We start from the raw sequence: 144,179 nt of genomic DNA, 5'->3' as shown, positions 1-144,179 counted from the left end.
CTGCCTGATATACACATATGTGACTTCAGGTCTTAACTCAGACATCCTAATAAAGATATCAACTCAAATTAATTAACTAGCTAATTAATTAATTTTCTTTTGCAAGGACATTTTGACATACAACGAACACAAATAAATCAAAAAGCAAATTTTTGTAATAGTTTTGGCTCAGGAGTGAAGAGAGACTCTCTTCATTAGTATATGCAGAGTATATGCAGTACTACTATTTTTAGAGATAGTAATGTATTATTATGCAAAACTGTCTTGAGTTGTCATTACATTCTTTTTAAATAAAATATTTGTCATAAATTCCTCATTCTGAAAAGCATATTTTCTTCAAGTTGTGTGAAACCCGAATAAACTCACTAGCTCGCCAAATGTTGCGAAAAAATTTATATTTCGGTTAGAACTCATTACTTCAATCATTTAAAACTTAAAAAATTACATTAAAACATGTAGTAATGACTCATGACATTTGAATTTTGCCAAAACCGGGAACTTTAATTGAATTAAATCCAAAATGGAATCGTCAAAAACTGAGACTACGACAAAAGCCCATTGAATCGTCAATTTAATATTCTAATTTTCAATTTATAAGAAGGAAAATAAGCAAAAAAGTACACTAATGTGAAAGAATACTGTTTCTCTCCTTTCCTAAACCGTCCATAACATCCGAAAGCTGCACAAGTGCTGATAATTCTAATCAAAAATAAGAAAGCACGTGGGGATCGTCATGCGAAGAGCTATAAGGAAAGCGAGTAAGATTCCCTGACCGGTCTTTTGACCCGAGTCACGTGACTGATTCTTCCTTCCCATTATAACTTTTCGAGCTTCCTCTATGTACTATTATTGCTCTATGGGTACACCTTGATCCATAGGTTCAACAACATAATCGGTATCAAGTGATGCACATTCTCGGTGCACTCCAGCTGAACAATGCTAAATTGGGCAATAAAAAAATCAAAGAAACTGAGAAAAACAGAATATATTCAAATTTTTATTTGCTGTTAACAACTTTGTCGCGAAAAGCAAAGTCTAACTTCTTGTAGTATTTTTCAAACTAAATTTGCTCATCATTAAATCATGATTTCTTCCCCCAACTTGGAGTTATCCAAAACATTCGAATTAAACAAGAAGTTTTAGCATTACATTAGATAGAAAACACAAGGGGAGTTTGTAAGAGTTCGAATTAGCAAAGTTCTACTGTATATACAAAGCCTCTACTGTGACGAGAAACGAGGAAAGAAAGCCTCGTCCACAGTGCTGTGTAGTTTTGGGCCTTCTTTTTTTACGGAATATACATATATGAAAAACACGCAGAGCCTCCACTGCGACGGGAATTATCAAACAGAGCCTCCGTTCACAGTGTTGGGCATTCACATTTGAAATGCTTACATATAATACTATTTACACATAAAATATTTACATAAAACCAATCTAACTTCTTTACGGTCACTGGCGCAATACAGTCGACGCCCGTTACAACGACCGTTCCACGGAAAACGGACTTTATATCGAAAGTTGAAAAAGAAGTCATAAACTTTAGCTTCACTGGAAAATTGTATATTGCATTGACATATATTGCATTGATGAAGAAAGTTCTTTCGTTTTGTACAAATATTGCAATGAAAGTGCATCTGGCTGGCAAAATGCAATGAATACATAATACAGTGTGAACATTGTGCATACGGAAATACTGTATGTGGCTAAAACCTACATTTATTTTTCAGTGGAAAATGTTCACTACACATATAGCAAAATACAGTAATAAGATTGCTTGTCTGTATATTCTTCAGTTGAGAAAGTATGCGATAAAGTTTAGAATAAGATAAAAAAAATCAATCACGTGGGAAGTGGGAGTGAGCCATATCATGTGAGATAATAAAATAGAATGAAAAGCACAAAGTTGCCAGTGATGGTTCTACTTAACCAACGGGTTTCCCGTAGAAGTGACAATGAATTATCTTTAAACTGCCTATTTTTCATACCCTTTTTCCCTCTAACCATCAAATGTCACGGTCGAACACACTCAACGACGAATTTTGTTCATTTTTACCAAAAGAAAAAAAAAAACCAAAACAAACAAACGTAAGGACTGAGCTGAGTTCGGTTGTTGCAATGGATTGAGTGATATTTATGGGTCATTATATTGGATAAAAATAACATAGCTGAAACAGAAAAATATGTGATACCTGTCACACTGGTCGTTATAATGGACTATCGTTGTAACGAATGCCAACCGTATTAAGTACAAACGTGATTATAATATCTGCAGAAGATTGTTTATACACATATAATGTAATACACATATAATATCTTTCTACTATATACATGTAAGAGCGAAAGAGAACACATAGGGCGAGGTTAAAAAGAGGACTCTAAAAAAAATCTATTATCTACCTTTTACCTATTATATATTTTTCTTTCCTTCCTTCTTTGTTTTTCTAACGTGCGGTTAGGTTAGCACAAGGTTACCATATTTATCGCCAATTCGTTATTAATACGAAAATGATCGATATAGAAAATGATTCGTTATTAATACGATGTGAGGCATAAAAATCGCCAATTCTAGCTCGATCATTTCTTTTTCGCACAACGGTGATACTGGCACGTGCAGGGAATTTTTTTCCTTGAATTTGCTGACGTCACGAGCAGCGTTCGGAGGCCTTCTATCTCTCGGAGGTGCTATTTTAACCCATTGGAAAGCCTTTGTATTTCCCACAATTGGCGACATTCCAGAAATTTTAGCGGTAGTTGGCATCTTTGCCTTTGACAAGTTTCACGGCTGTAATTGACAACTTTTATTACCTTTGACAATTTTTTGGCGACGTCGCATATGGATCGCGATTTTCAGTATTTCACTTTTATAAAGAAAATAAATTAGCTATTAACTACTGATACTTTTCGACCAGCACACCTTTCGTGGGCCATCATATGGGCCGCGGGGAGGACGTTATGTACCCTTGATGTAAAATAAATAAATATACACACAATTTCATTGTATAACAAAAAATACCAATCTTGTAAATCTCAACAATAGATTTTACCCAATACGTTTTACCCAGGGGTCTACGATACATGGTCCGAGGGTCATATGTTGCCCTGGAAATATTTTACAGTGGCCTAGTCGATGAAAAAACCGAAGAACTCTTGTAAATGTTGGGTGAAAAAGAAACCAAATGAAATACGTACTCTAGAATTGGTAAAAGATGCGTTTTGAATAGTTCTTTTAGAAAAAATTTCAGAAGTAATTGAGAGAAATATACTCATAATCAATGAAAAAAGAATTTCATAATCAATGAGAAATACAAATACAAGGTCACAACAGGCAAAATGCCCAACGAGTCGGCTAAGAAAAAGATGCCCATAACAATAAATGCCAAAATAATGTCAGAATTATCGAAAGTAACGATTATTGAAGGGGAATATAATTTTACAATTAGTAAAATAAATAATTTTAAAATAATTGGAAGTACTAGTTTTAGAATTATTGAAAGGAATAATGTGAGAATTGGTGGTATTTCGCAATTCATAAAAATTCATGATTAATGAAAATATTTCCAGAATCGGGAAAATTCATATTTATTTGAAGAATCATATCCAATGAAAAAATTATTTCTGAATTGATGCAAATTTAAAATTTATTTTAAAAAGATTTCTCTGAATTGATGCAAATTTAAAATTTATTTTAAAAAGATTTCTCTGGATTACTGAAAAATCATATTAAATAAAAAAATAATAGTTTCAGAACCAAAGGAAATTCATATTCAATGAAATAATTATTTCTTGGATGAAAACATATTTATAAAAAAAGATATTTCCTTAGTAATGAAAATCAATCTTTTACGAAAAAATAATTTCAGAATTCGTAGGAATTCATATATATTTTTTAAATTTTATTTCTTGAAAATAATATTTTTATATTTTCTAAATTGAAGGAAATTCATGTTCAATGTGAAAATGATTTCTCTGAAGTCATTGAAATTCACATTTAAAAAAATACATTTCCGTATCAGGGAAGATTCATATTTAATAAAAATAATTAACTTCAGAATTTTGATGGAAATTCATATTTAATGGAAAACTATTTTCGGAATTGATGAGAATTCATAATGATTTCTGAATCAATAGAAATTCATGTAATATGAAAACATAATTTCAGCATTGATAGAAATTTTTATATTAAATAATAAAGTGATTTACAAAATGAGGGAAATTCATATTTAATGGAAATTTTTTTTTTCTGAATCGAAGGAAATTATTATTCATTAAGAATTGATACAAAGCAGTATTGAACGAAAACACTTCTCAATTAATACAAATTCATATTTATCCGAAAATATGTCTGTATCGATAGACGATACAAAGTCTATAAATAACATAATGGGGCATGGAAATGTGTATGCTAGCCATTACAAGGAGAGACAGAAAACTAATCACTTGGATAAGAAGCCACACACACACACAATGGGGCTGGACATATTGCAACAGATGGACCACAAGTATTCTGGATTGGTACACCCGTGGTGCTAAACGTTTGAGAAGGCGTCCTCACGCAAGATGGATCGGCGACAACATAAAAGTGCCTGGAGTCAACTGGATGGCTAAAGCATCAGAGTAAAATGGAAAAGTTTAGAGCAGACCTTCATCCAGCAGTGGATTGAAAATGGTTGATGATGATGATGTCTGTGTATCAATTAAAGTTCATATTCAATTAAAATAAAAGAAATTTCTGAACTAAATTGAAAAATTGAAAAAACTAATTTAAGAATTGATGGAAAAATTCATATTTAATGGCATTACCTATTTTAGAACTCAGAGGAAATTCATATTCAATGAAAAAATATTTTCAGAATTGATAGAGATTTTTTTCCTACTTAAAGAATTAATAAGAGTCCTAGGACCCGTTAAGATCACGCTGTGTGAATCTACATACCACATTATGATTTGACCTTGGGCTTCATGAAAATAATTTCTTGCCCTGCAATGTCTTGAAGATCAAAGGTACTTCGTCGTGACAGTTATTTGATCATATTAATCCCAGATTTTTCGTTGCAAATCGCGTTCTACAAGATCAGAATGAATCACTGGAATTATTGTTCAGAACGGTCACACAAGCTGTTTTGTCAGGCTGCAGTACGTCTGTGATTATCAATGCAGCGTAAGTCACAAAAACACCGAAGAATGTCAGAATGTTACGATTGCTGATGTCAAACATATTGCCAGCTGACATGTGTATAACTTCTCTGTCGATCATCGCTTTCAAAAGGCGTGAGTCACAATCGTTGACTACCCGTTTAAAATAGATTCGATCCTCATAGATGTTTCTGTAGGTATCTCTTATGTCTTGTTGAGAAGAGGGTATTCGCGATGACAAAATTATGGTTCCGACCAAGGAGAAGGCACTGCACAGCATATGACACGTAACTGTAGCTTCACGATCAGGGTTTCCGAAAGCGTCAGGAAAATATATTAGAAGTGACAGAGTGAGAAACAGGTTGAAAAACTGTTTTGTAAACAGAATAAATAAAATCATGGAATAAGCATCCTTCAATTGCTGTACGATATTCAGCTTCTGTTTGTGCTGATAAAACATGGCGTCAATATCTAGATGCATAGATATATCATTCACAGAAGGTGCCGTCTTAACGCATGGGTCCATCCGGGCAAGACACGAGGTCCTCAAGTGCATGGGGACCCTCGTGTTAATGAGACTTGTTGATATGATTTTCGATTGTAAATCGGTATGCCGCGACTTCCAGGTTTGTCGAGGCCTCACACTATCAATTTTGTCGGGGGTCCATGATGCTGTTAAGACGGCCTTGTTCACAGATCTTATCCGGAACGAATCTAACATAGAGCAAACGCGTTCACTTAGAAAATTGTACACAAACAGAAGTAGGATAGGGATGACAAAAGTACAGTAAACCGTCGTAGTCAATCCGATCCCGATGAAGAATATGGATAAACTTGAAGAATAAATTTCAATACCGAAATGGTAATACTTCCTGTACATGGCGTCTTTAGCTTGAGTGATGATATCTGTCCCCACACCAGAAAACGCTAAGGTTAGTGACAAAAATAGCAACTTATAAGATAAATTGATTCGTGATGGAAAATCGCCTTTTCGGATCATTTTGTTTAGATCATTTTCAAGTGCCACAATCTTGCTGGATTGGATCTGAACTGATAACCAGACGCCAAAGCAAATTGCCGCGACAAACACCGCCGATGTATGGATGATGACATTATTCGCTCTGTAGATCCATAAGCTGACGATCCGAAGAGTGAACAAGTACGTGAAACACAACAAGTAAAAAACTGCGAATTTGCTGCATAATATCTTCTCGTATATTTTCTCTTTACTGTCCGTGTCGATACCACACAACCTCAACACAAGCGTAACACGACGACTGTGTTGATCACTGCTAGAATCGCTAGCACTATTAAAAATTTTCTTTAAGAACTTGTTGGACTCGGCTGTATTTCTCTTCGATTCGGAGCTGCTACTCGTAATGTCTGTGACATTGACGACATCCATTACGGAATGTTATTTTACCGTTGAACTGTTGTTATTGTGACGGAACATTTTACACGTGCGATCTGAATTCATCTAATCTAACGTTAGAGAACGTATTAGAGTAGAAAAAGGAGGAAACTAGATTTTTATTTACGCTATAGTTGTTGTTAGCGTGACCAGGCGGATGTATTTCCTACCACGGCGATTTCCTATGATATACAATGGTGATGAATGAGACAGCCATCACTGCGGAGTTAAAATGCATGGTGATTCGTAGAATAGATATATTTTGAGTTATAAGGATTTTTTTTTTTATGATTGGTGGTTTTTATTCGTTTTGTCTTTTAGTTTAGTCTGGCACGTGCAGTGCATAAAAGATTATAGTTCTTGACCTTCACAGAATTATGATCTTACCTTGACCTTCATAGAAATATGACCTTAGCTTGATCTCCCCCAAACCCAACTAGACCTAACCTACTCACCTCCGAAACCTCTAGATAAAGTATACGCCGCTCATGAGGGTAACGGATAATGCTATTATTTGGGTGTTACCACTTTGGCCAAGAAAGGAACAGACCAATATCATGACATTGGAAAAAATTCGTATATAGTTTTATTAGGTTTTCGTTTTATTTTATCAAATTTTTTTTTCGTGGAAAGTTTTTTTGACTTATATATTTCAAAGCCAAGGTCGAACCACACTCTTATTCCTTTGCTATAATATCCTGTTATCAGGTAGCAAAACTATGTTGGAGGTCAGAAGGGATTCCTTATAAAAATTTCTGTACGTGGTTCAAAATATCCTAATAGGAACGTAACAGCTTCTATCAACCATGTACATGGAGCGCTACTTTTGAAATTTCGTTCTTATACTGAGGTTGAAGGAAAAAGTCCCTTTTTTTCAGTTCTTGGTCAGTTTCTTTCAACTGACCACATTCACAGTTCTTCGGCCGGAAAAGACTTTCTACCCAGGGATCTGTTGATTGTACCGTAGACCATGAGAACTATCGTAATTCGCAATCCACATCAGACAATTGCATTATAACTCTTCACAATTTCTGAATTAAAAAAAACTGACGTAAATTTCTGAAGGGTAAAAAAGTTGTTTAATATAAAAGTGCTTGATTTCTCTGAGGGTTAATAGCATTGTTATTAGCGTCAAAAACGCCAAGTTATACGTTTGTTGTACGTTCGGTGAATTTGGCAGGATTCGGCACTGACGTTATCAATTTTTAAAGCATTATAACTCCGGAATTATTGGCCATTTAAAAAAATTTATCACGTCGTGCAGTATTTAGATTGTCGATAGTATCCCCCCCCCCCATAAGGACCATACGACCCATATATAACGAAGATATTTCCGTAATTTTAGTCTCCCAAGTGATACAAGTTTTTTTGCATATCGGGGCTGACCATATATCCCTGAATGGACGCCAGAACTTCGCCACTTGACTTATCCCGATGCCGAGATCTCTTCCAGCCCAGCTTCGTGGCAGAGTCTGGAACACTTTATTTTGTGCCAAAAAGAAAAACAATAATATAACCTACAAAATTTTTACAACATATTTTCCCTTGGACAATTGTCGCGATTAACAAATTTTGTGGTGATTACAGACGAGATGGGGTCGGGTCGGGGTTTTGTTAAGACGGATGAATGTACGCATTAGGATGGAGGTATATTTTAAAAGCATATTTGGTTGGTCGTGCATGCTATCTCATATGCTATCTTACACTTGTCATATTATATACACAGGATACCAAAACAAAAAACAAAAAAAAAACATCCCTGGGAAGTTACGGAAAATTTGATCTTAAATCCCCAGAAATGATGCTAAAGGTAAGAAAAGTTGCCAATTATTACTAAAATCACTTTAAAATCAGCAGTAATGGGAAATGAAGAACTGCGAATCGTAATGGAATAAAATGAAATGCAATAAAAACACTCTTCAACTTATGGCAAATATGTCAAATGAATATTCATATTCACGAACATAATTATGATTATATAATTTATAACTGGGAAGCTTATTTTATTCCTTGACCTCAGTGAAGAATATAACTTCAATTATCCTTTGTTGAAATACGGGGGAAAAACAGAATATTTATATAAAACACTTGTGATTGCTAAAATTACGAAAAAATATATGAATGTCAAAGGAAATACGAATATTCATCTGACACATATATTTGTCCAACAAATAAGTTTTTTTTTATGAATAACATTTTAATAAATTGCGAAGCCTTTCTATTTCCCGCCATTGGCGATATTTCTATAATTCTAACGATAAATGACATCTTTAATTAGCTTTGACAACTTTAATTGCTTTAATTGACAAATTTGCTTACCTTCGACAGTTTTTTGGCTATGATTGGTGGTGGTATGGATCCCGATTTTACTTTTATGAGGGGAATAGATTAGCTTTCAACTACTGATGCTTTTCGACCAGCACACCTTTCGCACGTCCTCATATGGCGCGTGGGCAGGAGGTTGTGCGCCCCTGATGTAAAATAATGAATAGACATTTTATAGAACATTAAAACATTTAATTATTAACATTATTAAGATTTATTTAACATTACGGGCCACCGCCCGTAACATTTAGCGGGCCACCGCCGCTGTGGTGGTCGAGTGGTTATAGTGACGGACTCGCGATGCGGGGATCCGGGTTCGAACCCCACAGTGGTGGTCGGCTGAAGTTGGTTTTCTGGGGTTCCCAACTTCAAGGCGCAAATGCGAGCCGATCTCCCCTTTAAAAAGTCTCGCCACAGAGAGCAACAGTCCTACAACGATAAATCATTCAATCATAACACTTCACTCATAGTTAGAAAAACTGGTGGCAGATGGCAGCACTGCACATAACAAGCATTACAGAGAAACAAAAACTTCACGTCAGGTTTCACTACACGTACACGCACATTCCCGCATGTACTGATTCGTTGGGGGTTCCGCGGGGGGGGGTGCATGTGTGGTGTGGTGTGGTGTAGCATTCAAACCGAGCACAACTCCGGTCTATCGCCATAGGAATTGGTGTGGTATAGCAGTAGTAGGTAGGGCCTCCAAAAAATGGCTCGGGGATCCATGATGTTCTTAAGTCAGCCACCTCGTTGGGCAATTTGCCTGTTGTGGCGTTGCATTTGTATTTGTATTATTTAACATTATTTATCATTTATTTAACATTATTTATCATTTATTTAACATTATTTATCATTTATTTAACATTATTTATCATTTATTTAACATTATTTATCATTTATTTAACATTATTTATCATTTATTTAACATTATTTATCATTTATTTAACATTATTTATGATTTATTTAACATTATTTATCATTTTTAACATTTCTAGAGAGATGTTGAAACAAAAGAACCAATTAAAATATATATTCCAGAATTGGTGAAAGATGCATTTCAAGGCATTCATGGACTAAATAAGAAAAATAATTTCAGGATTAAAGAAAAATTATTCCACAATTATGAAAAAATCAACGCGAACTAATCTCAGAAATATTGAAAACAATAGTTATAGAATTATTGAACGGAATAATTTCGGAATCAGTGGAATAAAGTATTTCGGAATTCATGAAAATTCATGATTAATGAAAATATTTACAGAATCACACATGCGTAATAAAAAAATCATACTCAATGAAAAGGTGATAAAATTCGCACTTGTTAAAAAAATATTTCCGGATTACTGAAAATTCATGTTTAATTAAAAATTGATTTCCGAATTACTAGAACAATCATATTTAATGAAAATAATAGTTTCAGAACCAAAGGAAATTCATATTCAATGAAAAAATGGTATCTTAATTCATGAAAACTCATTTGTCTAAAAATATTTCAATATTTTCTGGTGAAGATTCATCTTCTCTATGAAATTTTTTTTTTTCAGAATTGGTGTGAATTTTCATACTTAATGAAATTTTTTTATAATTTCAGAATCGAAGTAAATTCATATTCAATTCAAAAATTATTTTTGAATTGATTGAAATTCTTATTTAAAAAAAAATCTTTCCAGATAATTGAAAACCCATACAAAACAAAGAAAAAAAAATTCAGAATTTTGATGGAAATTCGTATTCAATGAAAAAGCATTTTCAAAATTGATGGATATTTTCATATTTAATGAAAAAAATGATTTCTTTAGTTGATGGAAATTCATATTTAATAAAATAATGATTTATGAATTGACCGAAATTCGTGTAATATGGAAAAACAAATTCAAAACCGATGGAAATTCATATTTAATGAAAACAATATATTTTCGAACTCAAGGAAATTCATATTTATTCAGAATTTATGGAAATCCATCTTCAATGAAATGAAAAATTTATATTTAACAGGAAAATATGCCCATATTGAGGGAGTTCCCAACTATCCCACAGAGAGTTTATGTGAAGAAAATATTTCTGAATTGATAGAAAGAAAATTGTTTATCAAAAAAATAGTTTCAGAACGTATGGAAATTCATATTTAACGCAAAAATAAATAAAGAATTAATAAAAATTGGTATTTACTGAAAAAAGTAATTTCAGAATTGATGGAAAAATTCATATTTAATGACATTACTTATTTTGGAATTAAAGGAAATGTTCACATACTCAATGAAAAAAAAAAGATTTCCGACTTGCTGGAAATTATTATTTCATAAAAAAAATATTTCCTTATAAATGGAAAAACTAATTTCTGAATTTATGGGAATTTTCACATTTAATGAAAAAATATTTTAAGGATCGATGGAGAAGATAAGGAAAATGATTTCGGAATTAATGAAAGTTCATATATGGCGAAAAATAATCTCACATTAACTAAAATTATTTACTTGTATAGGTTTCCCAGTTTGATTCGGTGTCCTGGGATCCGTTAAGACACCGCTGTGTGAATCTACATACCGCAGTACGACTTGAACTTTGGGCTTCACGGCAATGATTCCTTGACCAGCAATGTCCAGAAGGTTGAACAAGGGCGTAGCGGGGGGGGGGGGGAGGGGTGCTTGGGGGCTTTTCCTCCCCCGCCCGAAATGTGAGAAAATGACCGAAAAAAGGGAAAAGGATGGCCAAATCTATTGTTCTCTCACTTTGGTCCTCCCCGCCCCGAACGAAATATCTGGCTACGCCCCTGAGGTTGAAGATGCTTCATCCTCAGCGTGATTTAACCATATTGATTCCAACCTTTTTGTTGCATATCGCGATGTACAATATTGAGACTTAATCACTGGAAGTATTGTTCCCAGCAGTCACACAAGCTGTTTTGTCAGGTTGCAGTACGTCGGTGATTATCAAGGCAGCGTAAGTCACAAAAACACCGAAGAATGTCAAAATGTTACGATTGCTAATGTCAAATATATTGCCAGCTGACATGTGTACAACTTCTCTGTCTATCATCGCTTTCAAAAGCCGTGAGTCACAATCGTTGACTACCCGTTTAAAATAGATCCGATCCTCGTAGATGTTTCTACAGGTATCTCTTATGTCTTGTTGAGAAGAGGGTATTCGTGAAGACACAATTATGGTTCCGACCAAGGAGAAGGTACCGTACAGCATATGACACGTTACTGTAGCTTCACGATCTGGGTTTCCGAAAGCGTTGGGAAAATATATTAGAAGTGACAGAGAGAGAAACAGATTAAAAAATTGTTTTGTGAATAGAATGAATAGAATCACGGAAAAAGCATCCTTCAACTGTTTTACGATCATCAGCTTCCGTTTGTGCTCATAAAACATAGCGTGTATATCTAGATGCATAGACATACCATTCAAAGACGGTGCCGTCTTAACATATGGGGTCACCCGGGCACGACCTGGGGTCCTCAAGTGCGTAGGGACCCTCGTGTTAATGAGATTTGGTGCTATTATTTTCGATTGTAAATCGGTATGCGGAGACTTCCAAGTTTGTCGAGGCCTCCCGCTATTAATGTGTTCGGGGGCCCATGTTGCTGTTAAGACGGCGTTGTTCACAGATCTTATCCGGAACGAATCTAGCATAGAGCAAATGCGTTCACTTAGAAAATTGTACACAAACAGAAGTAGAATAGGGATGACAAAAGTACAGTAAACAGTCGTAGTTAATCCGATACCGATCAAGAATATCGATAAACTGGAAGAATAAATTTCAATACCGAAATGGTAATACCTTCGGTACACGGCATCCTTAACTTGAGTGATGATATCTGTCCCCGCAGCACAAAACGATAAGGTTAGTGACAAAAACAACAACTTTGAAGATAAACTGATTCGTGATGGAAAAACGTCTTTGTGGATCATTTTTCTTAGATCGTTTTCAAGTGCCACAATCTTGTTAGATTGGACCTGGACTGATAACCAGACGCCAAAGCAAATCGCCGCGACAAACATCGCCGATGTATGAATGATGACATTATTCGCTCTGTAGATCCATAAGCTGACTATCCGAAGAGTGAACAAGTACGTGAAACACAACAGGTAGAGAACTGAAAATTTGCTGCAGAATATCTTCTGGTGAATCTTCTCTTTATAGTCCGTGTCGATACCACACAACCTCAACACAAACGTGACTCGTGGATCGTTTTGATCACTGCTAGAATCACTATTGAAAAGTTTCTTTAAGAACGTCATGTTATCGGCTCTGTTTTTCTTCGATTCGGAGCTGCTACTCGAAATATCCATGACATTGATGACAATTATTTATCGAATATGATTTTTATGTTCATGTGTTGATATATTGCTTTTGACGGACAGGAACTTTTTGGATGTATCTCATGGGATAACTGTAGAGGAAGTTTGAGAGAAGACACAAATGGAAACTGAATTTTGGTCTTGGTTATAGTTGTTGGTAGTCGTGACCAAGCTGATGTGTTTCATTCCAAGACCTGTGATATGCAATAGGAATGACCGAGACAACCAGTCTTGTGTAGTTCAAAACGAATGAAGATTCCTAGATTTGATATATTCTAAGTTAGAAAGGTGTTTTTTTTTCCTTTATAATTTACGTTTTCGTTCTTTCATTCATTCAAGTTAGTCAAAGACGTGCAGTACATAAAAAGTGCTTCAGCAGCGAAACCGGACGGGCCTGCTTGTCCTAAAGTGAACGCGAATTTACTGCATCTGCCTGCGGCGTCAGTCGTTACGTTTCTTCAAGGGCACGGCTACATAGCCCGTAGTCTTTCCTGCATCTGCTCGAAATTTGGTAGTGTCATTTTTATTACACACAAAATATTTGTTGAATTCTTCTTGACCTTCAACTACATGTTTGAATGTTTTCTGCACTTTTTTTTTTGAGAATACCATCTTTATAAGTGAATGTTAAAAAATACCATTTTCCCTCTTTCCATATCCGTATATAATGTTTTTTTCCCCCTTATCTGCAAATTTTACCTTCGTATAGGGACTGCTTTTCTCTCTCACTTTCACGGCCATTATGTATTTGATTCAGAGTTACCAGATTGGCAGTTTCTCAGCGAAAATGGACGGGTTTGAATAAGGTTCGGCAGGAAATTTTGGGCCTCGGCGTTTGGCTGTTTTTGCCAACTACAGTCGAGGCTTATTAAAACGACAGCATTATAGCAGTTACATCCGACTTCAACCCAGGCCTTTCAAAGGATGACTTACTGCCTGCTACTCCCGAGGTGGTGGGTTGAAGCGCAAAAAGGTTTCCATCACACTCCGGAACCTCAAACACCTGCATGGGCAACGCCCCTTCAAGCATCTGATTCCCCAGACCATTCCATCAGGTTAACCCAGTAAGCCTCGGCTCGCCTCTCGGCTGGATAAGAAATCACCAACGAAATAAGCAAATATACTGAAGATCAAAACTCCTATAAGGAAAATATATGGGCACGTATGGACACATGTAGTTTTCGTGTATTTGCGTTATTCGTTGGTAATTTATTTTTTGGTACGTATTAGGCAAAGTTTATCTACTCTTCAAAATAAATTTTTCTTTTCATTCATTTCAGTCAAGAATGAAATACAATTGTTGTTGGTTTTAAACCAATGTGCAGAGTGAAAATGAACAACATTCGGTATTGAACTATATACATTTATTTTTATGCTGCTCACAGGTGTGAATTTTTTGGGCGCCAAAATATCGGTTAATATGTATTTAAGTTTCCTGCAGGAGTTGATTTTGCGGCAAACTTAAAAACATAATGACCGACATTGTATGGCGCATAGAAGTTATACCAATATGTAGAATAAAAATAAAATATCTATAGTTTCATACCACACCTTGTTCATTTTCATGTTGCGCATTTGTTCAAAACAAACACACAGCAGTTTTATTTAAAAATTATAACTCATAGTTTAAATTTCCATTCAATCGGTGTGACAGCAGGGGGCGCAGCTTAAATTTTCGTGCATGTAAATTTTTGGAGATTTCTCCAGCCCTACGACCAATTATCACAGACACCTTATATCGTAAAGTTTGTTATCGTCAGGAATATTATCATGCGGTATGAATTATGTCACGGCCGGCCCGATACCTCGCTGGGGATTGGACTTTTAGAAACGCGACCGTATTTCGAAACCACATCTGTTTCTTTCAGGTCCTTTCTCCTAGGCTGAGATCTTTAGCTGACCCCAGGACAGATTTTTTGCGGGCCACTGTATGGTGAATTGAATGTGAAAAAACAAAACATAATAAATAAAACATAAAAACAAAACATAGAGACCTATGAAAGAAACCATGACTCCTACAAGGGAGGGCTGACATTGTTCCATATTTTGTTTTGTTTTTTCACTCTCAATTCACCATACAGTGGCCCGCAAAAAATCTTTCCTGGGGTCAGCTAAAGATCTCAGCCTAGGAGAAAGGACCTGAAAGAAACAGATGTGGAGCATTTGAGTGAAAAAAATAATTATGGTGGGAAAACGTGACTGCTAGGTAGGAACTCGCCCACCCCCAACAGAGAGGATCAGGGGAGTCCCAACAGGACCGCCTCCCACACTTATCCTGAAGATGCCTGTGTCTACCAATTCATATACTTCTTAATACCATTTTAAAAATTGCTCGTTCGATCGTGATCAGGAGGCCACCTTGATTATTCGGAGGCCCCTCCCATACACTTGAAGCTGTGCTCGAGTGAGTCGTTGCGTTACAACGGCCCAGGAAGGAGGGGCTGGGGGGTTCTGACTGTAAGAAACACTACTACTACTAAACCAGACATGCACCTAGTCCATATTCCTCTGCGGAACTATCTAACGAATGGGTACGCGCGCGCGTGTAGCGAACCTTCCGTGAAGTTTGTTTTTGTGTAATGTTTGTTATGTGGTGTAGTGCTGCCATTGCCTTATAAGAAACACTGTGAACCATTGCGTTTTGTAGACTAGGTTACCGTCGAACTGTAGTTCGTGTGTTATACCCCACCATCACTTTTGAACGCTCATCCAATCAATGCCACACAAGGCGGGCAGCGACATGTTTTGAGCATTCCATCTTCATCTGCGTTATAAATTTTGATGTGTTTCATGCATTTTTTCAATAGCACTTGACCTTCATGAGAAACAAGAGTATTCGTTGCTGACCAATCAGTGGAGTCCCTTTTTCTGAATTTTATGGTAAACTTGTTAAAGATGGACCCCCATGTCATGTATCCCTCATCTTATCTTTTGGCACATAATTTTCAGAATTTTCTCCCACTATCAGTATTTTCAATAATTATAAATTTCTGTTTTGCATTTTCAAATGTTTATAATTCGAATTTTCATCATTCGCTAAAAATTTAATATCGAGTAGAGTAGGGCCACGAAATCTGTAATTAAGCAAAACATTTCATTAGATCGCCAACCGTGCCAATCAACAATCGCGCCAAACAGTTAGCTTACGAAGACTCCCTTTTCCTTCTCAAGGTCTAGTCTACATGACATTGCATCGCATTGTCTGGTAGTGTAGATATTTATGGCCATTCTGAAGAATAACGATGGAAACGGAGACTTGAAACAGTGGATAAATTATTGATCCCGTTCTTGAATATTAGATTAAATCGAAATAAGAAGTCCACGGATAACACGTACAAAACTAATATATCTTAATAATATATATTATAAAAGAAAAGTTCATTCAAAAGGTTTAGACGAAAAGAGCCATTAGCTAAATTAGATTTCTCTTTCATTATCTCTTGGGTAATTTTTTTCGATGTGATTGATAATGAGCTTTCCATTATTTCAGAAACCCGTATATATATATATTTTTATATTTTTATTTAATCACCAAACTTCCGTTCAGGTTTTTTTTTATATTGCGTATTGCTGAAGCAAAGACTGTTCAATGATGTCCTTCGAAAAAGGCATTAAATCTTTATTTCCGCCATGGAAAGACTGATTATTGAGAAATTATATCTAACATCGTCTAAGAAGATATATTCTTGAAGAATTGAGCATTGGACGGTTTTATTTGGGATGTCTCGTAACGATAACGTAAGCAAGAATTATTTGGAATCAGACAAGACTGTCCAAGGAATCGTACCCAATACTAATCTTCTAAAATCCAACGGAGATCTTGCTTTATTTTGTGTATATGTGTTACTGCCAAAGCCCGAAATCGGCTTGTGTTGCTTCTTCCGACAAAGAGCCTGGGGTGCCTCGTGGTTTCTCCAGCAATTTTCTTAATTTTTCTTTGATAATATTCAAAGCCTCAAATTTATCTCTTTGCGTGGGCGTTCACCTCTCGTCTGAGGATGCCTGCTTGGGTATTAACAAAAATTTAATTATAGTTTATATTATAATTTATTTCAAGTACAGTAAAAGTCCTCTTGACGGCCACCCCTTAGATGCGACCACTCTTCTTTTACGGCCAAGTAATAATTTCCATCGTATGATAAGAGCGTGTATTTCAAATCCTTGATTAACGGTTACCACTGTTTCTCGGACGAATTTTTTTATTGTCCTGCCGGTGTCCGCAAAAGAGAAGTTTTACTGTATTAATTTCAATGAAATCGTTCATTTATACAGTCAACCCTCGTTAATGAGTCACTCTTGGGAGAGCAAAAATATGACTACATATGCGGAGTGACTCATTAAACGGAGTAAGCCATAGCTGTGCCATTTAATGCCTGAAGATAATAGGAACTTCCAAAAAGTGATCCGGTAAGCGGAGTGACGTGTTAACCGGGTGACGCACTAACGAGGTTTAACTGTATATTTTTGTTTGATAATAAATAATAATAAATAATAGTCATCATTTTATATGGTTCACATGTTTCAGTTCTCTTCCGAGGACGTCTAATAATATCGGTGTTGAGCATCACCTAATCACCGAAAGTGTTCGGTATTCTTGCTTTTCGTGCGATACACCGAAAGCATTTTTTGGTGATACTGAAAACGTCAATTTATAAAAGTTGCAAACAGCTGCATAAATTTGATGGCACGTGATGATAATTTTGACTGTCGATTTAAAAAAAGAGATAATCCCACTTTCTTTCTTTTCTTTCAAACCGAGCACAACTTAGGTCTATCACCATTTATGGGCGATTTACTACCTAGTGAGTTGTGCCGGAAGTGTAACTGTGCGTGTACCCTAACAGTCTAAGTGCGTACGTAGTGTTGTGTTTGATTTTCCAGTGTTGCCATCTATATTTCAGAAATTAAGTTAGTGATGTGTTAAGATTGAATCACATTTGTACTATTTGTAGGACAAAGAAAAGAAAAGAAAGATAATTTTTTTTTTGTAAAAGAAAGAAAGATAATTCCTCTGCAAAGATATTTTTTCGTGATTTGGTATCGTTATGTACATCGAGGTTTAACTGTATCTTATGCAGAACTTGAAATACCAGATAATTTTCGATGAATTCCTTAATCTGTATTATCCCGGATCTGTTCCTTCTTTATAGCAAGTACTGCACATGTTCTTTCATAGCATTTCTTTTACTCCCTCACTGTTGATCTACTGAATCTCTGAAGAAAGTATCTTCAAAGCCGAAACTTCCACATCCTTTACCTATTCAGTAAAGATCATAGACTATATTTGTCTGGTTTACCCTAGCAGCAACCGTATAGCATTAGCCTTTGTCTACCTATTTACAAATGTTTCCAGTGTATGATAGTGACATACATGAATAGAAAATCCGATTTATCCAAAAATGTATTTATGCTGATGCATAAAGATTTTAAGGTTACACAAAAAGAACTACCAGCTCTGAATGCACTACAAAGAAAAAAAAACCGCACAAAAAACTTGGTGTATTTTAAACTCTTATCTACAAGGAAGTGGCCGCGGACAGGTTGGACGCTGACGGCATACAGAGGTGGCCGCGGAAAGGGGATTGTTTTTGTATTATGTCTATGGAGCCTATTGTTGGTTCCGAGGAAAACTGGCCGCGAAGGAAGGGGGGGGGGGGTCGGCCGCCTACGGGAGTTTAACTGTAGTATGATTCACATGACAACTGTAAGTACAGGGTGATTATAATTAAAGTTCCCGTACTCGTGAGTAGTTTATCTTAAAAACTACTCATCCGGATCACAGCCAAATTTTTAAAATATCTTAATGTGACAATGGGAGGAGGGAGAGTTATAAAATAAAAAAATAGTTCAATTTTCGACCGCCTGGTGAAAAAGTGATGCTTTTTATTGCATTTTTCTTTTTCCCATGGTCCATGAAGCATATATATATCAAGTTTGAATGCAATGCGTCCACTAGAACGGACACAACAGGGGACTGAGCAGCTTTATTATACTGACATTGCTAAGACCAATGTAGCGCTCGTTCTGGTGGACGTATTCCATTGAAACTTGGTATATATACGCTATATGGACCATGGGAAAAGGAAAATGTAATTTTAAAAAGCGTCAATTTTGCACCTGGTGGTTGAAAATTGAACTTTTTTCATTTTATTTCATTAATATCTCTTACATTGTCTCATTAAGATATCCTAAAAAATTGGCTGTATTTGAATAATCAAATTTTGAGAAAACTACTCAGAGTACGGGAACTGGGAACTTTGATTATAATCACCCTGTATATACTAACCACTATATGTACATAATTTTTCTTTTTTTTTAAGTACAACATTTGGAAAAACTACAACAAATATATTTATAATTAAGACAGACTGGCCTAGAATTGTTTTGATTTTGTCTTATGCACATTTAATTTTCTTTCTTTCAAAATGAGCACAACTCAGGTCTATCGCCATGGGCAATTTACTACCAAGTGAGTTGTGCCACAAGTGTAAGTGTGTGTACCAAACAGTCCGAGTGCGTATGTAGTGTTGCGCATGATTTTTCAGTGTTGCCATCTATGTTTCAGAAGTGAATGAAAATACATTTAATTGATATATTTTTGTTCTCTATTGACCCCATGGAGGACGTTAATTTCTATATAAGAATAAAAATCTGCTCAACCGCAATGGCTTCATGAAATGTCTTGAAATTTATAAAAATGAAAGCGAAAATAGAGCATTTGAGTTTGTGCAACAAATCGAATTTTGTGCAGAAAGATTAACATTCGGCTCCGTGCCCATGCAGGGGATTACGGTACAGTTCCCTGTCAAGGACGTCGGAAGTGTTCACGGTATGATGACTTTTTTACAACACGACGGTCTACTCATCAGATGGCAGTGGAACTCACTTTAGGTAGTTTGGGATTCCGAAGACGAGTTCTATGTCGCCAAACACGTCAAGCGGGATATTACACAAGACTACAGTGAAAAAAGGAAGCCGAAAATATAACAGAGACGCCTGCGGGGTACAAGTGGTCTATGCTGTGCCTTTTCACCTGTGTGTATGTGTTGTTGTGTGATGTGTTAACCTCACGCGCGCGCGCGCGCTGCTTTGTTAGTATCTGCTGAATGCCAGCGAGGTTCTGGTTCGATTAATCGAGACCGACATCATCAGGCTCTCCGAGGTCGTCCAACCTTTTGGGAAAGAGCGCGAACAATCTCAAGATGGTCTCTCCGAGCGGTCAGAGGCCATGTCTGTCTGTCTGTCTGTGGTTCGGCTTCAGCTCGTTGCATAAAAATCTGATTTTTAAATAAATGCTTCAGTACTCCATTCCTTCTGAAGAATACTGTGAGTGTTCGAGCAGCACTTCCTGGACATAGGCCTTCGCACGGGTTACCATAAACGTCATTCAGCCTACCTAGCAAGTTTGCCACATTTTGAAATACACCATTAAGGAGGTGCTGGTTCGAGCACCCAATGTTAACGTAAGAAAAACACTGCAATGACGATTCCATTAAGTGTGCCGCCGTGGGGTTTTAGTAAAATTTTTAGGAGGTCTCAATCGCGCTAAAGACGCCAAATGAGACACCGCTGTTGCTAATGCATGATTCTTGATGCCCAAGAATGAATGAATGCTAGGACTCTGCCCTTTGGCAAATTTGTCTGTTTCACAAAAAATAAATATTCCCCTAGGATCAAAATTAATGGTAAAAATATTAAATGTCTAAACAATCTCAAATATTTAGGCGTAACCATCAAAAAAGACCTCGGCTGGGAATCACACATCAATGAACGCAAACTAAAAGTGACTCGCTTCCATTTTAAACTAACTAAAATAGCAGGAAAATCCTGGGGCATCTCACAAAGCATTAGGAACACTATGTACAAGACGGTGGTCGAGAGATTCTTGGCCCATGGCGCCTCAGCTTGGTATAGACATCCAACTAAAAAAACACAACAGGCCTTAGATAGTGCACAGAGGAAATTTCTTTTAACAATAACCGGAGCCTATGACACAACAGCTACGCTGGGACTCCAAGTGATCACAGGCAACTGCCCACTACACCTAAAGCTCCAAATGGAAGCAGTCTACACAAACGCAGTTAGGTTTAGGAAAAACATTCAACCAGAACTTCTAGACTTTGATCACAATAACTTTGAAGCACGGGAGCATGGCTGGCACCACCACCCCTCCTGCTCAACTATCCCCAATCGAATTTCGATTGACGGCCACGATATAAAACTAGCAAACACCCACATATACACAGATGACTCCAAAACCGATGAAGGCGTCGGGGCAGCCTATTGTGTATACACAAACAATACAGAAAAGCAAACGTGGCAAGCAGCGCTAGATAAAAACAATAGTAACTTCCAAGCAGAATTGTTAGCGATAGAAGCAGCTGCACAATACAGCAACGGTTGCAGAAGAGAGAGTTTTAATAATAACTGATAGCCGCTCCTCCCTTCAAGCACTTCTAGATCTAACAAATAGAAACACAACAGTACGTGTATTGAGGCGGCGTCTATTAAATAGCCCAAACATTTTCCAAGGTTGGACCAAGTCCCATGTAGGTAATCTTGGAAACGAGAGAGCAGACTCTCTAGCCAAAACTGCAATCAACTGTGACAATAAACTTGATAACCCTTTCCCACTAACGATCCTGAAGCGACAACTTAAACAAGCAACCCTCCAGAAATGGCAGCAAATTTGGGACCAAGGAACAACAGCTAGGAAAGTGCACGAAATTGTCCCTCGAGTCACATACAACACACTAAACTGGAATAGGGAGGTGACTATCTTCATAACAGGACACGGCCCATTCTTTATATATCTACACGAACGGAAACCGCCGCCGAACAGACAAATGTGCCTGCGGTATGGTGGGTACCCCTGTTCACTATGCAACAGAGTGCAAATTTACAAAACATCTACACATGTACAAATATTCCGAAAACAATAGAAAACAATGGTTCACTCAAATAATCAAAAACAAAAACACAGCAGCAAGGATTACAAGCCTTGTCAGATATATACACGCCAACGAAAAACAAGAAATCTGTCCACCAGATTTATAAAATAATGTTTAAAATGTTACAAAAATAAGGGGGAGAAAAAAAACAGAAATGGATAAAAACGACAACAAAAATCATATCCACATGACTGCCACTACTAATACATGATATAGCATGTACTAACCGGACCCGAACAAGAATTTTTATGACATTCCCGTTACAATGATGTAAATGTGATAACCACAAGTGTCCTTCATGCCGCTATTCTAGCTAGGGTGCTAGGCGGGACGACACGAATGGTTTCATAATAACCATTACATATAGTTTATATTATATATATATATATTCTTTCTTTCTTTTTTAATATAAATACGTATAACCAGCCAGATCGAGTCAACCAAAACACCCAGACCGAAGCTGATCCTTAGCTAAGGCTCTCTCCAGACAATCCCCCATTTAAACCAATGCCACATTGCTCACCAAAATAGGTTTAGGGTGAGACGACTCGACCTGGCAGTTATATATATGTATATAAATGTGTGTATATGTGTGTATTTCTCTTTCCTCTATTCAAGTTGTTCATGCATTTCATGTCCACAACGCACGTGCGTACTCATATTGTCTTATTCATGTTGCTCACCGAATAATGTGCTAAGCGAGATGCCACGGGTGCTCGTAATTGTATATATTCCCCCATATATATTTTCATTAAATCCGCCTGAGCGAGTGAACTCAACCCAATAAAACTGATGCTGGCTTCTAGTCGCAAGTTATCAAACCCATTTGCTCACCAATAAGGTGTTAAGCGAGGTGACTCGCTCCGATGGATATTTTATATTATTTCACAATAAGATTCTCATTTCTTTTTCTTTTTGTATATAATATGGCAAGTGTAAGATAACAGATGAGATGGCATGGGGGGGGGGCGCGCTCAATTGCTTTTAAAACATACCTCCATCCTAATATGTGTACATTCATCTTAACTAAACCCCGAAACTTCTCCAACTCCTAATCCCATCTCGTCTGTAATCACCACAAAATTTGTTAATCGCGACAGTACCCAATTGTCCGGGGAAAATATGTTGTAAAAAAGTTTGTATGTTTTTTGTTTTTTTTTGACACAAAATAAAGTGTTCCAGACTCTGCAACGAAGCTGTGCTGGAAGAGATCTCGGCAACGGGATGAGTCCAGTGGCAAAGTTCTGGCGTTCATTCATTCATTCATTGCCCTTAACCAAAATCTCTTCCAGCCCAGCTTTGTGTCAGAGTCTGGAACAAAGTGTGTTGCATCTAAAAATCTGAGTGCGTATCTAGTGATGTGTTTGATTTTTCAGTGCTGTCATCTATACTTCATATTGTAAGTGAAGTGTTATGATTGAATATTGGTATACCGTTTGTAGGCCTGTTGCTCTCTGTGAGGAGACATTTTAATTGGGAGATCTGTTCGCATTCGTGCCTCGAAGTTCGGAACCACCACCGTGTCGCCGGTGGGGTTCGAACCCGGGTTTTCGCAATGCGAGTCCGGCACTATTACCACTCTACCATCAGATCGGCATTTTCGTTGCCCAGTCACTTTACCTAAAAGAAAAGAATAGAATCGTCCGACGCTACTTAGCGTGACGTACCCAATTCGCATCTCGTGCTTGGAGTATGAAAATTTTGGAAATTTTATGCAGTGAAGTAGTTTGTTCTTCTGTGTGTTCCTTAAATTCTCTTTAAAAAAGCATCAGTTTCCCCTCACATACAATTGAAGAAAACTGTTTTATACGCAAATACAGAAAGAACTTTTTGTCTAGTTAAATGCGGAAACTTCCGGATTACTACAATATGTGTCCCCCATGATGTAGTTCATTTTGTTTCTTTGCCTACCCGCAGGTGATGTTCACCTTAAGAAAACTTTCTCGAGGAAACAACTAATTTTTCTGTGAAACTCTCGCAATCCGAGAGAGAACTGAGACTTCGCGGTAAGAACGAATATTTTCATGTACGGGTAAAAATAAGCACTTGAGCACGAATTCGGGAAGCCCTCGAACCTTCGACGCACGAATGGCTTTTAGTTGAGTGAAAAGTCAATGGGGATCTTCTATATTCGTTGACGCGTCGATTTCTTTCCTTGAATACTTTCTTGCCTTGAATAAGAATAAAAAAAAATAAAAATAAGAATAATGCAAAAAAATAAATAAATTAATGAAATATAATTAATTAAATACACCGTAAAAAACAAGGGTTCTTAAGATATGGGTCGCAACCCGAACTTGGATCGTAGTGGCTGTTCAGACTGGTTTTACTCTAATCCACTTACAATCTCTTTGTAAATGCATCCAATTTTTTTTTTTCATCAACTGATTTATTTGATGGGCATCTTAACGATTGGTAGCATGAGCTCTGGGACACTTCTTGGGCAGATTTAATTGAATGTATACAGTGATTGAAAACTGTGGAAAGAAATGATTTCACAGAATTAATTTGAATTCAAGAATTCATGAAAGAAATGATTCGAAAATTTATGAGAGAATGAATTTATTATTGTAAAGAATTTATGTAGGAAAATTCAGAATGGATGAAGGAAATAAATAATTTATGAAATATATTCCAAGAACTCATGAAAAAAATTAATTATTCAAGAATTTACGAAGGAAATAAATGATTCAACAATTTATGAAGGAAATAAATGATTTAAGAATTTATGAAGGAAATAAATGATTTAAGAATTTATGAAGGAAATAAATGATTTAGGAATTTATGAAGGAAATAAATGATTCAACAATTTATGAAGGAAATAAATGATTCAACAATTTATGAAGGAAATAAATGATTTAAGAGTTTATAAAAGAAATAAATGATGCATAGAATTTACGAAGGAAATAAATGATGCATAGAATTTACGAAGGAAATAAATGATTCAACAATTTATGAAGGAAATAAATGATTCAAGAGTTTATAAAAGAAATAAATGATGCATAGAATTTACGAAGGAAATAAATGATTTAAGAATTTACGAAGGAAATAAATGATTTTAGAATTTACGAAGGAAATAAATTATTTAAGAATTTATGAAGGAAATAAATGATTCAACAATTTATGAAGGAAATAAATGATTTAAGAATTTATGAAGGAAATAAATGATTCAACAATTTATGAAGGAAATAAATGAATCAAGAGTTTATAAAAGAAATAAATGATGCATAGAATTTACGAAGGAAATAAATGATGCATAGAATTTACGAAGGAAATAAATGATGCATAGAATTTACGAAGGAAATAAATGATGCATAGAATTTACGAAGGAAATAAATGATGCATAGAATTTACGAAGGAAATAAATGATGCATAGAATTTACGAAGGAAATAAATGATTTAAGAATTTACGAAGGAAATAAATGATTTAAGAATTTACGAAGGAAATAAATTATTTAAGAATTTATGAAGGAAATAAATGATTCAACAATTTATGAAGGAAATAAATGATTCAACAATTTATGAAGGAAATAAATGATGCATAGAATTTATGAAGGAAATAAATGATGCATAGAATTTACGAAGGAAATAAATGATTCAATAATTTAGGAAAGAAATAGTAAAATAATTTACAGAGAAAATAATATAAGAATTTATGGAGGGAAATAACATAAGAATTTATGGAGGGAAATAACATAAGAATTTATGGAGGGAAATAACATAAGAATTTATGGAGGGAAATAACATAAGAATTTATAGAGGAAATAACATAAGAATTTATAGAGGAAATAACATAAGAATTTATAGAGGAAATAACATAAGAATTTATAGAGGAAATAACATAAGAATTTATAGAGGAAATAACATAAGAATTTATAGAGGAAATAACATAAGAATTTATAGAGGAAATAACATAAGAATTTATAGAGGAAATAACATAAGAATTTATAGAGGAAATAACATAAGAATTTATAGAGGAAATAACATAAGAATTTATAGAGGAAATAATATAAGAATTTATGGAAGAAATAATTCCAGACTGAATGAAAATTCCGAATTTCTGTAGGAAATAAATGATTCAAAAATATATGAATGAAATGATTCAAGAATTTATGAAATAAATAAATAATTCAGGAATTTATGAAGGAAGAAAAAAACGTTCAAGAATTTATGAAATAAATACATGTCATTTAAGGATTTATGAAAGAACTACTGTATATTTCCAGAACTAATCAAGGTTCAGAATTTATGAAATAAATAATACCAGAATTTCTAAAACACAAATTATTCTAGATTTTATATGAAAGAAATAATTCCAGAATTTATGAATGCTTTCAACAATTTGGGGGCTGCTGTTTGATTCTACGCCCGGTGCTCAGGCCTTGTTGGCTTACCTGTTAAGATGCTATGGACTAGTTTCAATAATTTCGAAAAATAAACATTTTGTTAATCGGAAATATTTAATAAGAATTTTTGAATTGAAAAAAAAAAGAGTCAGATGGGTCACCAAGTTCCCAATGTTGTAGATTTCGGGTCGCGGCCGGTTATGATCCCCTGTCGTAAAAGAATCATTTATTTTAACAAATCATGACAGCCATACTCACTTTTCATATTTTAAAAAAGAATTTCAATATACGAAAAGCATACTATATTATTAAATATTTTAAAATTTAAATCGGGGAAAAAAAGCTGAAATACCCAGGGGCGGCGTAAGCGAGAATCCAAAGGGATGCGATGCACCTGGGTGGCAGCTTAGGATTCAGTTAGACGCCAACATGTTTGACAGTTTTCACGCTTTTGAGCTATACTTTGACGACGGAAGATGTTGAGAAAATTTGAGGGGAACCTACAGGGCTTGGGGCCGTAAATACCAGAAACGATATACTCTGTCACAAAGGGGGCAAATGTGCAGCAGTAATATTTCTGGAACAGCCGAAGAAAGGAAAACGAAAAACGCGCGTGCTTCGGCTTCTTCGGCTTCGTACACTCGAACTTCGTACACTTGTGCGCTCGTGCGTGCGCGTGTGTGTTATACTTTACGGGATAAGTGTGAGTGTTGATCCTAGCTTAGGACGATTCTCGTCCATTTTTGTTTTTCCACGCTATAAATTCACTATAGTGCGATCCGCAAAGGTCTTAGTGTAGGGGGCTCTGGTGCAGGCTGTGGGCGGCGCATGGTAGCGATGGCTCATCAATGAGAGTTGTGATGTGAAATCAAGTTATCTGGCGTAATTAAGATCGGTAAAATGTTCTTAGACCAAAATACGGGGCAGTTTCTTCAAAAGCAGGACGTACGGTCACATACGGGTTGTTCATTAAGTAACCGCTTTACCACTTATGTCTCTAGGTCCCTGTGTTTATCCCAGGGTCATTTTTAGGACACATGAAGCTTTGCACCCGGGCGGCAGGTATGTTTGAGCCGCCCCAGAAAATACCCAATGGGGGGGGGGGAGGGTGTTAAATACAGTAAAAGTCCGTTATAACGAAAGTTCACACACAGGAGGGAAAGTCCGTATTATATCAAAGCGATTTAGTCGACCAACTGAATAATTAAGTCTCAATTATTACATCGCTGATCCCTTCCATGGCTGTATGGACTAGTCAAAATTTTCCCGTTAATTGGAAAGCTTTTTTTAACACGATTATTTGTCATTGGGGAAACGACTTAAAACTGCGAATTCTAGTCCCGTGATCTCTTTGTCACTACAAGAGACAAAAGTCCAAAGAAATCACTACAAATTCTTTGTGTATAGCGGGGAAGCCAAAATACAGGCAGAAGTGGGGATAAAACAGTTTGACTTTTCTGTGTCCATTCTTTGTTAGAAGTACCTCAGAATAATTTCTACGAGGAACATGAGCCATGAATGAGCCATCGTGTTCAATTCTTCAGGAAAGAGAAGGATAAAGCATTATATATAGCCTATATATTGAGAATTCTCTTGACGTAGCGAATGCTTCCTAATTTTCAACTCGCTATAACCGAATATTCAGTGCGTCTTTACCATTAGCTATTATTGACAACCGATTGCAAATAATTCATTATAATAATATCCTGTATGTAACGGAGTTCTCCGTTACATACCGTACACGTTATAACGAACTTTTACTGTTTGTTCTTATTGGGTTGCTGTACTTTGGATATAGTTTAGATATGCATTCGACATCCGTATTTTTTATGAACATCTTTTTCCAGCACCTCGTTGGGCATTTTATCTGTTGTGGCCTTTGTGTTTGCATATTTGTATTTGTATATAGACGATAAAAATGAAATGGTCTCATTTCATTAAATACCATTAATAAGTGCACGTAATTTCTATTTAAAGTCTGAATTGTATTACAAATTTGCTTTAAATACCAAGCATTTTTCTTGTAGAAATCGGATGCAAGGTGAATCACACATAATTGAAACCGCATCATGGAAATGAAATTGCGCAAAAAAATAGAAATGAATGATCGATATGAAATGTAATCACAGTAAAAGTCCGTTATAACGACAGTTCACAATCGGAGGGAAAATTTTCGTTATAACGGAATTCTCGTTATAAACGAATTTTTGTTTTCATATTTCTGCAGAAATATGCATCTAGAGTTAACTGCTTATGGAAAGCACAATGTTGATTCAATGTTGACAACACAATTTTTGCGCTCTGTGGAATGCAGCAGTTTCTGACACTGGATATTTTCATTTGTTGGTTGCCTTATGACCAGTTTTGGAAGATTCCAAGAAAGGAGAGGGGAGAACGATTTTTCGTGGCAACTAACAACGACGTCATAACCATAGGTCGTGTCCCACCTGTCCAACCAACACACAGAACACAAACGCTACAGAAAAATGATGTGTATTTCCACCTCCTACATAGATAACAAGGTAAGATACAACATGTGATCCTCTAATCTATGTTGGGGGTACTGACGTTTTCCGTTTATAAATACCTATGAATAGGTTGATTTTTTTTTTATTTCTTCCATAAATTCTTGAGATTTTTTCCTTAAAATGACACTTTTTTTCAGTCTTCATTTTAGGAAGGGAATTAGGTATTAGGAAGGGAAAAGAAAACATGTTTTTATAGGGAATTTCCGTTATCTTTATAGCGAATGTGTTGCGATGTGTTGCGATTTTCATTCATAGTTATCTCGTTTTTAGCTAATATTTTTTTGTATCTATAACATTAGCTCTTTGACAGTCACTTGTACAATTCCTCGTAATAGCAAGATTCTCGTTATAACGGACTTTTGATGTTATTATGAAATCATGTACGACTGAACGTGAGCGCTTGAGAAGTTTTCTTTCCTTTTTTACGTAATTTACCTAAGAATTTCTTCTTACGTAAGGAAAATGATTCAAGGCAACTGACTACGCTCAAATGACGATTTTTTCGAAAATTGTCGAAAATGATTTTAAAAATTCATTTAGAAGAATTTGTTACACAGAATCCAAAACTATTTTATTCTTGTACAAGCAAAAAGTAACAACAAAGTTATAGCCGATTTACATCATCTGGAACAATGGTTTTGAAGGCAAAAAAACAATTTTCAAACGCGTTTTTTGAAGATTCATTTTTTCGTCAATTTACGAAACCTAACTTCCACGCGGAACCTAATTTCTCAAAAACTATGCTACTAGTAATTCTCATGAAATTATTCAATAGCGTTCGTTCCAGATAACGTTAGCTGTGCAATGAACTGGGATCTTGACCATACGTTTAGAATTTAATATTTTACAACTGTTTCAATGAAAAAATTTGAATTTTTTGTGAAAATTCAAGTGGTGTTTCCACAAAAACTGCCATATCTCAGAGAATATTTTATGTATCTAAAAACTTTTAGTTCATTGCACAAATAACAGTCATTGAAACATACAGTGTCAAAAGTAGTCAAATGAATTCTATGGTCTGTAATTGTAAAAGCTTGGCGTAAGTACTAGAAATGAGTCAACTTTGAGGACATAATTTAGAATATCTCAAAACGTTTTAGAGACATTTTAAAAATTTCAATGGATTTCCTTATTTTATACAGTATTTTGATTCAAACCCCCACTTGTTTTATGAAAATCACAGTGTTTTAAAAAAAAAAGTGCCCCGCACGTAACAACAAGCGGGAATCGATCACTCGTTCTTGCTTTCAGAATATAATTTGAACACAAATAGAAATCCCAAGAGCCCTAATTAATTAAGATAATTAAGATCCATGAGAGATATCAAAGTTCTACAAAACAAACAATATCTAATTTAAGAAGTTACAAACAATCTACCCGATATCTGATTTTTTTTTTGAAATCTAATATTTTGTTTTATTTATTTTGCGTAATTTGCGTAAAATTTTCTTAAAATTAGTAGGATTTGTCTTAAATGTATTGCATGCTGTACATGACACCTGATAGCTCGAGATACCATTTTGTTCATCTACTAGCAAAAAAGTTACAAATAACTTTTAAGTTTATAATGAAGTATGAAGATTTTTCACGTAACTTAACACCCTATGGTTAATTCTCATGAAAACTTGTTGAAAAGTTTGTTTTTTTATTGCAAAAGCGGATGCAAATTGCGGCTTTCAGCATATTTTAAATTGAAATAATATATCAGCACAGCAATTTAATTATAGTGGATTTTTCACATTGGACCTAATTTAAGGGTAAATAGTTATACACAGTGTTTTCTTCTATTTTTTTCCTGTTATCTATAAGGGGGTCATTCAAGTATTACGTCAACATAGATAGGAGGGAGGGGGGGGGGTTTGAATGATGCTTACGCCATCAACTAACCTTTATAAAAATGTGAAATATTCTTAATGGAATCTTACTCGGTGTGTCAAAAACGAGAAAAACCTTTCCCTAGTTTGAGTGTGGGCACCTGAAGTAATATTCCCCCATTGATAAGTCCTTTATAGAGCCACTTTAGAATGTGTCTAAATGTTCCGTGGATCCTTTAAGTGATCTGGAAATGTGTACGGGCCTCTCAACTGTACTGAAAATGTGCTGCGGGCCACTTGATTTCTCTGGAACTGCGCCTCGCGCCACTCAAGTGATCCATAAATATACTGCGGATCACTTAAGTTATCTGCGGATGTGCCGTGGGTAACTTGAGTGATGTGGAACTGCACCGCAGACCGGTTTATCTGCTCTAAAACTGTTCCACATGTCGTTTAAGAGGTCTCTAAATGTGCCACGGACAGCTTAAATGCTCTGTAATGGTGCCACGGGTCACTTAATCGATCTGTAAATGAGGCGCTTAGTTCATTTTTACAAAATAAGGTTTGAGGTGGCAGGCCACATCAGATGACAAGGCCACATTTGGCGTCGCGGGCCATGAGTTTAGCGTTTATGGCTTAGAGAATGGGTCGCGATGAATTTCTTAGGAAGTAATTGCTCTTACCCTTCAAAGAGCATTGAAATTGACAGAAACCAATTTATTATAGCATATAAAGGTATTTTGTTCCCATATTTTATTTTATTTTTTGAAATAATTTTTTTGAGTAAAAAAAATGAATTTACCGTCTGTGGGGCATAAGGTCGCTCGTGCCCCCTTCCCCACACATGCGTTAGTAGGTAGAAAGGCAGGGGCCAACGAAATTTTGTTGACGGGTGGTGGGGGTCAAGAATGGCTAAAAATCTGCTGACATGATACGGCTCCTAAACAGATAAAATTCCTCTTACTCAAAGCTGAATTTTATTTCTTTCTCAATTTAGTGGAATTTTATAAATCTTTGAATAAGCGAAATTTCAGCAGCTCTCAAAAAATGACACCGACGAGGAAGAAACTCCTCCTACTAAATAAAAGGCAAGCATATTGTAGTTTTTTATATAAGGTGTCCTATATGTCCTAATTCGGCTTCTATCTCATCAACCGTTCGTTGGTTCGTTGGAGAGAGAGGTACGGTTCTTATTTTTTTTTTAAAAATGCTCAAAATATGTTCAAAAATCCCCTAGCGCAACTATCAAAAGTGGCGCATGGGGTGCCACAATACTGTGTGTCGCGAAACATCTCCCCCGGTATCTCGTGAGAGAAAGGAAAAAAAATGTTTCTAATTGTTTCCAAGTGCAATATTTGCTGAGATATTGAATTCAAAAATCAGAAAAAGTTGGGAAAGAACATCATAAATGAGAATAAAAAGAATTTTCCGATATTTTTTTTTTATGCTATTCCCCCCCCCCCCTCCTTATATTTTTCCACTGATATTTCTTAATGTTAGCAAATGTACCCGTGCTAGTTTCAGAGGTATATATCGCTGGTACTTCAACTACGAGTACCCATCATCCAAATTTGTTGCCAAAACTCTAGGGTAATGGAGTTAAGGATTATACCAAAAACCGTTTGGGAACAAAAGTTTTCAAACCAAACCCCGTTGGCCACCACACTTAGCAACAAAAACGATTCTTTTGAATACATGGCACTGGAGGAGTACTCAAGAAACACGTAATGACATTTTACTCAAATAGAATACAGTAGTGACGTTTTAGGAAAAATATTGGTTTTTAGCCAAAAACAAAATTTTGCCAAGATGACCACCATTTCTGGTTATAAATAACTGTATCTGGATCAGTGTCATAAATAAGCCACACAAATGACACAGCACAGAGCTAAAATTCATAATTTTCGATATCCTAGTAATTTTTCTGCATCCATAACTCCCCGAGATATCAATTATTTTCAATATCTTTTATGAGTAACATCGAAATATGCTGGTTAAAAAAAAAAGTTATACCGAATTTTTACTTGGATTATTTCCCAATAAAATATTCAAAGAATCTCTTTTATAGAAAATACGGCAAGTTTTTGGCTTTTCTTTGTAATTTGAAATATCTTTCTTGAGCTACCCGCAGGTGATATTCACCTTTAGAAAACTTTCTTGTGATAACAAATGTTTCACTTTGAGAAAAGCTCCATCTCTCTCTATCTATCTATCTATCTAACGCATACACGTAGAGAGGAGAGAATGAGTCTTTGAAGTCAGAAGATCCAATGCGTGGGAAAAATAAACACTTAAACACGAACCCCCACGAAACACTGAAAAGGTTTGTAGCATGCTTTTAATCGAGCCAAAGATCGGAGAAGGATTTCGATGTCCCTTAAAGGTTTTCTCGGTTATTTTCCTTGCTGAATGAGATCCGTGCCTTTGTGTTTTAGAAAATGACATTTTTATGTTGGGATTTCATCTTGAGACTTTCGGATATTCAATTCCAAAAATAAAGTTAAAAAAATTAGAAGCTCCAATCGATGCGAATTCACTGTAAACCATAAAAAATTGGAGCAGAATGTATCAGGATGCGACTGCTAGTTTTTCACGTAAATACACTGTTTTAATCACTTCACGTACAAGTTTTTGGCAAGAAATTCGGATTATATCTCTAGTCAACGAATCGGCGATAAATCTGGTAACCTTGTGCACGTTATCGCACGTTAGAAAAAGGGAGACGGTTAAAAGAAAAAATGTAAAAGGAAAAAAAGCATAATACATAGGTAGATAAGATAACTTTTATTAGTCTTCTTTTCACCGTCACCCTTTGTGTTCTTTGCTCTTACATATATGTAGTAGAAAGATACAATATAAAGAAAGGAGGGAAAGAAAAGCAACTTCCGTAGATAATGGGGTTGCTATAAAGCTTCGCGATGGTGAAGAGAGAAAAAAGAAACGCGAATAACTTGTTTGAATTTATTCCACTGGTGTTTAAACGTAATAATATTACGCCCGTGATCGTAAAGAGGTTAACTGAAACAGTTCGCAGAAATATACGAGGTTTATTCAAAAAATTATCCGACTATATTTTTTTGTACGTTAACCAATGAAAATAGGTAGGCGTGGTAAAGTGCGCGTATGTAAGCAATCCTAGTTCCAATGCTTGAATTTTTCCTTTCTGCAGAAGCTGGCAGTCGCGAAACAGACAGATGATGCACAGTGAAGAGGCGTAAGTGAGCGCCGTTGTATTTTCTTTTTAGACAAAATTTCAAGAAAAACTTGAATAACAGAGCTGCATTAATGGTGACGGAGCTGCCAATTGCGCCGCAGAATCCCTTGGTAGTGGAGTCTTGGTGATAGTTATGTCGTACGATGCGTACTCTTGATGAACCTCGCCACTAGAGTCAAAGAAGACGGCTCAGCATGACTTTGGCGTTGCATCTCTTGAAGACCAAATCATGTGACCAATCTTTAAGACCTAATCATGTGACCAATCTTTAAGACCAAATCATGTGACCAATCTTTAAGACCAATTCATGTGACCAATCTTTAAGACCCAAACCATGTGACCAATCTTTAAGACCAAATCGTGTGACCAATCTTTAAGACCAAATTTTGCGGTCAAAATAGAATGAACGGATCTAATGCTAATGCACGTTTCGTCTGCAAATTCTCTGTTTGCTAGTTCTTGGTCAATAAAGATCTCATTTCCGGATGTTGAGGAAGAACGTGCTTCACTCTACATTGATGTGCGGCCATCTTTCAAGAGGTTGTACAACTCCTCTATCGCTATGGTGCCCATTTCTTCATCTGTAAGAGTCTATTGAATATTTCGGATTATTTCCACTCGGGAATCACCATATTTCACCCTAAATTTTAAGCAGTGGCGTTGTTTAAGATTTTCATGCCATTTTGTGGAAACAAAAATGCGACGGTGCTCACGGTAGTCTGCCAGAGACCGGCAGCTTCTGTAGGCAGGTAAAAATTCAAGCATGTGCACTAGGATCGCCTACATACGTGAGCCTTACCACGCCTCCCAAGCTTCATTGGACTACACCCAAAACATTATGGTCGGATACTTTTTGAACCAATCTCGTATTACCGAGAGTTCAAAACCACTGGAAGTAAAAGTGTGTGACCAAAATTTCGCGGAAAAAACAATACGTCCATTGTTTTATTGTACTCTCGAAAATTTCTCTTTTTTTTTTCTTCTCGTCACATGGAGGTAATCCAATAAGCTACTACATAAAACCACGTACAGTAGAACCTCTTGATAACGGATGCCCATGGGACCAAAAGTTTCGTCTGCTAACTGGAAGGTATGGTAAACAGTGGAATAAAATCTCGTTTATACAACTTTTATATTTATACGACGTTTGCCTTCGGTTGTAATTGGCTCCTGTTAAAATGTATATGCTACTGTAAAAGTGATACGCCGGTGGTTATGCATAATCACCAACTGTCTCGAAAACAAAACGTTGGACTAATTTCCACTACATTTAACCCTTTTACCGGTAATTATGCATAATTCCCAAATAAAGTTGAGAAGTCTGATACAATACTGTACATGTGTATGGAAAAATTTATTACCTTTCTTCTCTTCATTAGACCAATTAGTTATTCTTACCCGTACGTACATGATACGTGCACTACGCATATTATGCAATGAAAATTAAATTAAAATAAGTGTGAAGAAGATAAAAGCATTCATAACAAAACACTATTAATCTTGTAATGTTGGCTTTCTTCACACGTATCAACAAACAAAACTACCATTACCATTCGAGTTCACCATCCTGGGCCACAGTTACGTTCAGTTAATAAAGTAATTAATTAATCGAGTATTATTAAGTCGATTTATCATATTTACGGCTTGATAAAATGAGACAAACATGCTCCATGGTTATACTACTGAAGTTTTTGTTTCCCTCCATTTCTCCCTACTGAAGAATGAACCCTCTCTTTTCGTGATAAAGGACATACAAGGTCAGAGATCATCTTTTTGTGGTCACACACTTTTACTTCCAAAGGTTTTGAGCTCTCGGTAATACGAGATTTGTTCAAAAAGTATCCGACCATAATGTTTTGGGTGTAGTCCAATGAAGCTTGGGAGGCGTGGTATGGCTCACGTATGTAGGCGATCCTAGTGCACATGCTTGAATTTTTACCTGCCTGCAGAAGCTGCCGGTCTCTGGCAGACTACCGTGAGCACCGTCGCATTTTTGTTTATGGTGATTCCCGCGTGGAAATAATCCGAAATATTCAATAGACTCTTACAGATGAAGAAATGGGCACAATAGCGATAGAGTAGTTGTACAACCCCTTGAAAGATGGCCGCACATCAATGTAGAGTGAAGCACGTTCTTCCTCAACATCCGGAAATGAGATCTTTATTGACCAAGAACTAGCAAACAGAGAATTTGCAGACGAAACGTGCATTAGCATTAGATCCGTTCATTCTATTTTGACCGCAAAATTTGGTCTTAAAGATTTGTCACATGATTTGGTCTTAAAGATTTGTCACATGATTTGGTCTTAGATTTGTCACATGATTTGGTCTTAAAGATTTGTCAGATGATTTGGTCTTAAAGATTTGTCACATGATTTGGTCTTCAAGAGATGCAATGTCAAAGTCATGCTGAGTCGTCTTCTTTGACTCCAGTGGCGTGGTTCATTAAGATGACGGTTGGAAAGCCTTGGCAAGCTGAATTCGACCAGCGCACTGGAGGTTGCGCACCCCGGTCCAGAATGTATTTTTTTAAATTTAAACTCTGACCTATTTTCGTGACGATTTATGAGACGTATTCGCGTCAATATTGAAAAAAACTATGAAATGTTTCTCGGCATATGGTGATTTTCTCAGCTTTATTTTTCCATTTGTGACACAAATGAGTGAAAACTCTCTCAAGACCCTAAACATGTCAAAAAAGATTCTCGTAAATCCTGTATAGCTACTCTGGTAAATTCGTACAGATACTTGTTGGGTAATCCGGAACATGACCGGACGTCTAGATATTCAAGATTTTCAGCGTCTCTTACGAATTTTTCAAAGACCAACGGATCAAGCTCGATCCTATACAGTCTGACGTATTTCAAAGGAGACAGCGCGCTTCCATCTACGAAAAGACCGAGGCCGTAACCAGAAAGGAAACGGATTCCTTCGTACACAACCACCAAACGCCGTAACGAATGTTTCCATTTCTTGGCTATCTGGCTAAAGACTCCACGAGCCCCTGGTTGCGAAAAGAAAAGTTCCAGCGATTCCAGCTTATCACAAGGTATTTCGAGGACGCCGTCGAATTTCTCGCTGCCCATGTGGAGGTGTCGTAACTGTGGTGACTTCCAGGTGATCCGAGAGATATCCTTATCTGCCCCGTAGCCCCAACAGCATAAGGATTCCAGAGTTCCGAAGCCGATCGTCTTGTCAGGATCGCAATACACGGACTTGATGTTTGTTAGAGATATCTCCCTGAGCCGTGGGCAACCGGTCTGAAGTTTTTCCACGTTGAAGACGCAGGAACAGTTCCAGGGATATATGGGAGAGTTGACGAGCCGCAGCTTCTGTAGAGAATGGCAATAATCCGAGATATCCGATGTCTTGAACTTCAAGAACTCGCCGGAAACTTCCAGCTCCTCCAAACGTTGGCAGTTTCGGATGATCGCTACGAACTTCTCCGATGTCAGCGAACGACTTGTGTCGTCCATCTTCAAACTCCGCACGTGCGACAAGTAGCCTCTTCCACTGAAGCGCACCAGATCGTCTACGGTAAGACCCGATCTTGTTTGGTCCACGACGTTCCAGATGGTAGGAATGAAGGCAACGTCACTCCACCTTTTAGAGACCACCGCCACGTTGTCCATGAGGTCTTTATGGCCGTTCGAACTGACGTAGTACGAGAAGATATGTCCGAGAATTTCAGGTGGGAGGTCGTCGATACCAACGGAAGACATTTTGTAAGACTTCTTTTCTTTATGTAAGCAGGTTGCAGAATTCATTCGGATTTTGTCAATGAAATGAACTAGACTATGGAGATAAAAAAGTTAAAATGTCCTCACTACCTAAAACTTCCTACCTAAACTATATACATTACGTGTAAATCAGAATTTTTAAAATACGGACGAACCATTTAAATATCCATTGTTGTAGCAACAGTAAAAATTCGATTATGAGTTCCGAAAGATTGATATCGTTTTCATATCCGAATAAATCACCTAATTTTATTTATGATGCATTAATCATCTTAGATACTTGAAATTACCGCTGTTTGGTCTTTTAGGCATCGTGGTTTACCACTATCGCGGGAATCCAGGTTCGATTTCCCCAGGCGGTACAATGCTGGTCGGCTGAAGTTGGTCCCCAACATATGAAATTTCGCCACAGAGGGAAACAGACCTACAACGGTAAAAATATTCGATCATTACTCTCGACTTACAGTTTGAAATATAGATGGCAGCACTAAAATTTCACAACACAACACCAGATACGCGCTCAAACTGTTACTTAGACATAGCACAATTCCAACAAAACTCACTCTATAGTAAATGTCTATATAAAAAATGGCGATGAACCGAAGTTGATCAGGGTTTGAAAGAAAAATCCTTCATATTATAAGGGCACTCAATATTTGCAAAAGGGAGGGTGGACCACCCAAAATATTTCGCAACGGTACAGGGGCCTCATATGAGTGGACTGAAATAATTCATAATTTTGATTCTTTTTTTCTAGTTTTATATAGTATTATGATGTTATAAAACAAAGACTCGCGTCATGTTCTTTTGAGCTAATCTCCGTCCCGAAGCCACAACCGGAAGGATGAAAAGGTTTTATGTCGTAAGTGCCGGACCGGGGTGGGGGGGACAAATAATTCACCCTTTGTACGTTCAAAATGGAAATCCTAAAATGGGTGTTTGCCCCGGGAATCGTATTACATCTCTTTTCTGATTTACGGACCGTTGATCGTGAAAAAATTGTAGGGGACCCCCCCCCCCAAACACTGCAGTCATTACTTCGCTCCGGGGGTTCATGATGGTGTATTGTCATGATGGTGAAATGTATTCATCAAAGGCCTTCTTGATATCGGCAGTAAAACTGTTTAACCACACACTCACGCGCACGTTCACGCAAGAACAGACTGAATAACACTGAATTAACAATGATTTCGTGCATTTTTCACTTTCTATCCCTTGATAATAAAATTATATTTTAGGTCACGTTCCAAATTACGTAGATGGCTCCAATGGTCACATTTGGAAGGTGGAGCTACAGGTTGAGCTTGTATGGTACTACTACTAAACCAGACCATGTATTTCGTCCTCATTCCACTGCGGATCGTCTAACGAATTGGTACATGTTGGAGCGTACGTGTGGTGAACCTATGTGAAGTTTGTTTCTGTGTAATGCTTGTTATGTGTAGTGCTGCCATCTGCAATCAATTTTTTAAACTGTGAGTTTTTTCTCAACTCATAGTAAGTGAAGTGTAATGAATGAATAATTATACGTTGTATAGGCCTGTTGCTCTCAGCGGCGAGACTTTTTAACGGGGAGATCGGCTCGCATTCGCACCTCGAAATTAGGAACCACACAGAAAACCAACTTCAGCCGACCACCAGTGCAGCGACGGTGGGTTTGAACCCGGATACTCGCGATGCGAATCCGTCACTATGACCACTCGACCACCACAGCGGCTAAGCATACATGCTATATATCAACCTTTAGGAGAGTGCGGGGCCACTTCGTTGATTTGAAAACGTTTCGTGGGCCATTTAAGTGATCTGGGAAAGCACTGTAGAAAGTAGGTCACTATGCATAAAAGTGCCGCGTGTTATTTAAGTAATCAGGAAACGGCGCTGCTGGACGCTTGTGATCTTGAACCATGCTGCAGGCCACTTGAGTGATCTGGAACCCATGCTGCAGGCCGCTTAAGTGATCTGGAAATGTGCCACAGACCATTTAAAAGTGTTCTGGAACTATTCCGCAGGTCATTTAAGTGCGCCGCGGGTTCTCTAACTGATCTGAGAATGTACTGCGGGTCACATAACTGATCTGTAAAAAAATGTGCTTCAACTTAGTTCATTTTTAAAAAATTAGGTTTGCGGTAGCAGCCCTCATCAGACGACTTCGAGGGTCACATTTGGCCCGCGGGCCATCGCTTGAGCTTGTATGCTTTAAATCTATGACACTGGTAGAAAGGTAGAAAAAGAACCAATAAAAAATTTTCCATTGCATAAAATAAATAATATAAAAACTGTTTTTTCAAATGTGATTTATATTAAAGGGAAGTAGCAATTCGAATCCGTTCGAGTTTTATAAAATTCAGCCAAAACAGTAAAAAAAATTGGATAGAAATTTCAAATTTCGAAATCATGCACGAAAAGACAGAAAAGATGTATTACAATATACATAACTGAGTGTATATTTCTCAGCTATTTCATATCAGTGAAATTAGAAAGTAGAGAGATTCCATTCACTTAAAAATAATTCGAAAACGCGTGAATTTGAGTAAAACTCTGGAAACTCGGAAATTTAATTTTGTGGAAAAGGAAAAGAAAATCAGTCTCCGGTATTAGAATTTCGTTTGAAAAATTACAGATTTTCTCTCTCGAAAAGAAATTGTTATTTTTTTTTATGTGAGAATTGAATTTATATGAAACGTCGGAATCGAATGGAATGTCCCTTGAACGTGGATTCTGAATTCGGGAAGTATGATGAGACGCAAAGAATCCCAATACAGTCATACCTCGATCTACGCGACCTCGGAGTTACGTGATTTTCTGTGAAAAAATGTTTCGTTCTTGAATTCGGTACATTTCCTTATGGAATTATCGCTGAGATGGGAAACAATATTTTCGTTATGATGTTATTATCAAGTAAAAATATATTGCCTACTCAATCACAGAACCGTGTCCGGAAAATTCACCGCCACGAAAATTCACCGACCAGCAATTCATCGACGGAAAATTCATCGCTAGGAAAATTCACCGACCAACAGTTCGACACGAAGCTACTGAGTCCGTGAGCGATTGATAGAGAAAGCGAGTGACTGAGTCCGTGAGTGGGTAAGTGAGCAGCGAGCGAGTGAGTGAATTATATATAACTGACTGGGCGAGCGAGCTACCAAGTCCGTGCGCGGGTGAGTGAGCGAATGGTTGGGCGATTTGGACTCGGTAGCTCCATGACGAACTGTTGGTCGATGAATTTTCCTAGCGGTGAATTGTTGGCTGTGAATTTTCCGTAAACCACATGACCGTCGTTTAGAGATATTCAGGAGCAATTAACACACACACACACAAATATTAATGAAACATTTTTAGTTTTTAGGAAAACGTGCATTTTGATTGCAATTTTTATTTTTGAAGAGGTTTGTTTTTTTTCAGAAATATTCGTCCCAATTACCAACTATTTGACGTATTTTTAAAACAAAATTGCACCCCGATTTACGCGCATAGTGTCGGTCGCACCTACCGTGTAACTCCGGGGTGTTACTGAAGCTGTAAATTTTAAAAACTTAACAGATAGAAATTTTATAATGTTTGATGATTCAAATTAACACTTTTTAACTGCCATCTGGAGGAACAATATTTGGATGGCAGACCCGATTGAATATCATGCTGATTTAATCAAAAAGTTCTGGAGCATTTGTTTACTAAGTACAGATAATGCTTAATTATGCTGTGTTTTATTCAAAATATCCATGCATTTCAACTTAGAACTTTCGCCACAGTTCGTAAAAATATATCAAGATTTTTCAGTTTTTTTATATTATATCCTCCAGGAGCCTCCGTTACTGTTGGTGGCACTTCATTGGAACTTTTCAAGATCACCTTTCGAAATATAACATTGCCCTATATTATCGCAGTCCGATTTCACTGCATCAGAATTTTTCATTTTTCGCTTTATACTTAACACTGTGCTCAAGGAAAACCGTTTTTTTTCCTCATGTTCTCAAGCAAATGTTAACGGTTTCATAGGGTATGTTGGGGCTGCTGATTCAAACCACTTTACGATCAAGGACGTAATATTGCGTCGAAACATCAGTGGAATAAATTCAAAAAAGTTCTCTCTGTTTTCTTTTCTCTTTCTTCATCGCGAAGCTTTGTTGTAAATTTATGAAACAAAGTTTTTCTTTGCACCTCTGTTTATTTCTATACTACTATTAGTGATGCCAATATGATGCATACTTCTACTATATACATGCAAGAGCAAAAGAAAACAAGTAGGGTGAGGGTGAAAAAGAAAAAATCTTCGTACCCTCCCTCTAACCCAGTGTTTCTTATCCGTTTTCAGCTCATGCCCCCCCCATGGATCAGATTTTTTTCTCATGCCCCCCCCCCCCCCCGTCCTATCCAGGGCCCCCTCTACCCTCATCCAAGAGTGAGATACTTTCTATTTTTTTATTATGAATGCAATTTTAATAAATCGGATCAATCTCTAGAATCCTGGCTAGGCGCGGATTCAAATGATGGATTATCATCTCCCAGGAGTTTAATTATATGGTAAAAAAGGGTCTGTGTAAAATAAGAGACGATCCAATGAGCATGCACGATAAATCGACTCTCCCAACACATCAACCGTTGCTCTGGGGGCCCTCCATACTTAGCTGGAAGTAACAGCTTACATATGAAAATCATAGTATCAGATCCCATATAGTGCAGTCCCCCCTCCCTCCATTATAGACATGAAGACCCGGGTCATGTCCACATAGACTCAAGGGTTAAGATGCCCCTAGTTCTATGGACGGATCTGATGAATTCTGAAAGTAGTAATATTTTTCAACCATGTTTCACTTTTAAAGTTTTTCTCTTCACAGCTCTCTATGACTCCCTTCACCACCTGTCGTGGATCACCTTTCTTCTGATTTTCTCCCGTGGCCCCCCTAGAATATCCCAGGACCGCAAGGGGGCCATATGGCCCCAGGTTGAGAAACACTGCTCTAACCTATTATCTATCATACTGTTTTGCTTTCATTTGCTTTTCCCCCTCATAATTTTATATTTATTTCTTATCACCAAAATCACCCTAAAATCAATGATAAATCTTTAAGAACAAAATCAGTGCTGAACAGTCTAATCTGTCTAATGGTCGATGCTTCATCAAAGAAAAAAAAAACAATCAGAGACAGAAACACTACTGAATGAATGAACGCCCGAACTCTGCCGCCGGACTTATTCCGTTGCCGCGATGTCTTCCAGCCCAGCTTCAAGTCTGGAACATGGTGTAAGTAACAGTCTGAGTGCGTATGTTGTGCCTGATTTTGTCAGTGCCGTCATCTATATTTTAGAAGTGAAGTGGGTGAAGCGTAATGATTGAATATTTGCACCGTTGTAGACCTGTTGCTCTGTTCATTAAAATGACACTACTCACTTAATTATACTACTCCGACCAATGTAGCGCCTGTTAGGGGAGACGTATTTCATTCAAATTTGGCATATACGTTTCTCGGACCACGACACAAACACCAAACATGGCCCCTGCTCTGTCATTTGTGGGATATAAGCAGGTCACCTTACGGCTGGGCCATGTTGGAAAAAGGAAAGCACGACCAGCCACCAAGACCACCGGTCGAACGCCGGCCTGCATCGCATCACCGGACTTCCGACCCACGCAAATGACCAGTAAGAACATCCTGGCAGCTCATGGTCCCACCGGACCTACAGCAGGACGGCACCATCCGTCACTTCCCGTCCATCGGATCAACGGGGAAGAACCGTTCGTCCGTTCCTCATCCAGCGGCACATATTAAACCATTATCATCATTTCACTCAATCCCAAGTTGCTGGTCAAGTAACCAGTCTAATCCTATTCTGGAGTCTCTCCACATCGAGCAGTTGCATCATCCACCTAAAACGATAACATAAAAAGAGCACAGCGCGGCATAGAGTAATAAATGTTGGGGAGGTTCAGGAGTGGGAATTCACAACAATCAGTATAACGGACTTCGTAAAATATCACAGTTTAAACAAAAAAAATATTATAAAAAATATAACATGCTGAATATAAAGGTATATACATATGAATATATGAATGATGCAAGATCTATATACAATTATAATTCACAGGATAATATATTAAGATATCAAAAAATATGTATGGAGAATTGTAAACATACATTGTTGGCAATAGGCATAGTAAAAATGACAATTCGAAAATAATATTCTCAATACAGTATTATATAAGAAATGAATCATATACGTTTCTGTAAAGTATAATAGACCACGGACCATGACGAAAAGATAACTGCGATTTGAAAAGTTACTTTTTCATCTGGTGGTAAAAAATTGAACTGTTTTTTTATTGAATCTTTCTCTTCCCCCATCCTCCCATTGTCCATATATCCCAATTACCAAATTTCATCAAAATACCCCCATTAGACTGGGCGCTACATACGTCTGAGTAGTGACAGTTTATTCATAACCGCCCTGTATAGCTGTACAAGGTAGCTGCTTGGAAGGAAACATTATCTGCATTCATTCTTATTTTCTCCTGAAGATCTGGATGCATTATCTTTTCATTGATAAAAACATTTCGAGCTTACGTACTTACTGTTTAAAAAGAGAGATTCTTAGAGAAACTTAGAGAGGATTTTCAAAATCTTCCTCTAAAATTGCTTATTCTGAAACGAAAAAAAAAATCAAATTAGCGTCACGATGAAACAATTTGAATTAATAACTATCGAAAATAGAAGCTAAAGAGATTTTTTTTCAAGCCTTTTTCTTCCCCGACAGAAATTTTCAAAAATTTCCTAATGTTCTTGATGGAAAAAGATTTACTCATTTGAAGTGGTGAAAGAAAAATTGCTAAATAATGCTAAGAAATATTTTCCGACACAAAAGTATTCAAAGAATCTCTTCCACAGTAAATACGTAAAGTTTTCTTTGTAATTGAAGTATTTTCTCGTGCCGCCCGCAGGGGGGATGCTCATTTTTTTCCCCCCCCGTAAACTTTCCTGTGATAACAAATGTTTCCGTCGAAGTTCTCTCTGGTATACAAATACCTCGGAGAGAGACAGAAATAAATGCTTTAAGGCAAGAAGATCCAATTCCAGAAGAATAAACACTTGAACACGAACCCGCAAAATATTCTGGGGTTTTGGTCGTGCACGAAATGGCTTTTAATCAAGCTGGAGATCGATCGGATACCGAAACTTTTCTCAATTACTTTTCACTGAATGACATTCATTCGTTTGAGATCTCGAAAACAACATTTCTCATATTGCTAGAAATTATTTTATGGAACACGAGATCTCTTTCTTATTACATATACTAGCATAAGCAGGGCGGTAACTACGATTTTTTCTGCCCGGGGCAAAAACTATTTTGCCGCCCCCGCAACTTTGAAATTCGATAATTTTATAACTGTGTACTTTGTTCTTACCTAAAATTGCCGTCCCCTAAATTTTTTCAGCCCGCGGCAGTTGTCCCCCTGCCCCCATCTAATTACGGCCCTGTGCATAAGACAGTATCATCCGAAAGGCACAAGAATGATGTAAATATAGTTTTTCTCTCTCAGTTACTTTTATTACAAAGTTTCAATGAAATTTATCGAATGTAGTTGCTAATTACAAGTATACTGTTGCAGTCAAACTCACAAGGGAAGGGTCCCAAGGTGTCGTCCTCGAAAAATTATCAAAAAAAAAAAAAAAATTGAGCACATTTATTTCACGAAGAAACAGATTAAAAGAAAATAGAGGCGGAATGCACTCATTAACCCAATTTAAGCGGTTTTTAACATTTTTCTGATCTGCATTATAATTGTCACATTTGAAATTACAATCCCCCTCGGGTACCCCAACCCTGTGTGTTGGGAGCACTGCTGTTATATGTACAGGGTGATTATAAAAAAAACTATCCCGACATATGGGCCCCTAACTATCATACCATTCACAGAAATTGAATGAAATTTTGGTATAAGGTATTTTGATGTATGCGCTCAAGAATGATATGGAAAAGAACCGTGTCACTCTAACACTTACGGTTACAGTGAGAAAATTTCGAAAATATCAAATGGCAACACCAAGTTTTTTGTATTGGAATGTGATCTCCATTGTGAAAAACCCTAAATAGCATTCGAACGGCAATTGTAGCATGAAAATCACCGGCGGTAGATAGGCTGAAAGTGAGGACAACCAATAAGGACAGAGAAGCAGCATAAAATAAAGCATTTTATTGTGTTTCACAAATTTGACCTTGTGGAGGACTAATCAGACTGCGATCTCAGCCGAAGAAACGGTGTGACGAATGCTCTGGTGCACGGCAAAGTCCTTTTTACTCTTTGCTTGCCTAGCTCCGGGGATTTTCGTGCTACAGGTGCCATTCCAACGCTATTTAGTGTTTTTCACAATGGAGATCACATTCCAATACAAAAAACTTGGTGTTGCCATTTGATATTTTCGAAATTTTCTCACTGTAACCGTAACTGTTAGAGTGACACTTGTTTTCCATATCATTCTTGAGCGCATACCTCAAAATACCTTATGCCAAAATTTCATTCAGTTTCTGTGAATGGTATGATAGTTAGGGGCCCATATGTCGGGATAGTTTTTTTATAATCACCCCGTATATACTGAGTGTATATTTTTTTTTTCAGTGCTAAAAGAAAGGGGGAGAGGGGAACACACACCTCTCGTCTTATCTTATCTGACCTTGAACAAGACCTGATTGCGCCCACTGGCCGTTGATTGATTGGGGGGAAGGAAAACATGTTTTACTGTAAAAAACAATATCGAAGCGTTTTTAGAAGTAGAGATATTTCCAGGTGGCTGAAATAAAGCATATCGAGCTTGACGAGATATCTCGGGATTGCCAAAAAGGGTTAAGGCGACCACCTGCCTTCAAATGAGGAATTTCACATAAAATTTTGAAATTATAATTTTATGTGTGCATTTGAAAGTATAATTATTCTCTAGAATCCAAAAAAACTGTTTCCTTTTTTTTCCCTCTACAATTACTAGAAGCGAAGTGATTGCCGATTAAGTAAAAACGAATACAATAATCTAAATCCAGTTATGAAACTTTAAATACGTTCTCAAAATTTTCTATTTTTGGTTTTTTCACTGCACAAAAACCTTCATAGCTCAAGCATTCTTCAAAGTATCGTTTTGAAACTTTCCCACTGTATTTCACAGTTCCGGCTGTGCGATGAACTAGAAGCTGAGCTATATATAGATGGCTTTTTCCTCCGCCCAATACATTTCTTGATATGGCTGAGAAAAACAGCCGTCTATCTCTACAGTCCCACCTGAGAAGGGCATTTGCTGCAGTTTTGACGTTACTGATCCCTCTACTTCAGCGCCTCTCACCACAGTGCGTGAATTAAGGAAGGCAGGGTCGTGCCTCCAGTGGTGTAGATGGTAACATGCTTGCCCGGTATGCAAGAAGGTTTCGGTCCGAGTCCCGGCGGAGACCAGATGACTTTTCTTTCCGACTTCACCTACCCATAAAAGAAAAACCCATAAAGTATTTGTTTCCTTGAATAACCATATGTTTCAAACTTTTAGATTTTTACATGATTTTCAACTGAGAATATCCAGCATTTTTGACGAAAAAAAGGTGTATTTTTTCATGTAAAAAATCGTATCTCAAAATGCTTTTTTATAGTATCTAAAACTTTTAGTTCATTGCACGAACAATAAACCGCGTGGAGAGCATGTTGATGCAAGCAGTATTTTTTAGTGTACAATGTCTAGCAGTAGTACTAAAAATATGCTAATTTTACGTACAAAATTAACGATAAATTTTGTTTGCTGAAATACTCATAAGATAACATTTATTTTCTTAATTTCCTTCCATATCCAAACCAAAACCCCATTCGTTTCATCCGAAATGACTTTCTAAAAGAAAAATTACCCTGAACGCAGGCAGTCGCCTTAAAAACGGAAAAAAATATTTAAAACAATAACAGTTGGCTACTCATCACCTATTACGCGTCTTGGCGATATCTATACAAAACTTTTTTTGCATTTTCTTTTCCCATTCTTTCCTCTAGCGCTTCTTGTGTTTCTCTAAAAACGAAAATTATTTCTCTTTTTTTTTAATCTTTCTTTGTCTGTGCTGCACCTGATTATGTGTTGTTTGAATGACGTCACTCTAACACACTAGGGTTGCGGAATTTTTAAAATCATTCTTGGCCACTGTTGGCGTTCAAAATATCAATGCAGTCGATTCCCGTTTTAACGAATACCGTTACAGTGAAAATCTTGTTTTAACGAAAACTTTTCTAATCCTCCCCCAGATAAGTTTACATAAAAACAATATAAAAATCTGGAATTCCTTTATAACGCAATTTCGTTATAACGAAGTGATTTCTCCGGTCTCTTGGAGTTCGTTATAATGGGATTCGACTGTACTAAAAAAAAATTTTTGAGTGACCTACAATAATTTCACCGATTTTTTTTGTACTTTGTGCATATTTAAAAGAGTAAAATCAAAGGTAATTTTTCAAAACTTTTTGCAGACGTCACCTTGGGATCATTTCCTTGTCAGCTGTAATGCGAATAAACACTAATATTTTACCACATACGAACTCCGGTAATATATCGCCACACAACAATTTACTACCGATCGAGTTGGGTCCGAAATGCGGGCGTCATCTATCGGTAGTTACCTCAAGTTCGGAAGGGAAATAACTTTTTATCTATGATCTTCCCCGCGATCTAGCCTGTGGACCTGACGGTAGCCTTCATATTGGTAGACGAGCACAACTCCGGCCTATCATTATCAGCACTTTACTACCGAACGAGTTGTGCCTGAAGTATGCATGTGTACTTGATAGAAAGAGAGCGTATCTACTGCTGTGCATGAATGTTTTTATTTCAAACTCAGTGAAATGTGATGATTGAGATTTTACACCGTTGTCGGTGTGGCGCTCCCTGCAGCGAGACTTTGAGCAAATCGATGTTGTGAACCACAGAAAACCAGTTTCAACCGACCACCATCCACTGTGCAGACGGTGGGGTGAATAACTGTTGGTCCCAGGTGATTTTCATACAGAATGAAGCTAATGAACCTTATATTGATTTATATAACGGCAATGAAAACGCAACGTCCTCGGATATAACGAGATATTTTTCGTCATTTACTTTGAATTATTTATTTATCCTAATTAAGGTGATTATATGAATCGTGTAAAAATAAGTTTCCCTAATTTTACACTAACACAGTTTCTTATTGAACAAAAATGTCCCTTTTTTTCCAACAAAGGATTTCTTGCTATAATTCGTAATCTTTACTAAAATCGGGGATAAATATATTCATTCATTCATTCAAAACCGAGCACAACTCCGGTCTATCATCATGGAAAAATTACCCCCGATTGAGTTGTGCCGGAAGTATGTGTGTTTAGGTACTTAAAAGTCTGAGTACACTTGGGATTTTTCAAAAAAAATGAGATCTAGAGTCATCTTTTTGATTTTTAGTGCTGCCATCTACGGGTGAAATATAATGATAGGCAAATACACTGATTATTAAAAATTAATTTACTATGCGAAAACAACATAATATTTGGTTCATTGAAAATATTTTTGCAATTGAAAGCTTTTACCAACGACCAACGGTTGAGAAGGAAAATTCCTGGAGAAGAACTTTCTGGACACCCTGTATATTTATGAGAAGGATATAATTTGGTAACATAGTGTGCAAGTGTAGACATTTTTTTTTTGGTGGTGATCATGATGATTCATCAAAAATTAAAGCTCATATAACTGTGATTGATTTCATAGTTTAGGCATATCAATTTTGATAATGTTTAGTTTGAATATAACTCTTTCTCCCGCGTCATCTTGGAAGATACGACGATGCAAAACCGAGATGATGCTGTGAGATGTTATTTATCCCATGTTTAATATTAGATTAAGAGATGAAATTAGGAAGATTGGTGAGGGCGGATAACATTCTCTTGTGTATCCGAATACATGATTAAAGAGTTGAAGAGCCACCAGACGGAGGTCTCTGACAAGTAACGCCATTAAGTAAATTAGATTTTTTTTGATTAATAATCGGATTCTCTTTGCTTATTTCTTTCTCCGTTGAAATTCCTTTAGGAGAAAATAATCAAAAAAAATTATAAACTCCTATTAAAGATTTTTTTTTTTTCGGTGCGTATTATTCAAGAAGCTATCTATTAAAAGTCTAGGGAATATATATAGGATTACTCTTGTAGCATTACGTATGCTTCTTGAACTTAATCATCAGGGACTGGATATCATCTAAGGAGGTATCAGGAAAATATTAGTAAATTATTAGTTTTTTTGGGATTTTTTACGGGAAGAAAAAAAGTAATATAGAAACACCGCCGCGCATTGAGAAAAGATTATTTTTCAACGCCGCAACTTCCTAATTTTAGCCGCAACTTCCTAAGATAAAATTAAAATTTCTCTGTAATTAAGGTTTTTTTTTGTATTTCAAAAACGGATATTTGTTTAAAAAAATGTTTGCTAAATGCTCAGAGGTAATTTGGAAAAGTTGAAATACAGTTAGAGATTGGTGATACTTGAGTTATATATGAAATTTTTACAGATTGTGTTTTTGGATTTGTGTGAGAAACAGTAAATAACGTAGATCAGGGGCTGCACAAGTCTCCAAAAATGTACATGTCCGGTCGGGCATGTAATTTAATAGAATAGATAGATAGATTTTACATGCTCGAAAAATATTATCATTGTGGATTCACTCGTTTAAACAGAAAACAAATTGATTTATTAGCATAAAAAATGTATAGAAGGTGATATAATTTTTTTAAAGTGACATTTCGAAAGAAATACGGAAATTTAAAAATAATGTGGTTACCAATTAAAAGTCTAAAATTAGTCAAAAAAAAACTAACTACAATTTTTCCACTAACAAAATTTATACAGTTGGCTTCGTAAAAGAAGTCACCAAGTCACCTATCGGTTATAGAATGATAGCCGATTTACGGTCCAGGCTTGGACAAAGCGCGGGCTTAGGATACGGTGGCTAGATCATGCGACTGATAAACCGGGATGAATAATTACAAAAACTGGGACATAATGCAAATTCACTAATAAAAACCGAACATTGAAATACGACAAATACAAACATTTTGGAAAAAAAAATTCAGAGGGCATCACATGGAGTGTGTCACTGACACTAATCCGGCCTCTGTAGCGCCCACTGTGGTAGACGTATTGCATTGAAGCTTGGAATATATGCGATATGGACCATGGGAAAAGATAACATTAAAAGCTCCACTTTTTCACCTGGTGGTCAAAAAATTGAACCGTTATGGTGGGAAGCAACTAATCAAAGAACATTTCAACAATTTTCAACAATCGCCGAAAAGCAGTGACGAAATAAAAGAAAGAAATTTCACTTCCAGTATGAAAGACAAATGGCAGTACTTCTTGAAAACGAAACACTCATTCCCCCTCAGAAAAAATTAGTTAAAATCGGTTATAACGATCTCGCCTATAACGTGAGTAATTGACAATCCGGATTTATTGTCACAGATAATAATGTTAATGAACCTCGCTTGTAACGTGGATGAAAAAAAACCACCTCGGATACAACGATAATTTTTTTTGGCAATTTTGTTTCCGTTTCGATCAGTTTACATCATTGAATTCCTAAGCTTAGAGCTGATCACATTCAGGGAATGTTAATCCATTGCTCTGTTTATACCTAAAATTAAAAAAGAAATTATTACATGATTAACACTCCGACTTGTTCACTGTTATGACAAGTATATAAAACATTACCGTATTTTGCCCTGCTCGACTATTTCCTTGCAAACATGTCCCGTGTACACTCGCTGACTTCTCTCAATTCTTAATCTTTACTAGAAGCGGTGATTATGGCAATTTTCATTATTTATAAATTGTGATAATAATAATAAATAATAATCTATAGCCAAACTGTTCATTTGAAGTATATCATGTTAAATTTTTTTCCCGTGGAATATACTTTAGCAGACTTGGTGTAGCACTTGTATTTCTCACCAAGAATTATTTATGAGCAATATTTGGCGATTTCACTTACCATTGTGACATGATCGGTGCGATCTCACGTATTAGTTATCTCAATTTCCCGTATTTTTCTCGACCAAATATATCACCATAATCATGATGAAATAAAACTTCATGCAAGTATTTGATTTCATCTGGTTATGTTTCCCATCGGAAAAGGTCTTAAAAACTTCAACTTGGCTGCAACGACACCTCGGTTATAACGACGAAATTTCGCGGAATCTTCGATGACGTTACAACCGAATTTGGTTGCCTCTACTATTGCTACGTTTATAAAATATCTATACACCAAGACCTCGACACTGCACATGTTCAAGAATATCTTCAAGAGATTAATGTTATACAAAAAATCATGGCGCTTTTAAAAAAAGATTTAACTTCTTTTTTAAATAATAAAATACATCATTTCCTATTCATTTCCTTTTTCCTCATGGAATAAATAATGAAAAAGTATTCACCGATATGAATATTTCTCCCTTGACTGAATAAAATAAAGCTTTAAAAATTTATCTTCTTCGCGTATTTCTTATCTTCATTAGTTGAAAAACAAGACTTTTTTCCCGACAGAATCAAAGAAAGAAGAATGTATACGAAAAAATTATTTCCATAATAAAGACAAAAGTCGGACAATAACCGTGTATTTGCCGAGCTATTTATTGTTATCAATTTGTGTTCAATATTTTCCGCAGAGATGAAGATGGATCTAAGGATGTTTGTTTGTATCATAAAAAATAAATTAGACCCTAGATACGCGTATATCGATGTTTCTTCGTATTCGTTCAAACTGTGTATTCGATGCCTTGTTAGTTTGGAAAAGAATGATAACGAGAAAAAGGTAGGTAAACAAAACTAAATGAAAATATTCCTGAATGAATAAATAAGTATCTTATAAGAGAATATAACTAGCGAATTCAATATCTTGCCAATCTCTGATGATAAATTTTTGATTCAGGATGAGCAATAGCGAATAAAAGAACTCATATTGGTATCTACATTATTTGAAAATTTTATATGTTGCTATGTAAATTATTGACTCAAATGTTAAGTATTCTATTTTTCGAGGAAAAAATATCATTTTGGCGTAGAATGCGTCGATAATTGACTCACATTATGAAAAAATTAAGTAATAATGTCATTAACAATTTTTGGTTGGTCATTTTAGTTCTAATTAAGACCTAAAAACCAAGATATATTTTTTTTTCCAAAAAAAATATTTAGTACACAACGATTCAATTAATCTGATACCTGAAAGTTTACTTACGCTTACAGTAAAAATACCAATTTAAATATGTTGAATAATACAACATTCATCACAATAGTGATGAATATTTATTTTTATCACAAAGAAAGCTGTAATTAGTTTTATACATTTGTTAGGTTTTGTGAAAACAGTGTTCTACTAGATCACAGTTTTGTGTAATGCAGTAAACACTTTGACAGGGGGGGGGGGGTGAAACATCTAACTCCATTTTATTAATTAACCACTTTACGATCACGGACGAAATATTCCGTTCAAATGTCAGTGGAAAAAATAAATTCAATCCAGTTCTCTGTATTTTGTTTCCTCTCATTATATCATCGCGAAGTTTTATTGTCACCCTACGACCTAAGTTGTTTTTTTTTTATACCTCCGTTCTTTCTATACTTCTGTTAGTGATTCCCTCCCCCCACGTACACGCTTTCTACAATATACATGTAAGAGCGAAAGAGAATACGTAGGGTGAGGGTGAATAGAGAAAAAAACCTACTGTACATCTTTTCTCTTATCTACTCACCTACACTGGTGTAAGAAATTAAGAGAATTTGCAGACTTGGTCGATTATCTCTAGAACTACTGCTGTACCGATTTTAATGAAATTTGATACATACATTGATACAATACAAAACAAATAACCATTCAATAATTGTAATAAACACGCAGGATCATGCGTGGCACTCGTTGGAGTCGGAAGGTACGAAACAGAGGTTGCAGAATAAACAAAAAAATGGGTTAATAGGGGGTATGGTCCCCTCTTACAGATATACAGGTCTCGCAGCGAGATTTCATACTTGAAATAAGGCAGTTATCATTTCCTGTGGTAATTGGTCCCACTCGTTCAGCAACGCTGTTTTTCATTCCCTGGATGGTTCCCGGAGGGGGGGGGGTTGCGAGTTGCAATTGCCCTCCCCAGAGCGTCCCGGACATGCTCTACAGGGTTATAGTCTGGAGATCTGGCTGGCCAATCCATCCGGAGAATATCCTCACTCTTTAGAAAATCGTCGAGCAGAAGAGCTCTATGTGGCCTCGTGTTATCGTCCATTAAAATGAACTCGGGGCCAACTGCACCCCTGAAAAGGCACACATAGGGCTCCAAGACCTCATCCCTATACCTCACACCAGTCACAGTGTCTCTTTCAAAGACATGGAAAGGTGTGCGGTCATTCAACATGATGCCTGTCCAGACTATTTAAACCTCCTCCGCCATAACGGTCGATTTCGTGGACATTGGAGGGTAGGTAGCGGATCCCTGGTTCTCTCCATATGAACGTACGGCGAGAATCGGTGCTTAGGCTGATCAGTGAAGAGAACGGTCGCCCATTTATCCATACTCCAATCTCTATGCTCACTGCACCATGATAAACGGATTCTCCTGTCCGTAGAAGTGAGCGGGGCGCAAACAGCAGGTCTTCTTGCAAACAACCCTCTCTCATGAAGTCTTTTGGAAACAGTCACCCTTGATACACGGGTTGCATACAAGTCACGAGAGAGCTGAGAAGCTGTAGCACTCCATCCTGTTACGCCTCGCTATAATCGACAAATGGCGATCTTCTCTGGCCGTCGTGGCTCTTGGACGACCTTGCCCAGGTTTTCTCTCGATGGATCCGGTATCCTGGAACTGTTTCCATAAGTTACACACGACTCTGGGCGTTAAATTGAACTCTCTACAAATCTGGACTTGAGATTGGCCTGCTTCTAGCCTCCCCACAATTCGCCACCTCATTGCATCATCAAAACGTTGGTGGTTACTCATTTTTACTGTTACAATTTGAAATTAACCGATTGCTGCAAAATAACACCAAGAAATTCGCCCAGGTGTGCTAGCGAACGAAATGCGTTTTAACTTACGCGCGCTTATAAAGGCTGTTTCTCTACTGGCGCCGCCTACACACACGTGTACGCTTACGTATTTGACGTACAAGATTTGCATTTTTGTCTAGAAGCAGTGGTTTTACATTCAGTTCAGTTCTTTTGATGAAATTCGATAAAATATGCAAATTCTCTTAATTTATTTCACCAGTGTATTATACTGTTCTTTTTCTCTTTCCCCCTCCCTCTTTCATTTATTTTTTTCTTCCTCATTCTTCTTCCTATTTCTAGCGTGCGGTTAGGTTAGGGCAAGGTTACCATATTTATATCGACGATTCATCAAATAGAGATCATCTGAATTTTCTGCCAAACGCTTCTAAGTGAAGGGAGTTAATATACAGTAGACTCTGGGCTATCCAGTCTAATGTAGCTGGAAGGGCGGGCTGGATAACAGAAAAGCCGGATAGGCTGGAGTTCTATAAATGCTCAATTGCCCCCCCCCCCCCCCGTTGACTAAAAACCACCGTTTCTATGCCAAAACCCGCTCTTATTACTATTTTCCGACCTCTAAATGTAAACGAGTACTTTATAAATATTTGTTATGCACTGAACTGTACGTTTCAAAAATTTATTACAGAATAAATGATCCACGAATAAAAATATTTGGACGCATTTTAGGAAAACTATACATATTTTGTTTAACTTGATTGAGGAAGCATAAAACCATGTCGCTTTCCAGTACGAATACATACGCTTTCATAATGAACAAGGTGAATAAGGTTAAAACGTAGGTTTGTTTCTTACAAAATATATTTGAACTTATTTGACTGCTAATTGATAAATTATTACGCAAATGTCAAAAGGTAAGCCTAAGATGAAAGAGTCAAAACGCAGGTTTTAGTTTTTTGGAAAAGTTCTTGATAGATGACTGCGGCCCAAGAAGCGACCAATACCGGAGTCTTTAGGAACAAACTCGTATATCCATATTCTTACGCCGTCACTCCTGTGGAGGGACATGATAGCAAATTGGCAACTGAATTGGGATATGCCGGAGGTGTCAGGATGATCAACTCATGAAGTTATAAAGCAGATACTAAGAACAGGGGCTGGTCTCGGGAGCCCATCTTAATTGTCAACGGTCATGGGCCTTTCCCGGCAACCTTCCATAGCTTTAAAGCGATTTCCGGACATAAATGCTCTTTTCTCGAACCTGACACTTCCCTGCACTAAGCCACATCGTGTCCAGAAACGAGGCCATTTCACTTCCTTTCGCCGGTTACCCATCTCCACAGATCACGGATGCTTGGCATGCTACGCCGAGAAAAAACAAAAGAAAAGATAAGAAAATTGGTGAAATTCCTTAAGCAACATCCAGAAAAGATAAGGGATCCGATTCCTACAGCTCCTGTTACTCCGGCACCAGCGCCCCCAATAAGGATATCGCCGCATCTTTACCCTGACAGCGTACTGGTCGCATTGTTTGCAAGCCAGGATCAGAATGAATCCGTGATCTAATGAAGCCCCGAAGAAATATTTAAGATCTTCTACAGTGCTCAAGAGTGAATTAGGCTCGGTGTATTGAACGGAATGGGGTGGTCCGCCTTTCTGTCATACAATCCTTAATTGATCAAATTTCTGATTTAGCCCCTTTTCTGATGCGATTTCATACAACTTTCTATAATTGTTTATTATTTGTGCCTTTTTTGCACTTTGACTTTCACTTGAGTCTTCCATTTACATAATTTTAATTACGGTGCACTATCTTTGGCACATCAATAAATCTGGTTTAGCTGAAGATGTACTTGCTGTCCCTCCCCCGGGAGCCGAAGTATTTACGTTGCTTCTTGCGATAGAGCCTGTGTGTCTCGTGGTTTCTCCAGTCGAGAGTCTGCTATATTAAAAAAATAATAGTCCCACACTTGTGCTGTCATCTGGTGATCGTGAAGTAGTACATCATTTGTATTAAAAAATACCAACGCCTAACAACGTATTCAAGGGATATTACGGGGGTTAAAAAGTTAGTGGTACTTTAAAGTAGGCAAAAGTAACTGATGTTTGGTATATGTTCAGGTCCAGGGGTACAGTGAAGTTATACCCAGTCCAGTCACATTATTGTGGTCGCTTCACCTGCGAGGATAAACATACGGGCTTTCACCTTAAACACAAACCTATACTGCTTATAACATGTGAAAGCCCACGTGTGAACGGCTGGTTGAAGTTTATTGTTGTTACCGCACTGAGTGTTGAAATTGTTTGTTGATATCTCAAAAAGCTTTCGTTTGTATCTTATTTGTGGCAGTTAGCAACTTCAACGGTTCCGTACACTTCCTGGCTTCTGTCGTCATCATGGTTTAAAATTCTTTCATTGCAAATTTGCGACCTGGGAGAAAACAAAAATTATTTTAAAATGCCTTCCGTTAGTATCAACGACCTCCCACCTGAAATTCTCGGAAGAATATTCTTGCAGTACATCCATTCGAATGGTCATAGGAATCTCCTACACAACTTGTCAAGGGTTTGCCGAAGGTGGAAGGAAGTCGCATCTATCCCTGCTGTCTGGAGCCACGTGGATCAAACCCGAGGGAATCTGACCGTAGATGATCTGGTGAGTTTCGGGGAGACCGGTCTCTTGTCACACGTGCAGAGTTTGAAGATGGATGACACGGACCATTCCTTGACCACGGAGAAATTCACAGCCATCATCCGTAACTGCCACCGTCTGTTAGAGCTGGACGTCCGCGGTGAGACTCTAACAGTGAACACATCGGTTATTGCCGAGAACTGCCATTCCCTGCAAAAGCTGCAGCTGTTTAACATCCCCGAATTCCAATTGTTTGGCTCCTTTCGGTTCCGTACCTGCGTGTTCATCGTGAAAAAGTTTGTAGACGGTTGCCCGCTGCTGAGAGAAATATCTCTGAAGAACGTCTGCCCAGTGTACTCTGAGAATGATTTTGAATACGTGAGCTCTAGTCCATCCGGCGAAGTGACCGGCTTTCCAGCTCTCGAATCTTTGGAGTATTTCTATGACAGTTCAGATGAAGGAATAACTTTGATCGCCAAGAATTCACCAAAGATCCGCCATCTCAGTATTACGAGCACGGATCTCGATAACGTCCTCAAAATCTCGTGTTCCCTGGAGTCACTGGAGCTCTTTCAGCATATGGCGGGCACAAAAGAGGTGTTCGTCAAGATAGCTCAGAGATGGAAGCATTCGTTACAACGCCTGATCATACTATTCGCGGCGACGGATTTCTTCGGTATGACTCATTACCCTCCAGGTGACGGGCTCGAGGAATTGGTAGACGGAGGCTCCGAATCACTCTTGAAATTCGTCAGACTCCTCGGAATAAAACTCGATTTCCCGACGCTTGCATCATTCCTCAGAGGTGCTCAGAATCTGGAATACTTGGATGTCCGGTGTTGTACTGGATTGCCGCAGACCTATCACAAAGAGTTTTCTGGAGCAGCCGTAAGGGATTTGCGAAAATCTTTGATGAAGTTTGTGGACTTCACTCAACCTTCCAAAGCATCTAATTGATGGGAGAAATGGACTGTTATTTGCGGAAAATTATTGCCTTGATCATCATTTTATTGACTTCTCATCAGAGCTGATTTGTACATATTGAGGTGTTTTCCACAGAAGAGCCAATTTTCTAGCTGTGAATAAAAAGGGAAGAAAGTGGTGACACAGGGATCTCCCTTTTTGGAATCTTCTTGTGTTTATAGGAAAGGACTGTCTCAGCGTTATTTTTATCGTTTAATACGTTATTGCTTAAGGTAAAAGAAGAATACTTTTATATCAGGTTGGAAGACTTTAATCAATGGTAAAGATTTACATAGTGATAGTGATAGGAACCGAGAGACACCCAGGCTCTGTCACACACATCTAACCCACACGCGGGTAGGGTAGAGGGCTTACATTTCGGAAGGGACAGAGCCCGGGTCGTGTCTGGTTTGACAGAGGCTCTATCAATCTCTGGCGACTCGGGTGCCTAAGCATTTATTGAGCTTGAGAAAGATACATGTGCAGGTGCCATTACGCACATCGCCAGTAAACAAGAATAAAATTTATTATCGAAAAATGGTGATTCATGTAAATAAATCACAATTATAAATCACAGGTTATAAATCACGAAATCATCATAATAATCGTCATAATCGAGAATAGTTCTATTTAGTATAGGGATTTTCATTGAATCAGTAACTATCATATCAATGAAAGCAATGAAAGCTGCCAATCTGCTGCTGTGTTGATCTAATCGCTGCACCGTGTGGTTTGATTTGGTCCAAAGACATTCGTCAGCAATTGCTGCCTGTATCCAGCTTCTCGATAAGCCCGCGTGGATCATGCTATTCCCGACTACTTTGTGATAATGGCTGTAAAATTGGAATAACCTATGCAAGGATTTAAATGTGATTGCACTAAAAACATGATGTATGTTCTGGTAATGATACAAAAGATATAAACATGATACACAAGAGACAGCGTATTTCTTCAATTTCTGAACGTGCAGAAAAACGTGCGCGGGGGGGGGGGGATAGCATTTGCATATCGTATTAGCTTGACGATGATTAAATGAGAGCAATAAACAAATGCTGGATTTTTTTAAAATCGTCACCGAATTCCTGGACAAAACACGTTTGATCAATGGAAACTACTATATATGTAATTTTGATAATATCTATTTTATAATATAAAATCACAAACTCTAAAAGGGCCTATTTCTATGCAACGGAAATTGGTAACGATTTTGGATGAAGTTTCCATTTAACTCTTGAACATATCGGGAACCATTTGGCCCATCGGGACCAAATTATGTGTATGTATAAAGAGGCATGCCTCCCCCACATCCTGCAGCAGGGCCCCGTAGGTTTGGATAGTTGACGAGCCCACAAATCAACTTTTTCACAGGCCCCTCTGTGGTTAATTTATAGTGTGAAAAATCAAAAAGTGGTAAGAATCGTTCCGGCCCCTGTCATCCCTGCTCTTGTGGGGGCCATGCCGAGAGAGAGGCATGTATATGTATAATATACATATATTACCAGTGATCGCAACACACAAGGTCGGGGTACCCATGTTGTGGCATTGCACATATACCTTCATGGGGAAGTTAAAAGGTTTCATTTCCAGGTGCCTTTGCGTATCATTTGCGAAGCGGAAGCCCAAAATATTTCCAGTCTGGGGGGGGGCCCATAAAAATCTGTGAATTGGGTCCCGTCTCTTTGATTGGGTGGCCCTGGATTTTATATTCGTTGTAAAATGAATAAAAGTAAAAACTTTTCGTGGCCCTCACAAGAGGGATGTCCGACAAGTCTCCAGGTCGAGGCTCCATGGAAAGGTTGACAGGTCAGGTTTTATTTCGGGGTGGGGGGGGGGGGGGAGCTTGGATAAATCTCAATGATTTTTGTTTAGCATATGTAAAATTTGAAAGAGCGGGAGACCGAGGTAAATCCAGTTTGGGGCCGCCACTAAAATTCTGCGAATTGGGTCCCGGGTCCTTGATTGGGGGAACTGGAATTTATTTGTTGGTGAATTTAATACAAATGAAAATTTTTCATGGCCCTCACAGAGAGGATGTCCGACAAGCTTCTAAATTATACTAAATTCGGACAATAGAGATTTCTTATGATTCGCTCACCATTTATTGAATAAAAATTAGTTCAAATTCACCGGCAGGTGACAGGCACTCGACACATTTATGTTTGATATGCCCCATCTGTAAAAACACGTTTTATAAAGCGGTCTGCATTACTTCCTAGAACGGGATAGTGAGTACCCTACAACTTGGGTAATTAATCTTTCGGGGAATGCGGCCCCCATTCGTTGGTTTGGAAACGTGTCGCGGGCCACTTGAGTTATCTGGATATGTACTGCAAGCGATTTAAGGGATCAGTGAATGCGCTTCAAGCCACTTAATTTCCGATTCCATTCTTTTCAAATATTGATGTAAATGAAATATTCTGCATGACTGAAGTGACATAACGGAGAAAAGCAGAGAAAAGATAATCTACATTTGCATACTAATAAGACTCGCTTATATTAACTTACTTAAAACTCACTCCACTCTTCAAAAGATTCCACTTTCATCAATCCACTATGAAACTGAAATAACAAGCGATTTTTAATGAGTAACACCGGGGGATAGAAAGAAACTCTTAGTAAAATATTACTATGAATCAAATTTGATTAACGGGGTTGGTGCACGCAAATTTCCCAAAAAACACATTTTCCAATTTTTAAATACTATGGATAATTTAAATTTTTAAATACTTCGGTTCCTAACTGCGTTAAAAATTTTGTTGTTCTACCTGTACTAAAAATAATTTTAAAATATTTTGATATAAGCTGCTGTCACACAGGCATTACACACATGCTAATGTTTTTCTCTCTCACTAAAAAGCTTTCATCACAAAGCTAAGTATTTTGTTAGATAAGGAACAATTTTTCAAATACCACTCATTCAAATGTCTTGAAACCTTGAGTGTGTCTCAACACTATGAGGTGTTACATACACAAGGATTTTTTTTTACAAAAATTACTTAAAAAATTTTTATGGCAGAAAATATGGGTGAATTTTGGTGATTTTTGAAAAAGTTTCACGTTTTTGAAGTTAAAATTCACGAAAAAATAATCAACAATTAAAATCTTAAATGCGCACGTCAAATATTATAAAAATATCCGTACTATTTGTGAAAAATAAATTGTGTGTCTAAAGTGAATAGGAAATTTTTAAATGTTTCTTAAATGAAGACGATTTCTCCCATAGGAAAGCATAGGAAGCCAAGATCGTGCATAAACCCACTTAAATCAGATTGTTAATTACTGGTTCTGTTATTATTGAAATTATCACAAAAATACTAATACCGTTGTTCTTCCATTCGATTCTTCAAGTTTCATGATCTCTTCTATCTTCAAGAAATTTTACTTCCATACAATATTCCAGCCAACAAATATACTCACCTTTTCCCATCTGAAAGATCCAATCTCACCCTCCAAAGAATCTGGTATCTACTTCATCCCATGCAAGAATTGCGAAAATGGATATATTGGCCAAACTAGAAGAAATCTAAATATTCGAGTTCTCGAGCACCGAAAACATGTTGAGAAGGGGCGGACGGATAATTCGGCTATTGCCCAACACTGTTGGCAACATTCATATTATTTTGATTTTGATAAAGCGTTTGTTTTTAAAAAAGCAACACACAATTCTGAATTGAATTTTCTCGAAGGATACTTCATCAGAACATGTCAGAATTTCCTCGTTAATGATGGAAGAAACACGCCACCCATTTCGTCAGCTTGGACAGGCTTTATTAACCTCAGTCGTGACAAAACTTTCAACACTTTGCAACAGATGGCTCCACAATTCGCATCCAAAGACCACTCGGACGCAGCAAATACAAAGGCGAACTCTTCAGACGACCAGACGTAAACATCACCCCTCCACGACTCATTCGTGTGAATTCTGACCACGAGGTCCTGATGACGGCTCTTCATTGAAGAGCCGAAACGCGTCGACCATTCGACCAATTGAATTTATTTGTCTTGAAAACGTGGAAATTTTTGTATAAATATTATTGAAATATTTACTATTTGCGTGTCGATTTTTGAGGGCAGTATTTTATACTTATTACAGGCACATACAGTTATGCAGATGTCACGAACATGTAATCAAATGTTACGCTCCAAGACCTGTTGCACAGCAGACAGTTTAATATTTTCTTATACGTAAGAGGGGAATTTAACATTTTCACATACTTGTCTCTCAACACTATTGTGTTACATACATTAACACGAGCATTTAGGATTTTAATGGTTGGTTAATTTTTTCTTGAATTTCAACTTTAACAACATGCAACTTTTTCAAAAATCCCAAAAATTTACACATATTTTGTGTTATGAAAATTTTTTAAATAATTTCAATAAAAAATTCTCGTGTTAAAGTATGAAGTCTCGTGTAAAGCTGATCGCAATTTATCATTCTCATCGTCACCCCAACGCCCTTCATCGCAAGAAATTCAAATAACGACAGAAATCGCGAAGTGCGGCTTATACGGCGAAATTGAATTTTTAAATTCGACCGTGTCGGGATTTTGACCGTGTCGGGAATTTGACCCTGTCGGGATTTCGACCCTGTCGGGATTCTGACCGTGTCGGGATTTTGACTTGTCGGGATTTCGACCCTGTCGGGATTTTGACCTGTCGGGATTTCGTCTGTCGGGATTGTGACTTGTCGGGATTTCGTCTGTCGGGATTATGACCCACACCCGTTACAGGGTACACACCATAGTGTGTTGAGAGACACACAAAGTTTCAAGACATCTGAATGAGTGGTGTTCCTTATCTAACAAAAACTTAGTTTTGAGAAAAAGGTATTTTAGTGGAAAACATTAGCACGAGTAATGCCTGCCCCAGCAGTTTATATTAAAATATTATAAAAATAATTTCAGTACTGGTAGAACAAAAACTTTAAGTGTTATATCATCCGGAAAAAAGTAGTTTATATTTAATTACGCAGATTTTTCAAATAATATAACATTTATTTCTTTTTCTTTTTTTTTCATAAATTCGTTTGATTTAGTTGGAAAAATAAGCACATATAATGATTTCTTAAATAAAATGAATTGAATGAATCTAGTTATGTTACTGCCAAAGCCCGAAATGGGTTATAAACCAGTTCGCGAATCGGACAATTTCGTTGTAAATTGACCCGGTCAATGTCTGAATTCCGGATTTGTCCATCCAGTTCACGAAGATGCTGGAGATCCCTGGCTAAAGTCAGGAAAGAAGAGACATTATTCGGGGTCGTCGTCAAGGTGGCGTATTTTTTTCCTGATAATTATATTCGCGTTAACAATTTCAACCCATCATATCGCAGGCACGATGCGGTAATCATTGTTTTTTTATTCTTCAAAAGTTGACACAGAAAAGTCTATATTTTGTTATATAAATAGTTTTTCCTCTTTTCTCTTTCTTCGCTCTCGTCACGAGGATCTAATATAATACAGCTGCTATGTATGGCCATGTGTCACATGTTGGCGTTGAAAACAAAATAGATTTGGTACCTATACCAGACCTTTTTCCATCAGCACGTTGAACTTCGGTCACGGATCTCAAGCCCCATCGCGAATTGGCCGGCCAAATCCCGAACCATTTCTGAAAATCGGTCTTCCGCCAAAACTGTCGGCCAATTCACAAAGTGGCCGGCCACTACTGGTTACTTTGGCAGTAACATATACTCTATTAATGTATATGTCTCAGAAATTCAATAATATGCTCTTAGATACATTTATAAGAGAAAAATAAAACCCTTTCCTCCGCTCCTCGCATTTGAACTGTCTAAAGTTTTCGGTCGATAAACTACTTGAAACAATTGAAATTTCAATGGGGCTGAAGGAATGAGAAACAGTGGATATATATCTCGTATATATATATTTCTCGTGGAAGTTTTTTAGTTCAATGAGAGTAAGTGCGCTCTTTGTTCAGTTTTGAAATTGTGGCAGTGGCAGCAGCTGGACGAGAAAAGCCGAGAGCTCGTTCAAGAGTGTCTCTCTCTATCTTCCTATTCTCTACCTTTAAAAGGTCGGACAAGTAGGTTTATTTCATTCCTTTTTCTTCTAATCCCATTTCCTGAGTATATTCCCTTCCGTTCTCGTGTAATATATCCCGAAATTCCTGCTGGAATCCGATTCGAATGCGCTCATTTAACAAATATAAATGGTTGAATTTGATAACTGTCCGTAACGTAATATTTTAACATAGGAGTTTGAAATTTCTCAGACATTGTTGGCTGAAAAAAAAAACCATTGCCATGCTAAAAAAGAATTCTGTGGTAATCTGTGGTAATTCTGTGAAAATCTAAATACATACGGTATCTAGATTCACACAGTGGCATTTTAACGGGTGGGCGGCCCATCGTGGCATAAGGCTCCGAGTCAAACAGGAATGGCCCTATACTATTGGGGAATACTATTAATTTTAAGATTTTATTATTTCTGATTTTTTTTTTCAATTGCTTATGAACCTTCTTTAGTTCTAGAAGACTTTCATTATCCTAAAGAAATATTTTTACATAATGTGCATTACATGTATTTTTGGCATTAATTCTGAAAATATTTTTTTCCATTACTTCTGGAAATACTTTTTCCATTAATTCTGAAAATATTTTTCAATTAATTCTGAAAATATTTATTTCAATTAATTCTGAAAATATTTATTTCAATTAATTCTGAAAGGTTAAGATAAAGGTTACGGAAAATTCCAGGTTAAAATAATTATTTTTTCTACATAAAATCGATTCTTGCAAATGCACGAATTTTGTTACCAAAATTTTCGTCTCATAAAAAAATTTCATGCCAAAAAATGACAAAGAACTCTCCCTATCTGTCTTTCATCATCGCATGAGTTGCCTGAAATTTCGAGATTAAATGGCAGCACCAACAGTAGCCTATGTAAATCAAGCCTCCGGAGAGAGTATGACGTCTCCGCCTTGGCATTAGACGACTTCATATACGTATTAAGGAGTTCTACCTTGGCAGTGCTGAGAACCGCGTCCCCCAATATCTTTCGTCGGAACATCACGTGACTCGGCGAAAACAAACACGACCCCCCTCTCCCCTGTTATTTTCTTATATCATAAATAGGAGTTTAAAACAATAAATTAAAAAATAATTTCAGCTTGGACGAGATAATTCCAAAATTAATGAATGTTATAATTTCAGCATTAAAGAAAGATGATGTCAGCATTAATGGAAGAAAATATTCTAGAATTAATGTAAGAGATAATTACAGCATTGATAAAAGTGATAATTCCAAAATTAGTGAAAGAATTAATAAAAGAGATAATAATAATAAAATTAATGAAAGAGATAATAATAATAAAATTAATGAAAGAGATAATAATAAAATTAATGAAAGAGATAATAATAAAATTAATGAAAGAGATAATAATAAAATTAATGAAAGATAATTTCAGAATGAAGGAAAGAGATAATTCTAAAATTAATGAAAGAGACAATTTCAGAATTAATGAGATATAATTTCAGAATCAATGACAGAAATAATTCCATCATTAATAAAAGAAATAATTTCAGCATTAATGAAAGAGACAAATCCAGAATTGATGAAAGCAATTATTTCAGAATTAATGAAAGAAATAAAATAATTAATAAAGGAAATAGTTCCAGAATTAATGAAAGAATATTCAAAAAATAATGAAGGAAAATTCCAGAATTAATGAAAGAATATTCAAAAAATAATGAAAGAAATAAAATAATTAATAAAGGAAATAATTCCAGAATTAATGAAAGAATATTCAAAAATTAATGAAGGAAAATTCCAGAATTAATGAAAGAAATAAAATAATTAATAAAGGAAATAGTTCCAGAATTAATGAAAGAATATTCAAAAAATAATGAAGGAAAATTCCAGAATTAATGAAAGAAATAAAATAATTAATAAAGGAAATGGTTCCAGAATTAATGAAAGAATATTCAAAAAATAATGAAAGAATATTAAAAAAATAATGAAAGAAATAAAATAATTAATAAAGGAAATAATTCCAGAATTAATGAAAGAATATTAAAAAATTAATGAAGGAAAATTCCAGAATTAATGAAGGAAAATTCCAGAATTAATGAAAGAAATAAAATAATTAATAAAGGAAATAGTTCCAGAATTAATGAAAGAATATTCAAAAAATAATGAAAGAAATGAAATAATTAATAAAGGAAATAGTTCCAGAATTAATGAAAGAATATTCAAAAAATAATGAAAGAATATTAAAAAAATAATGAAGGAAAATTCCTGAATTAATGAGGTATAATTTCAGAATCAATGACAAATAATTTCAGCATTAATAAAAGAAATAATTTCAGAATAAATGACAAATAATTTCAGCATTAATAAAAGAAATAATTTCAGCATTAATGAAAGAAATAATTTCAGCATTAATGAAAGAAATAATTTCAGCATTAATCAAAGAAATAATTTCAGCATTAATCAAAGAAATAATTTCAGCATTAATCAAAGAAATAATTTCAGCATTAATCAAAGAAATAATTTCAGCATTAATGAAAGAAACAAATCCAGAATTGATGAAAGCAATTATTTCAGAAGTAATGAAAGAAATAATAATTAATAAAGGAAATAATTCCAGAATTAATGAAAGAATATTCAAAAAATAATGAAGGAAAATTCAAGAAATGATGAAAGAAATGATTCCGATATTAAATGAAAATAATTTAATCTTTTTTCACCTTTAGATGAGTTCTTTATCCTTTTTTTAAATCTTTAAAACCCTATATTTAGAGACCGAACTGTACATTTCTTTGGAAAAATTGCCAGGCGGGAAGTTTGTTTTTACCGGGTCACGTCATTTCCTTGCATTTGATGTCGCTGCAGTCGCTGTGGCTGGATGATCCCTCCTGTAATATAATCTCTGTCGTCTGCCAGGTTACTAGTTTTGGGCGTCTCCTTGTGTCCTGCAAAAATTACTGAACTGGCAGTTCAAACTTCCAGTTCTGTTTGTGAGCTTAGCTTGTAGGGAACCGACTTCTTCTCTGTCGTCTGCTCATTAAGAGGCTCTTTGTTTTGGACGTCTCCTCATGCTCAAATACAATAGCCGAACTTATAGTTTGAATTTCCAGTTCAGTTCACGAGCTTTGTTTATAAGGAACTGAGTGGAATAAAGAATATAGTTTTTTTACTTTAAACTTCATCATCACCACATGAGTCGCTTTTAAATTTGACATTAGATGGCAGCACATTACTATAAAGTGGAGCGTGGAAAAATTCTCTTTTTACGATCTTACCTGTCGTCTGCTTGTGTGGAGGACTTTTGTTTTGGAAATATACCCCCATATACCCTTGGGTCTTGAAAAATTACTGAACTGGAAGTTTGATCTTTCAGGTCAGTTTATAAGTTTTTTTTATAAGGAGCAAAGCTGAATGAAGAATTTAGTTTTTTATACCTGAGCTTCGCCATCACCACATAAGGGTACGTCCATAGTGAACCGCTTCTCGCTACTCGCTTCATCGCGGCTGAAAAAAGATCGTGAACACTCATTGGGGCGGCCATAGTGCGCCCGCCTACCTGCTTTTACCGGCTGAAACTGCTTTTACCCGCTTTAACCGGAATGAATTGTTATTTCTTTTTCTCGCTTGACCGGCTCACCGCTTGCACTTTAAAACGGATACTTTCCTGTAAGTGTTCGTTTTATAGTGGAATAGTAAATCGACGGAGTTGATTGACTAATCGTTGATTAATTATGACATAATAAAAGCAAAATCGTTAATCATCAAGTAATTAAGGAAAATTAACAATTATAGTGAATCCTATTGTGAGAATTAATTATTGTCAATACTAATCGTTAACTAGTTATGGCATAATATAAGCGAAATCGGTTATTAATTAAGGATCATCAATGGTAATACTGAATCTAACGGAGTTTTTATGACGAATAATTATTGTTAATACTAATCGTTAACTAGATATGACACTAAAAGTGATATCGGTGATTAATCATTAATTAAGATTAATTAACGATTATACTGAATCCAACGGAGTTTTTGTGACGGATAATTGTTGCTAATACTAATCATTAATTAGTTATGACATAATAAGCGAAATCGTTAATTAATTAAGAATCATTAATGATCATACTAAATCCAACGGAGTTTTTATGACGCCTAATTATTGTTAATACTAATCGTTAATTAGTTGACGTAATAAAAACGATATCGTTAATTAATCAAAATACCGTTGGATTTCATTTTAGCGTTAATTCGTTAATTAACTAATTAAGTTGATTAACTAATTAACGATAAAACGAAATCCAACGGATTTTGCCGTTAATTAACTAGTTATCGGCCAGTTTAGTTTCATCGTTATTAGTTGATTAGTTAATTATCGATCATGATTTAGTTTTATCATTAATATAAACTAATTAACGATAAAACTAAATCAAACGAAATTTTGTAACGATTAATTCTCGTTTTTCTAATCGAAAATTTGTTGTGGCACTAAAAGCGAAATCGCTGATTTATCATCAATTAATTAATTAACTATAATTAGCGATTACACTAAACCTATTGCAACTTCAAGGTGAGTCCTATTCATTTCATGTACATATTTTTTGTTGTCAACAAAAACACCATATATCCCCACGTGATAGCTCCATGATGCCAACTGCTCATGCAAGCAGACGCTCCCGCGAGCGGTGCACTATAACCACCACCGGCTAGAATCGCGCGAGATCATCTCGCCTTCTACAACTGCCGCGGTTTAAGCAATAAAGCGAGAAGCGGGAAGCGGTGCACTATGGACGTACCCTAAGGCACTTCTAATTTTGAAAGTAAGTAGCAGCACCAACAATATTTTTAAAAATGAATTTCTTAAAGTATTCTAGAGTATTTGTTAAAGCCCGTGCGTATAGCATCCATGTATTTGTGATTCGCCGTAGGGAGGCGCTTTGGGAGAGCGTGGGGGGGATCGACCTCTCCGGGGAGGGTCGGTCTTTTCTTCTCTCTCTATACAGCGCGCTCCTCAATATAAGTTAAGTTTAGGTTCTCTTCTTGAGAGACACGCACGTACTTTACGGGGCCTCCGTTCGCCCATCTTAATGATTGTTTCTAAGCTGTTTTTAAGCAATTAAATTTGTTATTATTGTTACTCCATAGTGTTGTGAACTTATATGACTCGATCCTCTGTCTCTGGTGAGAACTAGTTAGCTATTGAAACAAACATACAGTAAACGAAAATACAGTATTAAATATTAATTTTAATTCCCTTAAAATTGTTAGTGCCATTGTGAATTCGCTGCAAATGATAAGAAGGCAAAAAAAAAAAAAAAAAAAAAAAAAAAAAACTGTTTTAGCGGACGGCGTAAAATTTCGAGTCAGCCGGTATATACGGGTTTTGTCATTGCGTAACGCAGTGACAAAACTGTTTATGTGAACATAATAATGATTCATTATCAGGATTTCAAGCCCATCGGAAAATATATATAAGGGGCCATTCAAGTATTACGTAAGCAGATGTTCAGCTATTTTTGACCCCCTTCCCCCCCCCCCACCGCCACAAAACACTGATCCCCCCTCCCTCCCCTGTCAACAAAATTTTGTCAGCAGCTTAGAATATTTCATATCTTCAAAACGGGATGGTTGATGACGTAAGCAACCTTCAAACGAACCCCCCCCCCCCCACTCATCAAAAGTCAGCAAATCCGAAACCCCCTCTTAGCAGTTTGTTGACTTCAATTTCGATACGGTGAAAATCTGGTATTTCGTTGATGAAAAGCTACGTTCAAGTGGCTTTTTGGTTCATAATGTAACCGCTCTCTCGCAGGCGAACGAAGCAACGTGCGAGTTGGCTTAAACACAACACACTGTTTCACATAATAGTCTGTACTATATTTAATATACAAGGCGCATAGGTAACGGTGCATTTGGCATTTTACTGGCGAACCATTGGTCCTAGAAGCATACTTCCAGTTGGAAAAAGTACCCGAATAATGTGTAGTACTCAGATATTTTATTCATGTTGCCAGGGGTTACATAGTTATTAAAATAAAAATGTTAACTTTTTATGTGGATACCCTGTGTCCCAAAACCCAATTGGAAAGTTGTTTCCCGGTCTCCAACAAAAAAATTCATCGTTTCGAAGTGCAATATTCATGCAAGATATTCGAAGAAGGTTGGAAAAAAAATGCGAGGAAACCATTTTACCCGCATTTAATGCTGTTTTTTTTCCCCAAATTTCCTCAATTTTTCGAATTCGCATATTTCGGTGAATATTGCTCTTAGAAACGTGAAATTATTTTAGTTGCCATCGGAAAAGACAGAGCAACAATTTCTTAATTGGGTTCTTTGGCACACGGGGATGGTGTAAAAAGTTGTTTTTTTTATTTTATAATTATACAACCCTTTACAACATGAATGGCATATGAGTCTGACACGTGATTTGGATACTTTTTCTAGCTGGGTATGTCTTAAGAAGACTAACGGCTAGCAAGTAGTGACATACGCCCTGTTACCCATTCAGTCTGCATATGCACGTAAAAAAATACAGTCGACTCTCGTTTTAACGAATACCGTTATAACGGAAAAAAATATCGTTTTAACGAAAACTTTTCTAATCCCCCCGGATTAGTTTACATAGGAACAATATAAAAATCTGAAATTTAACGCAATTTCTTTATTACTCCGGTCTCTTGGAGTTCATTATAATGGGGTTGACTGTATTCCCACCAAAAAAACTGATATTTTTGCAATTTTTGATGCGAAAGCTGTCCTTTTATAATGATTATGTCATTTTACTTTTATAAATTTAAGAAGGAAACAAAAGATAGAAAGGGTGGGGGAAAAAAAAGAAAAATCGCCAGGTAGGGGGGGGGGGGCTCGGTTGTGCGTAAATGCCTTGAAATTCCACTTGTGCGCAAGGGGATTCGTGCCTCACTCTCAGTTTTATGACAAAATTTCACATTTATGAGACGTATGACTATGGGCACGAGATTAATCTCTATATAGCTTTCAATATTTCATTTATACGAAGCACAATTTCAGTTATTTGACACTTTCATTTTGACTCGAACTCCAAATCTTTGGCATTTAGACATCATTTCCAACTATAAAATCCACGAGGTTTTTGCAGATTGTGAAAAATGCGTCGCTGAATTGGTTTTGCATGCGTATTATCAACACTAAAAACCACAAATTTTAGGTTGACTGATACAAAGATACCGGCATTGAGCCGGTCGGTTATGGACATTTCAAAGTGAAGACTTACGTGAGAATTTATTGCACTTTTCTGAGAAATCAGCAGATGCCGTGAGTCTCAAATAAACGGATTTAAATAGCTTTCAATGTGGTCATACGAAATTTTAGAATTTTTTTTCTCCGCCCATGCCCACAACATTGTTCTTGCAGGATAGGAAAATTGTATTGAAATTATTTGGGATGTTGCAGGCCAGCAGCAGGCTTACGTAGTAGGCCAGTTAATAGGAACCATTACAGTATAGATTAAAAGAACTTTAAAGATAATAATCTGTCAATCTTAGTCCTACTGAGTCCCAATATATTATCTGCTTGGATTGCATATAGAAACCAATCAGCAAACCGACTGGTGTTAAGATCGTCTTAAATATGTTTAAAATCACGTTTTTCCTGTTAAATTGAAATGAATGGCATATGAACACTTGCGATTTTGAAACAACAGCAAATTTATGCAATTACAGTTTCTTAAGTTATACAGCAATGTAGTTTTAAAAAATTTAATTTCGCGGGTATTTTTCCTCATGTATGATTTGGTCTCTTGGATGGAGTTCGTTATAACTGAATTCGACTTTATTTCTTTTCAGTGGAGGCGATGGGTGTTGGCACACCCCTCCCCAAAAATTCATAAAAAAGTACCCCAGAGCAATCATTCTTTATTCGATTTTTATAAGTATATTCCCCCAACAGACCACTTAGGTTTAGAGGTGCCGCGAGTTCGATACCCGGTTCGTCCTTGTCAGAAAACTTTCCTGACACAGGGGGTACAACAAAAAATGGCGACTTGACCGCAGCAAAAAATTGCTACCGCCGGGAGTCTCCCATCGAGGGGGTTACAGCACCAACCTCTCGATGAGTATAAGAAACAAGCCTGCCGTTCGGAATCGGCAATAAATTGTAGGTCCCGGGGTCTAATTAGCCCTCGCGTGCAGAAAATGACCGTGGTGCGACAAAAATGATCAATGATCAGACCACTCAGTGCCGGTTGAAGATAGTTTTGTACTAAACTAGATGGCTATCCGTCTGCAATTGCATGAAAACGATGGGGTTTTTCTACACACAAGCTTTCATTTCTCACCCATCTACTTCTTGGATTGCATTTACTACCAGCACTCAAAAAAATGTCAATGAATGGTCAACAAATCTTATTCTGCTTTCTTTATGGCAGCCCTCTTTGAATGAAAAGTCTTCGAACACACACAACACTTTCTGTCTTTTTACAGTTACTCCATTTTTCTTCAAACCTCTTCTATAGTTTTTGTCACCCCCAAGTCGTAAACCCACCGAGATTACATGCAACGCGCTTTTTTTATTTCCTTCCTCATGTTAATGTTACTTGAATAGCGGAAAAATTGCGAAAAATATATTCTATGCATTTTGTTTGAAATTAAATTTTTTTAGTCAGAGTGACTAAAAAAATTTAATTCCATAAACTTCTTCGTGGCCCCCGTATCAGTAGCCGTGGCTCCCCTTTTGCCAGATTTTCATCCGTGGCCCCCCTGGAATATCCTAGGGCCCCCCCCCCCGAGGTCATATGGCCCCCGGTTGAGAACCACTGCGATAGAGCATGTGTGGGACATGCTTGGCCGACGAGTTGTAGCCCGTCAACCACCTCCTACATGTGTACCGGAACTTCGGAAAGCATTGTTTGCTGAGTGGAGTGATCTTGCCCAAGGTCAGATCGATAATTTGATATTCAGCATGCCTAGGCGTTGTACGGACTGCATTTCATCGCATGGGAGACATACAATGTATTAACCATCATACCGAGCATGTAATAGTAAGTTTTTGTAAAGGAGATATTTTTTACAATTGCTCCAGGGAGCAAAAATGGTAGTTTTTATGAATGGTATCATACATACACCATCGTTTTTGTTCTTTATCTTTTGTTTAATAAATGGGCTTTATGAATAAGTAACGTTTGTTTTGTTTTTGCCGGAGCTGGCATTATCCTCAATTTATGGACATGAGTGTATCTCGTGAATCCAAGTGATCTGGAAATGTGTCCGGGCCACTTAAGTGCACTGGAAATGTGTCCGGGCCACTTAAGTGCTCTGGAACTGTGCCACGCATTACTCAAGTGATCCGTAATTATATGCCGTGGATCACTTGAATAATCTGAGAATGTGCCGGGTGTAACTTGAGTGATGTAGAACCACACTGGGGGCCACTTAAGATCTCTCAAACTACGTCACATGTCACTCAAGAGATCTCTAAATGTGTGTTACGGATCACTTAAGTGTTCTGGAACTGTGCCCCGGGTCATTTAAGTGATCTCAAAATGTGCCACGGGCCGCTTAAATGTTCTGGAACTGTACCACGGGACACTTACACACACGGTTAAGGGTTTACCATATAGGGTTTACCTTAGGGGTGGGTCGCAATGAGTTTATTAAAGATACATTTTGAGTTCATAGCCTTCGAATAACATTGAAAGTAACAGAAATTGATATATACAAATTGATTGAATACATATAACGGTATTTTCTTCCGAAATTTCAATTAAAAAATTTTGTTTTTTGCATTAAAAAAATAAAATTTTGATCGTTGGGGGGGGGGAAGGATACGATCCTTCTATGCCTCCCCCCCCCCCCCCCCCCAGTATACGTCTCTGATCCCACCAATATGAGATAGGTTTCAGAGGGGCAGAGATAATGACGAAATTTTGCTGACAAGGGGGGGGGAGGGAGGGGGCCAAAAATGGCTAAAATTTGCTTACGGAATACTTGAACGGCCCTTAATGTGTCCGGACTGCTTAACTGCTATGAAACTGTCACGCATTGCTCATGTGATCCGTAATTATGCTGCGGAACACTTCATTAATCTGGGAATGAGCAGCGTGTAACTTGAGTGATGCAACTGGAAGGGCCGCTTAAGTGCTCCAAAACTGTGCCACATGTCGATCAAGGGATGTCTAAATGTACAAGGATCACTGAAGTGTTCTGGAACTGCACCACGGGTCACTTAAGTGATCCGTGAATGTGGCACGGGCCTACTTGAGTGATTTCGAAAATGCGCCACGGTCCGCTTAAATGCTCTGTCAAACCAGACGCGACCCGGGCTCTGTCCCTTCCGGGAGGTATGCCTTTTACCCGTGTGCATTGGGTCATGCTGGGGAGAGTTTAAATTCTCTGGAATCGTGCCATGGGCCACTTAAGCGATCTGTAAATGTGCCACTTAGGCGATTTTTACAAAATTAGATTTCAGGAGGCAGGCCCAGATCAGATAAAACTCAAGGCCACATTTCGTTCGCGGGCCAAGGGTTTATCATGTATGGCTTATAGCAGTGATTCCCAACGTGGACGTTAACGCTCCCTGGGAGGCAATGGAATGTTCCAGGGGGACGGTAGAAACTACGGGTATAACGTAGGATCTTATGTGTTAGATTGTGCTGGGGGCGATGGGAGAAAAACATTTTCTGAAGAAGGGGGGGCGAGATGATTCAAAAAAGTTTGGGAAACTATGGCTTAGAGAGTGGGTGGCAACGAATTTCTTAAAAAGAAATTTTGAGTTCTTCAAATAGCATTGAAAGTAATAGAAATTGATTATAATAACATATAAAGGTATTTTCTTCCGAAATTTTGATTTTTTTACATTAAAAAATAAATTTTTGATCGTTGGGAAGGGGCACGTAAACCCCTATGCGAACGTGTCTGATTCCACCAATATGCGTTAGGAAATAAGGGGACAGAGCTGATGACGAAATTTTACTGAAGGCGGTAGGGGGGGGGTAAAAATGGCTAAAAATTTGCTGTCTCGTAATGCTCGAACGGCCCCCGAAACAAGAAATCCGTGCACTGTCTTCAGATTTATTTGAATTATTTAAGCGGTGATAAATTTTCTGCAAAATTCCAAAAATCTTTATCGAGACGTTCGTTCGCCCATCATTAAGGAAATATTGAGTACAATTTTATTTATATTTTTTTTTAATTTTAAAACGTATATTAGTAATTCAAATGATCACGCACGTGCTCCAACAGTTTTCTATCTCAAAACTTTGTTCATTAAATGAATTTATCCCAATGGTCTTCTGTGCATTTCATATAGTCCATTAACTTGAAATTCATTTATTATACACGTAGATACTATCTCAAAATTTATATAGATCAAAATTTCACGTTAAAGATTACTCATAGACACGCGTGTTTTGAATTTTTTTTTGAAAACATGTTTGAATTTAAATTCAAACATGTTTTCTCTGATTGTTTTATATGCCAATTTGAATAATAGTTATTAGTTACCTACAATAGAACCTCTCGATAACGGACACCCATGGGACCAAAGATTTTGTCCGCTAATGGGGAGGTACGACATACAGTGGAATCTCGTTTATACGACTTTGACATTTATACGACGTTTGTCTTCGGTCGCAATTAGTTCCAATAAATGATAATGTTAAAATGTATATCTTACTGTGTGTGTGTATGAAAAAGTGAACATCTGTGCGCTGGTTATGCATAATCGCCAGTTGTCTCAATAAAGAAAGCTTGATTTGAAATTTCACTACATTTTTATCACTTGACCAGCGATTATGCATAATTCCCAAATAAAAATGAGGAATGTGATAAATATGGAAAGATTCAAATTCTTTCTTCTCTTCACTAAACAAATTAATTATTTTACAATAAAAATTGAATTGAATTGAATTAAAATAAGTGTGAAGAGAAGATAAAATAACTTAATCAAACTTGTAATGTTAGCTTTCTTCACGCGTATCAAAAAACAAAACCAACATTGCCATTCGCATTCATCATCCTGGGCCACTGTTATGTTCCGTTAATCAAGTAATTGATTACTGGATTATCATATTCACCAATACAAGCTTCGGATCATACATAATCATCTATGAATATGACAAATTCTCGATTAATGGACAAAAATTAATGAATTAGACTTTTGAAAAAAAAAAGATTTTGATTCATTTATTCAAAATAAAGTTTAAAAAAAAAAAAAGAGTTTGATTTTTTACTGTCCGCTAACGGGGAGTGAAATACATTAAAGTTCTACTCAACGGGATATCAGAAAGTTAGTGTCCGCTAACGGGAGGTGTCCGTTAGGGGAGGTTCCACTGTAATCAATTTTCCACTCACCTAAGTAAGAAATGATAGTCCGAATATTTATTTAGCATCAATGACCGATACTCTGACGATGAATACATTTTATTTTCACAATATAATACTCTTATTTTGCGTGAATAATTTCAATAAAATAGTAACGATATAAGAATTTTTTAGGGTGATAACTAGCGCTCGGATTATTATGACGTCATATTTTGGGCATTTTTGAGCGATCGGTCATATTTTAGGAATTTTCAAGCAATAGATCTTTTTTTTTTTTGGTCATTTTATCATTGAAAATTTTTATTTGTAGACATTTTCTTCAGAGATATAGTATGCACTTACAATATATATATATATATATATACATATATCTTGGCTTTTTCTTTTATTCTCGGAAAAACGTTTGAATTTTCGGAAACCACTTCTTTCTTCTCGGAACTTGCCACGTTTCTGAAACTCTTACTCATTTGTACACTCGAAATCTTCGCGTTCAATGCATTTTCATCACATCTAAACACATTTCATTTCATTTTTCATTTCATACCGTGCACATCCCAAGGTCTATCGACCATTCATGACTACTGACGTATAAGGACACCAGCCTTTTTGTGTGTGTCCTCAGGGCTACCGCGCGTCGAAGGCCATAATGTCTGGATGGAATGAAAATTGGCATAAACAGATGTCACACTCCACAGTGAAATTGCCTTTGGGTGCCGATAAAGCGCATGAATCTCCCTCACATCCTGGAACAGGGGCCCGTAGGCTGCGCTCTTAAGCGAACTCCCTCTATAGTGAACTAATAGTGTGAAAAAAAAGACAAAAAATGACAAGAATAGTCCAGGGCCTCAGGTTTGAAGCTCCGCCAGCCCCACTCTCGTAGGCGGCCCATGATACAGAGACAACGTTGCTGCAAGCTTTTGTATACAATACAGTGGATCCCGCTTATAACGTTTTCTTCCTTAGTGTGACTTATTTTCCTCTCTCTCTGGTGCCAACTCTTATTACTAATACTCATCGAGATTTCTCGTTTAAAGCGTTTTCCCGCAAAAAGTAGGGTACGAAATGATTGTTAAATGATAGGTGTATTGAATCACTTGATTTCCCTCACGGTCCCTCTAATAATCCCCCTCCCTCTGCCATATCTAAACACAATAAAAATTGACACTGTCACCCGGGAGGAGCACTCATTTTAGCACCACCCCCTTCCTCGTAATTTTAAACGAACAAAAAACAAACTTGGCGCCCATGGTGGTCCACCCAGCGCCCGGGGTACCAGAGCCCCTGGCCTTCTCTATTTACTGCTCTGCCTACAACTGTACAAATATTGAAGCATTGCGTTTCACTCACAATTCGAAATGCAGATGGCGGAATTAACTTCACACACAACAGTAGATACACAGACGGTTAGGTATATTAGCTATCATTAGGCATATTCGGTATCACTTTTGGCACAAATCAATTGCCTATAAATGGGAGTAAAACATTAGTAAATTGCCTGATGACGGTAGACCGTAGTTGTGCTCGGTTTAAAAGAAGAAGGAACGTTTCACACACTACTCTATCGCATGTTGTTAAAAAATATGTTAAATTTCCAACTCAAAACCGATTTAATGTGCAGCAACATTGCAATTCATCTTGAGAAACAATCACTTAGCTTGCAGAAACTGCACATCTGACAAGCCTTTGTCCAAAAATTGTGCCATCTGGTAATTTTCCCCGAATTTTAGAAAAACCTGTTCAAAAAGTTGTTTCTTCAAATATTTCTTAGAAGAAACTAAACAATGGCCGTTTTTTTAAAAAATTTTCAACTGCACGTCATAAAATTAAAATTCTGTCAATTCTAGAAAACGTACTAAAGTACGGTCATTGTGCATAAGTAGTAGTTTTCATTCGAATTTGGTGAGAGAATTTCAATTAGAAAGGTGAACTAAAATGAATTTTTTGTTTATTTTTCAACTTAATAAGATAAGAAACAATAACTGAAAAAAAGAGAGGGATGAAATAATGGGAAAATTATTAAATCATATTTTTATGTTTTATGTCATGAATGCTTGCATATTTGTAAGATTTTTAGGTCATAAAAATCCGAGCCTTAGTGATTGATATTAATGGAAAATCCTGACAAAATCCATTCAAATTTTTATTATAATTGATTCCGAAACTCATCTGTTGTTTCTTAGAAAATAAGATTAGATAATGATATACCCATGGTGACCAAGAAAAGTATCGACTGTTTATTTGCGAGCTTTGTATTCGGTATTCTTTGCAAAGGAAGTTGGTAAACCTTCAAAACTCTCCATATGCAAATCGTTTCCGTCCATTAATCAACTCACCCATGAAGACATCTCTTTCGGGGGATTTCCCATTCGTGGAACTCGGCTTATACCGCAGGCTGGATTCGGAAGCGGCTGAAGACTGACGAAGTAAAGCCATTTTCGAAGGGTAGTGACAGCTTTAATGATAAGGTTCGCGTTTGCAGTTGACAAATTCACAGCGTTGTGATTTTCTGAGTTGTTGAGCATAACAAGGAAGCTGAAATGTACCTGCATATACATGGATTTTGTTGGTTTATATCCATTACATATTTAGAGCATGAAGTTTCTTTTTATTTGCAATGTTTTTTTCAAATAATATAGTTTTTTTATTTGGGAAAACAGGAGAAATGTTGATATCAACCTTGATGTTCATCGTAGTTTTGATTTTCATGATGTTCTTTACAAAGTAGATAGGGATTATTTTTTCGTCTTCACTGATTTTTCAGAATTACCGAAATTTCAATCATTTTAAGTGATTTCAGATTAAAACTAATTTCAGAATTAATTAATTGACAGAAATAATATTATATAAAATGTTCTGACAGAAACAATATTATACAGCGTTCTACCAGAAATGATGTGTCGCAAAATACTTTTGTAAATTCTGTAAAAATCAATCCTTCCGGAAACAATATTGTGTAAAATCCTTCCGCAAGCAATATTGTGTAAAATCCTTCCGCAAACAATATTGTGTAAAATCCTTCCGCAAACAATATTGTGTAAAATCCTTCCGCAAACAGTATTGTGTGAAATCCTTCAGCAAACAATATTGTGTAAAATCCTTCAGCAAACAATATTGTGTAAAATCCTTCCGCAAACAATATTATGTAAAATCAATCCTTCCGGGAACAATATTGTGTAAAATCAATCCTTCCGGAAACAATATTGTGTAAAATCCTTCTGCAAACAATATTGTGTAAAATCCTTCCGCAAACAATATTGCGAAAAATCCTTCCGCAAACAATATTGTGTAAAATCAATCCTTTCGGAAACAATAACATATTTAGTAAAATCAATCCTTCCGAAGAAACGAAATTGTGTAAAATTCTTCCAGAAACAAAATTGTGAACGCCCCTAAAACAAATCGTAAACAATTTCCATATTCAATAATCCCAGTTAGTCAGGTTTGAAGTATTACTACGCAAAATAATTCTCTTTCGTCACATCAGTAGAAACTTAAAAAACATCTGTCACCATAAGCCATGATGGTAATTATATTTCTTTTCAGTTTTGAAACCAATCTCATTAGGATGAAATCTTCCTCATGCCGTATGAACTTGCAAGGAGAGGAAACAATTTTGAAAATATGCTTCCCGTTCCGGCTTTCGCAAAATTATGCCAAGAAGTGGGCATTTATTTATTTATTTTTTTTTTTTTTGAAAGTGAACAAGCTGCGCCATGTTGTGTCATCACGTGATGGCTTTCATTCATTATTACACTCTACGTAGGAAGCGTACATTTGAAGAGCCATTTAGGTAAACTCGACCTTTCCCTTTTTCTTTGTCTTCCGTACACAACTTTTACCATAATGTGGCCCTAACGAGTTGTAAAGCATCTGGGCGCCACGTGCATCAGACGTTAACAACCCCCGAAGAAAACGGGATGCTTTATCACTAGGTTTGCTTCCAGTTTCTTTTTCAAATTTAGGCTAAAAATGAGCGTAATAACTCAAATTAGTGCTTTTGAGGGAAGAAACACTTAACGACGATGTAAATTATGAATACGACGAAAATATTGCTCTTTTCTCTCAGCGATAATGAGCATTTTAAGGGATTTGTTTTGTCGTTACTCGGTGGTATATGAATAAAATATGATTGTGTTTATGCTCTGGACTTAAGTTTATTTCTATTGCTGGGATACCGCACATGGTGCGTAATAGTTGAATAATTCGAGTGTGTTCCGTGTTCGCTGAAAATGACACCGCAATTCTTTGTCTTTGAGGTTTTTTTTCACTTGGTGTTGGCAACCATATTGTGATACAAAGCGAAAGTAGACCCACAGCAGACAGTAAGCAAAGTAAGGTTTAATTCTAGGAAGGAGCTGATATTTTCATGCTGTATATCTCAATTTGACCAAGCACTCGTTTTTCATTCAATCGAAAGCTGGTGACCTTATTTAAGACCTTTTTAGACAATAGACCACGGCAGACCAAAAGCCAAGTTACCTTTAGTATTAAATATGTAAAAAATATATATTTTTTATGTGCTCCTGAGCACTTTAGGCCGGTCATCCGCTGGAAGCGACTTGACGCGATAAGCAAGTCGCTCGCAGATTTCTGTATTTGCAAGACTGATCCTATTGCATAGAAAGTACGAGAACTTCTTCCATTAGCAGCGTCCATTCATAAACGAATGCATTCCGGCTGCAACAGCAGACGAAAAAATTTCCGATTCCAACGTGATCAGGAGCCACTTGTCATATCTGCGCAAGCGCAGTACAGTTGTTTACTTAATCCAATGATTTTTTTGTCATTGCGTTTACAGGAAAATGTATTTTATCAATGCATTGGATTCATTTGCAAGAGCACGTACTCCAATTTTACGTTTTCCATTATTCGATGACATCAATTTTTTCTCTTAGTGATAGAGAGCGACGATTATACTATAGAGCTAGCCATAGTAAACAGCGGGGAATAATGTAAAAAATATAGGAGCACAATCATCAACATATAATTTCAGATTCTAAACGGACATCAGAGGTGCCACACATTAACGAACTTCAAGCCAAAATTTCTTTCAAAAGTAACTAAATATAAAAAAATAGATCAAATATTTAAACTTTGCTGCCATTAAGTGAGCATAATTCAAACTAAAACTTCAACTATTGGTGTCAGGGATTTTATTAGCCCAATAGAACGAATGATGAAAATGTTGACCGTGGTCATAGCTGAGGTGGGGGGGGGGGGAGTTACAACGTTAAACAGAGGTTCGAAATACATTATTTAAATAGGCTTTTTGCCGGGATATTTTCATTTGGCAGTAAAACGGAGATGACGCATCTGAGGGTTAACCTTTGAGAGGAGTTTTACTGTATGTACCTTCTTATCTATAGTTCGAAAATGGTTATAATCCATTATATTAGTTATCGCAATCAACAAGGTAGCAGCAATGCAGGCTTACTTGAGAGTAATGTTCGCCAATACGCATCTAGATGCGTGATTGGCGCATGAAAATCCATTTTACTTCTCTAAATTTCATTGAGAAGTGAAAATGAACTAGTGAATATACTCCTTATTCTAGATAATTTTTTTATAGGGCTATTTCTCAGTCATAAAAAATGCCCATCTTTTTACAAAAATACTCCTAAAAATTCTGGAGAGGAGTGAAATTACTCTCTAAGATTATATTTTTGGATAACACTGCTTAGGAACACCGCTCGGCACGACCGCGCCCTCTAGGACACAGAGCGTATATCGCTTGTGCTACAGAGCGTGGATGTGATCTGTTGGTTTAGTTTATTTTATACTCCAGTGCGTCTGAGGCAGCTCTTATTATACAGGGCGAGAGCATTTTACTGGTGAACCGTTGATCCTAGAGGAATACTTCCAACTAGAAAAAGTATCCGAATAAAGAGTAGAACTCAGATACGTCATTCATGTTGAAAAAGGGTTATATAATTATTAAAATTTAAAAAAAAACATTTTTATATGGACACCCTATCCTGAAAAACCCAATTAGGAAGTTTTTGCCCTGTCTCTCCTGAGGCCAACAAAAATAATTCCGTGTTCCTAAGGTATTATCGATTATAATAACATATTTATATGTTATTATAATCGATTTCTGTTAATTTCAATGCTATTTGAAGGGTGAGAACTCAAAATTCCTCTTTAAAAAATTCATTGCGACCCACTCTTTAAGCCAACCCTTGACCCGCAGACCAAATGTGGTCCTAAAGGTTATCTGATGTGGCTTGCCCCCATCCAACCTAGTTTTGTAAAAATGAACTTGGCGGCACATTTTTACAAATCCCTTAAATGGTCCGTGACATTTTAGGGGTTTTTCAAATCACTGAAGTAGGCGTCAAAGATCACTTTCACATTCAAAAATCACCTAAGTAACCCACGACACAGTTACAGAACACTTAAACGATCCGTGGCACATTTAAAGATCCCTTGAGAGACATGTGGAACAGTTTTAGAGCACTTTAGCGGCCCGGAAACATTTCCAGAGCACTAGAAGAATCCGGGATACATTTAGAGATCATTAAAGTGGCTCTTTAGGGGACTTATCAATAGGTAGAATGTTCAGTTGCCCAATAACTATCGAAAGGTTTTTTTACGTTTTTGGGGCACCGAATAAGATTCCATTAAGAATATTTCATATTTTCATAAAGGATGGTTGATGGCGTAAGCATTATCCAACCCCCCCCCCCACGTCATCAAAAGTCAGCAAATCGGAAACCCCCCATCGATGTTAACGTAATACCTGAATCCCCCCTAATGACCTATTGACGTCATGACATTTTATAACAGCTATCCAGTAATCAAGACGGTGCCACAAGCGTAATCTTTCAATGGGAGACATAGAAGAAAAAAGCCGTTCTTTAAAATACATTATATAGGTGCTGTTCTAATTAGCCATGATGTAACAGAAAATAAAAGTGGCGAGACCTGAATTATCAAGAAGAGAAAGAGTTACGAAGATTTAGCACTTAAGAAATACAAACACTTGAGCACGATCTTGCGAAGCACTAGAAGGTTTGATGAAAGATTTTTACTTTCTGTCTAAATGGCGACCAAGGTATCTTTCATAATCTTCGGAACATCCATTTCTTTTGACTGATATATACTTTCAGGAATACTTGAAGATTAAATCCCTCTCTTTGAATTTTATAAACTAATAAATGCCACAACTAATGAATTAAATTTTTGAAGTGATAGAATTTTGATTAGTTCTAAAAAAACGATAAAATTGTGAACTTTTATTAATAGATGATGATTGTAGATGATTTTGATTTTATGTCGGTCGCAATTGGTTCCCATACATTTTAATGTCAAAATGTGCTACTGTAAAAGTGATACACCGGTGGTTATGCATAAATCACCAATCGTCTGGATAAAAGAATGATTAAATTTCACTATATTTATATCACTTTTATTGGTGATTATGCATAATTTCCAGATAAAGTTTGGAACTCTGATAAAAATGAACAAATTTATAGGTTTTTCACTGCATTAAACCAATTAATTATTTTTAACGGTACATGATAGGTGAACTTCACATATTTTTCATTAAAAATTACATTAAGTGTGAAGAAGAAAAAAAAAAAAAAAGATTGTCATGTAATGTTGGTTTTCTTCACACACACATCAACAAACAAAACCAGCTTTTTCTGCCATTCGAATTCATCATCCTGCACCATAGTTATGTTCAGTTAATTGACTATTCATCATATTTACCAACACGAACTTGAGATTAAACATAAGCTTAGTTGAATGTGATAAATTCTCTGCTTATGACCAAAAATTAATAAATTAGAGTTTGTCTGATTTTACTATCTACTATCGATAACACTATCGATGAAAACTAACCGCAAGCGTGTGGTGAAATACATTAAGGACCTATTTTACAGTACCGGGAATCAGAAAGTGTCCGTTAGGATTCAGAGTTCAGAGGGGGCAGAGCTGATGACGAAATTTTGCTGACTAGGGGGGGGGGGTCAAAAATGTCTAAAAGTTTGCTTACGTAATACTTGAACTGCCCCTTATTGACATTGGAGCTAAGGTTACAACCAAGGTCGTTATAAGCGAGTTTGACTATTTGCGCAAAATGAAGAATTAATTAAATAATTTTATTCTAAGTAAAAGGGGGAAAATGGCGTATATATATATATATATATATATATATACTCAATTATGAGCTTCAAAAATAGCTAACACAGTTTCTTCCGTAAATCTTGTAAGCTTGACCCTACAAATTCTCGGCAGTACTGCTCGGACAATCCAGAACAGCCCCGGATGTCGAGATATTCTAGACTTCTAGCGTCTCTGACGAAAACCGTGAAGTCCACCAGGTTTAGCCGCATACCGACAAGCCTGATGAATCTCAAGGGGGATTCGGAAGTTCCGTCGATGAGCCGCCGAAGACTATCGCCCGAAGAATGAATTCTTTCTGCAGAAAGTTCAATAACCAAACGCTGCAAGGAATGTCTCCATTTCTCGGCGATCTGAGCGAGAAACCCTTCTGCTCCTGGTATTGCAAATAGCAGTTCGAGTGTTTCCAGATAATCAGACGATATTTTGAGTACGTTTTCGAGACTCACTCTGGAACTGCGATAGTGCCGTAACTTCGGGGACACTCTAGCAATCAAGTCCAGACCCTTTTCTGTTCCTTCACCGCAGCATGTGAAGGAAACAAGCACCGGAAAACCCTTCTCTTCCCCATCATCATAATACTCGGGTATGATGTTTGTCAGAGATAATTCCTCTAGTTTTTTACAGTTATCCTGGAACTTGTTTACGTTGAAAACACGAGAATCGTGCCTGGGATGCACGGGAGCATTAAACAGGCGTAACTTCAGCAGAGAAGGGCAGTTGTCTGCGATGTCGGACGACTGTATCGGTAAACCTTCGCATCGAACATCCAGCTCCTCTAAACGGTGACAGTTACGGATTATCGTCACGAATTTCATTTGAGTTAAGTAATCGCTGACTAGCCTCAACCTCTGCACGTGCGACAAGAAGCCCCTGTTGCCGAAATACACCAGGTCGCTGACGGTCAAGTTCTCTTCTGTTTGGTCCACGTGGTTCCATAGTGTAGGAATGCAGGCAAGCTCTTTCCATCTTTGACAAACTCCTGCAACGTTGTCCAGAAGGTTTTTATGACCATTCGAACTGACGTAGCACGAGAATATATACTCAAGGATTTCAGATGGGAAGTCGTCAATACTAACCGAAGTCATTTCAATTGGTAGATTTCACAGTGCACAATGGCAACTATAACATTACCTAACTGCACTGGTTACCTAATTACATGAGGAGTTTTGAAATCTCATTGTTTAAACAACAGTAAAAATAAACTTTTCTAATGGTACTTTTAACATCACAGCTTATTGAAAGTACGGGGTTTGTGCTCAACTACACCGTCTGTACAAAAAGTTGTTTTGTCTGGGGTTTCTGGTACTATACAGAGTGTCCTATAAGTGCTAATGTGGCTTTTATCTAGTGAACCGTTCGTAACAGAGGTATGATTCCAGTTTAAAAAGTGCTCAAAACGTATTCAAAAATCGCTCTGTACCACTTTTTAAAGTAAAAATACAGTGTGTCATAAAATAGAAACCTAAATTTTTACACGCCCCTCATCATCTAACTTCTAACTAGAAAGTTGTTGCATTGTCTCTCCTGAGTCTAACAAGAAAAATAACATGATTTTAACTGCAACGTTCACTGAGATATTTGAATTCAAAAATATGAGAAAAGTTAGGAAAGAAAAACAAAAACTAACGAACAACGTTTCCTTTCCCCCATTTTATGTTGCTCCTTCCCAAATTTTTCCCTATGTTTGAATTCTAATATCTCAGCGAATATCTCACTTAAAAACACTGGACTCCCATTTTTGGGCTCAGAAGAGACAGGGCAATAACTTTCTAATCGGAAGTTAGAGGACAGGGAAACCCGTGTAATGTTTTTTAGTTTTTTATTTTATTTTGTGACACACTGTATTCCCACTCTCAAAACTGGTACACAGTGATTTCTGAACACACTTGGAGCACTTTTTTTCAAGTTCGAACCATACCTCTACGATGAGATAAAAGCCGTGTTAGCACTTACAGGTATTTCATGTGAATGTGGCTTAACGTATATAGTCGAAACTGAACATGCCCGTAGTTTAGATTTCCCGTTTAACCCCTTCACTTACAAGTTATTGAGTCAAGGAATTTGGATGATCTCTATTTGACGAATCGGCGATGAATATGTAACCTTGTCTTAACCTACCCGCACATTAGAAAAAGGAAGAAGAAGAGAAGGAAAAAAAGTAGAAAAAAAGGAAGAAAAAAAAAAGAAAGGAAAACAGTACAATAGATAAGCAGATGATTAGGTACGAAGTAGATTTCTCTTTTCAACCTCATCGTACCTCCTTCGTTCTTATATGTATACTAGCTTTAATACCCAGCGCTTGCCCGGGTTTTCTTCAATTACTAGAAGGATTGAAAAAAATTACAAACCATTAAAAAGGAATAAACTGTTATAAATAATACCGAAAGCATTAGAGAAGTGGCAAACACTATTGTAAAGGCATACGCATGTCTGAAACACATTGTAACGAAACCACGGCAACCAAAGTAAACATTCTGAAAGTCATTGTTGACACCGAGGTACCATTGTTGTTTTTTACCCATTTCGGACATTTACCCCGATCTGACGAACTTTTAAAGTAGCCTATCGTTCAATCCGGGCCCTGTTTGGTGTATATGCAATGGTAAAGGGAGAACAAAGAAAACAAAGGGAACTTGTTTGAATTCATTCCACTAGCGTTTGGACGAAATATTACGTCCTTGATCGTAAAGTGGCTAAACTACTAAGAGATATGTAACCAACCATGTTCAGAAATAGAAAAAAAAATATGCTGTGTCACACCTTGTATCAAATCAATATGCTTTGCAGTGCACTTCTTTCATTTTTCACTTCGCTTATACAAATTGTAAAAACATGATGTGATTAATTTAGGGAAATTTATCAAATTTACCAAAATGCTCAGCGGTTATGCATAATAACCGCATTTTATCACAATTACCGTAACATATATATATGCGTATTCCATCTGTAAGTCATTTAAAGAATTCCATCTCAAAAGACGAAATTCTAATAATTACTGGACGATCGAGCGCGCCACCTATGCTACTGATCATCTTCGGATGATGAGATCACGCTGAGGGTTAATTTCGATTATCCGGTAGGTATATTATTGTTGATATATCGTTAAAAGAACAAATGCAAATCTTTAACTCTGATTAATGATTTCTGTAATAAATGATGTGAAGACGTTTCTGGTAAACACTACAGGTTTCTGCTCTTTTTCGATGTTCAATTGTAATTGGAAGCATTTCTATAGCAGCATTCACGGTGAAATTTCTTGTGCTAAATACAAATACAAATACAACGCCACAACAGGCAAAATGCCCAACGAGGTGGCTGCGAAAAAGATGCCCATAATAAATATGGATGTCATATATTTCAAAAATACAGCAACCCAATTAAAAACATAATCAAAAAATTAAATCAAAATCAAAACACAATCAAACAATCAAATTATAAACAATATATACACATTATAAAATATTATACAATGCCCATAAAGAATATTATGATTGTCTTATTCTAAGTATGGATAGCTTCTGGATTTACCCCAACATGTTTATCGTATTTCTTTTTAAACGTGTCAATTGTGTTACAATAGTAAAACCTGTCTTTAACGGAACCTGTATTAAGTGGAAACCTGTCTTCAACGGAAAAAAATCGTGTTCCCGTAATTTCAATGCCAAAATACACAGTAAAAAAACCTGGATTAAACGGAACCTGTGTCTAACGCGGAAACGGAAAGGAAAATTGTACCCTTTACAACGGAAAACTGCAATTAACAAAATGCTAAAGTACTAAACCGAAATATTTTACGCAATCTACGCTTGTAAATGTGAGTTCTACATCATCCATCCTTAGATTAGCAAAAATCCTTTTCTGTATGTCATGCTGTGGTTTTGATAAGCCATGGTTAGTAAAGCAGTTGCTTTCTGAAGTTGAAACAGAATTTTTCGGCCGACGTAAAGTATTGTCGTGAGGCGTATTACGCTCTGTAGGAAAACAGTCGTATTGCTTTTCTTATTGGTGAGTGGACGGCATGTCGCGCTGGGCGAATCACGTTGCGCGCGGCACAGGAAACCTGCTCCTAGGAAAACCCAGCTTAACAGTTGAATTTCTAAATGATACGCGAGATTTACAAAATTGTATACAAGCTGTGTAAATTCCGCGATTGCAAGACTGAGCAGGGCCGTAATTAATCAGAGAAAGGCAGAGGGGGCAACTGCCCTGACGACAAAATTTAGGGGTGAAAATTTTTTGATGAGAACAAAAACTCCGTTATAAAATCATGAAATTTTACAGTGGTAGGGGCGGTAAAATTATACAAGTAGAAATACACCACAACAGGCAACACCCAACAAGGTGGTTGAGAAAAAGATGCCCATAAAAATATGGATGTCATATATTTCAAAAATATAGCAACCCAATTAAAAATGTAATTAACAAAAATTGTAAACAATATGTACACATGATAAAATATTATATAATGCCCATAAAGAATATTATGGTTGTCTTATTCTAAGAATGGATAGCTTCTCGATTTACCCCAACATGTTTAAACGTGTCAATTGTGTTACAATTTACTACCTCCGGGAGTAAGCTATTCCATTTATTAACAACCCTATTAGAGAAAAACTCCCTGTGACACCATAACCTGGCATTGTCCCTCACCAATCGATACTGGTGTCCCCTTGTAAAAGCAGAAATTTAAAAGAACCATGTTTTTTTGTTTTTTTTTTAAATAGAAAAAAGAAACTGATATTTTCAAATTGAGGATGATTCTTGAGGAAAATAAACCACTTGAGCACGAACTCGTGGACCACATTAAGATTTTCATTTCGCGGACCACTTTTAGTCAAGTGCAAATTCAATAGGATCTCTGATGCTCTTCGAATATCAATTCTTTCTCACGAGTACTTTTACCTCGAAGTAAAAACGATTTGTATCTTTGCGGTTTCTTGAAAGGAAATCATTTCTTTTATTTCGATTACTTCGGATATCACCGTTCTAACAAAAAGAATGGTGTCTTTCATTTCGAGAAACTGTTTTCTATTATACGTTTACGGGCGTGAAATTCAGGAGGAAAAAAAACGTTGACGAAAAAAAAAGGAACGCTGTATATATATATATATATATATATAAATAAACATGTACACGGTGGTCATAAAATTATTTTGCCAATATATGAGTCCCTGGTGGTAATGGCAAAAAAGCAATGAATGCGAATGAAATTCGAGATATGGGTGGTTCAAATTATGCGCTAGAGCCGTGATTCCCAACGTGGGCGTTAACGTCCCCTGCTGGGGGGCGATGGAATGTTCCAGGGGGACGGTAGAAAGCTACGATTATAAGGGTCTTACGGGTTAGATTGGGTTGGGGGGGGGGGAATGGGAGAAAAAAAATTTCTGAAGAAGGAGGTGATGGGACAGAAAACGTTGGGAAACTATGTGCTGGAGCAGGCATCTTCAACCCGTTGCTCGCGAGCACCACGGTGCTCTCTGAAACACCCAGAGTGCTACAAATACAAATACAACGCCACAACAGGCAAATTGCCCAACGAGGTGGCTGACTTAAGAACATCATGGATCCCCAAGCCCTACCTAATACTGCTGCACCACACATGCACCCCGCCCCCCCCGGAACCCCCAACGAATCGGTACATGTGTGAATGTGCGTGTACGTGTAGTGAAACCTGACGTGAAGTTTTTTGTTTCTCTGTAATGCTTGTTGTGTGTAGTGCTGCCATCTGCCACCAGTTTTTCGAACTATGAGTGAAGTGTTATGATTGAATGATTTATCGTTGTAGGACTGTTGCTCTCTGTGGCGAGACTTTTTAACGTGGAGATCGGCTCGCATTTGCGCCTTGAAGTTGGGAATGACAGAAAACCAACTTCAGCCGACCACCACTGTGGGATTCGAACCCGGATCCTCGCATCGCGAGTCCGTCACTATAACCACTCGACCACCACAGCGGCAAAAAATACCACACGAGGGCTCAGCCGGGATGCTCGATGGACGTGTCCAATTGTCCAGTCGTGCTCGCGAGCACTTGATCAACCCGTATCTCGAACGTCTAAAGTAAACACCTTGTATAAATTCGAAATTTTATTTCTGTGATCATAACCACGAGGGCTTTTCTAACTTCTGAACCAAACAAGGCCCCAGACTATCGCTAATCAGCAATTTCAACCGTGAGAGCTAGGGTTTTGTTTTTCTCTTCATTCTTGAGCGCATACTTTGAAATATCCGTATCTCGAATTTCAGTCGTAATCATTGATTTTCGCGGCCGCTAGGGACTCGTGTGTCGGTAAAGTCATTTTATGACCCTCATCCCGCTGCATATTTCCACATAAATAACGCCCATAAAATTGTAACATAACCTATTTTTAACTGAGTGACGCTTCGTTTAAAAACAATTTTTCGTACACTTCTCTTCAAATTTTTGCACGAAATAAAATGCGTTTTTGGGATCTAAAAGGTCTAACGAGTGTCAAAGTATTTTTTAAAACTTGTTTACAATGAAATTTGTTTTTTTATGATTTTCCAAAAATAAATTTTCAGAATTTTTTTTTTTTATCAAATGGTAAATGACGTTTTCCAAAATTACAATTATTAATTATTTTAACTAAACTAAGATAATTGATTTATACTAATTAGAAAGTTTACTATTGGGAATTTACGTTAATTACAATGAAAAGGGCTAAATTGATGTCCAATTTTTAAAAAAATTCAATACATGGTATTTAAATAGCCAGTAATCATATATAAAAAAACTGCCTGTAGGTCACGAATAGTAAGAGAAGTAAAAAATATGTCAAATCCCCTAATTTAACTAAAAAGTTACATTTTCACTGGAGGAAAATCTAAAAAGTTCCGACATCACGAGAGAAGAATAAAATTATACATTCTTTATTGTGTTAAATGAAATACAAATTTCTGATTATTCCCTCTCAAGAATGTCTTTCGGAATTGAATCAGCTCTTATTGTTCCAAAAATCCTGAATAAGCACTTCAAGAGTTTTTATCAGTTTTTTAATAATGGAAAAAAAAAACTTAATTTCCTTTCTGTTTCCTTTTTCCTGGACAAGAAAAATTTAAAAGAAATTGCGAAAGAGTTATTCGCTGATGCGGATTCCTATTTTTCTTCCAAATAAATTTTTTTCTCTCATTTCCCATCTTAATTCGCACTAGATTATTTTTTCCTCGCGTTAGAGACAGAAATTTATAGAGATTTAAAAACTTTATAATTAAAATCCTTTAAAACTTAAATTTTAAAGGATTTATGGATAAATCCTTTAAATATAAATCCTTTATATATGAATAAAAACGAGTAATATCTGTGGTTTTTTTGAAACAATTTTTTATTTTCATGTATAACTTGGAATATCTCCGTTCTAATACAAAGTATGGTGTGTTTTTCATTTCGAGAAACTATTTTCTCTTTTATAATACATTTACGGGCATAAAATTTAGGAGGAAAAATTTTAGACGCAAAAAAAGGGTACTGTATATAAACATGTACACCGCGGTTACAAATAATAATTATTTATTTACTTTTAATAGTCTTTTGGTAAGATGAAAATCGACGGTGACAAAAGTAAACATTTCAAAAGTCATTGTTGAAGCCCAAGAACCATTGTTGCCTAACAGTTTTTTTTGCTCAGTTCGGGTATTTGCATAGCTCTGACGAAATTCTAAAGTAGCCTATCGTTCACGTCGGGACCCAGTTCCATGTACACTGAAGAGCCAAAAAAACTGGTGCACCTGCCTAATATCGTGTAGGGCCCCCCGCGAGCACGCAGAAGTGCTGCAACACGACGTGGCATGGACTCCACTAATGTCTGAAGTAGTGCTGGAGGTAATTGACACCATGAATCCTGCAGGGATGTCCATAAAATCCGTAGGAGTAAGAGTGGGTGGAGATCTCTTCTGAAGAGCACGTTGCAAGGCATCCCAGATATGTTCAATAATGTTCATGTCTGGGGCTTTAGGTGGCCAGCGGAAGTGTCTAAAGTCAGAAGAGCGTACCTGGAGCCACTTTGTAGCAATTCTGCACATGTGGGGTGTCGCATTGTTCTGCTGAAATTGTCCAAGTCCGTCAGAATGCACAATGGACATGAATGGGTGCAGGTGATCAGACAGGATGCTTACGTACCTGTCACCTGTCAGAGTCATATCTAGACGTATCAGGGGTCCCCTGTTGACATATAGGGTCCATGGAGGTTGTTTCCATACCCGTACACGTCCATCAGCTCGAAGCAATTGGAACCGAGACTCGTCAGACCAGGCAACGTGCTTCCAGTCCTCAACAGTCCAATGTCGGTGTTGTCGGGCCCAGGCGAGGCGTAAAGCTTTGTGTCGTGCAGTCATCAAGGGTACACGAGTGGGCCTTCGGCTCCGAAAGCCCATATCGATGATGTTTCGTTGAATGGTTCGCACGCTGACACTTGTTGATGGCCCAGCATTGAAATCTGCAGTAATTTGCGGAAGGGTTGCACGTCTGTCACGTTTAATGATTCTCGTCAGTCCCGTTCTTGCATGACCTTTTTCCGGCCGCAGCGATGTCGTAGATTTAATTTTTTACTGGATTCCCGATATTCACGGTACACTCGTGAAATGGTCGTACGTGAAAATCCAAATTTCATCGCTACCTCGGAGATGCTATGTTCCATCTCTCGTGCGCCGACTATAACGCCACGTTCAAACTCACTTAAATCTCGATAACCTGCCATTGTAGCAGCAGTAACCGATATAACAACTATGCCAGACACTTGTTGTGTTATATAGGCGTTGCCGACCGCAGCGCCGTACTCTGATTGGTTCCATATCTCTTTATTTGCATACGCATACCTTACCAGTTTTTTTGGCTCTTCAGTTTATAAGACAGAGATCGGTCTGAAATTGTAGATTTGTATAACGAACATACACAGACAAAAAATGAATTTTTTATATGTTACTGCCAAAGCCCGAAATTGGCCAATCATTAAATATCGACCCGACCAATGTCTGGTCAGTTCGTGAAGTGGCCGGTGATCCCTGGCAAAAATCCGATAACATAAGACATAATTCGGGATCATTGTCAAGTTGGCGTATTTTTTCCATGATAATTATATCCACGTTACTTATGGCAATCCCTCGAACCGTAGTCACGATGCGGTAATCATCTCTTTTCTCCAAGATTTGATAAAAACAACTATATGTTTATATAATTATTTTTATAGTTTTTCTCTGAAATCTCACTTTTTTCCCCTCTCGTCATATGGAACTAATCCACTATAGCTGCTATATATAGACGTGTATCACACGTTGGCGATAAAAAAAATTTGGATTTGGCTCCTACCGAGCCGTTTTACATCAGCGCCTTCAGCTTTAGCTTGAGATCGCCGACCACTTTGCGAGATGGTCCGAATCATTTGCCAATCTTTTGCCAAAACTCTTGGCCAATTAGCGAATTGATCGCGCTTCGGACTTTGACAGTAACATATACGTTTATGTTATTTTATATAAGTATTGTTTTCACTAGAAGGAGAAAAATTCCATCAACGAATATTTTCTTCTTTATTTCGTGAATTTACTCATTTTTTGTAAAAAAAACAACGTCTATAAATTTCTGCAACTATCCTATACGTAGTGTCAAGATAAACGAAAAATGCTACATACTGTAGTAGTTTTGTTATTTTAAATCATACATGCATCTACTATGTCAATATGGCATTAAAATAAGTTATTAATTGCTTAATTAAAATATATTCTTGAAGTATAAATCACTTAAGAATGCCGATTTCGAGTACTTTTGTAATTTCTTAGAAGAAATATTTTATAGTTTTTTCTCTCTGAAATGTGGTAGTGAATTATTTTGTGGACTAAAAATTCAAATTAAAAAAAAAGTAATGTTTCTGAAAACGAAAAAAGCATAAATTCATTTTGCATGATGATTTTTGAAAGATACAGTCCTGTATAAATGGTTTTTTATCAGGATTAATGTCAATATTATTAATCGATAATATTTAAAAAAAAAACTTGAAACATTTTTCTTCTTCAACTGGAGAAGGCTAGATTATAATGCCATTATCATCGGAAAAAAATCAACGTAATTTTTCTCGTTCCCGAAATGAATTATCCTGCTTGGCATTTTTAGAAAAGCATGAAATAGCGGTTTTATACTCCTATTTGCATATTATCATGGTTATTTTTTTACGATCTAGATGCATCACGTTTCAAGCTTTGGAGAGAAACGTAATGAGCATACCTCTTGAAATATAATTAAGGAGAGATATTATCTCTCCTTAATTATGTACTATAGTAGAGGTCCCGCTTATAACATTTTCCAAAAAAAAAAGCACCATAAAAAAAAACGTTGTAAGCAGGAAAACGGGAAATTGGTGAAAAATTACACCCAGGAAAATAAGTCGAACTAAGTGGAAAACATTCTAAAAGACAGCGTTATATAAGCGGGATCCACTAACTCAGAAATAGTGTGAGCATTCGGGAAATTAGTGTATTTCAATGAGGTTTGTGTGTGCGAAAACGTTATTCTTACGAAGGGAGCTATTTTTTTAGAACAAGGGGGTAAAAAAGATTCAGTGTGCATTTTGCCGATAGAGAGAGCTGCATAGAAGCACATCGCACATCACAGAATTTCAACTATAAATTTCCCGTCTTTCCTTCCTTTTAAAACTGTTCGCATACTCTTTGGTATCCGAAACACAAGGTCGTAGCTAGCCATCTCTGTGCAAGAATTAGAATTTAGGCTCCCTTCTGGCACCCCCCCAAGTGGGCGCTGTGCGGGTGCACCAACGACCACCTAAATTACACAGGTGGTCGTGGTGCACCTGCCTAGTTACGGCCCTGATCCGAAACGTTCATAAATCTTCAGCCGGCGATTCGGGGATGAAGTAAAACATCTTCACCAACAGCATTTTATTCACGCATGTCAATCGCAATGGAAACCTTATGAAAGCGACAGTAACAAGAAAATTTAAAAGTGAGCTGTTAATCCAATCCGTTCAAGTGTTACGTCAGCAAATTTTTAGCCATTTTTGACCCCTTTTTAGCAAAATTTCGTCAGCACTGCCCCCACTTGTTAACGCATAAGAAACAGGATCAGAAACGTACGCGGGAGGGGGCATAGGGGGCTTGTGCGCCTTCCCCTCCCCCCAGACATAAAAATCTTTTTTAATGCAATTTTTTTTTTTTAATTAAAATTTCGAAAGGAAATATCTTTATATGTTATTATAATCGATTTCTGCTGATTTCAGTGCTATTTGAAGGGTAAGAACTCAAAATTTCTCTTTAAGAAATTCATTGCGACCGACCCACCCTTTGAGCCATATATGGTAAACCCTTGTCCCGCAGACCAAATGTGGCCCTGAAGGTTATCTGATGTGACTTCAAACCTAATTTTGTAAAAATTAACTAACACATATTTACAAATCACTTGAATGACCCGTGGCACAACTCCAAAGCATTTAAGTGGCCCGTGTCACATTTTCAGATCACTGAAGTAGGTTTCAAAGATGACTTTGACATTCGAAGATCACTTAAGTAAACCACGACACAGTTGCAGAACACTCAACGATCCGTGGCACATTTAGAGATCCCTTGAGTGACATGTGGCACAGTTTTAGAGCACTTAAGCGCCCCCCCCCCCCAGTGCGGTTCTACATTACTCAAATTATCCGCAGAACATTCCCAGATTACTTAAGTGATCCGTGGCATAATTACAGATCACTTGAGTGATACGTGGCACAGTTCCAGAGCACTTGAAGGATCCGTGAAACATTTAGAGATCACTAAAGTGGCTCTGTAGGGGACTTATCAATAGGGGGAATGTCAGTTCAGGTGCCTAATAACTATCGAAACGTTTTCTCCGTTTTTGTTGCGCACCGAATAAGATGCCACTAAGAATATTTCATATCTTCATAAAGGGTGATTGATGACGTAAGCATCATCCAAACCCCCCTTCTCATCAAAAGTCAGCAAACCCCTATCAATGCTGACGTAATACTTGAATGATCCCTATGAAAGCGCCAGAGTAACAAAAAAATTTAGAAATGAGCGGTATATATCCGCTGCATTTTGTGTGACTGATTCACTTTACTTCAGCTCCAGTGGTTTGTTTTTGTGCAGCGTCTTCTACCGACAAAAACTGCAACTAATTTTTTTGTGTTAAAAATTCCCCTTCTTTAGAATAACTTTTCGTTAACGGCTTTCGAATATACAAACTCTTGTAATTTTTATGAATTCTTAAACTATTTATAAAATTATCTGTTAACTTATATATAAATAATTTTAAGATAAATAATTATTATTTTAATTTTTTAAAGCGCCACATGTTTTACGGTATATATCACTTCAATAAGCGAAGATCTGAGCTAGTAACGAACTTCGTTTTCAAGATATTACTTTAATATAATGGGACCACAATGTGTATTCTAATGTTTCAAAAGTTAGTATTTCGTACAAAATTGTAGATTGTAAATAAAGGGGTCTTATCATACGATTCGCGAAATTCAGTAAGTCTTTTCAATTATGGATGTTTTGTTTCAATATTTGATATCACAGAGCTTTCCAGACACAGAGAATGATAACCACCAGCAGAAAAAAGAGAAATCAAATCAATTTATTCGCTCAGAAAAGCAACGGGAATCGACGATGATGTTAGCGGCTGGTAAATTAGATTTCGATATTCTGGTAAGGCAATTTCATTTACGAGAAAGTCAGGGGGAGATTATCACTCAATAAATGCGAGACAGAATGCGATTCTGGTCTTGTATCCCATTTGGCCTATGATCAATATAGTATAAGGTATTTTATGCTGTCAGTCTTCATTTGTGGCAGTGTCAGCTCTTAGGAAAAAGGGCAATGGGTTCTATAAACAATCGGAGTGCATTTTGCATCTTATCATGAATGGTTTATTGATGATGATCATAAAAAAAAAAAAAACACTGAGGGGAAGCGATTTCGATTGTATTAGTAGTTATTGAAAATATTTAATGTTAACAATGCTTAACCTAAGATATAAGAAGAAAGTGGAGAAGATTGGCGATGATTATTATTTTGTTATTATTATTATTTGATTGCCATACGTTGCTGAAGAAACAAGAACAAAGAATAGAAGAATTGTGAATAAATACTTACAAATACAACGCCACAACAGGCAAATTGCCCAACGAGGTGGCTGACTTAAGAACATCATGGATCCCCGAGCCATTTTTTGGAGGCCCTACCTACCACACCACACATCTATCTATTATTTAAGTGGGATTTTTCAATTAACTTCCAGTATTTCGGCAGTTTCGATACTCCGGCACACTCTTGTCTGATATGCAAGGAATTAGCGAGAGTCTACTGTATATGGAAATTATGTGAATAAATAATTTTTAAAAAATCACATTAACAAATAGTCAGAAAAAAAAGTATTCATATCCGTCTAACACTAGAAAAATGTTAAAAGTATTAAAATAAATCAAAACTTGTCTAAAAACTGGGAAATTCATGCCTTTACAGTATACGTTCTCCCTTATATGTGGCCTGAAAATTTAAAAGGAATCGATATTTGAATATTGCATGAAAACAAAAGAATTTCTAAAAATCATGTTAAAAATTATTACGGCAATCTTACGAAAACAAATTCGTAAATGTTTCTCTGATGTGAGGCAATCTTAATACGGGAACAAGTTCGTAAAAAAAACATGGTAAAACTCATCATGACATTCTTCATACGAAAACAAATTTGTAAAACAATAATGTAAAAATTTATAAAAGCTTATGTTAAAATGTTTTTATATATTTAACATGTTTAATACATACTTGCAAAACCGTGGAAGCAAACCAATATATATGTGTGTGTGTATGTGTTCACATACGTTGTGTATATAAAATGATGTGTTGCCACGAGAAAAATTTCGGTGTTATTTTCATTTATCTGCCCTGGACGGCCATAGGTCCCTTGGAGATCATACCCTTGTATTTCAGTTTGTGTGTAGTTTATGTGTTGTGTTGTTTCTGTTATGCTGTTGTATGTAAATATTTTATTCATACAAATGAAGGCCTTTTCTCATCAAAAAATATTGTAGAAAACATGTTATAATTCGTAAAAACATGTTAAAATTCGTAAAAACATGTTAAAATTCGTAAAAAAATATATTTAAATCCGTAGAAAATTATGTTAAAATTCGTAAAAGAATCATGTTGAAATTAGTAAAATAAACAATTTAAAATGTGTTGAGACAATCTAAATATGAAAACAAATTCTTAAACAAATATGAAGAAAAAGATTTTTGTGAAATGAAATTATTATTTTTTACTTAAAAATCCATGTTTTAAAGAATGTATCGTGAAAATTTTCTGTATTAAAGTGATTAGCTATCGTGTATTTCCACGCAAGAAGTATAAATTACAATACTTTTTTTCCTCTTAGTGTTTTATAAACACTTGCAACTATTGCAACTATTTTTTTCCAATTTGTTTAAATCTGCTCAAGCTTTTTCGAACAATAGAAATTTGCATCTAGACACAAAAATTTTCCATAAATTTTAAGAAAATGAAACAAGAATTTGAAAAACATAGTTGTATGCATATCACCGCATGTTAATATCCACGTATTGTATAGAATTATTCATCTTTCTCTCTTCTTCAGCTTATCACGGATCTTTATAACTGCTATTTAGCAATCAAAAACCCATTTCCATACCTATTGAGCTACCAGTAAATTTTAAGGTTAGAATGGAAGCTCTATCATATTAAGCCAACGCTATTGTACCCAAGAGGACATCCTGTATGTATATCTATTGTGATCAAAACGTCTATGATAAGCTAAACTGCAGAAAATATATCTCTCTATAGCGAAACTTCAAAATCAATATTGGCAAAAGAGCCATTTTCTGAAAAGAAACCTCAAAAATGAATTGGGTACGAAATAGCATGTGCATCACGCTGGTAAGTTTCCGGCTGAAAAGATATGATTCCTCCCCACTAAAATATAAGAAGCAAAACAGCTACGTATATAAAAACGGAAGATAAAAATAAAATCCTGTGGAAGCTATTTCAAGCTCTGAAGAGATCAAAATCTGGAAAAACTTCAAAATCAAAGTAAAATATTTCCAGAGTGAATTTTTTTTTTCATATAAATGTTGACAGCTTTGTACATTGTTTTATTGCTCCCGAAAAAAGACGAATTTCTTTCAGAAATTGTCCGAACCTAGGGCCTAAGGCTCAGAAATCACTTCCGAAATTTCTGACAAAGTTTAAAACATTTCATTGAAGGTTTTCATCAACCGATTAGATTGGTTTTGTTATAGAAAGGGGCAAAAAGGTTTCATTCTATCATGTGATGAATGAGAAATTATAAATAAGGTGTGTCCCAAAATGATAAAAAGCCACATACAATATTCTATAAGTAACATAATTTAATTTTTGGAATTGAAAAAATTATTATTTTTTAATTAGAAATTCCTGACCGCACAGTAAAACTATAATAATAATTTCACATATCTCTGCATTTCTCATGACGGAAAAAAAAAATTACATCGAACAGTGGAATCAAAACCTTCCCAAAATGATAAAACTGTTCAATTATGTTTTCAACGTCCAATCAATTTCCCATTGTTCTTTATAATTTCTAACGCTCATTTATGCATCTAATCAACATTTTACGGCAACGTTTTTGGCAATGCTGAAGAAGAATATCTAGCGACACTTTGAAGATCGCCCGTTGATGTTCTGAAACACTGTTGTACCGCTTGCCATGCTCATACATTGTACGTGCCACTGTAGCCCACATTTTTTTTCTGTCGGATTGAGGTCTGGAAAACATGCGGCCAGTCCGTCACTGAAATCCAATTTGCAAGAAACCATTTCCAAGTCGAATTGGCATTGTGAGAGGAAGAGTTGAATTGTCATGTTCAAGTTCAGCTGTGGAGCCTTTTTGAGATTCAACAAATAGTATTAAATATTGATTCAACAGTTCCAGATATGTGTCTGAGCATTCAGACTTTCAGATATAACAGCTCACTGCACTTTTCCACTAGCATTGAACGCACCCCAGACGGTTACACCGCCGCCTCCTTAAAGTAGCTTAGTTCTTCCTTTCTCATATCATGCCAATAATATTTCCAGCCATCTGGACCGTCCATTTTCATCACTCTAAATGACAGTATGCCACTAGAAACTCCGTAATACAGGGTGGGCAAAAAGTCCGTAGAAACTTTAAAAATGAATAAAAACAAGAAAAAACCGAAATAAAAAACGGTTTGCTGGGTTAGCATCGCTAGGTCACAGAAATTTTTAAGACAGGAAAAAAATCTAAAAAAACAGCCGATAGATAGCGCTGACGTACACAAGTAAAAGAAACGATGCGCAAATAACGATCAGAATGCCTCCAAATCGTTAATTACAAGAGTATGTGTTCCACATGACCACCACCACAGGGGATAACACATTGCAGGCGAATAAAAAATCCAGCAACGGCAGAGTGCAGCAGGTCCACATACACGGTTTACAACGGTGAACTGGTTGTTGATTAAGAGCGCAAGTTCCGTCTCATTTGCATATTTCCACCGAAGACGCTCGTACTAGCGCCACCTATCAGCTGTTTTTGTCATTTTTTCTTCCCCTGTCTTAAAAAGAATTCCCGTGACCTAGCGATGCTAACCCTGCCAACCGTTTTTTATTTCGGTTATTTTTCCGGTTTTTATTCATTTTTAAAGTTTCTACGGACTTTTTGCACACACTGTATATGATATTTCGCCAACGAAGTCTTTCCTAATCATGATGCTCACTAAGTTTCAGACGAGTAGGCATTTCGCGAAGGCCAGATGTATTTACAACGCCGAAGAATGAGATGAACTGTAGATTTTTAGATACATCCACGTCAGGGAAAGATGCTATTTTCCTTAAACTCATGAAAAAGTCACTTACTTTATGTAGAACCGCACTTTTCTAGCGTTTCGTCAACACAGGACAACGAGCTTTAGTTTTTCGTGGTGCCATACAGTCCCTTTAATTTTAAATGATTTAGATACTTTGGGATCGTCAAATTGACTCTGCGATCGCTCTAAACGACAGCTTATTATTATGCAATTCATCAATTTTGTTTCGTTCTCCAGCTGATAAAGATTTCCTTCTAACCCATAATGAAAAAACTCAAAATTGAATTCGAATTCAAAATTGAGACGGGAAAACCGATACGATAAAACCGGTTTTTTCCCTTCCCCTCTAGTCTAGCAGCGAAGACTCACTGCGCAAACGCGGCGAAATTTGCATGACGGCTGGACAGGTGGCTCTATCATTTTGGGACACGCCTTATATTTTTTGAGAATTTTCAAGTGATTTTACCGGATAGATATCAGGATATATTAGTCATATTTTAGCTTCTTTTTTTTGTGGAATTCTGTGAGTTTACTCACATAATTTTTTCACAATAAAATAAATTAGAATACATATTTTCAGGAATGAAATGATAATAAAAATGGTCTTTGTGTGTGTGGGAATTAGGTTTTGTTGGCTTTGTTCAAAATTAATGCAATAATTTAGCATTTTTCTGAAAGTTGAAGGTTTTTTTTAAAGTACTGTATTGGTATTTCTCGCGATGAAGAAATTATGCATTATCAACAATTGAGACCTTGCAACCTTGGAAAAGTAGCATTTTTATTGCACTAATTACTTACGTCTACGTAAGATTGACTATGATTTTTTCCGTCGAATAATTAATATTAATGTAAAGATATATTCTGACTGAAAAATTTAAAACTTAGCAAGTTTAAATTGATAGCAATTTGTCGCTTTTTCTATTTGAGAAATCATTCCGGAGTCCCTACAAGCGTCCTGCCGTTTTAGAGCTTAAACTATAAATCACATCAAATACGTGATCGTTAAGTAGTGTTCGCCGATACGCATCTAAGAGGCATGATTCACTCAGCAAAATTCAATTTTAATCCTCCATATTTCGTTGAGGAATGAAAAAGCTCCTTCAAATTTTGAGAAATTTTGCAATACAGTTATACCTCTGTTTCCCATAAAAAATTACTCCCTGCTTATACAAGACTACCCGTTTAAGTTTTTGAGAAAATTGAAATAATTCTTCAAAAAAAATTCTTTTCAGTTAACACTGTATAGAGAAGTAAGAGAAATATAACTCAGAACTTTTTATAGGCTTTGTATGGAATCCACTGAAATTCCATGAAAAGAAAAATTTTGCTTATATTTATAGCAAATGTCTAGACTATTCGCAGTCAGAAAATGTCGATCGAGCTTTCAGCTTCAAGGCTACTCTAATAAATCTCTTGAGAACAGGGCTGCCTTTCTTCTGGGGGCTTAATGAAGTTTCAATCTAGAAGAAAGTCATCTTGTTCAGAAAGGAAAAAAAGGAAAACCTACACGAAAAAAACAGTTCTTCCTTTTTCCCTTTACACCTCATTAAGAACTAGTTAATGGGTTTCGGAAAAATTTCGGAGCAGCAAAATCATTTCGCAAGTCGGGACTTTTTTTGCCCCTTTTCAATTCGCTTCCGCCATTCGATCTTGCGCGAGTATTTTGAAAAGATTGAAGCAAATTTTCCCATCGCTCTGACTGTAAAACGAATGGGAGAAAAATGAATTATTCCGAAGACAAGAATAATGATGTCATTTTTCGTAACTTTTCGTCGATGAGAACGTTTCGGGAACAAAAAAATTTAGAACTAATATGCATTATTATTATTAGAATGAGTAGTAGCTGATTTTAATGGTGGTACAGTGCGGCGCAAAAGTTTAGGAACACAATATATTCTTTAATAAAATTAAAAATTACAGATAGATTTTGTTAATGATTTTATACAAGATCAGAAATATGTACTATTCTAGAATGTATGAGGTAAAAGCTTTATTAAAACTAAAACTGAAAAGAAAAAAATCGAATTTTATGTGCCTGTGTTAAAGTAATGTGCAAGTGTAAGCACGTCATCTGAATTATGCAAATTTCAATGTCACGTAGATTGATGTCACAAAGGGGGGTGTTTCTCATTGGTGCTACATGAACCTTGAATGTTTAGTGAGTCAAGCCAGCACCTCCTAGAGATAGAACGCATCTGCAATGTTTGCCATAAACGTCATTCAGAGGTCCTAGAAAGTTTGCCACATTTTGAAACTCAGCATCCTATTTCGTTTCTTCTTATTTTGGCGTAGAATCTTTCTGATTGGCTCACAAATGCCGCATAATGATTGGATGTGGGGCATAGAAATCACCAATTCTAAGCCCGATCATTTCTTTTCCTCACAAAGACGATACTGGCACGAGCAGAGAATTCTTTCCTCTGAACATTCTCAGAGAAAATGGACTACTTACTGACGTCACAAGCAGACTGCATGGGCCTTCTTGCTCTAGGATGTGCTGGTCAAGGACCATGAAAAATGTGGGTACTGAGGTCACAAGGTAAATTTATTTCTTAAATTTTTATTGAATCAAATCGATTTAAACGAGGCATCTGCAGAGTGCTAGCTACTGCTTCATCCAACAACAACTCTGGCCATATCGCTATTTTGCAATTGACTGCCATCAATGAGTAAGCCAGCTATAATCCAGGGCGGCAATTTCGGAAAAGCGGCAAATTTGAAAAATGAGTGGCCAAAAAATTAGTGGAAAATGGAAGAAAGGCGGCAAACGCTGTGTAACCCCAAATAAATCCACCTTCGCCTAGACAAGGAGGGACTAGGTCAGTGAGTGATCAAAAGAGTGATCTAAAGATTATGCAAGCACATGAGTGAGAAAAATGATGTGCAACTAACTAATTAGTAAGTTGGAAAATTAAAAAAAAAACTGTTCATTTGTAACAAAAACACTTGTTGGAATGTGGATATACACTGCTGGCCACCGTAAATGCAACACCCTGAAGGAAGCATGCAAATAATATGAAATTTACAACATGCATTAGCGGAGATGAGATATGCAAATGATTAGAATTTCAGCGCAGACGCACATCACGCGCGCCTGTGGCGCCACTTCAAAGCGCTATTTAAGGCTTGGAGATTTCGACGATTTGAAGTACGGCAATTGTGTTTTTCTTATGGTTTTTTCAAAAAAACGATCAATTATGCCTCGTAGAAAACAGCGATCATCTTTTGATCAAGTATCCGAGTTCGACAGAGGAAGGATAGTGGCCTACCGAGATTGTGGATTATCTTTCAGGGAAATCGGTAGTCGTGTTGGACGAAACCAAACAACTGTAATGCGGATATGTGATCGTTGGATGCAGGAGGGTACGACGGACCGACGTGCTCGATCGCATCCACCTCAGTGCACCACTTCACGTGATGACAGGCGTATTGTGCGTATGGCAGTGACGGATCGCTCAGCCACATCACGAACCATAGCACAGCACATTCAGTCTGTACCGCATCATCCAGTGTCTGCGCATACAATTCGACGCCGTTTACAGCAGCGTGGTCTGTCCGCAAGACGTCCATTGCTTCGTCTACCCTTGACGCAGAACCACAGACGTCTCCGCCGCCAATGGTGCGATGAAAGAAGGATGTGGACGGCACAATGGAATGAAATTGTCTTTACTGACGAGTCACGCTTCTGTCTGCAACACCACGATGGTCGGATTCGAGTCTGGAGACACCGTGGAGAGAGGATGCTGAACAGCTGCGTTATGCACCGCCACACTGGTCCTGCACCGGGTATTATGGTATGGGGCGGTATTGGATATCACTCTCGCACTCCTCTAGTACGCATTGCCGGTACTTTAAAAAGCCAGCGCTACATCTCCGAGGTGTTGGAGCCAGTTGTCCTTCAGGGCTTGCCCACAGCCATATTTCAACAGGATAATGCGCGACCACACGTGGCACGCATTGTCCAAAGGTTCTTCGTCAATCGCCAGGTTGAATTGCTTCCCTGGCCAGCTCGCTCTCCGGATCTTTCGCCGATAGAAAACACGTGATCCATGGTTGCTCATTGATTGACCCAGATTACATCCCCAGCTGCCACACCAGATCAACTTTGGCAACGCGTGGAAGCTTCTTGGTCTGCTGTACCCCAAGAACACATCCAAAGTCTCTTTGAATCAATGCCGAGGCGTGTGGCAGCGGTGATCTCCAACAATGGCGGCTACTCTGGCTACTGATTTTGGCAGGAACCACACTTCACAGAAGTCTATAAATTTAATCATTTGATGCTTGGTCAACATGTTATCTACAAAATAAATATTGTTGCGATATCTCTTGTCTTTCTTGGTGTTGCAATTTGGGTGGCCAGCAGTGTATATTAAAACAGTAAATAAAAACGTAAAACTCGCCTAAAAAGTCGTTTCGGGAAACGGAGGGCTCATACCGTGGACAAAAACTTTAAATAGTTAACTGACAATATGATAAATTTTGAATGAATGTTCACAGCGGCCACAATGCAAATTCAAAGCCTCAATTTCCCACCAGTAACAATCTATAGTCCCCCAACAAAACACACCGACGTGACGCTACTTCATCATGAACCGTCTGCTGGAGCAGGGCAATGGTGACGCCACCATTTACGTCAATCGTGGGGTGGCGGAAGTTGGTTTTCTGTCGATTTGCCCGTTAATAGAGCCTCGCAACATATCCTACAACCACCGCCGCAACAAAAAACGGAAAGTTACACTGTCGCCCAGGGCAAGCACCCATTTTGGTGCGCTTTCTAGTAATTTTGAACGAACAAAAAAAACTAACTTGGCACCATTCCTGGTAAAAAGCGTCCCGTTCACCAGACCTCTCTGCAGTGTCACAACGTACCTAGTTGTGACCCTGAAGAGAGGTCTGGTGAACGGGACGCTGGACAAATCACAACGTAGCTAGTTGTGACCCTACCTAAAACTGTACAAATATGTAAACATTACACTTCACCTAAAATTCGATATACAGATGGCAGCACTAATTTCACGCACAACACAAGATACGCACGCAGACGGTTAGGTTAAGCAAATGTATTAGGTATGAGTTGGACAAAATTTTAAATTTAAAAATTAAATTGATTAAATTTTTGTTTATATTTTTCGAATTTTAAAGTCATATTTTTATGTTTTTTAGGTCATAAATGCTTGCGTATTTTTGATATTTTTAGGTTATAAAAAATCCGAGCACTAGATAATAATCTACGGCTGACTTATCCGTAAATGATTTTAACGCAACAGAATTCAAATCTAATTCAACATCCGGGTAAACATCACCGTCAATTCCCAATGCTTTTGCGACAGAATTCAATTTATATGATCTCTCTTCTCGGCTGACAATTATGATTATTGCGTCTGGAAAGTTCTGAGGTATCAAATATCGTAATAATAATACATAGGTAACCGAATATAGGTGGCTCATAGAATTTCGCGCGTCTTGTATAATTAGAGGACCGACCCTTTCATTTCCAATAAAGACTTTTGTTCGAAATACTTATTCGGGGAACCTTGGAGAACATGACACTTATAATCCTTAAAATTATCTCTAAAATGGAATATTTTCTTTGAATATTTGTTCGCATATATCCAAATGCAATTCATACCTCTTCTATTTCATATCAAACAATTTACAGAATAACGTTATCGTATTTATAGTAATAAATATTCATATTTTGGAGAGAGAGAGAGAGAGAGAAAAAGAAGTACTTTATAATAATAATTTAAGCTGTTAGTCTCAAATATGAATCAGGGCTGAGTACATATAGTAATACGGCCAATGTGAAGATATTATTACATTGTCTGGGTGAAGTACTTTTGAAAAGAATCCTTAACCCAGGGCCATAACTAGAGGAGCGGGGGAGGGACTGCCCCGGGTGGAAAAATTTAGGGGGGGGGTGGCAGTTTTAGGTGGGAACAAAGTACACCCTTACGAAATTATCGAATTTTAAAGTTGTAGGTGCGGCAAAATGACGTTTGCCCCGGTCTGCAAAAATTCTAGTTACGGCCCTGCTCAACCCTTTCAAACCCGAGCATTCCTTTTTTGGAATTTTCAAATATTTCTTTTGAATTTTTGACACTTAAAAAATGCATCAAAACCCCGAATATCCTCAAATCTTTATTTTTTCAATTTCTTTTCAAATTTTCAATTTTATAAATATTCCTTTCGGTGGAATAGCTTACCCCCGGAGGTAGTAAATTGTAACACAATTGACACGTTTAAAAAGAAATACGATAAACATGTTGGGGTAAATCGAGAAGCTATCCATTCTTAGAATAAGACAACCATAAGTAATCTTTATGGGCATCGTATAATATTTTATCATGTGTATATATTGTTTGTAATTTGTGTTAATTGCATTTTTAATTGGGTTGCTGTAATTTTGAAACATATGACAACCATATTTTTATGGGCATCTTTTTATCAGCCACCTCGTTGGGCATTTTGCCTGTTGTGGCGTTGTATTTGTATTTGTATTTGTATTTAAGAAATAATTTATTTCGTTCAAATATTTTCAGCCAAGACGATGCAGGGTATATTCATCTTCAACCACCCTTTATGAAAATATGAAATATTCTTAATGGCATCTTACTCGGTGCATCAAAACGAGGAAAATCTTTCGCTAGTTTGTAGGCACCTGAACTAACATTTCCCCTGATGATATATCCCTTACAGAGCCACTTCAGCGATCTCTAAATGCTTCACGAATCCTTCAAGTGCTCAGGAAATTGGGGACGGGGGGGGGGGGGGAAGGGGGTTTGGATAATGCTTACGTCATCAACCACCCTTTATTGCAAATATGAAATATTTTTATTGGCATCTTACTCGGTGCGCCAAAAATCTTTCGATTTTTTGTGGGCACTTAAAGTAACATCCCCCCCCCTATTGATAAGTGCCCTACAGAGCCACTTTAGTGATATCTAAATGTTTCGCGGATCCATATAGTGATCTGGAAATGTGTCCGGGTTCCAGAAGTGCTCTGGAACTGTGCAACGCATCACTCAAGTGATCGGTAATTACGCCACGGATCACTTAAGTAAACTGGGAATGTTTCGCGGGTAACTTGAGTGATGTAGAACCGCACTGGGGGGGCCGCTTAAGGCTCTCAAATTGTGCCACATATCACTCACGGCATCTCTAAATGTGCCACGGATCGTTTAAGTGTTTTGGAACTGTGTCGCGGGCTACGTAAGTGATCTTTGAATGTCCCACGGGCCACTTAAATGCTCTGGAATTGTGCCATGTGTCATTTAAGCCATCTGTAAAAATGTGCAGCTCATTTCATTTCACAAAAAATAGTTTGAGGGAGCAAACCACATCAGCTAACATTCAGGGCCACATTTAGTCCGCTGGTCAAGAGATTCATTTATGGCTTAAAGGGTGGGTCGCAATTAATTTCTTAAAAAGAAATTTTGAGTTCTTACCCTTCAAATAGCATTGAAATTAACAGAAATGGATTATAACAACATGTAAAGGTATTTTCTTTCGAAATTTTAATTTGATTAATTTTAAACTTAAAAAACATGTTTTTTACATTAAATATTTTTTCGTCTGGGGGGAGGGAGTTGCACGAGCCCCCTATGCACCCCCTCCAGTGTACGTTTCTGATCCCACCAATATGCATTAGGAGGTAAGGGGCAGTGCTGATGAAATTTTGCTGACAAGAGGGGGGAGGGAGAGGGAATCAAAAATGGCTAAACATTTGCTGACGTAATACTTGAACAGCCCCATTCCCAAACTAAATATAAAAATTTGTTTCTTGTCTATCATTTATCCCGCACTGAACGCATCGTAAAATTGGCTGGCTTGGGTGCATTCTCTAATTTCTTATTTTAAGTGACGCCAAAGCCATTACAAATGAAACAGAGCGGTAATTTTCCGGCCGTCACATTGAGCCGCCATGATTATGTGTGTGAATGGGGGTTCCCAAATCTCTAATAATTATTCCGACTTTCCCACTTTCGTCATAACCCGTGTTTTATTGCAAAACTTCGTTTACAGTGCTCGATGTATAGTCTTGATAGAAGAGTTTGTTTTTGTAAGTATACTTATTGATTTTTAACTGTGTGGGTGATAATACATACTGCTCAACACTGGTTTTTTCTCAAAAATTTTTAAGTGATTTTATGGTAATTTTACGGTGCTGATTACGAATCTGGCATAGGTTTGCCAGATTGGCTCTAGTTTTTGTGATAAAGTAAAATTCAAATTTCATTAGTAATACGAAAGCAGCATACAAATCACATTCAAAGTATGCGCTATTAATAAAATACAGTAACACATTGACGAAGATTATTCAGTGATTTCAAAGTGCTGATTTCGAATCTGGCATAGGTTTTGTCACATTGACTCTATTTCAATAGATAAAGTGCAAATTAAACTTCAATAGCAATACATAAACTACATACGAACTACATTCGTTGAATAAAATAGGGAAATGAATAAAAAATTTGGAAGTAAAAATTTGACGCAAAAAATTGATGGCTGCAGACCACATTGAAATGTTGAAAGTATGTATTATCTCAAAAACTAGAACGAATTCGGAAAAACGTGCACCAGATTTAAAATAAGAAGCCGTTAAAATTTCCTTGGAAACATGATTTTTTTGAGCAGTGTAATTAATGTAATTAGACGGGTTGATGTGCACTTAAAATTTTCCAAAAGACACATTTTCGAATTTTTCAATTTTTAAATATTATGAAATTTTCTGCGTCTAACTGTGTTCAAGTTTCTGTTCCACCCTGTGGTAGAAATATTTCTAAAATATTTTGATATAAACTGCCGGCATGCATTATACACATGCTAAAAGGTTTTCCACTGAAATGAATCTTCTCAAAAGATTCTTGTTAGATAAAGGAGCAGTTTTTCGAGCACCACTCATTCAAATGTCTTGAAACCTTGAGTGTATCTCAACATTATACAAATACAATACAAATACAACGCCACAACAGGCAAATTGCCCAACGAGGTGGCTGACTTAAGAACATCATGGATCCCCGAGCCATTTTTTGGAGGCCCGACCTACTACTGCTACACCACACATACACCCCGCCCCCGCGGAACTCCCAACGAATCGGTACATGCGGGAATGTGCGTGTACGTGTAGTGAAACCTGACGTGAAGTTTTTTTTTGTTTCTCTGTAATGCTTGTTATGTGTAGTGCTGGCATCTGCCACCAGTTTTTCTAACTATGAGTGAAGTGTTATGATTGAATGATTTATCGTTGTAGGACTGTTGCTCTCTGTGGCGAGACTTTTTAACGGGGAGATCGGCTCGCATTTGCGCCTTGAAGTTGGGAACCACAGAAAACCAACTTCAGCCGACCACCACTGTGGGGTTCGAACCCGGATCCTCGCATCGCGAGTCCGTCACTATAACCACTCGACCACCACAGCATTATGTGGTGTTACATATTTTAACACGAGGATGTTTTATAAAAATTATTTTAAAAATTAATTAAAATCCTAAATGCGCACGTTAAATTTTGTAAAAATATCCATAGTATTTGTGAAAAATAAATTTAGTGTTAAAAGTGAATAGAAAATTTTTAAATGTTTCTTAAAGGAAGACGATTTCTCCCATAAGAAAGCATAGGAAGCCAAGATCGTTCACCAACCCCCTTAAATCAGATTGTTAATTACTGGTTTTATTATTATTGAAATATTTATTATTCGCGGGCTGACTTTTGAGGACAGTCTTTTATACTCATTACAGGCACATACAGTCACACAGAGGTCACGAACATGTAAGAAAAGTTTACGCTCCAAGTGCCTTGTTGCACCGCAGACAGTTTAACATTTTCACATACTTTCTTCCATTTAAATTTGCAATGAAAACAAAATTTACACATTTATTTTTTTTTATTTGTCCCTAATCATATCCAGTTATCTGAGATAGAATATACGCTTCTCGAAAAGCGAAATATCGAAACACAATAGAGTAGTTACCCCACGTAAAGGGGTGACTTGAGTACGACTTAGCATTCGTTTTTCCATTGTAATAAGTTACAAAATAATTATCCTTGCACATAAACAAATAAATAAAAATTTCTTCTTTCTCTAGTGGTTGCAACTTTTAGTAAAAATGTTAATTCATAAGGTATATAATACAAAAAAATTCCGACATCTGTGCCCAAGTCAGCCGTTTGTTTACCGTAAATGATATTGTCAAGATAATAAAATTTCTACTTGCGTTCTCTCCTAGGAGACATGTATTACTGCATTTGTTTTCATAAATATCTTCTTTCATAGGATCTGGATCTAAAGGTAGTGCAAATTTAGTTTGTTTTCAACTAACCATAAAACATTTAATTCGATAAACAATTCAATTTCAAAACACTGAAAATATATATTTTTTAAAATTATATTGATTCTCATCGCCATGTAAATAAATCTGAGGTTTGAATAAATATCTTCAAATAGCTCCTCAAATAAATATGGTTATTCCCAGAATTTTGTCTTTATATTGTCTAAAAATATCATGTATTTTCAATTTCCTATCCCCAGTTGTCTTTGTTTGCTGTCAACATAAAACATTCTTGTCCCAATTAAGATCCGAATTAATAACTTGGAAGTCTTTCTTAAAAAAAAAAAAGGAAAGAAAAAAACATTTATTATTTTGAGAAAATTTGCTGCAGTGAATACCTTCATTACTTTTTCTTATGAGAAAAGGGAAAATTAAGAAGAAATAATACATTTAAGAGGGTTGGTGCACGATTTTAGCTTTCCTTAATTCTTATGGGAAAAATATATTTTATGGAATATTAAAAAAATTTCTATTCACTTTAGGCACTCAATTTTTTTTCACAAACACTATGGATATTTTTATACAATTCAGCGAGAGCATTTAGAAATTACAAATAAAATAGGTAATTTTTTCCCCGAAATTTAACTTAAACGTTACGCAACTTTTTCAAAAATAACCAAAATTTACCCTATTTTGTGCCATAAAATATATTTAAATAATTTCAATGAAAAATCTTCTGGTTGAATCGTGTAACACCTCAGTGTTGAAAGGCACAAAGTTCCAAGACATTTGAATCAATGGTGTTTGAAAAAAGTTTCTTATCTGTGAAAAAAAAACCAGCATTTTAGTAGAAAACACATTAGCATTTATAATGCCTGCCCCCAGCAGTTTATATTAAAATATTTATAAAATATTTCTAGTACAGGGGGGTAGGAGAAAAACTTGAACGCAGGAAATTTCATATTACAGTCGAATACCGTTTTAACGAATACCGTTATAGCGAAAATCTCGTTTTAACGAACATTTTTCAAATCCTTCAGGTAAGTTTACATAGAACAATACAAAAACTTGGAATTCCTTTATAACGAATTGATTTCTTGGACTTCGTTATAACGGGATTCATCTGTATTCCAAAAATGATCATTTTTGTCGCACCACGGTCATTTTTTGCACGCGAGAGCTAATTAGACCGCGACCTATACAATTTATTGCCGGTTCGAACGGCAAGTTTGTTTTTTATACTCATCGAGAGATTGGTGAGCTAACCACTCGACGGGGGACTCCCTGCGATAGCAATTTTTTCTGCGGTCACGTCGCCGTTTTTATTGTACCCCTGCGTCAGGAAAGTTTTCTGACAAGGATGAACCGGGTATCGAACTCGCGACACCTCTAAACATCCTTTGGTACTTCAGGCGAGCATCGTATCGACCTGGGCTACCGCGCCCTATTCCAAAAATGAAAAATTCGAAAATATGTTTTGATTTGGCAAGTTAGCTGAGCAAGTTAGTTTGAGGATGTAGGTTCGATTCTCGCATCAGCCAGCTGTTGAAAACCTTCGTATAGAAGGTTGTTTCCCTGTCTCTCCAAAAGCTAACAGAAAAAAATTTCATGTTTCTATATAAGTGCTATATATTCTCCGGGATATCTGAATTCAGAAAACAGAGATAAGTTGGAAAAGAACAGCATGAACTAATGGACAACGTTTACACAAATTGACACGTTTTTAGGGCAAATAAAATTTAATAGGTCGAATGGTCGACGCGTTTCGGGCTCTAAAATAGAGAGCCGTCATCAGGACCTCGTGGTCAGAAGTCACACAAATGAGTCGTGGAGGGCTGATGCTTATGTCTGGTCGTCCGGAGAGTTCGCCTTTGTATTTTCTGAGTCCGAATGGTCTTTGGATGCGAATTGGGACGCCATCTGTTGCATAGTGTTGAAAATTCTGTCTCGACTGAGGTTAATAAAGCCTGTCCAAGCTGACGAAATAGGTGGCGTGTTCCTTCCGTCATTAACAAGGAAATCCTGGCATGTTCTAATTTTTGTGATAATGGACAACGCTTTCTTCCAAACTTTTTTCCAATTTATGAATTTAAATATCTTTCTTTTTTTAAATAACATGAATCTCATGCATTCCCAAGGGATCATCATGATCCGTCCAGGGAATTTGTTAAGAATTAGTGAACATTCATGCCCGATTCGGGATTCGAACCCAGACCTGCACAGTGAGAGACTAGCTCCCTAAACACTCGACTGCCACAAGCTGCGTGCTGATATTGCACTTAGAAAAATGCAATTTTTCTTGGTGGCACCAGTCAAGACAGCGCAACAACAACTTTCTAATTAGAATTTATTCCACAATTGTACCAGGTTCGGCTACACTCATAACCAGTCCTTGAAAATGTCTTTTTCAAGCAACTACTACAATAGCTCCTTCTTCCAAAGTGTCCTTTAAGACAGTGTTTCCACACATAGTATATAGCGGAGTTGATTCCAGTGGCTCATTTTCCTCGTTTTATCAGTACCAGTTTACGGTGTTGCCTCAAGAATTTTCAGCTACTTTGTCCCACTTTTCAATAGGGACAAAGTAATACGTGTCTTAGAGTTATCAGTACTATTTTTTGATTCATTCACGTAACCATAAAACCCTGATAGAGTTCAACAAAATGCTGTTATGTATTCTTACTCAGGATGATATTGGCTTTAAAATTTGGGGCTTTCTTAAACTGAAACATATATTGAATCCCTTGCACAAATGGAAGTTTCACGTCAACAAAACATACGTATTTAAGAAAGTTTTGAAAGCAGCACTGCTGCACCCTACCATAATCACCAGTTGGTATGTGAACCTGAAGTAATCAGCTTGTAGCAGGCATGGTTCAATCATTTTTTAATTTTGGGGCAAAGTAGCCCGTATTTACTTTACCCTGAAAGTAAACTGAGATGTCTTGTGAAAAACTCTCAGTTTCTTAATGAAAAACAAACCTATTAAAGCATGAATAAATTAATGTATTTGAAGCGTTTCTTTTGTCTTTGCTATTTATAAAGCCTCATTCACACACACGTATCGTAAACGAATTCCATCTAGTTATCAGGTTTTTTGAATGAAATTTCAAATGCAAATGATAGTTGTTTCAGAAAAATATTGTTTATGTTTTATGTTTTATTTCCATTGATGCATGTAGATATAATAGAAAGAAGGATTGGAAAAACCTTTTGTACGACATGCCTGGGACATGTAAAAATTTTGACCGAGCATGTACTATTTCAAGACGGGTGTGTAAATGTTTGAATATTTTTCCAGTCCTGCCAGAATGATATTTTCAGCACCTCATTTCTCCTGTATGCAATTCTCATTTCCCATAGTACACAGACAAAACTTTCCACTGGTTGTTATATCCAATTCTTCAATTCCAGAAAATGACAGTGCACAAACTCAGCGCTTTTGGAGTTGAATCGAATATTTCATACGTAAGCTGTATTTGAAAGTGTCAGCTGTTTCAAGATTCTGACAGCGAGATGTCGTTCATTTTTCCACCTCTCCTTCAGAATAAATGCTCGGTAAAGCAAATACTTTTGATGACCGAAGAATTGAATATTTTTCATCTTTGTCGCATTTCAATCAGTTTTGAAGTATGCATTCGCGCTGAAAGAGACGTTGAAATAACAGTCAAAATTCGACATGCATATGAGATTACAAATCTTACTCGATAGTCATGATGCATCTCTATGGAAAGCAAAAGTTCTCTCTATTGTCAAAAGAATTATATCTAACCTTTATCTTGAGAAAAACACGAAATCATAATAAGGATTTTTCAGAAGAAAAAATGAAACAACACTTTTATGAAGAAACTCTCATTTTCATTTGAAATTTCATTCCAAGAAACTGATAATTAGATGAAATTCGTTTACGATGTGTGAATGAGGATTGCTAATTAGCGAAAACAATTATAACCTGCAGTGTGCATTTCTTGATGATGAAAATAATTTTCTTCAATATTATAATTATTACTAGGGCTATATAACAAGGGCTGTTTTATGACGCACCGGAGTCTGTACAATCTGACGTCATTGCTCAAACAAAACCGAGTTCGTCCGCTTTGCTACCTTGTTAATTACGGTAATTTGCATTCTTTGTGCTGCTCATTTTGGAAAGAATTTAATAAATTCTTTCCAAAATTATCTTCCCGGTTATTGTAAATAGTATGTGCATATGTATTGACATGTTCGTTCAATCATTTAAACATTTAAAATAATAAATTTTGTATATGCTTATGAGGTAACTTCCACTGAGAATGTTTTTCTCGGATTCATTTCATTTCCATCACGTACATTCATAACACCCACAATGGAAGGGCTGACAGGGCTCCAGCCATGGGGCCTGAGACAATCACCACCATTTTTTTCCCCATGCTATAAAATCACTGTAGCAGGGCCTGTGAAAAGTCTAACTTGAGGGCCCCGCCAAAGATGCCAGCCTAAGGGCCCTGCTTCAGGGTGTGGGGGGCCATTTGTAAGTTAGTTAATTTTTGTTCCTCTTGATACCTACAAACAACCCTCTAAGTTTATCGGTCCATTAACAGAACACCCTGTATGTGTGGTTATGTAAATACTGTACATGTGTGTGTATAAGAAAGGTGTGTGAAGTAGATTGGTTCTAGTAATTCTACACTTCGAATGCTTTAATTCCTTCTTGCTTGTTAGCGTGTATATATATTGTTTCTAGTTATTATAATCGTATTTTTAATTAAGGTTGTTGTATTTTAGAAATACATGACATCCATATTTGTTATGGACATCTTTTTTCACAGCCACCTCGTTGGGCATTTTGCCCGTTGTGGACTGTTATTTGTATTTTTATATATTTGCATTTAATCATCATTATTTTGTGTTGGGGGTGAAGCATTTATCACTATACGCGATCAGAAAAAAATATTCTTCTTGAAAATGGGTGGCAATTTCTTAAATATTTAGTAGTTGCTACTGTGGCAGTTATAATGCATATCAGGAAAATTTTAAAAACGGCTTAAAGCAGGGACAAACTTTCAGACATCGCGGGATAAGTTGAAACTGCCGACGAAGCCCGCAAGCCACCATATTGAGGTATTTTGAATTAGAAGATGGAATCAAAATAAATTTGTGATGACATAGTGTGACATCTTAACAAAAGGGCCAATGGAGGCCCTGAGACAAACTAAAATAAGGGGAACCAAAATAATTGAAGACTTCATTTGTTCTGCAATTTTATTATCATTTTTTGCTTATTCTGAAATAATATCTTTCATCAATTATGGAAAATTTTCTGATTAATTACTTCTTTTAATTATTCTAATATTACTTTAAATGATTCTGTAATTATTTATTCCGGAAAAATTCTGAAACTATTTCTTTCAATATATCTTGAAATTATTGTTTTCATTAATTTTGAAAATATTACTTTCATTAATTTCGAAAATATACTATTGTCAAGTTTCAAATAACTTCTTAAAACAATTATGGAAGTTTTTGTTTTATCAATAATTAAATAATTTCTATCGCTAATTCCGAAGTTATTTCCTTCTCTAATTCTGAAAATATTTGCTTCAAAAATTATTTCTCTCAGTAATTGTAGCATTATTCCTCCCTTTAATTAGGAATTTTTATGAATTGCGAAATAATTTCAGTGATTCTGGAATTATTTCTTGAAAAAATTCTGAAATTATTTGTTCATGAAGGTGTTTTTAAGAATTTCTGTGAATTTTGTAATTAGGTTGGTATGCCTTTTTAGGGCATGTTCACTTTTCCAACTATAGAATATACTCTTATACAATAAGAGACGAAGAAACTTTCGATCTCGTGCTCCTTCCCTCGCGTGCCTGCAGGTATAATCAAATTAATTGTTTTCTTAATCATCTTTCACAATGTTTCTTGCCATTTTCTAAGAACGATCGACGGGCCACGACAAAAACGCTCCGTGAGCCAAATGTGGCACGTGGGCCATACACTGAAGACGCCTTTACTTCAAGGGTGAATGCGCATTGAGTAACGGCATAGATATAGATTGAGAGAATTTTCACGACAGAAACGTAAATATATATAGACTTAATTCACATACTTATGAGCATCGTAACGGTATCGATACCCTAAACGCCTTCAACCGAAATTTATCTGTAACACAAGTACGAAAGAGAAATAAAAAAAAAAAATGGCCATTCGCAACGCGAGTTTCATTAATTACTTTCCCAAAGTGTTATCTGATGAAACATTTCATGGATGTAGTTTCCGTTCATGCCTCAGAAAGCGATGTATAAGTGTCGAAGTGGGGGGCTCAAAAAGCTATAAAATCGTATCTCGTATCGTATAGAAATAGGAAATTCATCGAGGAACGTTATAAATGTATAAAGTAGCTTTCGTATATCAACGTAATTGGGTCCGAAGACGAAACAGAGACGAGAGGGTACTTAAATGGGAATCTCGGAACGACCTAAGAGTAGATTTTACCTAGAAGTGATTCAGAGAGAACATTTTAGTCCCTAAAGCGATTGGCTTTAATAGAAGAATTTTGACGTCATTTTTTCGCCGAGAGTATTTGTTTCCTTAGGCCGGCATTACACTATAAAAGTTTTAGAAAAGTTCTTTTATAAAATATGAAAAATGCAACCGATAAGATCATCGGTTGCATTTGCTCGAATGTAACCAATATGCTTATTGGTTGGATTTTTTTAAGTTTTATAAAAGAGCTATTATCAAACTTTTATAGTGCAATCCCGGACTTAACGATAGTACCATTCATCCATAATAATCTAACCTATATATAAATGTGAAAGTATGTATGTATGTTTGTTCCTTATGTATACAAATCTACAATTTTAGACTGATCGTCACCAAATTTTGCATATACAGTCGGATCCCGTTTTAACGAATACCGTTATAGCGAAAATCTCTTTTTAACGAACACGTTTCTAATCCCTCAGATAAGTTTACGTAAAAGCATAATGCAAAAACCTGTAATTCCTTTATAACGAAATTTCGTTATAACGAAGTGATTTCTCCGGTCTCTTGGAGTTCGTTATAACAAGATTCGACTGTATATATACCAAACAGGACCGGGATTGAAACATAAGCTACTTTAAAAGTTCATCAGAGCTAGGCAAATGCCCGAAATGGGCGGAAAACCGTCTGGCAACAATGTTCCTGGGCCCCAACAATCACTTTCGGAATGTTTACTTTGGTTAGCGTGGTTCCCCAACAATGCGTTTCAGACGCGCACGTGCCTTTACAATGGTTTGTCACTTCTTTGATGCTGTCAGTATGACAGTTTATTCCTTGATAATAGTTTGTCTCTTTTCAATCCTTCCAGCAATTGAAGAAAACCAGGTCATTGCCTGGTATTTTTGCTAGTATACTATATATGAAATTGATTTTCTGTGTGTGTGTGTGTTCTCGATACAAATCTACAATTTTAGATCTTTCGTCGTCAAATTTTGCATATATACCAAACAGGGCCCGGATTGAACAATAGGTTACTTACTTTAAAAGTTTGTGAGAGCTGGGAAAATGCCCGAAATGGGCAAAAAACTGTCGGGCAACTATGTGGTTTCTGAGCTCCAACAATCACTCGGGATGTTTACTTTGGGTACCGTGGTTTCCAAAAATGCGTTTCAGACAATCATATGCCTTTACAATGGTTTTCACTTCCTTAATGCCGCCAGTATTATGTATAACAGTTTATGCAATATTAATGGTTTGTCACTTTTTTGAAGAAAACCATTGCATCGCCGGGTATTACAGCTAGTTTGTCATAAATTTTCTGTGCATCTACAGGGTGATTAGAATTAATGTTCCCGTACTCCAGAACGGTGCTACATATGACTGAGTAGTTTCAGTATACTGACACTGCTCAGACCCTTGATGCGCCCGTCGGTATACTCAGACACAACTCACACCTGCTCCCGCTGTGATGGAGGTATTCCGACGAAACTTAGCATACACGATATATGGGCCATGGAGAAAAGGAACATTCAATTGAAAAGCTCCACTTATTCACCTGGTGGTCGAAAATTGGACTATTTTTTTATTTCATAAATCTCTCTCCCATGCTGTCATTAAGATATTCTGAAAATTGGGTGTATTTGGATGAGTAGTTTTTTTTGAGAAAAACGACTCAAAAAGGACGGGAACTTGAATTTTAATCATCCTGTACATACATATATCTTATGCAATTCGGTACATTACCATGAGAATAGATGAAGCTCTTCAGAGAGTTCTTTCATCAGATATTAAACGGAACCAAATTCAAGACTGACAAAATCAAAAGACTGACATTTACTTGTGATATTGAATTTGTTTTTGTCTACACGAATATAAAAATATAATATATATTATATATTCCGTAAAATATTTTTTTTTCAACAAATTTTCTAAGAATATGCAAATATTTTGCTATTACATTACATGTTTAGCACTAGGAAATAAATAAACTAAAATTCTTGAGCAAAATGTGCCGTACAGTGTTTTCTGGATTTAAACAAAAATAATTTCCATAAATTTTCCTATGATCATCTATTTCGAATGCAACGCATGTCTCGCAAGTACAGGGTGTCCCATAAATTCATAAATAGTTAAAAATTTCATAAAAATGGAAGCAATTGGTACAATTGAATGTAGTTTTCGAGAAAAATATTCTCGCGAAGAAAGATTTTTTTAACATTTGACACATAAAAATATTCAGTTCTGAAAACAGCATTAAATGCGTGTGAAACAGTTTACCCGCATTTAATTCTGGTTTTTCCCAACTTTCCTCCGTTTTTCGAATTCGAATATCTCAGCGAACATTGCACTTGGTATTTTTTTTTTTTTTTGCTAGCGTCAGGTGAGACAGGGCAACAACTTTATAATTTTTTTACTGTGACAGAGTGTGTTCGTTCAGAAAGTAAATTTTTTCAAATAACTACACAACCCCTTGCAACATGAATGATGTGTCATAATTCTGCGCCTTATATGAATAACCTTAGAATAACTTTTCTAATTGGGAGTATGTTTCTAGAATGGTTCGTCAGTAAAATGTCGGTTCGTCAGTAAAATGTCGTGCATGGTGTTAACTATGCACCCTGTATATATAAATAAATCGTTTTCACAGTGTCACCATAATTACACCATTATAAAGATTCTTTCAGTTCGACGTTAACGGTTGCGCCTGAGAAGAAAAATCTTACAATAAACAGTGTGTACGTAGACCTATACGTCTGGGTGTTCAGTACTCTGCTCTACTGCCACATATTCCCCCTAAATCTAGGGTTACCAGAATCGGAAATCAGATAGGATGAGGTTTGCGCGCGCATGCTTAGAAACGTCATTTCCCCGATTTCGACATCAGATGACAGCACTATGCTAACCTCTAGTTCCAGCACTACGCTAAGAAAAATGGTTACCACAATAAATTTTCGAAACTAATACAGAACCGCTAAAAAAAGCAAGAAAAAAAAAAAGGAACAAATAACTATCCTTCTACCCCACTTATAATGGATTGTTCGCACAGTCTGGTCAGTTTTATTACTGTGACTGAAACCACGCGAGATGTTCTCATTTTCTACTATCAGAAGGGTTTTTTTTCTTTCGGGAGGTTGCATTTTTGCCAGAGGCGATTTCACCATGTATTGAGTGTTGTTTGCATCATATTTTCTTTATTTCTGTATAAATACCCCCACCCCCACTCTTTCTCTCTCTTTCTCTCAGTGTACAGTTTCTTCAGTGTACGGCATTAGTTGTTGATGAACAAACGCTAATATTCTTATAATGAATGTTGTGGTTTTGTTCTTCCAGAGCTGTTTTTCGGATTGTCTTTTTCATATTATCTTGGAGCAAACTGGGCTGTGATAAAAATATATAGCATCTTGGTGGCAGTTTGGGGAAATTGAGGGAATTTAGACGGTGATTGGTCAGAGCATGTAAAAATGTGTGAGAAAAAACTCAGAGATAAATATATTTCCGAGTGAAAAAAGGTTTTCCCCCCAGGAAAAAAAGAAAAATAATCCTGGAAACCCCTGAAAAGGAGGACAAAAGAGCGAATTTTCATTTAAACGTTGGAGGATGATTAAAATGACATGAAAAAGGAGGATGTCTTACTTATTAACCGAAACAGCGACCCAGTCCATATTCCGAATAATTTTTAACCGATAGGTCACCACTGGGGTAAAAGGAAGATGTCTGGTAACCCTACCTAAAGTAAAAGAATTTCAACGCGTTTCGTGAATACGCAAACAACTTATAGTTGCGGAACTTTAATGAAACACAGCTGCAGGAGGACATTAACTGAACTTCCGAATAATTTGATTCCGTCCCGCAAATTGGTTTTTAAACGATTAATTTATTGGTTCTTTCCTTTTATAAATTGCAAGAGAACAAACATATGATATGCACACACACAGTAGCTCATTATAGGTTACATTACATTTAAACGCGGTACATGTGTTATTGTCAAGTTCTCTATTCATTACCCAATGGCCATAGTGAGGATCACTAATACGATTTTGATGAGTTTCGAAAAGTTGCTAATGAGCACCTGAGGTCATTATCCTAAAACCACAGACACTCTTTGATATATTTTTTTCTCTTTCAAATCAAAAATATATGTTGATAAAAAAGGTATTTTTTGGAAAAAATAACGATTAGGATTTTCATTGGATTGGGAAAAATTTGTTAATTTCTCTGCGTTTGGAATGAATGACTGGAAAATATTATCTTCACACACCCTATCATAAAGGCGACACACTCAGCGACACTGCCGTAAACAATGGGAAGAGTAAACAATTGTTTTTGTATATACACTTTCATACTGTGATAATAATTTTGTAACGTTGAATATTTGTTTGAGCTCATAATGACATTTGTTTCCAATATGTATTGTACATAGTAATGTTTATGTGCATCATCAATTACATAAAAAGGCAAATTTATATTATGTATAAATAGCGTATACATTATATAAATGGATTATGTAAATACTTTATATGTGATTAATTCAAATGTGAACGTCCAGAACTGTCAACGGAGGCTCTGTTTGATTAGTCCCGTCGCAGTTCAGGCTCTGTGTGTGTATATTGCATATTCTGTGAAAGGAAATTGAAACAAAACTGCCCAGCACGGAGGCTTTTTTTTCCTCGTTTCCCGTCACAGTAGAGGCGCTGTATATATATTTTGCTACCATAGTGATTTAGACCAGTGTTTCTCAACCTAGGGCCATATGGCCCCCTTGCAGTCATGGGATATTCTAAGATGGCCACGAGTGAAAATCAGATGAAAGGGGAGTCATGACAAGTGGTGAAGGGGCCCCCACAGAGAGATGTGAAGAAATCAAGTTTTCAAGTGAAATATGATGGGTAAAACGTTTGACTAAACTTTCAGAATCCAGCAGACAGGATCCATCTAAACCTATGTGGGCATGGCTTGGGGTGCTCATGAGTGCCCGTCATGGTCACATATGGTACTATGATTTTTGAGTGTAAATATGTAAGCTGTTCCGATTACGAAAAGGAGGGCCCCAGAATATCATTTTGTCCGAGGACCCACGATAGTGAGATGGCCACGCATAGAACTCCCAAAAGAAGGAAGTTCGCTGAACTCCAGCCCACGGTAAGAACGTGAAGTTTTGTTTCTGTGTAACAAGCATTACACAGAAACAAAACTTCACGTCAGGTTCACAACACACACACCAACATTCCAACATGTACCAATTCGTTAGAAGTTCCGCAGAGGAATGTGGACGAGGTGCATGTGGGCTTAAGTAGCCCACGGTAAGGCACAGGCCCATATTGATGTGGCAGAGAGGCGATTTATTGTGTATGTTCGTTGGATCGTCCAGCATTTCGCACTGGCCAATTATTCCCATATAATTTGTCCCTTAAGAAAGGTGGCAATTCCCCCCCCCCCCCACTTTGATCGATCTTGTTTACAAAACTTTTGTTTATTATAAATTTAGTTTGGACTAGATTAAATTCAGTAAGTACAAAGTGTTTCGCTCCTTCATGAGGGTGGAGGGGGCCCTAGGTAAAACGAGGGGAGCCACGAGAAGAAAAGGTGGTTCAAAATGGGCCATAAGCTAAAAAAGGTTGAGAACCAGTGATTTAGACTATTTTCAAATCTCCCACTTCAACATGCTAATTTCTCTTTCTTACTTACCCACAAGTCGTTTCCACACCTCTTTTGAAATCCCACACTGCGGTCTCCGGCCCTTATATGCCACTGGGCACACGTGCAACAGTTCTCCCTAATCATTGGATTCAGCTATCTATTTTAGTCAGATGGCTTGTACGTTGCATCGAGTTGATGGATGTCTTCATGGGTATATGGTACATGATCAATAAATCCATTATAGCAATTTCTTTTCTCAATTTTTTTTTTTTTTTTTTTTGGTATTTTAGAATGCATATCTTTTCAGGAACCACTTTTGATCACTTCAGTACAAAATGCGGCTATGTATAAGTATAGACGTACAAAGTGCTGTACAGAACTTTTCTTACTAGAAAGAGTTAATTCCCTAATGATGTGTCATTTTTTGAGAGCTGATGAAACTTTACTTGTTCAAGGATTTATAATATCGCACCAAATTGAGGGAATCGAAAATAAAACTCAAGGAAACGACTGTTAAAATTTATTTATAGCTTTATAGATAACAGTGAAATAAAGTCATACAGTATATTTCGCCCTTAATTTATCTTAAAATTGGCAAGCATTGAAATATCCAGAGGAGAAAAAAATTGAGGTGTTATATTAAGCAAATGGAGGTACCACCAATGATGTTACATGACGAAATAAAATTTTATTTTCAACATTAAAAAAATATGGGATATTGCACTTCAGGGGTAATATCCCATATTTTTGTCGCACCACGGTCATTTTCTGCACACGAGGGCTACTTAGACCGGGACCTAAAACTTATTGCCGCTTACGAACGGCAGCTTTTATTTTATACTCGTCGAGAGGTTGGTGCGCTAACCTCTTGATGTGGGACTCCCTGTGGTAGCAATCTTCGTCTGTGGTCATGCCACCGTTTCTGTTGTACCCCTGTGTCAGGAAAGTTTCTCACACGGACGAACCGGGTATCGAAGTCACGAAATCTCTAAGCCTCGTTTGGTACTTCAGGCAAGTATCTTATCGACGTAGGCTAACACGCCCCCCGGGAGCACACTGTATTTATATGATTTTCATAAATTTTAATGGTATGAAAATGCAATTTATTGTTTGCCAACTTACATTTCTATCATTGTTGAAGAACGCACGGCAATATGCCTTCTCTACACGTGGCTGTTTCCCTCCAAAATGCAAGGGTGAAAAATCGTTCTTGCTTGGCTTGCCAAGAAATAGGAGACATGCGTAAATTTATGTCATTCTGCTGGCAATTACAGAAACTTCATAAATAGGGTGACCATACGTCCCGTATTTCCCGGGACAGTCCCGGTATTTTCTGTTTTTTTGGCCGTCCCGACTTTTTGGCAAAAGTGTCCCGGTATTTCCCGTATTTTACACGAAGCCAACTTGAATTTTTATTCTTTATTGCAGTCAAAGATTGACATTATTTTTCAACTCATAAACTATTTTACGACAATTACAACTATATATGAGAATATTAATCTCCCACATTTGCCTTGAAAGTTTGTCTTTCGTGGAATACATTGTAATTCACTGCAATTTGCATGATTTCCCGCCATTGTGATTTTTCCGTAATTTCAACAATATTTGGCAACTTTGTTTGGTTTGGCGTTGTTTTTAGCGGAAATTGGCGATGTCCCGTATTTTCCCGTATTTGGAAACGCAATGTCCCGTATTTCTCTCGAGGAAATATAGTCAGCCTATTCATAAACATCTCACGATCAAAAATCGAATGTTTAGGAGATCCTTAGAAGCATCAATGCAGAAACGAGCTCAAAATATAAAATGCGTTCACTTGAAAAATGTAAGAAAACCCATGTTGTGTGTTTTTGAGAGCAACATCGCCGAATAAATGGTTAACCATTTTAGCTAATTAAAAATCCTTTCTAATTAATTAAATTGCTCTGCTGACGTACTGTTTCAATTAAGAATATGCTAACAGCACCAATTTTGCAAAAAAAAACAAAAAAACAAACATTTTTTAAATATGTCTTTATAGGAATGAACCATAGAGGGTTAACGTGTTTTTCCATATAACTGCTAGTTTACTTATTTTCAGTAAATTTGGAAATTTTTAATTTTCTTTTACAAACACGGGGGATGTTTGTTTTTCTCCGGAATTTTAATAAAAAAAAGAGGAATAAATAAAGAGATCCAAGCAAAACTGAACTTGTTTGTTTTTTGAAGATTTACCCCCGAATTCACGATTTATATTTAGAGGAGTAAGCCAAACACAAAAAATAAAATGCGATGATATTTACTGAATTCTCCCTTTTCATGTTATTTGCATTACGTGTTGAAAATTCCAAGTCTCACACACACACACAGTTTCACTTCTCTAACGTTATATCTTCTTTACCCAGAGAAAACAAATCTCAAGTTTTCAACGGAATTCTCAAAAGAAATGCTCTCTAGCACGGACGGCATAACACTAGTGTTTACGGTAATGGTGTTTTAGTCAAATTACCATACATGTGAAGAAAGGTCATGAATTTGAAACGACTGAAACAAAAATTGTGAATATGACTGCGCGTTGAAATGAATCCCGTTAGGTGGGATTTCCTCTTATATCCATACCATCGTTCACTAGACTACTCCTGAATAAAAGTGATCGTTGAGGAATAGTTCACTGGAAGATCCTTTCGGGACCGTCTGCATAGAAAAGTGATTTCTGAAAATATAGAAACACACATCTTATATATAAATGTGAAAGTCTGTATGTGTGTATGTTCTTTATACAAATCTACAGTTTTAGGCCAATCGTCGCTAGATTTTGCATATATACCAAACAGGACCGGGATTGAACCGTAGGCTACTTTAAAAGTTCGCCAGAGCGGGGCAAATGCACGAAATGGGCGAAAAACTGTGTGGCAACAATCGTTTTGGGGCCTCAACAATCACTTCCGGAACGTTTACTTTGGTTACCGTGGTTCCCAACAATGTGTTTCAGACGTGTGTATGTCTTTACAACGGTTTGTCACTTCTTTAATTCTGTTAGTATATGCATATGTATAATAGTTTATGCCTTTATAATGGTTTGCCACATTTTCAATACTCTCAGTAATGAGGCTTTTTGAATAGACGTCATAATCATCATCAGCATCGCTTTGAGGGGTCAAGATAAGGGTGATCCTCATAGAAATCAGTGTTAAAATTGCCGCTTTTACTGTAGAAATGCTGAAATTTGGTGGGGTTTTCTGTCACATCAATAATTTTAAAAATTGTATTGAATACTCGATTTTTGAAATATTGAGTTCGTTTAGAGATATACGAAGCCCAGGAGATCAATATGAAGTAATTAGCAGGATCTACTTTTGAGTTAGATATCCATGCAATAACATTGATTTCAACTTTTTATTTATATCTTTCTCAAGCATGAAAATTAAGTTCCCCGTATTGTCTTTTGATATTCAACTGCATAAACTGATATAGTTTAGGTTGTTTTAAAATCAATCATTGGTCCGTAAAGTACATCGAAGAAATTCCACAGCTTTAATTAAGCAGAAACAGACAGAAATAGATAACTTGAAGTTCGGGAGGGGGATCGCAATACCTAGCGCCCCTTAAAAAGGGGTGGGGAAAGTTGTTTCTATGTTTCTTTAAATCTAGATTTGTTTATTTCATGAAATCGCGCAGGAAGTTGCTATATTGGTCAACTTAGACACGGTTTGCATGTCCCTCAAAGAAAGAGGGAGATATCACTGATCCAAACAGCCTCATTGAAGAAATCCCGGGCAGCGCCGGGTATTATAGCTAGTCTTTCATAAAAATAAACAAATATCCGTATTTTTTTTTCGAAAAAAACCGAACGCGTGAGAAAGTTATCAGATATAAGTTATATTTTTACAAATAATATTTGATGTGGAAATGGTAGTTTCACGATGATAGTCACTTAAAAGTACTGGCCAACACTGATTACACAGGGTATCCCATAAATTCGTAAATAGTTTGAAATTTCGTAAAAATTGGTATATTCAAATGCGGTTTGCGAAGAACGTATTCTTACGAACGGGGACTTTTATTGTGCAGAAAAAAGAAATAGTTCATTTTTTTTACAATAGGTGGCCAGGGAAACCAGTCCGGAAGAAGCGATTAAACCTGAATCTTTCTCGCATTTCTTCTGTGTCTGAAACGTTCGTAGAGCTTCAGCTGGTGATTCGTGGCTGAGATGAAGCTCCACAAATAGTGTGTTATCCACCAATATCAAATACAAATACAAATACAAATACAACGCCACAACAGGCAAAATGCCCAACGAGGTGGCTGATAAAAAGATGCCCATAAAAATATGGTTGTCATATGTTTCAAAAATACAGCAACCCAATTAAAAATGCAATTAACACAAATTACAAACAATATATACACATGATAAAATATTATACAATGCCCATAAAGAATACTTATGGTTGTCTTATTCTAAGAATGGATAGCTTCTCGATTTACCCCAACATGTTTATCGTATTTCTTTTTAAACGTGTCAATTGTGTTACAATTTACTACCTCCGGGGGTAAGCTATTCCATTTATTAACAACCCTATTGGAGAAAAATTCCCTGCGACACCATAACCTTGCATTGTCCCTCACCAATCGATACTGGTGTCCCCTTGTAAAAGCAGTCGATTGGCGGTGTACTAAAAGTTCATGGTCCATCCTATCCATCCCATTGAAAATTTTGAACACTTCGATCATATATCCTCGACACCTGCGTTCATCCAATGTAAACATATTCAAAAAATGAAGTCTTTCTTCATAACTCAAGCCCTGTGTGCCAATAAGGACACGCGTAGCTCTTCTCTGCACCCCTTCAACCAAGTCTATGTCCCTCTGTAGGTATGGTCTCCAAAACCTTACAGCATACTCCATTCCAGGACGAACTAAGCCTCGAAAAAGCGGAAGAATGACTTTAGGAGAACGCGAAGAGACCTTTTTGAAAATGAGACCAAGCATTCTATTCGCTTTTTTGACAACCGCTGAACAATGTTCAGAAAACTTAAGTCGCTCGTCAATGAGAATTCCCAAATCGGTGACTCTAGTTGCATCCGGGATAGTGACACCATTCAACTCGTAAGAGAACCGTGGGTTGTTCGAACCAAAATGAGCGACCATGCACTTATCTACGCTAAACGTCATGCTCCATTCATTTGCCCATGCTGCAATCTTGTTTAAGTTGGTCTGGAGCAACTCCCTATCGCTTTCATTTCCGATTACCCCCATTAGCTTCACATCATCTGCGAATTTGCTAGTAATTCCATCGATACCCTGATCGAGTTTGTCGATAAAAAGTGAAAAAAGTATGGGGCCAAGGACACTTCCCTGAGGAACTCCACTTGTGACGTCTGTCCAACCAGAGAATTCCCCGTTCACCATAACTCGTTGCGACCTATCTCTTAACCACGATTCTATCCAATTCAGCAAGTTGCCCCCTATTCCAATCTCGTGTAAACGCTTCAAGAGTTTGCCATGTTGGACCCGATCAAATGCCTTCTGGAAATCAAGGTAAACAACGTCGACATTTTTGCTCTTACGCAAAGCATTAGTCACGTAATCATAGAAGCAAAGGAGGTTAGTTACACATGACTTCCCCTTCCTGAACCCATGCTGATTATCCGACAATACATTATTCTCGTCTATCCACTTCACAAACTGCCTTTTGATGATAATTTCCAAAATTTTCGAGAGGGAGCTCGTCAAACTCACTGGACGATAATTAGACACCACTTCTCTACTACCCTTCTTAAATATCGGAACAACGTTAGCCAGTTTCCAATCTCTCGGGACGATACCCTCAGCAACACTACTCCTGTATATCTGTGCGACTGGCCCCAACAATTCATTAGCACCTTCCCTGAGAACCCTGGGATAGATATCATCTGGTCCTGGTGCTTTGCTTGCACATACATTTCTTAGAAGATTTAGGACCTCCACGTCTTCCACTTGAATATCGTTGAGCGTATTATTACCCCATGCAACACCCGTATATCGAATATCATTATCTCCATTAAAAACCGACGCGAAAAAGTCATTGAAAGCACTACACATGCCTACATTGCTCTCTACTTTTGAGCCTCCTATCGAGAGGGGGCCAACTGTCCCCTTACATCCATTATTGACGTATCGAAAAAATGATTTTGGGTCAGAGCCAATGTTATCTGCCAACCTAGATTCAACTTGCTTTTTACTATCCCTTATCGCTTTCTTCAACAGTCTTCTTTTATCAGTAAACAATGATAGGTCACCTCGTCCACTTTTATACTCTCTGAATGCTCTTTTCTTTTCAAGATAAAGGTTCCGCACGCTATCCGTGAACCATAGAGGGTGTGATGTACAAACACGCTTTTTTCGAACAAAGGGTATGACGTCGTGCAAAACAGAGGACAGCTTCGTACTAAATTCTTCCCATTGACTTACCACCCCTACTGATTCCAATTTATACTTATTAGAATTAGCTAACTATCTCAAAACACTAACACTACAACAATAGGCCCAAATGGAAGGAAAACAAAGTTATTGAGAGTACCCGGGAAAAAGTATACACTGTTTGCTAACACTAACGTCCAAAAACCTACGAACTTATATCAAAGAAGCGAGCGAACCTGGCGAAAAAACAACGAAAATGAAAAGCGAACGAGAAAAATAAATATAAGTCGATCGAAAATACACAACGAAAATTTAAAATAAATGAGAGCAATATAATAAAAAAAAACCACTTATCTCACAATCCAACGTGCGCTAAAAAAAAAGAAAATCACCGCAGAATATGACCCAAAAATAAACAACACGCTAAGTAAAACTCACGAGAACGAAGAAAAACACAAAGAAAGACACAAAATGGCGCACTGGCGTGACGGATAATCCTACGGTAATCCCCCGGCAACGGTTTCGGATAAAACTTCTTCTATTGGTCGGTGAGCGGTCCGTTCCCAACGACGGCGAAGACGATTGTGTCAATACCATAATGAAAACTTTATGTAAGTAAGGGGCCGTTCAAGTATTACGTCATCATCGATGGGGGGGGGGTGTTAGCTGACTTTTGATGACAAGGGGGGAGGGGGTTAGGATAATGCTTACGTCATCAACCACCCTTAATGAAAATATGAAATATTCTTTATGGCATCTTACTCTGTGGGCCAAAAACGAGAAAAACCTTTCGATAGTTCGTGGACACTTGAAGTAACATTCTCCCCCTATTGATAAGTGCCTTACAAAGCCACTTTAGTGATCGTAAAGTAAAGTAAAACTAAATGTTTCGCGAATTCAAGTGATCTGGAAATGTGTCCGGAGTGCTCAAGCACTCTGGAACTGTGCCACACATCGTTCAAGTGATCCGTAATTATATTCCGCGGGTAACTTGAGTGATGTAGAACCACACTGGGGGCCACTTAAGTGCTCTAAAACTACGTCACATGTCACTCAAGGAATCTCTAAATGTGTCACGGATCGCGTCTGTGGATGTGTCTCCCGGATGTGTCTCCCGGGTCATTTAAGTGATCTGAAAATGTGCCACGGGCTGGTTAAATGTTCTGGAATTGTACCACGGGTCACTTAAGCGATCTGTAAATGTGTCGCTTAATTCATTTTTACATAATTATGTGTGTGGAGGGCAGGCCGCACATCAGATAACCCCCAGGGCCATATCTGGTCCGCGTGCCTTTATGCGATTCATCATTATATGGCTTATAGGTTAAGGCTTATATTTCAGGTTAACTTTGCAGTGAAGAGGAAACTACGGGGCAACCGCATCACTCGTTGCTATGACAACGAAAGCCTCTTAACCTATGTATCGATGCGCGGCCTCGGTAAGGTATGGCTGATTCTCGCCAATCTCGCAGAAAAAAATATTTTTTTCGTATAACGTAATGCTTGTAGAAAAAATTGCAGTCAGTAACAATTAGCTAATGAAAAAAAAACCATCGTCGATACTTTCAGAAATTAAAGTGCGGTTTTCGAAAAAAAAATTTTTTTTAATTGAAAAGTATCTTAGTAACTCCTATTAACCCGGTTTTCATGTTTGAATTTGGGAATAGCCCCAAATAATAATAATAAAAATGATAAGGAAAAATTTAGAATTCTTTTATTCACTTTTCTTGCCGCAATTTCCGTCGCTCACCCACCCGAACGCATATACGTCGATGCCACTTGTTATCATTACCGTTTTAGTCATTTTTTACGGATTCCCATTCTATGGATTCCTCACTTGAAGTTGTAGAACTATTGGATTCTCTATTACTTATTAATTGCTGTTGCTCCAACATGTGTTCCATCAGGCCATCTGCAATCCAAAATTCCTCTTCCTGCATTATTGCCAAAAAGAACGGAGAACGTTTTAGCGTGTCTATCTCTGGTGAAAAGATACAACTGTCACAGAAGGAAAAAATACACTGCAAGCCTAAACCATTGTGGGTCTCTCTCGCTCTTGCTTATTTATATTTATCTGGAGAGACAGCCTCTGTGTGTGCTGTGGGGGAGAAGTTGGTGTGGACGCAAAAGAGACATTACTTATGTCAACACCCTCCGCTATCGGCTTTTGGAATTCAGAAACCACCCCTATCCTACGAACACGGCAAGAAATAGATAATTAAAAAAAAAGGGGGGGGGCGCCGTAATAAAGAGTGGAACCGTAACCTACACCCATAAAGAGAGCCTCTCACAACGGTATCGGCGCTGTCGTGAAAGAGGGACACTTCCTGTAATCTATGAGTGATATCTGAATTCGTTGGAGGCTATTTTCAGGAGAAAAAAAAAACTGATTGAATATTCGTCGTAGGCCTGTAACTACATTCAAAACTGAATGGAAAATTCAACAAAATGACGATATAATATATATATATATATATAATTAAATATAAGTACAACCAAAAAAAAAGCACGACAGTGATATTGGCTGGGAAAATTTCTTGGAAATCGCGCCAAAATGTTCTTGAGCTCGCCATGGATTTTTGATAATGGTAACCAATATTTTTTCTAATTTAAAAATTTCAAACAGATATACATTGGTTGAAAACGGTATTTTTTCAGTATCTTTTTCGAAATCATAAAAAAATTTGAAATATTCTATATAAATGATCATCAGAAACCTCCGATGTATGGGAACTATATTTTGCGGCGAAGGAATACACTCTCTACCTTTCTCTTCACTGCAAAGTTAACCTGAAACAAACTATAGAGGGTGGGTCGCAATGAATTTATTAAAGATAAATTTTGAGTTCATAGCCTTCAAATAACATTGAAATTAACAGAAATTCATTATAATAACATATAAAGGTATTTTCTTCCGAAATTTCAATTAAAACAAATATTTTTCTGCATCAAAAAAATACATTTTTGATCGTGGGAGGGGGCATGAGCCCCTATGTCAGAGTTTTTCTGACTTTTGCTGCCAACGGGGGGAAGGGGGGGGGGGTCAAAAATGTCTAAAAATTTGCTTACGTAATACTTGAACGGTCCCTAAGAACAAAACTCGTGAATGAGCTGTTAATCCTACCCCCTGCATTTTATAGGACTCTGATTGGCATATTTCCCGTAATTTGCTTTCGTGCAACGCCCTCTATCAAAAAAATTTCCTTTCTGCTCCAAAAGGAAAAACACCCACTTCGTGTGTGAGAATAACTTTTTCCCAAACCGTATTCGGATATTGCAATTCCTTCAAATTTATGAACCTTTAATCTATTTTGAGAATTTACTGGACACCCTGTAAATAAAAATATTTGTTAAGCTGAAAAATTCGTGTCACAAAGTGTATGACAGTGGTTCTCAACCTTTGGAAGCCCACGGCCCGGTTGATTTCTCTTTTGTGAGAGGAAGACCCTGTCATACACAAAACTAGTAGGGAATAAATGGTGGAAAATGAGACAGTGTGAATCATTCACGGCCCGGTTTGACTGATGTCAGGGCCCAGCGGTTGAGAAACACTGGTGTATGATGTTCATAAATGTAAAAAAAAAATACATGAATGTTCAAGAAGTGTTGAACATGTATTATCCAAAGAAAACTTCAAAATTTAAGTAGTTCTAAGAAAATTCGGATTTTTTACTGGAATTTAAATCTCAATATAGATCTCAATTAGATATCAATTGATTTTTCCCGCTACCATAACACACTTGCATAACAATTAGGGGAAATGCCATTTTTATTTAATAGTGATTGTTTTAAACATTTTAATTGATGCAAATATAGACAAAGAATATTTTTAGGTATTCACGGAGGGTTTTGTCACAGGATTTAGTCATCACACAACTGAATTTTAATAAATTTATATTAAAAATATTTTAAAATTGAAATAGATAATATATATTTTCTTTAATTGTTTTGAGTAGTGTACTACTACTACTTTTTTTTTTCAAACCGAGCACAACTCAGGTCTATCGCCATAGGCAATTTACTACCTAGTGAGTTGTGCCGGAAGTGTAAGTGTGGGTGTACCTAACAGTCTGAGTGCGTATCTAGTGTTGTGTATGATTTTTCAGTGCTGCCATCTATATATCGAAAGTGAAGTGAGTGACTGAATATTTGTACTGTTTCTAGGACTGTTGCTCTCTGTGGCGAGACTTTTTAACGGGGAGATCGGCTCGCATTTGCGCCTCGAAGTTGGGAAGCACAGAAAACCAACTTCAGCCGACCACCACTGTGGCGACGGTGGGGCTCGAACCTACTACTACTTCTCAACCGCACATAGACCTAACAAACATTCCTCTAGAGAAAATTGGTATACGCCGGAATGGGAGTTCGGAATGTATGCGTGGCCCAAAAGTGTTTGAGTTATTTATGCTTGTTGCATATTTAAAGGCACTGCCATCTGTCTCCCATTTTTTGAAGTTATAACAGTAGATACTTGGTTTTTTTGTGTTATGTAAGTGATACGTGGAAGATCTATCCGGCTACCCGAATACTAAAAATCATCATTTTTAATAAATTTGTGATTAGTGGTCTATTTTTTATTTCATTTCATTTTTTATTAGAATATATTATTTATAAAATATGGGCTTTACTAATAAATTTCAACGGTTCACTTTCCTATCTTTTAAGTATTTCATATTCGCTTTAAATTAAGTGAATATCTGAAAATTATTTTGCTTACAATGAATGCTCGTAATGCGGAATTTCAGATTTTCTCTGCTTTCAGGTATGATCTATAAGTGGAACAGTGATAAAATGTATACATGTTCCTCAAAATGTAGAACCGGTGTCGCTCTGTTGTCACCATCATCACGGCCAGAGTACTGGCTCGTGTCACAAGAGGCAACGTAAGCACTTCGGCAAAACCAAAAATTATTGAAACGTCAAACATAGATTACATGTAGTGCATCGTAATTAAAACTATGTAAATCGAAGAATCAAATCAATCAACTTAAAGTCAAAGTGCTACGTACACCGATAATAAAGAATTATAGAAAGTTGCATAAAATCATTTCTCAAAAGGCGCAGTCAAAAGTTTGATCGATCAAGGATTGCATGACAGAAGTGCTAAGCATCAAATTCCGCTCGGACAGTTCAATCCACCCAGTCTAATTCACACTTGATCACTGTTGAAGGTCTTGAAAATTCTTCCGGGACTTCATTAGATTAGGGCAGTGTTTCCCAAAGTGAGCAATATTGCCCCCTGGTGGGCGATGGAATGGTCCAAGGGGGCGATAGAACCTACTGATTTATAATATAGGATCCTATGGGTTTACTTGAGTTTGGGGGCGATGAGAGGAAAAAATTTCTGATGAAGGGGGCGATGGAACAAAAAGTTTGGGAGACACTATAGATTAGGGGGGATTCCTCCTGATCCTCGCTTGCAAACAGTGCCACAAGCGCGCTGTCAGAGTGAAGAGACGCGGCGATCTTCTTAACGGAGGCGCTGGTGCCGGAGTAACAGGAACTGAAGGAATCGGATCCCTTATCTTCTTAAGATGTTGCTCGATGAATTTCATAATTTTTCCTACCTTTATTACCATCATCACGGCTGCTATATATATGAGAATATTTGTTCCTCCACTTCCACAAATTTACTTTTCAAAGTTTTCAAATGTGTTTATTACTGATTGGAAATTTTCCCAATTATTTGAAACTAAGCCCGATGTAAAGCACAAGTGTTGTATTTTATTATGTGCTTCTATGATCACGTAACTAAGGCTTTGGGTAAGAGCAAAAATTTAGATGTTGTTCACCTTGATTTCCAGAAGGCATTCGATCGGGTCCAACATGGTAAACTCTTGAAGCGTTTACACGAGATTTGAATTGGGGGCAACTTGCTGAATGGGATAGAATCGTGGTTAAGAGATAGGTCGTTTATGGTGGACGGGGAATTCTCTGGTTGGACGTCACAAGTGGAGTTCCTCAGGTAAATGTCCATGTCCCCATACTTTTTTCACTTTTTATCGACAAACTCGATCAAGGTATCGATGGGATTACTAGCAAATTCGCAGATGATGTGAAGCTAATGGGGGTAATCGGGAATCAAAGCGATAGGGAGTTGCTCCAGACCAACTTGAACAGGATTGCAGCACAGGCAAATGAATGGAGCATGACGTTTAGCGTTGATAAGTGCATGGTCGCTCACTTTGGTTCGAACAACCCACGGTTCTCTTACGAGTTGAATGGTGTCACTATCCCGGATGCAACTAGGGTCACCACTTTGGGAATTCTCATTGACGAGCGACCTAGGTTTTCTGAAGATTGTTCAGCGGGGGTCAAAAAATCGAATAGAATGCTCGGTCTCATTTTCAAAAAGGTCTCTTCGCGTTCTCCTGAAGTCATTATTCCGCTTTTTCGAGGCTTAGTTCGTCCTGGACTGGGATAGCTAGGATGGACCATGAACTTTTAGTGCACCGTCAATCAACTGCTTTCACAAGGGGACACCAGTATCGATTGGTGAGGGACAATGGTGTCGCAGGGAATTTTTCTCTAATAGGGTTATTAATAAATGGAATAGCTTACCCGCGGAGGTAGTAAATTGTAACACAATTGACACGTTTAAAAAGAAATACGATAAACATGTTGGGATAAATCGAGAAGCTATCCATACTTAGAATAAGACAACCATAAGTATTATTTTTGGGCATTGTATAATATTTTATCATGTGTATATATTGATTATAATTTTTGTTAATTGCATTTTTAATTGAGTTGCTATATTTTTTTGGAAATATATGACATACATATTTTTATGGGCATCTTTTTATCAGCCACCACCTTGGGCATTTTGCCTGTTGTGGCGTTGTATTTGTATTATCTGCTCGTTTTAGCCGATTCTCTCTGGCTAGATGAAAGGCTATTTTTTTTTTTGCAGATGGTGTGTCGGGTAATATGTAATACTCCAGTATCGTCCGAGTTGGGCCAGAATACCTCCTCAAGATGAAAAGTTGAGTAAGATAGAAGAGGAAAGGTTCAGAAATAATGTGTCTTTTAGTCTGCGAGGACCAACACCTTGACAGTTTTGTGGCAGAATGGGAAGATTGCATTTGTGACTCTTGCAAATAGACTATGGCACCACCGCTCGTATCATCAACTACAAAAACAGACAATGAAATTTTCATTTTTCATTGTAATAGGCTCATTAAATCATCTTTTTGCTCGATTCGAATTAGTTATCTTCATTTTGAACCTCTATTCCATATTATACAAATACAACGCCACAACAGGCAAATTGCCCAACGAGGTGGCTGACTTAAGAACATCATGGATCCCCGAGCCAATTTTGGAGGCCCTACCTACTACTGCTACACCACACATGCACCCCCCCCCCGCGGAACCCCCCAACGAACCCCCAACGAATCGGTACATGCGTGAATGTGCGTGTACGTGTAGTGCAACCTGACGTAAAGCTTGTTTCTGTGTAATGCTTGTTATGTGTAGTGCTGTCATCTGCCCCCAGTTTTTCTAACTATGAGTGAAGTGTTATGGTTGAATGATTTACCGTTGTAGGACTGTTGCTCTCTGTGGCGAGACTTTTTAACGGGGAGATCGGCTCGCATTTGCGCCTTGAAGTTGGGAACCACAGAAAACCAACTTCAGCCGACCACCACTGTGGGGTTCGAACCCGGATCCTCGCATCACGAGTCCGGCACTATAAGTACGAGTCCGACTACTTTATATTATCAAACGAAAATTATTTTTTTTTAATGTGTTTTGTTTCTTAGTTATAATATAGTCGAATCCCGTTTTAACGAATACCGTTATAGCGAAAATCTCGGTTTAAGGAACACTTTTTTAATCCCTTAGGTTATTTTACATAGAAACAGTGCAAAAACCTCGAATTCCTTTGAAGCGAAGTGATTTCTCCGGTCTCTTGAAGTTCGTTATAATTGGATTCGACTGTATTTATATTTGAATACGATATACTTGTATATATCGTTTTCTTGCGAAGACAAGAAATCAAATATTTTATAAATACGGGTTTCAGGTCTTTCCACCATGTTTCAAATTGGAATAATCGAAAGAAATAAAAAAAATGACATTTCATATTACATTTGGGTAATACGGAATACCAATACCCCCGAATATACTATACAGTATATTTAATGAATTGGTTGTCGAATTCATAACGCTAACAAAACTTTCTTTAGAAGAAAGATACCTATAACCTGGAATTCGTAATATTCGTGAAATAACGCAATTTTGATCTAAATATCCAATGTTATTATTTCCGATTTTGAAACAAGTTCAAATTCAAATCCATGTTTTCAATGCTCAAGTTAAAAAGAAGAAAATAAACAAAAAAACTTTAGAATTTTTCAAGTTAAAAAAAAAACCAAAAAACTTTAAAATTTTCTCCAGACATCTTCAGGGAGCAATATACATGTGTATGTGTCTAGGAATATGAAATGTGAGAGACGTGTATATCATGTCTGAAATCCGACGCATTCCTTTATGCATTTCATTAGAGTTTATTGCTATCCGCGAGAGTGAAACATGACGAAAATAATACTCTCGGTCCAAGACACTCTCGTCGACGCGTGTGCGCATATGAATAAGTTTCGTGTTAACTAGCGAATTCTCGGCTCTCTTGAATTTTTTACTGGGAAATTTATCCATCACTGGTTGAGGAGAGAGAATAGATACGGCTCCATCATCGTCTAACTTCTTGGTGTCATCATGCGAAGCCTTTTGAAGAACCGTATCTCTTTGATTTTTACTCCTACGTCTACAGGCACTGAATTATACATGAATTCCACATCTTGTCGAATACCTCGGGGAAGGGGGGGAAAAACATGTTGTTTTTATTTATCGCTGGGGGAAGAAAACTGAAAATGTGCTCTTTTGTAGAAGCAGCAGCAAACAGGTCATTACACGAGAGAAAAGACACAAAGACGTAATGTTCTCTTCAAAGATATAAAGGTGAAAGAGAACATCTGTCTACTTGTCAGATGTATTATTTTCTTTTATCGTCTTGTTGCTCTGAACTGTCAACGCGATTCGCTAAATATTTTCGTAACGATGTTATTCGTAAAAGCATGAGTGTGTTTCTGTTTCTACAAAGAATAGCTATTATGACAGTGACGAGTTTGGCCATCATCGTAACTATGTGCATAGCCTTTTAATGTCACATCGTTCATTGAAAACCTTGAAAACATCTCATCACGCACGTCGACAAATGTTTTTAATTTTTGTAATGTTTTTAAATGTTTTAATAAATTTCATTTACAGCTTTTGGAATAGTCAAATTCGTTTATCACGACATTGAAGATATTTGTCGTTATGACCGAGGTTGACACAAGATATGCTGGAAACTGGCTGTTAGGGGGCCGTTCAAGTATTACGTCATCATCGATGGGGGGGGAGGGGGTTTCCGATTAGCTGACTTTTGCTGACAAGGGGGGGGGGAGACAAAAATGACTAAAAATTTGCGTACGTAATACTTGAACGGCCCCCTTATGTGGAGATGAAGATTTTTGAAAAACAAAATTTTTTTCTGGTAGCGCACTCGTTTGGAATGTGAGAAGACGTGGGCTTACCAGTAAAGGCGGGGGGGGGGGGGAGGGATTTTTTCTTTACAAATATTAGCATCTTGACATAACAGTCAGTTTTTTGTATATCTTATACAGTAAAACCTGTCTTCAACGGTATCGCAACGGGACCGAGATTTTTTCCCGTTGGTTACAGGTTTCTGCTTGATAGAGGTTCAATTGCCATTATGTGCAAAATTATGTAACCTTCTCGTGTGTCATTGAAATAAAATAAATATAATTAATTTAAAAATAAATTAAATGAATGATTAATTAGTTTATAATTACTAAATACTGTATTTAGGTATAAAGTATCTATAAAATTCTGACCTACAAACTGTTTTTCTTCTGAATTAACAACATTTACGGTTTTTTTTTTAACTTTTTCAAAAATGTTCAATTATGGTGTCAATATCTGTCGTGTCAGATTTAGTTTGTTTATTATCGTTTATGTTTGTGTAATCCACAGCATTAGGGCCATAACTGGGAATTTGGTGAGGGAAAAGAGCAACATAATTTTGCCGCCCCTACCACTATAAAATTCGATCATTTTATAACGGAGTTTTTGTTCCTATCAAAAATGTTTCACCCCGAAATTTTGTCGTCAGGGCAGTTGTCCCCTTTTGCCTCTCCATGATTAATTCCGGCCCTGCTCAGTCTTGCAATCGCGGAATTTACACAGCTTGCATACAATTTTGTATACAATCTCGCTTATCATTTGGAAATTCAACCCTCAAGCCGGGTTTTCCTAGGCGCAGATTACCTGTCCCGCGCGAAACGTGATTCGCCCAGCGCGACACGCCGTCCACTCACCAATAAAAGCAATACGACTGTTTTCCTACAGAGCGTAATACGCCTCACGACAGCGCTGTACGTCGGGCGTGATTGGCCGACTGCTTCTGGAGGAGTCAAATGCGTCGTGCGCCGCTCGTTTTGCCGATGTTCTCTTCACTCTTGTGTGTTTTCTTTCCCTTCCCTTCAAACCGGAGCATGCAGACAACACACACACACACAGAGTAGCTGATGCCAAGTCCATATACTATAATATAGCCGCCCTGATCTGATGCACCACGTTAGGAAAACACAAACGCGTAGCGTAATTATGTAACGCGTTTCAGACGCTTTCAGCGCAGTTTTGTTTCATAAATCATGCAAAAAATGCTGTATAAAGCAAAATTTCTACAGTTCTTTCAAAGTTTTGACAGCGTCTCACCATACACTGTTTTTTCTTCTGAAAATGACGGCATTCATCTCATCTGCATCCTCTTCTTTTTGATTTTCTCTAAAATATTCAATGAGAGTGTCCATACCTGAATCTTGTCCACAGTTTGTACATTGTCGTCTATGTTTATGTAATTAATAATAATTAATAATAATTAATAATAAATTAGTAATAAATTAGTAATAAATTAGTAATAAATTAGTAATAAATTAGTAATAAATTAGTAATAATTAATAATAAATTAGTAATAATTAATAATAAATTAGTAATAATTAATAATTAATTAATTAATAATTCTCGGCACTGCGAGATCACGGACTGCAGCTTGCATGCAATTTTGTAAGTCTTGCATGTATCAGTTGGAAATTTAACTTTTGCACTGATTTCTCCCGTAGAAAATCCCGCTTTTCTGAAAGATTTTGTAACAATTTCAGGAAGTAACTGCCTTATTATATATGGCTTATTAAAATCACAGCAGATACGGAAACAGTTTTTTGCTAATGTAGGGGCGGATGATTGCAGAACTCACATTGGTAAGCAGAGATTGCGTAAAATCTTTCGGTAGAGCACTTCAACATTTTGTGCGATTCTCTTGGCCTATTGGTCGCCAAACAGTAGAAGTGTTTGTGTGAAATTTTCCGTTTTAAAGACTAAAATTTTCCTTTCCGTTTCCGTGTTAGATAGGCATCCACTGCTTCCACGGCTGCTGTTATGCGTATCTTCAGTTCGGCTAATCTAGCTGGAAGGGGAGGCACATAAACGTAGTCTTTTATAAACCCCCCACAAGAAGAAATCGCACACTGTGAGGTCCGGCGATCTTGGAAGCCAGTGACGTTTAATGAGATTGTTCAAAAATTCTCGAACGTCCAAGCTCCAGTGTGGGGGGATGACAAGTCCTGCTGGAAAATGAAGTCATCCGAATCAGTTTCCAACTGTGGGAAGAGCCAATCCTCACAAACACTGAAGTGGCGGTAGAAGGAAGAGCGTTAGCGCTACCTGTCGGCAACTGCGTGAAACTCGAGATTTTCCTCTTTCTATCTATACATTATTCGATCAAAACTAGGCTGACCATATTTCCTCGAGAGAAATACGGGACATTGCGTTTCCAAATACGGGAAAATACGGGACATCGCCAATTATCGCCAAAAACAACGCCAAAACCAAACAAAGTTGCCAAATATTGTTGAAATTACGGAAAAATCCCAATGGCAGGAAATGATGCAAATTGCAGTGGATTACAATGTATTCCACGAAAGACAAACGTTCAATCAAATGTGGGAGATTAATATTCTCATATATAGTTGTAATTATCGTAAAATAATTTATGAGTTGAAAAATAATGTCAATCTTTGACTTCAATAAAAAATAAAAACTCAAGTTGGCTTCGTGTAAAATACGGGAAAAACCGGGACACTTTTGCCAAAAAGTCGGGACGTCCAAAAAAACAGAAAATACCGGGACTGTCTCGGGAAATACGGGACGTATGGTCACCCGAATCAAAACGGCTTAAAAGCTGGATAATTATGATTTTTTTTTTTTTAAATCGGACGATTTTTTTGAAACACCCTGTATAATATTTCTCTGAAGCATTAATTTTTACCGGCTCACAAATTATTTATTTAGTTTACTGCGTTTATTTATCGTCGGTTCTCAAATGGTTACTCCCACTCTCTTATTCATTATTTGCCGGGCCCAGAAATTACTTTTTTCATTTATTTACTATTTTTCCGTCTTAAAGTGAGTATTTTTTTATTTTTCGCTGTGGTGTTTGGTCAGAACATGATAATTCCAAAATCAAAGTTTTGAGATTCCCAATTTGATTTTCCAAAATCGTCCAAGTTTTCATTGTCATTTAAAAATCAAAAATAAAGCATAAAAACAAACAGAAATATCGTACATCAACATGTTGTTTAGCCGTACGCACGTATTTGTGCATTTATCTCACTTCTAATTAGTTATAATTAGCAAGACCTACTTTTAGATCAAAAGGGTCATTTTTTGGAGATATCATGTTCTGACCACAGAATTTATCTTTTTTTTTGCTGTCTCACAAATGATTTTTTGTCGATCTGAAACGCAAAACCCACGTTCTGTGCATCATAATGTACGGGAGATTCGCCGAATTTTATGCACCAACACGAGAATCCGAATGGCCTGGGTTAAAGCCCACGCAGGCATCTTTGGCAATTGTTTAGGGATCGACAAAGCGGAACCCGTCCGGGTCGATCTAAAATTTAATTTAAAATCATGTTTCTACCAAATAAAAATTAAAACTTACCCCTCTCGCATTATGAATGAAGTGATACACTGGGCAAGAATTAAACAACACTTAGTCGAAAAACAAAACCATTCTAATCTTTTCTTTTCTTAAATCAGAGTGACAGAAGACGTTCTACCCTTCTTTTCTCCTCAGTTACATGATGTGTACTACTGAAATATACTCACACAAAAAAAGGAAAAAGAAATAATAATAATACAGCTCGTACATATAGTACCTCTGCCTCCCTCTGTTGGGAAGCATTGGGAGTCGCAACAGCAATGAAATAGCCGACAAACTTGCCAAGGAGGCCACAAAACTTCCGTTTCAAGACGACCACCTTTGGCCAAGGAGTTTGGTCCATCGGGTGCTTAAAGAGGACGTGTTGCAGGGAGGCAGACCAATTGGAATACATGTGCAGCAAAGGACGCATACAAGATACAACGACGAGTTCATTGGCGTTTGAACGTTTGGCCTAGAGAGAAATCAATCGCTATCACCGAGCATGACCCTTTTCTAGTAACAAACGTTCTAGTAACAGCGTATGCATCTGCGGTTCAAATGGTTCCCTATGGCACTATATAACCACGTGTCCCCAGACGAGAGACTTCCACTTTGGCCAACTGCCAGAGTCCAGAATACTTGCTTGGAAGATGAGAATTCTAGACAGCCCTCTGAACTTTCAACCTATTCGTTTGCAGAGGTTGATTCGATTCCTGGACCGC

The 144,179-nt window shown here is 36.9% G+C and overlaps 3 protein-coding genes across 3 annotated transcripts; 1 reads left to right on the top strand and 2 right to left on the bottom strand.

Moving 5' to 3' along the window:
• Positions 1 to 36,708: 36,708 nt before the first annotated feature.
• LOC149070175 (F-box/LRR-repeat protein 6-like) lies at positions 36,709 to 37,755 on the bottom strand. The gene has a single exon (XM_089249287.1). The coding sequence runs from the start codon at positions 37,753 to 37,755 to the stop codon at positions 36,709 to 36,711; it is 1,047 nt and encodes a 348-aa protein (XP_089105413.1).
• Positions 37,756 to 57,253: 19,498 nt separating this feature from the next.
• Positions 57,254 to 58,384, top strand: LOC149070174 (F-box/LRR-repeat protein 6-like). The gene has a single exon (XM_089249286.1). It carries the CDS (start codon positions 57,254 to 57,256, stop codon positions 58,382 to 58,384), a length of 1,131 nt encoding a protein of 376 aa, XP_089105412.1.
• A 26,479-nt stretch (positions 58,385 to 84,863) lies between these two features.
• LOC149070173 (uncharacterized) lies at positions 84,864 to 85,892 on the bottom strand. Its single transcript, XM_089249285.1, has one exon. The coding sequence runs from the start codon at positions 85,890 to 85,892 to the stop codon at positions 84,864 to 84,866; it is 1,029 nt and encodes a 342-aa protein (XP_089105411.1).
• Positions 85,893 to 144,179: the final 58,287 nt, after the last annotated feature.

This window comes from Pholcus phalangioides, unplaced genomic scaffold (assembly GCF_987345545.1).
Source record: "Pholcus phalangioides strain wild (caught in Gottingen) unplaced genomic scaffold, Ppha-v1.0 ptg000022l_1, whole genome shotgun sequence".
NCBI classification, from domain to species: Eukaryota; Metazoa; Arthropoda; class Arachnida; order Araneae; family Pholcidae; genus Pholcus; species Pholcus phalangioides.
This window is presented reverse-complemented; position numbering and strand designations above follow the sequence as displayed.

Coding starts and splice junctions, on each gene's coding strand:
- LOC149070174 (XM_089249286.1), top strand. CDS start 57,254: ATGCCTTCCGTTAGTATCAACGACCTCCCACCTGAAATTCTCGGAAGA.
- LOC149070173 (XM_089249285.1), bottom strand. CDS start 85,892: ATGACTTCGGTTAGTATTGACGACTTCCCATCTGAAATCCTTGAGTAT.
- LOC149070175 (XM_089249287.1), bottom strand. CDS start 37,755: ATGTCTTCCGTTGGTATCGACGACCTCCCACCTGAAATTCTCGGACAT.